This window comes from Channa argus, chromosome 4 (genome assembly GCF_033026475.1).
Source record: "Channa argus isolate prfri chromosome 4, Channa argus male v1.0, whole genome shotgun sequence".
Classification (NCBI taxonomy): Eukaryota; Metazoa; Chordata; class Actinopteri; order Anabantiformes; family Channidae; genus Channa; species Channa argus.
The window spans coordinates 5,455,998-5,580,512 of record NC_090200.1 but is presented as its reverse complement, the minus strand read 5'-3'; the positions used below and the strand labels follow the sequence as shown (position 1 = coordinate 5,580,512).

General features: G+C 43.1%; 4 protein-coding genes across 13 annotated transcripts; 1 reads left to right on the top strand and 3 right to left on the bottom strand.

The window, feature by feature from the left end:
- Nucleotides 1–3,091: 3,091 nt before the first annotated feature.
- Nucleotides 3,092–77,872, bottom strand: tns1a (tensin 1a). 8 transcript variants are annotated; one of them, XM_067503054.1, is made up of 34 exons: nt 77,795–77,872; nt 55,919–56,033; nt 52,564–52,601; nt 38,009–38,047; nt 36,179–36,220; nt 31,295–31,344; nt 30,291–30,462; nt 30,146–30,196; nt 29,882–30,004; nt 29,731–29,795; nt 29,399–29,482; nt 26,666–26,778; nt 26,521–26,581; nt 26,328–26,403; nt 25,964–26,093; nt 25,642–25,707; nt 25,389–25,508; nt 13,627–15,303; nt 12,819–12,899; nt 12,259–12,422; nt 11,933–12,083; nt 10,248–10,313; nt 9,653–9,731; nt 8,887–9,419; nt 8,703–8,789; nt 8,401–8,529; nt 8,227–8,322; nt 7,973–8,050; nt 7,602–7,673; nt 7,288–7,314; nt 6,809–6,977; nt 6,597–6,665; nt 6,471–6,500; nt 3,092–6,340 (listed from the first exon to the last, which is right to left on the bottom strand). In XM_067503054.1, exons 1-34 carry the CDS (start codon nt 77,855–77,857, stop codon nt 6,211–6,213), a joined length of 5,046 nt encoding a protein of 1,681 aa, XP_067359155.1. In that variant the 5' UTR covers nt 77,858–77,872; the 3' UTR covers nt 3,092–6,210. The 8 variants fall into 8 exon arrangements, with proteins under 8 accessions (XP_067359155.1, XP_067359152.1, XP_067359153.1 ...); XM_067503051.1 differs by lacking the exon at nt 77,795–77,872 and adding an exon at nt 73,446–73,601; XM_067503052.1 differs by lacking the exon at nt 77,795–77,872 and adding an exon at nt 67,875–68,182.
- Nucleotides 77,873–86,448: 8,576 nt separating this feature from the next.
- LOC137126361 (cyclin-Y-like protein 1) lies at nt 86,449–91,067 on the bottom strand. Its single transcript, XM_067503045.1, has 11 exons — nt 90,937–91,067; nt 89,782–90,826; nt 89,584–89,658; nt 89,440–89,474; nt 89,146–89,246; nt 88,763–88,798; nt 88,241–88,292; nt 88,031–88,150; nt 87,660–87,826; nt 87,408–87,570; nt 86,449–87,210 (listed from the first exon to the last, which is right to left on the bottom strand). Exons 2-11 carry the CDS (start codon nt 89,939–89,941, stop codon nt 87,094–87,096), a joined length of 1,026 nt encoding a protein of 341 aa, XP_067359146.1. The 5' UTR covers nt 89,942–90,826; nt 90,937–91,067; the 3' UTR covers nt 86,449–87,093.
- Nucleotides 91,068–91,383: 316 nt separating this feature from the next.
- Nucleotides 91,384–93,514, top strand: mettl21a (methyltransferase 21A, HSPA lysine). The gene is made up of 3 exons (XM_067503050.1): nt 91,384–91,901; nt 91,995–92,106; nt 92,257–93,514. Exons 1-3 carry the CDS (start codon nt 91,755–91,757, stop codon nt 92,652–92,654), a joined length of 657 nt encoding a protein of 218 aa, XP_067359151.1. The 5' UTR covers nt 91,384–91,754; the 3' UTR covers nt 92,655–93,514.
- LOC137126362 (cyclic AMP-responsive element-binding protein 1-like) lies at nt 92,702–98,927 on the bottom strand. Of its 3 annotated transcripts, none has more exons than XM_067503046.1 (8): nt 98,770–98,927; nt 97,745–97,847; nt 97,507–97,650; nt 97,038–97,138; nt 96,481–96,620; nt 95,427–95,606; nt 95,149–95,302; nt 92,702–94,890 (listed from the first exon to the last, which is right to left on the bottom strand). In XM_067503046.1, the coding sequence occupies exons 2-8, from the start codon at nt 97,838–97,840 to the stop codon at nt 94,746–94,748; spliced, it is 960 nt and encodes a 319-aa protein (XP_067359147.1). In that variant the 5' UTR covers nt 97,841–97,847; nt 98,770–98,927; the 3' UTR covers nt 92,702–94,745. The 3 variants fall into 3 exon arrangements, with proteins under 3 accessions (XP_067359147.1, XP_067359148.1, XP_067359149.1); XM_067503047.1 differs by having other exon boundaries at nt 97,754–97,847; XM_067503048.1 differs by lacking the exons at nt 97,507–97,650; nt 97,745–97,847 and having other exon boundaries at nt 98,770–98,920.
- Nucleotides 98,928–124,515: the final 25,588 nt, after the last annotated feature.

The following is a 124,515-nucleotide window of genomic DNA, read 5'->3' as shown; positions in this document are numbered from 1 at the left end:
AACCATCAAGAACTGTATGCCGGTCAGAGTGCGGATGTGACAGGAGGGTTTTCTGCAGCTCCGGGTTGTTGTCGATGAGCTTTTCGTTACTCGCATAAACATTTGTCTGATTACTGACAATATCCTCATGTCACGGACCTTTGACATGAGGCAAAAAGCCATTTCTGCGTTTAGTGTGATAAGCACCTGCTGCTCGGCTCTGTGAGCGGCTACAGAAGATTGAATTAAGTCTAATCGCTTTTCTATCTAAGAAAATAGTTCTCTGTGGGAAGTGAGAGGAACAGCAAGTAGAACGTGGAGGAGGCGGAGTGCAAACCAAAACAAGCAGGTTGATTTTTCCATTTGATAAGAGCAGAGTGGGAATTTTCCCCTTGTTTGACTATTTACAGTCCAGTGACATCTACATGTGCAAGGGGGTCAGATTTTTCCAAAACGACTGAGGCCCTGTGTGGGAAGGTCATACCTGGGTGAGATGCGTCTCCCGGACGTGTACAGTACACATTTCCACCTGGGTTAAATGCTGAGAGGGTCATGTTGGCCAGGTGATGCATGACAGAGATTACAAATGTGCAGTGTGGGTCGTTTTGAAACAGGAAACGCAAATCATTGCTGAGAATTATTTAGGTTGTTGTGTGTGTGTGTGTGTGTGTGTGTGTGTGTGTGTGTAGGGGGGGGGGGGGGGGGGGTTAATTAAATCTTTATTTCTTTCAAAAGTTTCTTTTTGCAAAGACACACGTTTTCTTTTCTTTTTTAAGGGCGACTTCATAGATTTCGAGAGTTCATCAATATAAATGGCCCCAAACGTTCATCTACCTTCCCTTAACCAAAAAACCCCCAAAAATAAATTTTTCAGTTCTGATACGATCATCCCATCGCTCCTACTACAGAGGAAGTTGTCTTGGTCAAAACCTGCTCCAGGACCCCTCCAGGCGACACCGTCTGAACACTTGATGATGAAAACTCCAAATGATGTCGTCTTAAATGATTTCCAAACAACTTGAATGTGAAACCAATCAATGGCTGTTGATCAACGCAGTAAACAAGTTACATTTTAGGGACACACACACACATACTAGAAGTTTTACACATGTTGTCCAGCTTATTCATATTGAGAAGAACTGCGCAGCCAGTCAAAACGTGCGTAATGTCGCCTGCGGCACTTGAGGGAGTTTTACAGACTGTCTGCTTGAAACCTCACATTTGTGACTCATGCAAGGGAGTAAAAGTCAGCATATTTGAATCACCAGTGCTGGAATGGACTGTATAGTAATGGACATTTAGGCCAATTGGACATATCCACCTTAAGAAAAAGAATAGTCTGTTTAATGTGTTTATCACTCAGATTCTTGGAAATGACGACAAGCAGGAAATAAACTTGTTTATGTTTTGACAAGGTATAAGGTGCTAAAAATGCTCTGTCAGGTGGATTTGAACCCAGGGTTGGACAAAGGTCACAAGCTGAACTCCTGGTTTTATTATTTTCTAGCCACTTTAGACACTAAACTCGTGTTTTAAAGTTTGCCTGTTCTCCCCGTTTCAAGTTATTGAATACTTTCTCCATGCACATGGCGTCTATTGGTCAACGGGAATCAGATCCCAGCCACTGCAGATAGAACCAAGAAGGCGCCACACCCGCACATTCGGAGGGGGGATGCATAGGAAGTGATGCGGCATGTGCCTCCCTAACATCTCCCAACGTGGGGAGCGACAGCATGGACACAATTTGTCACAGTGGAATTGTGTCATGCATATTTGTGAGTTTGAACACTGTCTGCAGCTGTGAGAACCTCACAGAATTTTCCTTATATTTCTTTATTGCCCGCCTCCACCTCTCATGGCTCCGAGTCTGACGAAAGTGTTGGAGGGGTGGGGTTGGGGGCCCAAACAGACAGGCTGGGCTACTACTTGGAGAGCTGCCTTGTTGACTCTGTAGCAAGTGGCCCAGTGGCTCTGCCACAAACACACACCTGCTATCAATTTGCTTTCAAAGTGTGTGTTATTTTCCGCTTGTGGTTGACTGGCTTTTGTTGCTCATTATAGGCCGTGGAAATTTAAACAGAGACCAATCAACCCCCACCACCAGCACAGGGCCAACGAAAAATACAACTGAATCACTAAACCGAATCAAAAAAAAAAAACAAAACAACAACAATAAATCACACAGCCAATGTTGCACCTGACTTCAATCATGAAAATAAGCAACAATAGCTGGATTTTTTTTTTTTGGTGTTTGTGTGTCTTTTTCTGATTATTTTGTGCCTGTTTTGGATCTTTTTTGCTTCTGTTTTTCATCGTTTTGTGACTGTTTCTGCTCATCTCCCGCCTGCTTTTGGCCATGTTGTGTTTGTTTGGGTTGCTCTATGTCTGGTTTTGAGAGTTTTGTCCGTGTTTTAGGTCATGTTCTGTCTATTTGAACAGTTTTGTGCGCATTTTTGGTCACTTTGTAACTTTTTCCGATCATTTTGCATCTTGTTTTGGTTGTTTTGGAACAAATCCATTTGTGTCTACTTCCATTATTCTTGTGACTGTTTATGGTTTTTGTCTAGTTATGGTAGTTTGCAGGCCCCGGGGACCTGTGTCCAATGGGACCATTCACTAGTCCACCCATGCTTGGACTTAAAGACAAAAGCTGAAATGACTGAAAAAAGTTGATATACTTCACACTTCTTTATCCCTACAGGTAAAAATTAGTGCAGAGATAAAATCATGAACTGCATCAAATGGCCACATTACCAAAGCGCGTCATTTCGTGGGCAGTAGTGAGTAAAGGTAAGAAGAGCAGAGGCTGAATCAACAGTCACATGTGCCTTCAACTCCCGTGCAAAGAGGTTTCATATGAGGAAACGGTTTTGATTTCCATATAAGGCTTTTCTTCTTTAACTGTGACCAAAACCTTGCTTTAATCCTTTGCCACATTTGATTTGGCTGGTTTTATGTGCACATAAAACCTAAACAGGTGAGCTGCGTGCCTGACCGAGAAGCTGCACGACGAAGGATTCGGTGAGTCGGGGAAATGATCAAACCTGCTAAAAATAATCATGCAATTCCTGATTATCTCACTACTGAGTCAGTAAATGAACACCCACATAGGTTTAATGTAACTGATTTGTATTGCTTTAATGTTTTTTTTTCTTCTTCTTAGGAACAGGTAAGCCATGACAATATAATGTAAATGATAAGCGCAAACAAAGTCTGAGACCCTATTGTAAATCGATAGTAGCACATTCATACATAGGGGTCACAGAGATCACTTCTTTTTCACGGAAACGACAGAGTAACTCTTGACTCAAAGCCAACAGGTACAATGCGATTTTAGCTTTGAACTTTTTTTTTTTTTGTCTTCCAAATTAAAACAAAACAAAAACTAAAAATAAAAACACTAATCCAAAAATTAAACTCAGCTCGTTAGTAGTCGGTTTTAGTGCACTGTACCTCTCTGCTTTCAATAAAGCGCCACCATACATTCCTCCAATCGTTAACACTGACCGTTAAGAACTGCTATCGTGGGATGATGCGACGATGAGACAAGAACGCTACAGACGTGTCCGGAGAAATCAGAGAATAAATAAGAATAAATAAAAAAATGGCTTTCAAAGGAGGCCGGAGAAGACAACCTTTGCAAGTCCGACAGAGCTGCAGCTGCAGAGCTTTAGCATCATGGTGAGACACGTCTAATTGCCTTTACCTCCATATGGACTTGAAGTCACTCCGCTTTCCGTATTGGGAAGTTTGCACACTTCCAAGTGGGGCACAGCAGGCCGATGGCGATGGAGGTCGACGCATTTTTGGAGCATTGAGACGCCAGTAAAAACAAAAGCCAAACGGCTTTCGTCATCGTTGCGAGGGCCCCTGGGTTCCACGTACGACCTACTGTATATAACAGCTTTCTTACATATGCTGTTAAAGCTGAGCAGGTGTGTGTGTGTGTGTGTGTGTGAACGCTATAAAAAAAGGGAAACCGAGTAGCAGCTGAACACAAAGAAAAAGCAACACGCAGCCAGTGAGAGCATAGATGTAAAGTGTTGGAATCTTTGGCAAAATGATAATTGTAATCGTCATGGGTGCATACACCTGTCTTCATATTGCATTTGAGTTTGGCTTCTTCACGCTTTCGTGCTTCCCTTTGCTAATATTGGCCTAAAAAAATAAAATTAAAAATCTACCAGCTCCAACGCATTTTGCTTCTATGAACATGTTCCTGTTTCTGTCCATGCAGTTCTCTTGGTTTCAATCTCACTCATGCGTCGCTCTGACACCAAAAAAAAAAAGGGAAAAAAAAAGAAAAAGGGAAAAAAAACATGAAGAGCTGAAAACAAACATGTACAAAGTAATGTACATCATATATTCAAACACATTTCAAAATCCTCAGACTTTGAAATCGTTAGCCAAAATAAGTATATCTTTTTCTCCCCCTCAACCTGTTAGGTAATCTTCTTTATCTAGACTGTACAATATATGTATATATGAGTAATCATGAGGGACTAAAGCAACAAAAATAAATACTTTTTCGCTATGTCACCTTTCAAAGTAGTATATCTATGTACATTTATATCAATATCAGTTTTCCTTAGCTTATTGTGAATGGTTAAGCAATGTGTTCAACAAGCAGGCTTTTTCGCACAGTGTGGAAACTTGTGTTTTGTTTTTTTTGTTTTCACCATTTGCCCTAAAATGTATCTTAAAGTTAGTTCTGACGACAATGTGAAGGAAAAAAAAAAACAAAAGAAAAAGACTAGACTGTTCTTGATACAGTGAAAGGTAACCCTGGTTCAAATGGACCAAAATTAGAGAAAAAAGTAAAAATATAGCATCTCACCATCATGTGACTACTTCAACAATGGGTTGTCTACTTCGTTATGGGAGAGGAGTACAAAAAAAGTGTCTATTTCATGCAGTCTTTGACAAGTCATACAACCTCAGTGTACTTGTCTAAAGGTTTTAAGTTGTTTTTAGCACACACCATAGAATGTATTCAATGATGTTGATTGTGGCTATGAGGGAAGGTGCATTTTGGGACAACAACATGCATAAAGAACAGTGCATAGGTCCAGGTCAGGGGGCCGGTCCCTGCTCATTTCCAGTGTGTTTCAGTGGCAGCGTCTATGAAACAGATTCACTACTGCAAGCAGTTGGTGATGGGCAAGTCTGTGTGACGCTGGGCTGGGGTGGGGGGGTGCAGGGTCCAAGCCTTAGTGAGTGGCGCCATCTTGTGGACAAACAGTCTTCCTCTCTGCGTCCGCCGTGCTGTCAGGAGCTCGCTGGCTTTTCAGGCAAGAGTGACCCCCAGTAAGCAGGTTCGGACACCGAGCGATCAGGCTTGGACCAAAAAAGGCCGAGGTGATGCGAGTGTGGCTGCACTGACACAAAGTGTGGTGACCTTAGCGTGGCAGTTTCTTCTTTTCTTTTTTTTTTTTTCTTTTTTCTTTTTAATTTCTGGTCTGATATGCGCAGTTTACATCAGTCGTTTCACTGCAGAGCCCTTTCCAACACGCAACAGACCCAGAAATGGCCACTCTAAGGATTTACAAGTATTTTTGTAGAAGGTAGAAGAACCAAGCTTAAAGATCAAGCTAACATGCATAAGGTCTTCAGACACTGTTTTGCTAAAAGCCATCAAGGCCAACATTTTTTCCTGAAGACGAGTTCAAGGAGAAACCGTGTTTCTTTTCCCTTTTTTTGTTTTTTTTTTTTTGTTTTGTTTTTTTGTTCAACGCTTCAACTTTTGAGAATAAGAAATAATAATGGCTTAATAGCTACATCGTTCTTGCACTTGCATTGCAACTACTGTACCTTTGGTAAATCAATCAACACAAACGACAACAAAAAACCCTGAAACATACGAACCCTTACATGTTCACCAACTAAACTTAACACTTCTCCTTTAGTCTTTAGCTTGCATTTCCTTTAGTACAAGTTACCCTGTGAAATTTCTCTCTTCCATGGCCTCCGTGTTTGTCACATTCACAGCTCCACACCACACATCCTCTAGCGCCACTTTGGATCCACATCAAGTCACTTCAAATAGACTCTTCCAGAAAGAAATACCAAGACAAACCAGCAAGGCAGAGAGAAGACAAAGACAGAAGGGAAACGGAAAGAAACTAACAGGAAATTGAAAAAAAAAAAAAAAAAAAAAGGACACCGTCAAATCCTGGTGGAAAATACACCGAGATTTCAAAATGGCCACCGCCATTTGGACATTCGGAGGTTTCACCGCTTCATCATTTTGGAGAGAAAACTGACGATGGAAGAGGCGGGCTGATCTGGGTCCAGCTCAGCAAACAGGTGGCTGACATTGTCTGTTGTGCTTCCTTGTTTCCTTGCGACAAATCCAAAAAGCCTGCAAATAAGAAAAAGAGAATAATATGTGAAAAACTACCAGCGTGTGGATTTAGAATCGGTTTGCTGAGTTGCATAAAGTCCTACATGTACAATTGCACAAACTAATGTCATTTACTTTATGAACTTACTTCACTAAGCCGCCGCCTTCTTTGCCCCATCTATGGAAGGAAAACGCCAGAAACATTTTACTAAATGAATCAAACAGTAGTTTGTTTGGATATTTGCATAGGAGGAAGATCCTTAAAAGTTCTCACTTTCTGTCCTGGGGATCAAGGTCACAGTATGTTACTGTGTTGATTGGATAATGTCGCCTGAAGAAAATTCTGCAGTGGAAAAAAAAAAAGAGGAAAACATGAGTTATCAATGTCTGCGTTTATTAGCCACATTATATTTTAGGTCTTATATTATTTTAATAGTTTCTACTGTGTCACTTATAAGGTACTAGCTCGTGCGTGTGTTCGCTCACTTCCGCTGACTGTCGGTGAGTGTGATGCCCTGCGCGGACACCTTGAAGTGGACGGTGGTCGCGGCCGGCAGGGGGTTGCTTGCCAGCGTCTGACTGATCGCCTTGGAAATGGCCTGAGGCCCCGTGAGAGACTCCATGTCCACAGAGTTGATGTAGAGAACATTGCACGCTAGAGGTGACACAGAGTAAGTCTTTGAAAAAAAAAAAAAAAAACGTGCATGCAGTTCAAAGCCAGACGACAGAAGTTGCAGGAGGGGGGGGGGTTGATGCACAAGCAACCACACAAGTGACGTGTAGTTATGCAAGTTTGTCATGCACTGCACTGTGTTGGCACAACGTTTCATAGTGACTGTCACTCTCACTTGACTCTGTGCATTTGAGGAGTTTCTTAAGGAGAACAAACCATTTGTAGTCATTTTTCCATTCATCCATTCATTTCATTCACACTCGGTTAAGGTGCAATGCAAACTAATATTTACCATGAGCCTCCTCAGGAGCCTTCTGGACTGTAAGGTAAGGGGGACAGTGTGTGAGCAGTCTTACAAGGTGGGCTTGTTCCTTTAGAGGTGCAGTTTTCTCTTAATATATTTGCACATTACAGAGATGCAGGAAAGTTACAAAAACGTAAATGTTTGCACATAAAATAAGTAAAAAAGTAAATATATTGCTTGTTGTATTGTGTGCTAGACTTAATATATGTATTGTATTCACTATGTAAAGTGTATTAAAAGGAAACTGAATTGGCCAAGTATTACTGTGGGATTCTCCAATGTGAATATTATCTGGTTCTCACCAGCCTCGTGCTTCAGAAGCTCCACAACTGGATCAGCGGGTGTTGCAAGTTCCAGTGCCTCTTCCTTCGGGTCTGTGAGCGTGAGCACCGACAGGCAGAAGACGTGTCAGAAACGCAACAACGCAGCTTGCAACTCTTCCCACAGAGGTTAACGTCATTATGAATCATTTCGAAAACATGCAATAGTTTTGTCTGTTGATGTAGTGGATCATTTTTAACATTGTATTACAAGTATATGCGATGATCTGTAAATATGTGGTAAAAAAAAACAATTAAATTACAGCACAAAATATGCGTTCAAGTCGAGCCCTCCCTTCTATTAATTATCAGAAAGAAACATGGTCTGTGGGTTGAGACTGAATGAAGCTAACCTTTAGTGGGGATCATCAGCTTACAGGGAAGAGCTAGAGGAGTCATCGAGTGTTGGTACACCAGAGCAGATAGACAACCTACACACACACACACACACAAAACAAACACACAACAACTGTTAAATTACATCACTCTGATACAAACCAACACAACCAAGTCGGTGAAGATTCTCGGTCATCGAGGTTTGGTTATCCGAAGACTGGATACGTAGCGAAACGTTTCTAACCCAGAAAAAAAAGTCCGGGTGACTCACCAAAGTAGGGCTCGTTGGGACATCCCTTCAGACGGACGCCTTTAGGACTCGTCTCAATGAGGAAGTGCCTCACCAGCTCATTGGTCATGTCGCCAACTAAGAAAAATACGTTTGATTTGTTTATTTGTAACATCGTGTCAATAGTGACAGTTAAACAAGTAGTGATTATTTTACCTTTCTTGTTCTGTTGGATGGTAGGTGGGGGGCAGGCGACCTTCATGGCCAGACCGTAGGCCCCGCGGAAAGAATGGCTGTCCCTTATGACGAAGGCCCCGGGCTCCCGGTCTTTCAACAGATTGATGGCTGAAAAGTAAGAGCAGGAGGACGATGTGAAGGTAGGACGAGAGTTGAAATGAGAGGACAAAGACGATAGTATAATAAACGGTGGAGCCTGGCTGTCACCGTTTTTTTACTCTCTTCTGATTTGAGATGAATGAATGAATGATGCGCTGTGTGGTTTCCTGTCCAACTCTCACCTTGCTCCCTGGTGATGTCCGGCTTGTACCAGAACTTGGAGGTGTCCTGGACGAACTTGACATTCATCTTAATGTCTGGATAACCATCTGTTTGGATGGACAGAAAGGGGGAAAGTGATCACTGGAGAGGACAGGAACCTTTTGTGAGCTTCAAAAATACTCACTGCACTTTTCAGCATCTCACCATATATGGACTTGGAGACGTCTGGGAGTGTGTGCGTGCCAGACAGGTTGGGCGTGCTCCCACCGCTGCCCGGGGTCGGTGTCACGTTCTTGTTGTCCACTCTCTCTGTGTCTCCGCTGGACATGTGCCTCTTTTCCGGCAGCTGTGGGGAGACGTGGAAGACGGGCGTGGAGAGCGGTTGGGCGCTACTCTGGCGCGATGCGGCCCCAAGCTCGTCGGGCGTGCTGTGGCCGCTCGCTGCTGTGCGGCGTCCCATCAGAGGGCTGGGAGGCACGCCGGCAGCTGACGTTTTAGGGTTTCGGCCAATCAGAGGACTGGAGGGGACGCCGGCTGGAGGTGTGTGTCGGATCAGAGAGGGGCTGGCCTGACCCATGCGTCTCTGAAGAGCAGGGCTTGGCGGCGTGTTGGTGGCTACTGTGCGGTGGAGGGTGTTGGGGCTCCCGGGGATGGTGTGGACGCCCATGATGTTGACTTGGGAGCCCTCAGGGGAGGCTGTTCTGTGTGAGGCACCATCTGAAGAACCAGTCCTCCTCCTACAGACATATTTTTAAAATTTTTTTATCCACATTCTGTATCTGCTATCGATCCTTTAAACATACAGAATATTAGAGGGTGTGTTCACATGTTTCAAGCATAATTAAAAATGCAAAATAAGCAGAATAGAAACAGTCTTGTGGTCCTTCTTTAAAAGACAATGGCACACTTTTACCCAGACTCACATGTCCCAACCACAACTATTCCACTGGTAAGTCCTACACCTACTCACCCGTCTCCGCTGTGAATCGGACTGCTCGAGGACAGAGGAGCGTTAAACGACGCCCTGGAGTCCCCGAAACTGCGGTTATCTGAGGATCAGGAAGCAGTGAAACACACAGAGTCAGTCTCAGCTAAGTGCGTCACACTAAGACAGTTTGTCCAGATTCAAATCATCAGGTCCCAAATAAATGTTGGAGTGACAGACGCAGAAACTGGAGGAATGAGTGTTAGCTGCAGTTACTAGAAGCATTTCCAAGAGTAAGTAGAGTTTTGAGCAGCAGAGGGCAGCAGACGCTAACAATTACTGTGGCAGAGCAAACGTCTGCTCACTCGGCTACAGAGCTTTGTTATGACATAATGCAGTGACACCGTCCTGACAGGATCCAAAAAACTACATGTTCTTTTCCTTTAATCTAATTCCACTGTGTCCTATATTCTGCATCAACTTGGATGAACGAACAATTTCACATCTTCACATCTGTATGTATATTTCTACAGTGCATATTTAAAATGCTGTGGATAACAACTACTTGGAGAGGAAATGATCTGGACTGTGTCACAATTTTGTACCAACACTCTTAACTGATGGATGTGCGCAAACTGACCTGATCCACCCTGTTGGTGTCCCAGCGTCGACAGAGGAGACTTGTTTAAACCTGGAGGAGAGCAAGCTACACACACACACACGCACACGCGCACACACACACACACACACACACACACACACACACACACAAAAAGGGGTGGGGGGATTAAAATATTGGCATTATAAATAAATGAGCAAAACATGTGATGGTGGTAAGATGAGAAGCCAGGCATGAACAGAAAACCATGAAGACACGAAGCGTCACTCAAGGATCAATATGATGCTACATGGAAATGTTGTAGATATTCGAATTAAATGTTTTGCACTTGGTCAGTGTCAACTGTACCTGCACAAAATAATAGCGATGAGGCTTTTAATCACTGTTTCAAATTAACAAGTGTTTTACAGGCAAGGTAATAGTGATAATGTTGATTCACTTATTAATCGCATATTTATATAAAAATATTATTGTTTTTATACACAGCTATATTTTTTCCAGACGGACACACACAATAAGCATTCTACGCTCTCATAATAATGTTAACGACTGTGTGTGTAAAACCTTCATACATCAGCATCACATGTTAGTTTAATACTATTTATTTCAAATTCCTTTTTTCGTATACATTTTCGTAGTGATTCAAATGGAATTTCAAAACAGATTATAAGGCTGCAGCTTCAAATGATGCAATGAGCGTCCACGACAACATAAAGAAGCACAACTGCGTTGTTTAGAAAGATGTAGTTATGACTGACTTATATCGGCTGCTACGGCAACGATGACTGAGTCCATGTTAGATTGCGGTTGGATGCATCAGCAACAGTGGATAAAGTTGGTCTGGTTTACAAAATAAATACATGAATAATATGAATCCTCAGATTTAATACAGTCTGTGTCACAAAGAGGGTGGTACGTGCCATCACTGAGTGGGTGGATTGAAATCCAAATGTAATTATCCATACTTCTCAAGGGATTCGGTTAAATTAGTATGAAATCTGATTAGTATGTAACACATCACATCAAAACATCTGCATCTTATTTTAAATACGACCAAAAATGAACAGTATGTTCGGTATTTCAGTCTGAAGCTTGACGCGTGCATGACACTATTTTACAATCCATATCCTGCATTTTTGTGTGTTTCATAAAGCGGATCGAACTTTAGCCTGCATCCCGTTTGCATGCACGTTTTGCTAGTATGCATACGACACTAAAAAGGCCGTGCGGGAGCCTCAGAAGTACTGTCAAGGGTTTAACAAAGACCTGGCTCCTTTCAAGAATGAACACAACATGGACCCACTCCAGCACTTTGCCAGCAACACCTATATGTCTGAGCAGCAATGGAAAGAAAAGTCCTTTCCTCTGCTACGTTCTGGTTGTGGAGGCTAGCGCTGGCCTGCGTATTTCTGAAGGATGCAGGTGTAACACAAAGTGTATAGGAGGCTCATGGCATTTGTTTGTTAACGAGATTTTATTTGAACTTGCATGTCTGCGAAATGAATGTCTGCCCTCACTAGTACTGGTCTTGAAATTTTTGGGTGTGAAACTGCATTTGCACAACACCTGTGACGTTATCTCATCTGTTCTACGTTTTTCTTCTTTCTCCTGTGTTCCAGCAATAAAGTAAAGTTGAATAATACATTTAAAAGTGAGGGTTTAGATACTTTGACAGCGCCCTCTGTCTGCAGGCAGTGTGAACCTACACATGTTGAAGTAAGGAGACTGTGGCGACACGGGAAAGCTGGGGGTCCGGGGAGAGTTCTCACCACCACCACTGCCTACGAAGCTGGGACTGTTGGCGAACCCGTCCATCTCGTCGTTATCAAACGCCTCCCGGTAGCTTTGCACGACACCCTGAAAGAGACGAGAGCGACATGGGAAGTGGCTACACCTTTTTTACTACGCGCAGTAAATCACAGAGGAGTGTTGTGAAGTGGCTGGTTCCAAACCTAATGTACCGAACAATGCGGCTTATTATTTTCGAAAGGGCAAAGACAAAGAATAAAAAGTTGACGACTGAATCCTTTACCTCTCTGGGTCTTCCTCCTGGGTTAAGGACCAGATTGTTGGCAAATTCCGGTGAATTCACCCTCGGTGTGTTGTCATGGCTGCTTTGGTACTGTCCTTCACTGGTGGTCCGACGCCGGCCCGTCTCCTGCGTCACTTCTGGGGTCATTCCTCTGGAGCGAACTCCTGAAACACCCCAAAATGTTGTCAGGTCCTTAAGTGCATTTAAAAATCTGCTTTCACAGAAATTTAATTTCTTAATAAACTTTACCATTTCAGTTACTTTTCCACCATTAGAAGGGGAAAAACAACCTATATTGTCTAAAATAGTAATTTGTTGTTGAGCTTTTTAACACCCTTTAATATGAAGATTAGCAGGTGTGTAGGTTGATTTTCACACTTTTGAAAGCAAAGTGTGAATATACTGTGGTGTAACCTCCCTGTCTTCAGTAGGCAAACCAGACACAGAGGAAGATGAAGAAGTGTAAAGAAGGAAATACAGGGAATAAATAAATTGATTGAGAAGCAGAAAATGCAGGCGATAAAATGTCAGAAATGAAAAGCGAGGGAATTTGAACAAACCGGAGAAGGAATAGGAGCGATGGCGGTCAGATTGTTGCGGTGTCATGCTTTCACTGATGCCCCGAATACGAGCGTTGTATTCTGTTCCCGGGGAGGGCGGTCAGGGTGGATGGGTGGGAGGCAGATGGGGGATGAAGGTGGAGGAGAAAGGTGAAAGAAGTGTGGAGGGAGAAGCAATGCGTGGAAGGGGTTGTCCATAAAGCAGAAAGTTGGATTGAACAGAAAAGAAGAACAATCAGAACAGAAATGAATCTAATGAGAGTGAAGAGAAAATGAAAAACAAAAAAAAGGTCAAATGAGGTGATATCTAATTTATAGTCTGATGAGAAGAAACAAGATGCATGCTTATAAAATGTTGAACAGATGTTTTAAAAAGTACACAGCAGAAACCTTTGAGGGATCAGGTCAATCTCTAACAACCTTAGAACAAGGACTTTGCAGCCTTCTTCCAGTGAGAGGCGCCTGGGAGCTTCCACATGAAGGTAAGTATGAATGCAGACAATGCATGGAAGCTGGGGCTTCTGAATGCTAGGCTATTCTTACTCTCCTCCCATCTCTACTCTCCCCAGCTCTGCTTTATTCAGCTGCACAGCTAATTTTACAGGCACGGCTCATCCTTCTGGTACGGCCCTCCCTGGTGAATCTGTAACAGAAATGCTGCTCACGTGCCGTTTGCTGCTTTAGGCATCACAGATGCTTTGAGCAAAAGGTGATTTTACGGAATAAAGCTCTAAATCCAACCGGAGTTCATGTAAGCATTTTGGACAAATACATTTACCTTTTAATAAAAACTTTGAAAAAGTCATACCGGCGATGCGATGAGCCACCAGGCCTTCCAAGTTTAGCGTCTCCTCCTCTGCATCTTGTTCTCTGACCAGAGAGGAAGAAGATGTATCCTTAGGCTGGGGAGTAAGAGCGGGCAGAGGAGAAGAAGATGCACTGTAGCCTGGGTAAGGAGACGAACCCTGCAAGTCTGGGGAGTGGGACAACGTGCTTCCTGGGTGGGAGTTCACAGGCTTCATTTGCACCTGCTGGTTGAAATTTGAAGAGAGATCAGTGGGGCAGTGGTGGATTGCTTGGCGCGTGTGAAGGTAGGGTTCAGGGGTGTGTGTTGGGGTGGTGTTTTGGTGTTGGTAGCTGGCATTGGATCTCTGGGGGGAATACACTGGAGACTCCATAACTGGGCTCTGGTTGGGCGATGTTGACACTCTTCCAGGTGATCGCAAAGATTGATGAAACGCCGGGTTAACTGACCCAGAGTTGTTGTAGCCACGGACGGCTGAGTCTGCTTGGTACGAGGGCCTGGCAAGGGTCTGGGAAAAGGGAACCTGTGATGAATTCAGACTGTTCTCCCCAGGAGGGGCACTGTGGGACTTGGACATGTGGGAGTTGATTGGGTCAAGGTCAAGCATGAGCATGTTGAGCGCCTCAATGGACTGCTCAATGTCTCGCTGTGAGGCTGAGGTGGGGAAGTGGGGCAAGCTATGGGTGGACTGAAGAGGCGGGCCAAATGGATCATCTGGAAGGCTATATTGGTGCCAGGTATTGAGACCTCTTTGAACAGCCTCTCGGCTACTGGTGCTCCTCTCGGGGGCCCTGGGCATCAGCTTAGGATTAGTTTCAGGGCCGCTCGCTTGTTGATTCCCAAAGGACTGTGAGTGGTATATCCCTCCTCCGTTCTGGTAGTTGTTGTATCCCCCCTGTGGCGATGCAGAGTCCACAGACCTCTCTTGCATCGCCGTGGGAGTTTGTACTCCATGGACAGGCATCTCACTCAATTCTCCAAGAACACCTCTTTCAAGGTATGGTCTTTCGTTCTGCCCACTGACTGGCGTCTGTGATTGGTAGTAAAGGTCTCCGGGTGTTGCCTGGCCTTCTAGCGAGGAAATTGTTCCCAAGCTGTCCACACTGTTGCCCTCTTGGCTATTGGGCAGTTCGTCGTCGAGTATATCTGTCTCACGCTCGTCTGTGGAAGGGGCACCGACTAGCCTTGTGTGGCCACCGTTGACATGCACCTGTGCTGGAACCAAGTGTCGGATTCCGCCTCCAGGACTGGTTGATGTAGACAGGTAGGCTTGGCGAGTTGGTGCCTCGAGGCCACTCAGAAGCTGATCAAGTTCTCTCTTCTCCTGCGGGCTGAGCAATGGGTGGGCTGCTGCTGTGTTGCTGTGGTTCACAGCACTCAGCACTGACTGACTTTGCTCGTCAGTACGGTCAGTCTTGATAGACGCGGTAGAGTTGCCTGAGTCACTGCTCACGGACAGGGTGTGGTCTACAGCAGGGAGGGACGTGTGGCCTGTCACAGGAAGGGTCTGGTCAGCGGTTTGGAGAGAATGGTTGGTGTGTTGCAATGAATTCTCTGCATTGGTCAAGGGGTTTTCGTGGACTGGGAGACCGTTGATGGTGACAACTCCCTCCAGGGAGTCTTTCTTTCGGACTCGGGCATATAGGCTTCCATCTAGGGGACCGTGGGTATGAACAAGATCTGAAAGAAACATAGAGAGATATACTACAATAAACAAATCCTCTCTATGTTTACATGCAGTTCCGAGCATACACAAAATCATAACAATGACCAAAATGAATCGCGTTTGTCTCTTACAATCAGTACCGTAGCTGCTGGAGACAATTTAAACCGTTTCCTCCTGCACATTCTGGTTTGATTGAGTTTCACTTGGTCCAGTCATTGAGTCAATTCATCCCAGTATCACTTGCACTAGAGGCACAGTGACCCCCCTCTGCACCCATCTTTGTTGACCCTGAGGCTCAGCATGTCTCCCACCCATTAGCAACACGGCCCTTCTAGCTCTATTAATAGCCAATTTGCTGAACTAAAGCTGCTGTCACGTTGCGTGAGTGCAGGCCCACATGGTCTGACATGAACCTGGGTGGGTCCTGTCCAACACACTAAAACAGCTGGTCTTGGTGAGCCAAAGGGAAGAGCAGCAGTGCCAGTTTGAAAGCCCAGAGCTGGACAGAGAGAGGATGAACTTCAAGCTGATTTCCGGCTGCTGAATCATGCTGGCAAAATCGGACACAGTGTCACCGTATTTACCATGTATATGTACTGTGTGTATATCCAATCCCCGTGGCATAACCATACAAGGGGTAAGGCAGAGTTTTTTCTGGACTGAACAATTACACCAAAGCCTTTGGTTAGGTTTCAAATGAAGGAATGAACTTTCAAAACAGTCTGTAGGCTTCCACAAAAACCCCAAACACCAAACACTTCTGTCTCTGAAATAGCCTCATTTCGAAATCAAGCGAACGTGCAAGTCGTTTGGACAGCTCGTGCTCTTTCCAGATGACATCATTTAAAAGCTCTAAGCGTGGGGAAAACCTGTTTGCAGTGTCGTAAGCGTGTGAAATGCATTCGACATGATCAAACCCCAGGTCGTGTCATCCCGTTTGATTTAGTGAAAACATTTTCCGTCTTTTCAAATCTCACATTGGTAGCTATTTTAGTGACATCATCAGCTGAGTCCTTGCTTTAATGACCCCTAATATTTGGCCATTTCCTTGGAGAATAAATATACCCCACGAACATTTTAGCCATTTAAATATAGTAGAAATACATAAATGATAATAGAAACGCCCAATCCATCTTATTTGTGGCACATGAACACATCACCACGGCTGTATTACTGTTTTTACACTGTAGACATATACACTTGTAGACATTTTGTCAATTGTAAAACACTACACTTGCTTCCATGAATCGCAACAATCACAGAAACCCAAGAAGAAACACTGGCTTTAAGTTTACAGCATGTGTTTGCAAAGTGATACAGGACATATACGTGACCAGGGCCGGCTCATGTGTTGGGGGTGTTCCAAATTGAGTGAACCCTGGGGACAGATGGTGGATCACTCGGACTGCAGCTATTTCCAAACTCATGTCAACAAGAAGCAGGCACGGTAACAACGAGAACAAGAGGACAGGTGAGGGAGCTGTAAACATAGATTTTCTTTTTCAAATGCACTAGAATTCACATTACATTACATGACCACCCAGTTTCCTGAATGAATGTGGGTTCTTACATTTGAACATTACATTTATTCCATTCTGAAAATGATTTAACTCTGAAGTATATTCCCACATTAAATCACCCTCCTTACCTGTAGGTCAGCCCGTGTTTTTCTCCCGAAAAAGTCCCGGAAATGATTGAAGGGCTCTGCTTCTTACCGAAATAAGATTGAGGTCAAGAAGCCACATTTCAGTCTATACATCAGTAGTCCTCTGTTTCGCCTGTGTGACTGAACTGTCTGCCTCTGGGCATATTCTCTCTCCCTCTCTCTCTCTCTCTTTCTCTCTGTCGTCTCTGATTCACGTCCACCCATCACCCAACATGTGCGTTACTGGAGTGAGGTGGGGCTGTACCACCGAAGCTGCTGAAAGGGGTGAGCTGGCACGCTGGGATAATCTCTGCCTGCTCCCGTCAGAGGGAGGAGCGACTCCACCACTGCTACCACCTTCACCTCCACCCCGCTGCCTGGGAAAGGATGTCGTTTCAAATAAACTACAACTTCCACACCATCTGTTGGCTCAGCACTGCTGCCCTCCTGCCAGGTCATTAGGGTTCCCCTCACTTAGCATCCAACTACCTGCAGGTCGTACAGCAAAATAATCTGCACTATTTTAAGCATTTTTAGACAACAGTGGGCTACATATTCCACCAGCTGCGCCACTCATCTCTGCTGTTATCCCTGACCTTTCACAGAACAGGTAATGGCCTTGTTCTAGTGCATAAAAGATGATCTTTAAGGGCTTCATTGCAAATACGACTCAAGTTTGCCAGGGTGACACTTTTTCCAGCTGCTGGTTAACCTCACCCTGAAGTGAAATTCTGGTGGTATCATAATTACGAATGTATTGCCAGGAAATATTTAAATTTTTGGTCCGTGCCTTTGGGAATGTTTCCACCGAATCACCAACCTAACAGATGCACAAGAACCAACTTTATCTGAGCTTCAAAGAAAACAAAAAAAAAAAAAGAGAGAGACTAGAAAATGTAATAAAATTCACAAAAACTCAAAGTTCAAACTGTTTAATCAACTAATTGCCAAAAAAAAAAAAAAAACCACCTCAAAATGCAGAATAATAATAAATTAGCTGTGTTAAAAATGTGCCAACAAGAAAAATTCACATTGAGTATAAATAATTCCAGAGTCAGCCTAAGTGTTGGGTGTAACCCTCTTGACTTAAAAAAAGAATGGAAGCGACAAACTCCGAGCATGACAAGAACTTGTGCTACTAAACAAGTGGCACGAGGTCACGAACTTTGCGTTTTCCACACGGCCAGCATGTGCACAAGCGGGAAGACTACAAGACCACAGATCAATGTCCTGTTCAACTCTGACATCTTTGCAAGGTGCCTTTGAGCAAGACCCTGAAATTCAGAACTTCAGAAGAACAGTACTGCTGTACAAGTAAAAGGGGATAACAAAACTTGAAATACAGTGGTTTAATATTCAAAACAAAACAGTTTTAAGCTTGTGGAATTTGGATTTTATAAGCTGCAACATGCAATGTCCAATTTGTTAAATTAATAATACAGTTCAATCGTTAATACCGTCCTTGCCATTGTTAAGTGATATATGTCCACCAATATGCAAACTGCAACCCATAGAGTTAGAGTTTTAATGTGTATTGCACCTAAACATCGTGATTAAGATGTCATGCAACTCTCTGGATGTCACCTATTGAATGTCAAAAGGATCTGAATAGCTGAATGTTACATCCAGTGACTCTGAACGGCACAAACAAGCAGCTCGCCCCCCTGCATAGAGCAAATGGCTTTCTTCTGGTCTCAATAAATAGCGGCAGCCGACCTGAAATTAGATCGGGCGAGTCGCTAAGACTCCGCTTACACACATACTGTAGCTAACAGCTCATTTCCTACTGTGGTAACCTAGTGTAACGTGTTGTCTTTGCATCAGAGGGCAAGGCCACATTTGCCACTATTCATTTACCTGGACATATTAGGGTCAGGGGTTCGAGCCCCGGTCCCAGCTACGTTTCACACACACCTGTCAATTCTCTATATTGTCTCACGTTACAGGCATTTTCCTCTGGTGTAAACGTTCCAGACGCATTGCTTATACATAGGCAAACACAGAGCTTCTCTCTCTTGGCCGCCTCCTCTTAATTGTTCGCTTGAGAGTCTCATTGCCACACTGCCATACTTGGAGGCCGTTAAAAAGCCATTTAAACACCGGTGGCCAGTGGTTTATTATATTACAATATTATATTAATAGACAATGTACTACAACCACTGTTATTGCTGTATCAAATGGAGCAGCTGGGGCGTGTATTAAATACACGCAGAAGTTAATACATCTGAGATTCGCAAAGTTGAAGCTGTAGAAATGGCTGATTAGTCCACAGAGTTCACTTTTCCTTCAGTTCTGTTTCAACAAATGACTTTTTTAGCGTTACAGAAAACCATTGTTGTAAATGGAACCGAATCCTCACATTGGTGTTGGAAAGCAGCTGAGATTTTTCATTGTTCAGCTTGTTAGAAATATACCAATTATTTGTCTCCCGCTGCACATGGTACAGGTAAAACTGCTGAATGACTGGAATGACTGAGCCAATCTCTCACTCTTAGTTCTTTATCCGAGACTCATCCGTAAAGTTTGCTACCTCAGCATACAGTAGTTATTCATATTTACCTGGGAAACTGGTGCGTGCGTGAGGTGCCAGTAGTTGAAAGCCATCGATTGCAACAAAATAATTTGCCAATAGTCTCAAATCCAACACTTAGAAATTTCCATGGGTGGTGGAAACTGGGTGGGTCTGGGTTTGGTACTCTTACAAAAGAGCCAACCCCAGTTTGACAAAGAGCAGACACGTGTAAAAACGAAGGAACACATCTAGCATTTGCGCAGGAAAAAGAGGTCTGCAATGGCCAAAGTGTTATTGGATATGGTGTATGATTTCATTTGTGTTTCTAAATACATATACAGTATGCGCTCACATGCGAACAGATGCACATCTGCAGTAAGTGCTATTAAAAGAAAAAAGCCAGGCGCTGTCCGCTAGAAAAGGCTCTTTGAAGGGTGTGAGAGCAGTAAAGGTAGGAGGTCAGGATGAGTAAAACACCCTGATAGTAAGAGGCCTAGGCTGAGAAAGATATAAAGAACCGTTTGTTCTCCAAAGTCCATTAACTCCAAACATTCCTAAACAGGGTGAAGCACAGGAATACGTCCTCATTTCTAGACAATGGTGCAGACTTGATCCAAATGTTGTATATTTGTGGACCACACTTGCTACTCTTATGTTCTTATCAGTGTCCGGGTTTAATATAAATATATATCAGTTAATAAAAACAAGGTAGAAGAAATATCAAATGCCCTAAAATTCATTTCTTGTCTTCCAAAGCAGCTTTACGTGCTCAAATTTACTACCAATAACCCAAACGCCTCACAAAAGCATAGAACTACGCTGATTACACAGACTGACATGCAGTGGCAGACACGCACATCCACAAACACCTATACACACACACACACGTGGGGATGTCAGTCAGCCATTGGGCATCTCACAGCAGGATGTGACATTCACCTTCACAGCTTTCATATGAGTGTGACGACAGCCAGTCTGCATGCCAGGAGAGGGTGACTGGGTTTGACGGACAACTGACTGACTTCCCCAAAAGACCTGTGTGTGTGTGTGTGTGTGTGTGTGTGTGTCTGACACAGGAGGACACTACAAAAATATCCTTGTTGAACCATTTTAATCCAGATTTCTGTCTACTTACGTTACTTGTCTGCCAGCTTAAGATTGTTCCAGCACATTTACTTGTAAGGATAAATCATAAAACGCATTAAGTTTGGGCTGCAAATGTGCCACGGAGTTTGGACACGTTCTGGCAGCGGGAAACACTTAGAGCCCCCATAAGAGGTGACGTGACAGTCAATCAGTGAAAAAGGTGTCATGGTTGCTATCACACTTCGGGGTAACTTTCAGAATGATGTCATCCATCCCCCTGTCTCTCATCTGAGTGACTCTCATAAATAGATGCCTTGATAACTGCCAGTACATCTGGCTGGCAAGCGCTTGCACACCACACCTGATTCTTTTCTTGCTGCAAAGGAGAAACTGTTAGCACAGGCTGCAGATATTGGGATATTGCAATATATATATATATATATATATATAACAATATTCCTTTCGGTATAAACCCCAAGCGCTCAAGACAGCATCACTGCATACGAACATCGCCCCAGGCATAAAAAGAGGACCAACAGGCTCACATCAGGGGAAATCTCTGGCCTGCATGTCTGGCCCCTGAACGTCTGCTAGTCTACTGACAGGTTGACGGGGGATGGTTTTCTGTGCATCTGTCTATCCATCTGTCTTTCACTCAGGAGGATCAGTAACTGTCATAAATGTGCATCTGCCTGCTGTTTACCTACATGTCAGCCTGCCATCTCCGGCTTATCGAGCGCTTCTGGGTGCCATGTTTCACTGAGGGACAGAAATCTATTTACTTTGCGGTAACTAAAGGGGCTTAGGAACAACCTAGGAATTTGGTTTTGTAATATTACTGTAGTGATGGACACATTGTTTATATTCTTAGATGATGGAAACTTGATTTTGGAACTTGATTTCGTAAAGCTGTCCAACTAGAAGCACTACAAGCTCACTTTAGCTTTTAAATTCCAGGGACGTTGCACTTTAATCAATATCGCTGTAAGGAGACCGTGTTAATCAGGGGCCAGAAAAAAAAGCCCGCAGAGACAGAAGATATGAAGTAGCTAATTTAGTCGTAAAGCCAGAAACAGCTAACACAAAACACCAATGTCTCCTCTTAATCACCATTAAGTTTTGTTTCTTTATATAAATGTGTTAAGTGGGGGATTTGACAAGCATTGTAAAAATTAATGAGACTTTCCCAGCTAAGAAAACCACGTTACAGTGATGATAGTTTTTAGCTTTATATCCGGAACCTCAAGAACTTGTTTACATGCTGATTGTACAGGCCTTGTTGACAAATTGGTGGTAATGAACCACGTGGTTACGCGTGACGGCTTTTTCTCGGTTGACATCCCAGGAAAGTGCAATGAAATATCAAAGAATAAACGCGACGTAAAGTCATAATTCTTCCCCGAGCGCTGGCCGGAGTATCTGAGACCTACACGCACTATATCCCAGCCCCATCGAGTTCACATGAAGTTACTGAGCAAAGTCCCTAATACTTTTGGTGTACCCAAATTGCAGAGTGCTCATAAAATGTTCCACACACAAATTGCTTTCTCCATGACTCATTTTATGCCATATAGGTGCCAAACACACAGGATGCAACGATGTTGACATAGAGACGCAATAAACAGACCGTGCATATTCTCATGTCTGCAGGCCGAATGGACAAGAAAAGTCATGTTCTTGTAATTTTGTCTGACCAAATGAACAAGGAGGTGAAATTGTAGAAGCCATAACCTGCCCAGATTAGCCATGAAACCGTTTAACAACAACAAAAATAAGGTTTTTGCACATTTTTGGCATATTTGGATGATATTTGAATGATAGGCAGCCATGCTTGACCATAGGAGCTCAGCAAAGCTTCTGTTTTATAAAGAAATATGCCAATAAAAATCCCAAGGCCTTTGAGCACTGCACTACTCACCAGTCTACCCTGCTCCTTGGTTTTACTTCATTCATTCATGTCTCCTTCTCTGTACTTCTGTCTTCATTCAAACCAAATCAAATATATGGAAAAAAAACCCAAACAAAAACACGTCAATGACTGTACATCTATTGCAAAAATGTGCCAAGTCTCCAGTGCGTCTGTGCCTGTCTCCCTTTCACTGTCTGTCTCTATGCAGCTATTCCAGACATGTTTCATGTCTCAGCCCCATCCAAATATGGCAGGAGGGCGGAGAACAAGGAAGACGGTCTATGCTGTCATTGGTCTCAATGCTCTACACAAAAGTCCACTCAGCAACTGTGCAACAGAGAAATAATGGAAACGGCCTTTCAATACAGGAGTTTAATTAGTCATTTACCAACATATTTTCACAACAACTTTGCTGTTTTCTGACATAGTGCAGTCTCAATTTGTGACAAGCATTATGCAAAACAATAGTCTGGGATCATATAATAATACATTGAATTTCACTTTCTGTAGCACTTTAAAGCTTGGAAACAACAGGTTTCACAGATGGGGCAATAGTTCATAAATTACAGGTTAATGTAGGTGTAATTTATAGATAATCTGAAGGTAATAGTTGTAATAGAGGTTCTGTGACGACAAATATTTAACAGGGTAAATATGTCGACAACAAGGAAACAATAAACTAATATCATAGTAAATACTAAAGCAATAACTATAATACTAATCACTGTAGCTCTTGGTGTTGGGTTTCCACATAACCATCCATGTTTTCTTACCTAGATATATTATATCAACTACTTACTGTGTACAAAAGTAATACCGGGTTTTTACTTTTGTAATTACCGTAATACTTAGTAACAGCTAAGTACCTCTTTGGCTACTAAGTGACCCACACTGTGGCCTTCTGACTGGCCTGACATCCAGGTCTCAGCTGCCGCCAGTCCACAGGGCCAATAGTAGAGCAAAAGCAACCGACAAAAACTAGGTGCACACACGTGCGCACATTCACACAGTCCACATTACTCAGGAAGAATTTACGGGCTTCACGCTAACCTATAAAGTGCTCAAATCCTGCATAACACCACCACAAACAGCTGGACATTGACCCTCACACACACACACACACACACGCGCCACACTGAACAACGGCTCCTTTTAAATACCTTTTGGTAGAGAACACTACGGACACCTCTCCTCACATTCCCTCTAAGCGTGTGCATCAGTACTAACACAGCAATCTAAGCTGCCTAATCCCACAGACCCTTTTAAGACACTCGTCTTTCACTGAGTACATTTCAGAGGTCGCTGGGAAAAATGGCGTCAGCTTGAATTAGTCGAGTGCCCCAGACCCATTCAGATATCAACGGCTGAAGATGAAACATGCGTTTAACGCGTGGACAAATAAACAAGTCTGGAAACTTTAAATGATGCCCAGGGAGCTGAGCTGTAGCATGTAAAAATAGTCCATTGTGTCCAGTGTGAGCAGTGTTATTTATGTGGCATCAATGTACACTATGCCATCACCTGGGTTTGCACCTGATTAACATTCTCTCAGTGCGTCGTATCTTTTACATCTGACGTAGTGGCAGTAACTATTTCTAAGAACAAAACATAAACGAGTGGGTTTTTTTGTCATATTTAATGTAACTGTCCAGTCCTTGTAAAAACAGACACTGTGTTCTTGCACCAGCTTCCTCTGAATGTCCAGAGCGTCCCATCCAAGCGCAAGAGCGAAGGCCGCAATTAGAGAAATGAATAAACCGAGCCGAGAGTTTTGTTTTTTGTTTTTTTTTCTGCTGAGTGAGCTGAGAACACTGCCGCCCATTCAATTAGGATCAAACTTGCAATCCTGGCGATTCCCACTGACCGTCTTGCAACACAGAAATTCTCTGGGGATGTTCATAAAAATGAAATGGGTCTTTGTGAAGCTGTTAAAAAGAGAGAAAAAAAAAAAACATCCCACATATAAAAGTGAATGCAGCATCACAGTCGCTGCCAAGTTTTGACTCAAGTGAAGGTGAGTGCATCCTTCTGTTTGTGCAAATTTCCCAGCGCTAATAATGAAACTCAAACCCAAAAGACTCTGCAAGTGACTAAAGCACCATACATGTGGATAATAAACTCTAAAACGTGTGTTACTGATTTTCTGGGAGAGAAGGGATGTCTGCGACGGGGTGGCAGCGGGTTTGTAGTTGGATCTACAGTATGTGAGACTATGGGGTTCAATTTCAGTTTTAGAACGGTTACACCTCTAATGCTGTATTCTGTATGTCATTACACAGGTTAATGAAAAGAAATGTTTTACTGAGTGATCGGGACATCGCTGTGGGCCTTTAATGCTTCCTGACTTGTTCTGTGGCACGGGGACATTCCCGAGGACATAACCAAATTTTAAATTCCTGCACTGCTGGCACAGAGCAAGAACAAGTTAGTGGATGCAGGTGGGTTGGGGTACTTGTGGGGGCTTAGGATCGGTGGTGTTTTAGATTACAAACCCCCCTGGGGAGTGAAAGGGGGTGTTGCAGGGCGACTGACGCCCCCTATTTCTGCAGCAGCTATTTAAAGGCCTAATTGACAGGGGGGGGGGGGGGGGGGGGGGGGGGAGAGAGTAAGGTGGGTGAGCGGGGGAGCAGAAACACACGAAAAGCTTTGATCAAGAGAAACACATGAGTTGTTTTTTAAATTTTAAACCATAGGTTTGAAAGTTATTAAATTATAAGCGAAAGCTAAATTCACTTTAAAAGGATGAGACGGACGTTCGGCGTTGACTGTGCAACACATACTGTACATACAGTACAGACTTTTTATTCCCATTGCAATTTGAAAAGGACACATACTGTAGTGCTAAGCTCCTAATAATCAAGCCCTCTTGAAGCAGCAGTACAAAATGAACAAGCATGTGAAGGTCCTGTGGGTAACTGTGAACTCGTGTGTACATGTGGGAACATACCGTTGTCCACAGTGTCCTCGCAGTGCACGTTGAAGCTCTCGTACGAGTCCCAGCGAATCAAAGGGTCTTGGGTGTTATAGTCCACAGAAACGCTTGGCCCGTTCTCCAAGTGGCTCAGGCCTGGGTAGCAAACGGATTAGTGGATACGAGGCGTCATAACAGAGAAGGAAACTGATCCATGATCTGACACAAATAAAAATCGTCATACATGTTTTGACGTGTGTTTCTGCTGTTTCTGTTGAAAATGCATTACCTTTGATTTTTTCTGGCCCATATGAGAAAACAAACTCCACCTTCCCATACTCTGGGAACCTCTCATCTGTTCAGAAACAACAACAAAAAAAAGTTTCCTAAGTCATTCAGTCAGTCTAAGTCAATTACTAAACTAACCTTTTTCACTTTACTGGTTGATCTTCAGTCATTATTTAGCAATAATTTCAAACAGTTTTTGTCCTTCCATTAATATTGCTGCAGGAGAATGCTGGGCTGCCTTCACCACCAGAGGACTCTGTTTGACATCAATCTGTCTACTGCAGTCTGTAACAAGTACAAAAAATGAGGGCTCTTAACGCTACCTTTAAAGGTCTCATCCAGCTCGTTTTTCCCAAAAACCACCCCGAGGTCATGGATGGCGCATGTGTGGAACTGCACCCTGAACACTACGTCTCTGGTCGGGTTTCTGAACCTCTTGTGGTAACACTTCAGCTACAGCAGATGAATGTGTCAGTCAGTCAATCAATCAATCAATCACTTTGCATTCCAGAAAACAGTTGTAGTTTAAGAAGAACACACAAAAACAACAACAAAAAAAAACAGAGGCACATTTTAAGAGAGGGTTTAAGAGATCTGGAATTTTCGTAGAAAAATGAAAGAGCAGAATAATACAGCTAAAAAAGGAAAGTAGAGAGGACAGTTCCATGTCCTTGAAAGACATTTTACCAAGATGTCTCCCTTCAGAAGCAGGCCTGGCTCGATAGTGATGCAAATACTGGTGTTGCTGTCTCCTTGCACGTTGCTGTGGTAGAAAAAAAGACTAGATTAGAGCGTGTTAATTCAGTCAGTGGTTGGCGTCATAGCATCAGCTATGTCCTGGAACAAAAACCACTCTGCACTGAAATAAAAATGGCCATACTATATTCCTGACGTATAGACTGGTTGCATTGCCTGGTAGATCTTCAGGAAAGGACGGCAGCCTGCGGAGCAAAAACAACGACAATCAAACACCGTCAAGGAAAAATACAGTTGCTTGGGTATATTTGGAAACGGCAGATAGTCACCTCCTTTGGACTCAAAGTTGGGGATGCCGTGCATGATGACATGATGCAGAAACAGCGGTTTGTTGTTGATTTTTATGTGTCCGGAGAGTAGGCCATTGAAGTATTGCACATACCTGCAGATAAAGCAGCGGCAGCACTGAGTACAAACGCATTCACTTACGGGAATACTGGTTCCAATCTGTCCCAAAATCCACACTGTGCACTATTGATTTTGGGGCTATTTTGTAGCTCTATTAAACCATGTTGCCAAGAAGCAAGAAAAAGGTAATTCATTAATTAAATAAAAAATAAATGAAAAAAAATAATTTTCCCTCCTGGAGGTATTAAAGGTTAAGCACATCATGGGGAATAAAACAGAAACTTTATCACGTGGGCGACTGTGGCTCGGGAGGTAGAGTAGTTTTCCACCAACCCCCAGGTTGTTGGTTCGATCCCCCGGCAGACCATTTGGCGTCATGCTCTGTGCTGCAAAGTTCAGCTCGCTTAAATAAACTATGAGATATGCTGGGTTTAGCATTGATTTCCTTGGCTTGGTGCACGGACACACAATGTACCCAGTGAATTTTATTGCGGCGTTACACTTCTTTAATAGTCTTTTACACACATGCATTTTTGTCAGTTGAAATCTCCTGGATCTTGTAAGTGAACAAATCATTAAATAAGAAGGAGATTTAGCTTGATGGTCGCACTAGAGGGAAGTTGATCTAAATGAAATGGCTGTGACGGAGGGTCTTTGCTATTTTACTTCTAAGCATGTCAGGGTCTGCATTACTTAAGCCCTCATCCTATGTGGTTTACCCTCGTCACCTTTACCACTTGTCAGCACTAATAACACAGCAAGAACTGAACTCCTGTCTGACGACAAAACATGCTCCGTCCAATGCGGGAAATGTCAGAGTGAATTGGTGTGTACAGAGGCCAGTCGGGGGGTGGGGGGGGGGTTGAGTTAGTGTGGTCTGGTTGTTAATGATGATGATAATGATGGTACCAAATGCGAACTTGACCATGGGGTGGCCGCATGCAGATGCCCCCCTTTGCTCTGCTGTCAGTGACCAGATGGTTTAGCTTCCCTGAAATTCAATTAGACTGAGGTTGGATGCCATGAAAGCAGCGCTGAGAGCAAAAAGGGGCTTGAAGCTACACTACAGCTGTGCGTGCGATACAGTATTGGATGTCTTCATGTTCTGTCTTTAATCAGGAAATATTCTGATAATCAGGGTTTTGGATGCTAATATCTTGGATGTCGTTCTGCTTCAGACCGTCACTGTGATTTTAGACCATCAACAGAAAAATTTGAACTCTACGCGAAACAAGAAAAAAAAAAAAGAACTGCATGAAACCATTAGGGATGCTGCAAAAGAACCACACATAACACCTTTCATCACAATTTCTACAAGGCAGCAAATTGAGCTCATATCATTTCCATGACTCCAGCGGATAATTATACCCACGGCAGGAAAATAGCAGCAGGGCAGAGCGTGAGCCTATAGACCTGTTAGAGAATGGCTGGTTGCCTGATACCATCGATGAAGTAAAGTAGTGTTTCCACATTTATTCCCTTTAACCTCACTTGCCGCTCATCCTTTCAGGGAGGCTCAGATCAACAATGCTCCCTCTGCTGGTGAAGAAGGGCAACAGCGAGGGGGGTCAAGCCTTTAAGAAGATGACTGTCTAATAATGCAGAGGGTGCTAATAATACTGTGGATTTCAGACTTTAAGGAGCACGCCTCAGATGACAGTCCCCCCCCTGAGTGAGCTGCATTCAAAATACGAAATTGTTTAAATACCTCTAAACCGCTCTTGATTGCTGTGGCCCACTCTGGTTTGGAATTTACTCTGCTGTTTTGCTCCCTGGTTATGGAAAGAACATTATCTCCAAACACTTTAGAATGCAAGTGGAGAGGAACTGGGGGAAAATATGCTTTGAGATGCTTTGAAAGACGGGAATGTGCTGCCACCAGGCCCCACAGCCTCCCCAGAGACACCATTAGGATCCCTCAGACAGACAAGAACGATCGTTTCTCTCTGTGCCATGACAATTACACGCAATTATCCTGATTAAAACTAAATTGGAGATAAACAGAAGAAAAAAGAAAGGAAGGAATTTCCGCCATAAAACGTTTCTAAAACAATAAGGGGAGAGTTAGGCCACAACACGAAGGAGTTTGGCACAATATTAAACATAACCTAAATGCCCAATCATAGCTTAGTTAGGGATTTTTGTACATTTTTGCAAAGATAAAAACGTAGTGTCTGCAGTTATATAAGCTGCAAATGTTATTTTATTAGGAGCATTATTACCAAGGCCTACAAGCACATACTACTGCTGTACCTTATTATGTGTGGATACAGGTTACGCTTAAAAATCGCAGAGGACGTCTCAGAGGACAGTCCTCCACGACCCGAAAAGAAGAGGAAAAGCCTGCGCTGTAGAAATGTCCCCGCAAATGTGTTTGGTGGTTTGCTTTGCTTTCTACATAAGATACGAACTGGTATTAATACCTATCCACTTGGAAAGGCCGTTTGCATTTGCCCCACTCTACACAGCAGCGAATATTCGTTTTTAATGCAAGCCTGCCATTTTATTTGTGATTAGCTGCATATCTGCAGTATGAGACAGGCGTCCCTACTACACTGGGACATTGTTTCTTCGTTAAGGAGTGAAATTGTGAAACTGCAGACTCACAAGCTTCAAGAAGACGTGAGTAAACAGGAAGTTAGGTTGTAACTGACCTTATTTGTGAAGGCTGACCCACAGGAAGGGCTTTGTCCTCATAGAAGCGCCTCATGGCAAACCTGTCCAACGCCTGGTCAGCACTGTGTAGCAACATTAGGCGGCATTATTACAAGCGATGCTCCCGGTTGCACTGAAACTTGCTGATTTTCCCCAAATATTTGCTTTACAAAACGATTCCCTGGATGTCATCATTTCCAAAGTAACAAAACATTTCCGCCTTTGCAACAGTGACAGCCACAAATCTTTTAGTTTAAATGTTGCTCAGTTAATACCAATGTGAGTGTAATGTTAGCAGCCCCCACAGCACTGATCATGCCATGCTTGATACCTTGCAGATATGTTGCTGTAGTGCATGTACGCAGCCACCACCACCCCTGTTCGACCTCTGTTCCCCTGGTGACACAGAAGTAGAGAAATTCCTTGATCGAAACGTTCAAATTGTGAACACTTGTGTACCTGTCAGTGCTGCTTCACTGTACCTTGTTGTGTAGTACAACCACGTTGCGCGGGTCTCCGTTGAGCCACGTGTCGATGGCCTTGCACATGCTGCAGATTTTGTCCAGCGCCGGCGCATGGTGGTCTGGCCAGCCAAACTCCAGAACCTGGAGAAAATTGTTCCAAACAAAATAAATCAGCCTTCACGTTTCATCTTTTTCATTTGTTGTGGTTTCATTCCCGGTTGAGCAATAGCGACGTTTGCTTTCAAAGCCATTAAAATGAGCAAATTTAATGAGTGTTTGCACCTTGTGGTTTAACTTTGACAAGTCACTCCGCTGTTCGCTCAGGTTGAGCATCTGGAATCAAAGTGGAAGCACATAACAGAAAATCAATTTCTCAAAACTTTTCCAAACCAAATTGAAGCACACAGAGTGAGATGGAGCATCTCACCAGATAGTGTTCACCATGCTTGGACCGCAGCATCGACGCCACCTCCTTGAGGTTGGTGGTGTAGATGCGCTCTTCGGCGGCAGCTGGGAAAGAGACAGAGATGATCCTCTCTGTGATGTAGACTAGGTCCACCTCATAGCTCTCCTCCATGGCCTGAACCACACTCTGACTCCTGCGAGGAGGCAAGAGGAGTTAACCGGTGCTTTTATATCGCAACAGGAGATGCTGCTTTCCATTTGGGAGGCTATATATAATATTACAAGACATCGTTTGATCTAAAAAAAAATGCAACACGGGTTCTGGATTCGACCATTTTCCCTGCTGAACACACAATAGTCACTGCACGTTAACTCAACACGAGAGACATGATTATTAGCCGTGTTCGTTCCAGACTGCATTCCTGTTTTCTGTGATTATCATCTTTACGAGGGCCGCTGAGAGTTTTTTTCTTTTCTTTACAGCTGTTGCGAGAACACTTCTAAAAGTATCCGATTTCTCTCAGGGACTAACAACGGGGTTCATGGCAAATTTCCACTCGAGCAAATGTAAACTCATGCAGCTCTCTTTTATATTCCTTGGAAGGGAAAAGATTTGCAGTCCTTCAGTGACATGTTGACACGACCTCTGCCGATATTACGCAATGTGTTTTACTGCCCAAACAGCAATTAGATTTGCTGGCCACCGAGTGTACAGTAAAGCTCTGCATGAGAAACAGCCACGCTTGACGAGTGACAGACAAAACAGTCCGGAATGAGGACTTACATTCCTAGAACAACAGCCAAATATTCAACACAGAATACTGTTTGATGTTAATCATAAAATACAGGCTAGTTGGGGGTTACAGTGTATTTAATGAACTTTTAGTAGAACGGATTTTATATTTCATGTGCCGTAGGTCTCGTTTAGAAGAAATACTTGTTCAACTTTTGTGCTCCCACGATGGTTATTATTCTAACAACAAGTGTGTACTTCATATGACATTAACTATCAATGCTACGTCTTACCGGGACTGCTTTGGTCTTATCTCCGCACTCTTGCAGGACCTTGTAGATCCCTGGAGACAGTCACACACACACACACACACACACACGGGTAAAAGAGGAAGAGAGAGGAAAATTGATTCATAAGCTGAGTCCATCTGGTAATGATGATGTTGGTATTGAATTGCAATGTGACATAACCTATTAGGAAAAATGTCAAATCACAGAAGCAAAACTGAAACCGCTTTGGAAGTAAGAGCAGAAGAAGAAGGAGTAGGCAGGTAGACACCAGCAGAAGAAAAGGTGCAAAGTAAAACAAAACACGGTGCAGCAGAACATTGAAATTAAGTAGGAAAAGTGTGTAAGTAAAAGATAAAGGAGAAAACGAGGAATGAATGAAGAAGAAGAACATTTCCAAAGCTGGAAAACAAGATGTAAGAAGGAGCTCGGGGGAAGAAGACAAAGCATATAAGAGAAGAAGCAATGAGATGAGATGGGAGAAGAATACAGGTGACGAGGAGAGAAGTAGATCACTATACATCAGTGTATTAGAGGAGAAAACCATCCGGGGCTTCAGCACAGACTTTAATTATCTCGTCTTGCAGCTAGTTATTTACTACAGAACGAGCAGAACGAGTCTGGCCGTTTCGCTGTGACGGGACTGCAGGGGGGAAAATGTTACTAACTGTGCCGTACTGTCGAGGAATCGCTGCATAATAGATACTAGTTGGTTCTTTCTCTTACTATTCAACAGCCCTGGGGGAGAACGTGGATATGTGTCAGCTGCCATCGAAAAGATGAAGTCAAAAAAACAAAACAAAACAAAAACCCAACAACAGCTGAATCTGTCTACACCAGCATGTTCTGTGATGTTCTTTACTTTTTCCCACAACGCCCTCTGCTCCGCCGTTCGAGTGGCAAAACAGAGAGGTCTGCAAGAAGGGGTCTCTAATCACGGCACAAGGTTAAACACACAGCCCGAAGCCCTCCATATTGCTACCGAGTGGCTTCTCACAGATGAAGCTAATCCCCCCCACCCCCTAAGAGCCAAAATGGGAGGCATAATTCTCCGTGATTTGACAGGAACCAGATGCTAGGCGGACCGCGGGTGCTGGTGTTTGCAAAATGAAACAGCCTGTTCGCACAGGGGCTTCGACGGGGAGCGGTAAGCCGGTGCGTTTCACATCGCAGGAACAATCTGTCGTGTTGTAGCAACACGGAGCGGACGAACGCCTCTGGAAAGTCAATGCAGCACGCGTCACCTTTTTGTGTTAGAAAACTGCCTTTCACGGTGAAAAGCGGGTTTGGATTGTTAGAAACCCCCATGAAAAGACCTTCTAGCACACTGTCCTTTCATCCAAAGCTCTGGGCCTTAGTGCTGTGTTGTTGCTTGGTTGCTTAGCACAACACAGCAAAGAGCCACACTGTCGCACTGGCCACTATGCTCCTTTATTGCCATGATCTAGTTAATAACAGTTGCATTCAGGTCAACATTGCTGCGGAAATCAGCCATCTTGTTTCATATAATGTAGGTAAATTCACAAATGTAACACAGGGTAATTGTCCCCGTCTCTAACACTTATCAAGTATGAGCATGGCCGAAGCAATGCATCAGTGCAAAATCTATCCTTTGAACCAAAGGGTTAAAATGCTAAAAAGAAATTTGAATTTGTTGCGAAGCTAAAACTAAAAACTTCCTGTGTGGGAGTGGCCTACCTTGCTGAACAGGTATCCAGTACTCCACCTCCAGGGTGGACGCAAGTTTGCAAGATGCCTTCGAATGGAACTGCCCAGAGGCATGTTTTAGCACTGTTTCTGTGTATTTTACTCTGTGCTATCTCACTATCTGTGCCAGTTTAGGACTAGAAACTCCAGGACTGTCACAAAGCATCGCGACCTTAATCAGCAAGTGCACCAACAAGCAGTTTCCACTGAACCCTCGCGACAGAAAAGAGGATCCAGTCCATGCTATGTGCCAAACTTCAGCTATTGTGTAACAAATCATGAAGCATCTTCCCTCAGCTTCCGTCTCAACCATCCTTTCCCTGTTTTCTCCTGTTTTCTGCCATCATCTCATTACTGGCCACATTGAGCTCTCTGGAGCTACTCCTCCCTCACTCTCATTATCTCTCATTATTCCTGACTCTCCCCTCCTGTTGCTCTTGTCTCGATTGCCCTTTTCCCCCCCAAGCCACGTGTTTGTGTATTATATGGTTCCTATATTAATTTGTTTTTAATTTTTTTGTCCTTTCGGTTTATTCCGTGAGTTCCGGGTCGCCACAGCGGATCATTGTTCGCATGTTGACAGTACATCATTCTTAGTCTGACTTTAACAGTTAACCATAGTAAATACATGCCCATAATAATATTTCCCTGTTGGTTTAAGCAGTAAAATGTAAAAGTTAAAACAGTAAAATCATTAAAACAGTTAAAATAGGATATAGTGGTGGCCCATAATTTTTTCATTTCTTTATCTAACAACATTATTTCTGAACTTACCAATAACACTTTTTCTCTATTTGACACTAATACAATTATAGTTCCTAAAACGTTTGGCTTCTAAAATCAATCCATTGCAGTTAAGCAAGTCCCCCAAAATTGGGAAACACGAGTATGGCTGTTAGTAACTAGATATTAAGATTTAAGCACAGCACAGTTTGCATTCAGCTTTACGTTTGTCATCATCTATAATGTTAAAACAGATCTAAACCACAGATATTTTTCCAGCTACCTGCTGAGGCTAACGCGGTATCAGGTGCAGTATTTAAGAAGTTTTATGAGTACGAGCACAGGTGCACAACGGCAGGATCAGACAGATGCCTGATACCGGTATCGGGACCATCCCTAATTGTATAATGGCTATGATGGGCTGTTTTAAAATCGCTATGCATTTAATATGTACTAATAAAATAAACATTCCTTTGGCCAGTCTCACCTATGTCAATACACCATGCATGCACATGCACATACAATAACTCAATATTACCATGAAACGTGCAACACTGCATGGCATGATGGGACTGATGAGATAAAACAGGGGGTGTGTTGATAAGAAGTAACAGAAAGAAAGAACAGTTGGAATCAGAGTCAGATTTTCTAAGTGAAATGTCTGCTTAAAGGGGCCACATTTTACATGTAGTATTTATTTCCAAACATCAATATGTCATTTCCAAAACAGTTTGTAATAGCTTTCCATAACTAACGGTAAAGAAAAAAGCCATCGCTAGTTACGTAACCTCTGTCTTGGCGTTTTTAGTGCTAGCATTTTTCTCAAATTAACGCCCACATTTCCCATAATCCCTTTTGCCTATTACATCAATCACCCCTTAATCAATAGTTTTGTTTAAAACGAAGATGCACACATGCACGAATGTATTAAAAGTTAAAAGTTGCAGAATTGATATTAAAGGATAACTACTCATACCACTGACTTCTGTAAGCTTGAAATTATTCTACAATATGTTTTAATCTTATGTTTCTTTATACATATGATAACAAATGCATCCTGGACAGGTGTAACATTTTAAGAAATGTTGAGTTTCTGGGTCTTTTTTGTCGCTTTAATGTCCTCCCCTCCCCTCTCCGTCTCCGTCTCATCCTGTACAGTCGACCTCTCTTAGGCCTTTCTCTGCGTGAATGCACAAAATGTACATTTATCTCCCTGCAAGACCAATCTGTGTTTATAATCTGACTCACCTCTGAGTTTCTGAATCTAAACATTTAGGCGACAACCGACGCAAACACCGACTCATACTTGTGACTCACAGAAGAGAAAAGAAAAACAGATGAAAGACATCAGTGCTGCTTTTATCTTTTGAATAAATGTTGCCTCTGGTTTCATGAAAGGGAAAAGAAAAGCATGGGATACACTTATCATCTAAAAACATTCTAAACAAGCGAACATTCTTTTGTCTTTGTGTCTGCTGGATGGAATAAACAGTTTGCTTTCTGCATCAGTAGTGACTCTCTGCACTCTATTTTTCTGGCATCCCTCCTTTTTGGAAGCCCACTGCCTGTGCCTACATCTTCCGTGGTTTAGCAATGTCAAGCTAAACCATGCATGCTCAGTCACGGGCCAGGCTTTGGCAGCAATATCTGGCACGGATTCATATTTGCAGCAAACTGGCGGCAACAGATGTTGTGGCAGCTTTTCGGATTTCATCAGGTATGTACCAAATATTCCTTCAGACTGGCACAGAACAGACAGAACAATATATCATTCAGCTCAGTCCACCTGGTTGTGCGGAGTGTGGAGTGGGTGCCACTGCAATAATCAGAGAGGGTGTATTCATATGATTATAATCAAATCATTAGTTAATGAATAAAATGAATAACTCATAAGAAAATACCATTTTAATTAATTTAAATGTCCTTATATGATGAGTCGAATGAAGTGACAGCTTTCAAAAATGGAAAAATGTATAAGCTGTAGAGATTTGAAGGATACATGAGATGTGTGCGACATGTAGATCGGCACCACAAGTGTATTGCTGCCACCTCCAGCAGCTTGCAGGAACCGGCTGGAGCTCAACAGCGTTTATTATTTGAAATTGAATATCTAATTACATATTGATTGATAGGAATCGAATACTGGACAAGTCTGTTCTTATACAGGTGGCACAATGCTAGTCGCAATAGATTGTACAAAAAGGACAAAACCGCAAGTTCATGTTAAAATTAACCTGAAAACCACTTTCATGGACATCAAGTTGTGCGTGGAGGCTTCTGATCTCTAAAATATGCCGTAGGACCTCGAGGTAAAACCTTGCACAACATCCCTGGAACAAAAGTCCAAAAATGCATCTGGAAAAAAGGTGTCCACATATATTTTCTGCCACATTTTATAAAGCCACAGCTTTTAAAGCATGTGTCTGTGGAATTAGTACTTAGAAAGGACGTGTTACTTACCGGCGTATCTACATGCTTTAATGGCAGCTGAGGAGTGGGAGGCTGGAGAGACAAGCAAGAGTCAGCAGGTTAGTCATTGTTTCTTTCACGCCGATGGAAGAAAACAACATTGTCAATGAATGGATGAGAAAGAGAAAGAGAGAGAAGAGAGCGTGAGACTCCGCTCCCTCTTCCTGTGTCTGGTTAACGGTGATACAGCAGACACTCACTCACATTATATTAACCTCGAGGGAAACACTTTGCCTTCTTCTCTCTCGGATCCATACACACTTCCTCCCTCTCTCTTGTGCGCACGCGCGCACACACAAACACACACACCAAGAAGACAATTATTTTCCTGAACTGTATCGAAGCATTTTCACACATTTATTGATTTCAACCCATTCAAACATGTAGGTGTGGACATGATATCAGCTTTGATACTATGCAATTGCTTAAAAAAAATAAAGGGGGGGGGGGGGAGCTGACAGAGAGGGATGACAGAGAGAGTGAGGGAGAGCTGACAACAGCAGATTTTGATGCTCATTTAGTTTTTGAATCGTGCATCTGGAACTTCATTAATACCGCAGGTTCATAAAGTGCTTCAAAAATCAAAACCTTGTCTCTTAAATTGTGCATCAATAGAGGACGTGAGCATGCGACAGAAAGTGTGCGACACACAACCACATACACACACACACACAACCTGACAGTGATATGTGTGGTTAAGGCAAATCTCTTCACGGAGTAAAGCACGGCGTCTTGTGCACTATAAACAAAAGCGGGGACTGTTTAACAAGCAGCAGCAGTCATTTAAAAAGGCAAACGTCCAAAGTAAATAAGTGAAAAGCAGCTAACTACAGCCTGGAATGTTCCTAATTTGGTCATATTATTGGTAGGTAATCATGGAAATATAAAACAGGACTGACTGCAGCACTTTTTATTTGGACTTTACAGAAGATTGAGTAGAAATCAGGACAATGATCAAATTGCTCTTCCTGCTGCTTTTCTAATCGCGACCTGCAATTCGCTGAGTGTGCGGCCTTTAGAGAAGTGGATGAAAATTCCCATTTCAGGCTCATTAAAGCGAAAATGACTCAAGCCTCCGTGTCGCAGTGCATAAATCACTCGTAGAGGAAAGGAAAATTATCACTTTGACTGCAGCGCAGTGTCTGCCCTTCTTTAAGTGTAGCTTTTAAATAGCAGCTTGGACGTGCCAGACCTAATCAGTCAGTTAGGGTTCAGTTTTCACGAAGTTCATTACTGTATGTACTAATTCATTTTTGTGAATTTCCCGTTAAAGACGGTATCTATCTATCTATCAATCCCAAACTAGAAAACAGAAGTGCATTTTAATTTTACAGCTAATTCGTATTACGACATCTAATGCAATCGACCCAGGTTTCCACCCTTGAGGTTTACACACAATAAGATTTCCCAGACGTCCCTGCATCTTTTTACGATATTATGTGCTGCTTCTGATGAAGGACCTAAATTCTTGGCAAATTTTTTAAACTTACCGACAATCCAAATACAGCTGGGACCATGCAATAAAAATATAAAAACTGTCCATAATGGTCATCAAACTACTACTCTACCATAATCTATCATCTCTTGTTTGTTTAAACAGGACATAGTGTGTGTTTGACATCTTCCTTTGAGGAAGCTCTTACAGTTATGGCCCCTGACCTTTGACCTTGCTGTGCTCCCTGTGTGTGTGTATGTGTAGTTTTGCCACAATTCCAGGAAGGCTCACAGCATTACGAAGCAGCTTCTTGAGGTCAACGAGATCTTTAAAAGCTTCCTTTATGTCACACGTTTGCAGCACACACATTCACACCTTACACTCACCAGTTCATAGTTGGTAGTTGTTTGACATGATGTGGTGACCTGTAAAAGAAGAAACACAGATTGCATGTGGGAAGAAAAATGCACTGCTATATCTGATCTGACCATTAAAACAAAGCAGAGGAGTGAAGTATTATCAAACAAAATAAGTGAGTAGCATTTTTTTTTTTTTTAACCTCTGAACTACATTAAGACAGTGGTTAAAGAAGCTACTGTGAGAATTGCACTTGTTTTTGAAGAAACGGGGAGGGAGAGAGACGTATCTGAATGTTTTCTTCCTGAATGCCTGAGTATTCCCCAAATCGCTCTCAACAGCACAGAAATAACCACAAGACCCTTATGACTGTTCCTTTGCGTGGGAAACACGACAGGGCCATTCCAGGCAAGGCACATTTGGTACCAGAGTCACATTGGGAGAGAACGCTTCCTGTGAAAACAACTCAACATTGAAGTACAGCAAGCATCTACATAATGCTTCACATAGTGCTTGTCCCCATCAGTAAATAAGAGCGTCCACGAAAAACCTTGTCGCAGTATGTGGCATTACGACCCTGGTGTCGTGACCTTCTCTGTGACTACAGCATCTCTTTTTGTCTCATATTGAAACTGTTAAACAAAGCTTCAGTTTTTGAGTGAGTGTGTGTGTGTGTGTGTGTGTGTGTGTGTGTGTGTGTGCACTGTACAACGTGTTTTTCTTTCCTCCCTGAAACAACAGTGGGTTTCCTAACAAATGCGGCTGGGGGGCACACCAGCACTACAAAATGCCAAGTCCAGGGCCAGTACCTGTTGCCAGACCTCTCAGCAACAGTATCACTTGTCCCCTAATAATACTGTCGCCTCAAAATTAGAGCGGTATGGATTTCGTGATGTCGCAATACTATATGTAGCATCTTTAAATAGCAATTTTGGCATCACAGGCCAAAAACAGTTCGCTCAAAACATCCATGACATGCAATGGTGGCTCCTAATAGTCTGCATTACTCACTGCACAACCAATCACTTGTTGTGAAGCATTGACAGCCCGTCTCTGGCAACTGATAGAACATAAACATGCATGTGGGAGTTCACGTATGCATCCATGTGCACGGCTACAACGCCGAGTGTCCCAGGGCGTTTTGAGCTGATGTGTGTTTACAAGCCGTTTGGGTGAGAGCGTTCGCTATCAGCACACAACAGACACAGTCAAGGAAGGAAGCTGGTCTAATTACTTTTGCTGTGGGAAAACAAAAGACTCATTGACTTTCTAATGCTATCATCAAGCGTATCGGAATACAGTGGTTGGATAAGATCGCACCACCCAGTGCACGTCGATATGCAGTGTGATGGCATCGGTCCACCAATCGGTGCTGATGTGGTTATGTTCTCCAATAAAAACATGAAGCTGACCCAAAGTCAGCGTGTCTCACACTGGTGCTTTGTTCTGTTCCTGTTACCGCAGGCACTTGCATCTAGCAATGTGATTTACGTCTTCCAATCAGCCATTTGTTAGTAGTAAATGCCATTTAATACAATAAAACTGACTTTATAAGCCATAGAGTTATAAGCAAATCAGTACAAAAATCCCCCTCGAGGTATTGTGTCATTTAAGATTTTATATACGAATGGCTCAAGCCATCAGTTGCCAAGATGATGGTTTACTACCTAGGATTCAATAAAAAGCCAATTCAACCTTACTGCTCATCATTTTGAATGTCCACTTCAAAGAATATCAGTTGTTGCTGCTGCAGCTTCGGTAAAAAGGAGAAAGACCTTATGCAACGTGGAATGAAAACGCTGCCAATGTGTAAACTCAGTTGTCAGTTTGTTAGGCAAACACAGCTAAAAGGTAATGCAGCCTCTGGTAGCAACGCTACCTGGAGGCCAACAGAAGACAAGGCTGCTAGAGCCAGGAGCAGGAGGCGAGTCAGCTCACGCTCGCTTTTTCACTGAGTCTACACAAACTGGGGCCATTGCTGACATCCATATATCAGTGTTGGCGGTCCCAGTGGCCCTAGGGCCCACAGGGCTCATAGCAAGAGCGTCTGCCTTTATTTACAGCTGACAGGAGGCTCTGGTGTGTTCGCTGTACTGTAGCAAATGCCCGCAAATGTCCTGATGATGACTCCCTCAAGTGTTGATCAAAAGGTCAGAAGGGTATAGCTGCAACTTTCAGTTTGAGTAGCAGTTGTACACTTGTCCCTTTGCCACATGTGGCTTGAGCATCACAACGTATTTCTTTGAGAGCACAGCATTTGTGAAGAGCACAAACCGTGAATATTACTGTCCTGTTGCAGATTTAGTGAGGCAGAGAATGTGAGAACAGCCAGAACAGCAGACAGAGGGAAAACACAGACACTGACTTCATAATCGCACAATCTTACATTCCTTTCAAACACCGTGTCTCAGTGTAACTCAAAAAAAAAAAAAAAGAAATCCTCACCACATCGCCGTGCAACAAGGCGAGAGAACAACAGCTACCCCGACCTCATCCATATATGGTGGGCGCAGCTGAAAGCCACTCTAATACGGGCCAAGTGTGGTTTTAAGCAGCTCAGACGGATAAGAGAGTAGAGATCTCCAACAGGTCCTGCCACAGGCTTCAGCAGCCCAACACCTGAATGTCATTCGACGGCAACGCTTTGTGCACCTCCACCTGTGGGCCTGCATCTTGAAATCGCTTGCAAGATCAAGTTCAGCTAATTTCGGAAGCTCAATAGTGAGAAAAGCTAGAACCTGGCCTGTCCTGTTCATCTTTTCATTAGCCTGTTCAACATAGGAATGGAATTTCTTGGTCCTGCCAATTAATGCCATATATCAAATCCACATTTCCTTTTGCCATTTCACCCAAACAAGTACTGGATGTTAGACTCGTTTTCAGCGAGTGATGTTTTACAATGTACTAAATCCGAGAGATATTGTTCTATAACTCATCATTCCTGATTCTACTTAAAGTGAATGATGACATGATTTGACCTTTTCACGAGTTTGACCCCGAGCACTCATTCTAACAAATGAACCAGAGGACCACAGTGGAAACCCTCCAACAGTAAGAAAACAGTCATAGTGGTTTCAGGCCTTAAAAGCAGGGAGCTTATAATCCCACTGAGTCACGAGGGGCGCCTGGGAAGCCACTGAACTAGAACCAGGAGTCAAGCGAGCCACCGAGGGGCCCCTCAGCAATCTTAAACCCAGCTGGGAGGCCTCATTAGGGGGCAAATGGAGGTGAGCTGAGGCGGGACATTGCTGAATTACCCCCACTTAAAGGTCAAGTGTCTCAGGTGAGTCTCGACAGCTCCACGGCGCTGTCCCCCACTTTGTTGAGCCCTCTTCCTCCTTTGCACAGCGAGCGTGGATCGGTGAGAGCTTATAACGGTTTAAGCAAAGGTTCTGTTCAAGTACTCGAGCGGGTTTATACGGAAAAGGAGAGCGCAGAATGTCAAAGCGTGACTTTTGAAGGTCGGTCCGCTGCATTAAATCACTGTGTAATAAGTTAATGCACCGCAGTTTAAGACGGACAGTGATCAACTATTTTCCCTTCACTTTGACTCACTTCAAACAGGCTGGAACAAGCATCCTTTCTCCCCCAAACAAGAATATAAGAACAGCTTGCTCAGCTTGCAATCTGTGTTTGCCCTTGTTTGTCAAACAATGAGGTCATTTTCTACGCATTTAATGTGTCTGCAGATTTGATCTTAGTAGTTGTTGAGTTCTTGACTTTGTTTTTCCTTGTCAGTTCTCTCAGCCTTTAGGCAAAGCTGCAGATTTTTGCCCTTTTTACCCCTTCACCTCAGCAATTATCAATGCGATCTGACTTCAGTAAGTGATGGGACAAAGCGTGCGTTTGCCACTGTGCATAAATCATCTCATTTGCGCCATTAAATAAGTCTGCCATTGGTCCAACCACACTCCAAATTCCTTAAGCACTCGTCCTGCCCACACAAGAGCCACTGCCGCGCTGATGGCAGTTTGCCTGAGAAAGTAAATTCTTCATCTCTAAATGGGATCCAAAGAAGGACTGAAGCTCAAACAGCCCCATTGGAGGGATTTATACACCGGCTAAGTTTCTGTTTTACTTGGAGACCAAATTAATCCACCGAGCACAGTGTTGGGGGAGAGCGTTTCTGCTTTAACATTTTGACATAATGTCAAGTGTGTAAAACGCAGGGTTTGATTGGGTGGCAGCTGGCAAGAGCATGCTGGCAGTGTCAAGGGAGGCTGTGGATGGATAAATAACATCTGAAGTAGGAATTCAAAGGCGTGGTAAACTAATGGCAAAATAAAAGACGCAGAATGATGCCAAAATAATGCTCCATGGGAAAGTAATCATCACCGATGAACTAGGAAAATCTATTGTTCAATACCCGCTGCAAACATATTGTTTTTCCTCCAAGTGTCTAAACCACTTGGTGGATACTTAACCAAACACTGAGAAACATGCTCTTCAGTTTCGGCATTTCAGAGGCAGTTGCACCCAAACAGGATGGAAAAGAGCTGTATAAACAATTTCTTAATAAGGGTTTTTGTGTACACTGCCTACTAACGGTTTCCGCTGACATCCTTCCACACCTGGTAGCACAACACAGACAGGGAAAACCCATCCTGTGATGGTTGAACAAATGGCAAGACCGGGGTGGGATGAAAAAAAAAAAAAATCCCCCACGTTTCTCGGTGCTGGGAAGTCCACCAAGCGACAACTTCCCGGTGATCTCATCCACCATCTAAATCTTCTTACTACATGGTTAACGCACCATAAGCAAGCAGAAAAATCGTCCCATTGTCAATTGACGAGCACAGGTGTCACTTTTTACCGTAAACGGTTCAGACAAAACGTACCGCAACCTACAGGGGGTTATTTACAATTAGATTTATCATAGTGGATCGGCTCCTTATTCCAACTAGTTTGATTGTCAGTGAGCAAAGGTCCGCATCCAACAAAGGCACCAACATTACTTCACCTCAAAACCGACATGCCAATGGTGGGTTGGAGGCCCCGAGAAACTTCATCAAGTGGAAGCACAAGAGGCCAATAAGTATGGATCATTGAGGAAGCAGCTATTTGATCATGGTGAGTGGGGAGCGGGCTTTGGCTTGGCTGGTTTCCCCTCTTGTACAGTTACAACCAAATAACTGTGAGCTATGGATGACAAAATAGCCCATTAAACAAGGATATGATGAATATCAGATGTGCAATTGTGGTTCACTTTGGACACAGGTTGAAAACCTCCAATTCTGAAAGCCCACTTGGTTTAATTCAAGAGGGGCATGATCGCATATCATAAATGTTAGGTCATTTAATCCAGCTTTCAATCATGGGAAATGCCTCTTTTTTTGGCAAAGATTTAACAACCAGGTCTTGCAAATCAGGTGAGCTTTGGTTTTTCCACTTTGGGGGGTTGGGGGGGGGGGGGGGGGGGGGGACAGTCTGCAATAAAAAAAGTTTTAGCAATTTCAAAACTCTTCAAAGAGTGGGCGGTGCCGTGGAAGTTGAAAACAAAGCCTGTTTTCATCATTAGTAGATGGATGGTGCTGACGGTCTTTCAGTTCCTGTTTAATTAATGGTGGCTACAGGATGCTTTCTCCCATTTCAGCCCTAAAGGCAGAGAGAAGTGAGAATGAAGAATCATCCCCAACGGTATAGACACTGATTCATTCATGCTTGTCTATGCACTTTTCCTGAAAATGCAAACCTGAAAACAGCTCGTTTTCAGTAACCATTTCTATCAATCTAACAATCCTCTTTTAATTTTTCTTCCGCCTGTCACACCAACAAGTTGGTGGGTAGGTTGAGTCTGTGCTGATTTGGCCTTGACCTCGTATGTGGCTGTATGCTAAATGCCATCCTTCCTTCCCGGTGACTACCGCTCCTTATATTTGTAGGACTTTCCGGCGCATACTTTGAAGCTGACGCAGCAGAAGGATCCTGTCGTTTGTCACACATTCTGTTTGTCTGCACATCTTGTGAAGCCTTTAGTAGGAAATCTCAAAATTTAGTCTAAAAGAAAGACGACCTCACATCTGCATGCAAACATGTGAACCATCAGAGCCCAAAGTTACATGACAACATGTTTTACTGTAATACATGGTATTTTTCTCCAATCATTTCTCTTCGGGTTGCCAAGGTTTTTTTCCTCTCTGATACCTCAAAAGACGAACTGCTCTGAGTGAGACTATATGTCAATAAAAAATGGGAGAGACAGATAGTGGTAGAGTGAAGGGTGATGGAGCCACGGGGAGAGGAGCCAATCCACTGCAGCATCTCACTATGTGAACACCTTTAGGTCACTGTAGGAGGGATGACATGAGGTAGGGCCTTTTTTTTTTTTTGGCAGTTTAGGAAGGTTTCTGGGCAAACTGGAGAAAGTGGTAAAGTGTTTCCCTCAACACAGGAGACGATTTTGAGAAGTGTGATGCTGAGGCTAAAGATAGCTTTAAACTTTGCTCAAAACATGTAAAAAAAAAAAAAAAAGAAGTCTTCACTATTAGTGCGCGGATAAAATCTGCATTCCTGACTGTTGTTTAAGAGCTTTAGTGGGAGACAGGACCTGTTGACTGATCATGTTTAACTGTCATCCTCGTGTTAGCTCGAGGTTAGAGGTGAATGATTGTCATCGTCAGTCTGCACCGCCTCTCGGAAGGTGTCACAAAGTGTGAGAAAAGTGAAAGCAAAGCAAATATCACTCAAAGGAAAATTTCGGCAAACATTTCACTCGACTGCTGCAGAAAACACGTGTGAGCCTGCTGTGTTGAAACAGTAGCTCCTGGCCTCTCTCTCTCTCTCTCTCTCTCTCTCTCTGGCTCTGCCGCTGCGAATCACTATTCGCCGGGTCATGAAAGGCTCCTGACCCTCAAACAGCAACTCAAATGAACTTTCGCGTTGGCAGCAGCGTTCTCATGGGCGTGTGGTCACATTAGCTTCTACCCAAAACATGCAAAGCAAAGAATTTCTGCTGAAATCACATCCACAAATCCAGCGGATCTCATGCTAAAACAATCAAAATTCAAAAAGCTCCTTATTCTGGAAAAGAGCAGATAAGTGCACTGCAAGAACCTCACTATGCATCAGGAAATCTACTCTTACCTGCACACCTCACACTTTCTCTTCTCTTCCCCTCAGCCTTGTCTCTACCTCTGCATTCGCCCAGCCTTCAGACCCCCCCCCCCCCCCCCCCCCCCCCCCTCTACTCCAGGAATGAAAAAGGGAGGACCAAATACATACACTTTCCTCCTCCTCCTCCTCCTCCGCTCTCAATCAAAACAGCAGTAATTCCAAACGCGTGCCAGAGAGCTACTGAACTTGATTCTGCGTGACTCATGTGCACGCGCATGTGGATGTCTGTGCAGCCTCTGGACTCGAGCAGGATGCAGCCTTTTATACTGCTGGCTGGGCCTCCTCCTGTCAACTGCCAAGAAATTTTGAAACACACTATATAAGGCCAAGAAAGTGGCTTGGGGCTCCTTACGATTCCAGTACCCAAAACGAGAGAGCAAAAGCTGTCCAGGGGCAGACAGTAACTGTATCCCTCCCTCTGCTAACCAGCTCTATTTTCTCCCCCCTCTCTCTCTCTCTCTATCTCCTCCCTCGTTTTATTCAGCCTTCTCTGTAGCTGTTGACACTGACGGAGAGCGTGAGAGGGAAACAGCAAGTTTCCTCTTGTTGTTTCTGCGCTGCAGAGGATCTTCTTCGATTCACATTTGTCAATAGTGAATTCTGGTGACTGTTTCATTGTTATTAAGGGGGGGGGGGGCACGTGCCATATTCTCATTCTATTCTCTCTCTTTTTTTTTTTAGCTATTTCAAGTTAAAACTTCCTCCGATTATTGTTCTTCTCCGTAGTGTAAATAAACAAATTAAATAAGATAAGTTAAATGAGACCATTCAAATGATAATTTTTAGGTTCAACACTGACTTGTTCAACGCCACAGCAAATTTAATTCAACCACACTTAGACGATAGATTACATGACATGTAATATTTAATCAAAGTTACATCTAGTTTTAATAGGAGAGAGAGTTTATATTACATGGTGTCAAATTTTAAGGCAACAAGCTGTGTTTTTTGGTTAATATGCCTAATTTTTCAAACATTTCAATATGCAAATATTTGTTTTCTTCTCTTATGACCTAATTATAACCCAACCTTGTAGCAAAGTATTGGAATGGTAATCATTTTAATTTTCAAAATTGGACAACTATGAGGAAAGAATAACCAAGTATTTCATGTTTCCTATGTTATATTACATTTTTTTCTATACATAGAAGTTTTTATTATTTATTTTGTTATTTTTCGCTGTTGCTGACAAGAGAGAAAATGTACAGCTCCTACACAGCAACATGTTTTATGTTTGGGGTCAGTTAAACCCCTGAGAGGGTTAAAACTCAGTCAAAACCGCTAAATGCCCATTAAAAGCTCTATGAAAATTAATACATACTATTAATACGTATTTATCTTGGTTTCAAAAGTGACATCTTTGAGTCCACAAACTAATGTAATGGATTGTTTTTATTGCACATTCCTGAAATGTGTTCAGCCAGTTCAACAATCATAGAGGGAAAAAAAAGCTAATAAACAGAACCAATAAATGACTCTCTTGTCTTTATTCCTTAATTTAAAACTACACTGAACTTATTATATATTGCTTATTATAGGATCGGCACATTTAGAAGAACAGTCTGTGATTCTGCATACAGTACTAGCAGCACAGGTCAACTTTTATGGGTGGAAAGAAAACAAACTTCCAAAGAAATTCATCTGAAAGTTGGAGCAAAGTTGCAAAGCTGTACTTTTTCCTTGTTGACAGCCACTATGTACAAGATATTTGCCCATTATTTTCAGAGCAAACCCTGGAGGTCAACAGATAATACCAGGCGATCCCTGTTTTCTTAAATACTCTGGAGAAAAATAATTGCCAGCCTCCCGTTTGATGTTGAGCACTTGGCATTAAATTAGCTCTTGACCTCCAGATGAGCGCTGCCGTAGGGGCCATCAGTCATCTGCTAGCACCCGGTTATTAGGCTGCCCGTACTGTTTGTCTGCCAGCGCAGTCTGCCGACTGCTGCGCTGCATCTATACTGATGAAGGGCGCCACTATGGAGACGTGGCGTGACGGCTCTTTGATGTGACGACACAGACTTACCTCTGAGGAGGGGGGGGGGGGGGGGGGGGGGAGGCTGAGGAATGAGGAGGCTTGGCTCTCGCAGACGTGTGTGTCTCATCGTATCCTCCCCCCCACTCCCTTCAGCCGCTACCTCGCTCTCTTGTTCTACCTTTTTCACTTTCATGCTTGGATGGTTCCTCCCTTTTCCATGCCAACATTCTTGAATGCTCCTCATCCCTGCTTCTATGCACGTCTTGCTGTGTTTTTGGTCTTGCTCCATGTATTTCCTCCATTTGGAAGATAAAGCAGATGCAAAGAGGAGAACCTTACAAGGCAAAAGGCCGCGGCACTCTTAAAGGGCGACTTCGCCAATTTCCAACGTGCGTCCTCTGGGTTTAGTTTAGGGCAGGGGTCCCCAATGCGTCGAGCATGGGTAGATCGCAAGGACTTAACAAAGTAGACGCCAGCCCATCGTCCGTCCTCACTATGAAATTTGTCACTTGATTGACGTACAGGGCAGCCAGTCTGACATTTGACCTTTTCGGACACATGGGTCGCCGCGCATGCGCATGCTTCCAACGGCGCCAGGTGCTGCAAACCTGTAGCAAGCTAGCGAGTTAGCCTCCAATTTGTTTCTTTTAAACTTAAGAAAGGGTATAAAAAATGAGTGGGGGAGCTGGACAAAGTAAGAAGTGAAAAACGCACCGTTTCCATACGGGGGGGCAGTCTGTAACTTTCGAAGTGCGTTCGCCTCATCTGCCAGTTTCTCATCGCTACACCGAAGAAGGGAAATGTGGAGCGGCACTTCGGACTGTTTAGAAAAACTGCGACACTGACTTCCCTCCGAAAAGCGAACTGAGAAGAAGAAGAAGGGTGAAGGAGCTAAAATGTCAGCTTGAGGCTGGTTACCAGCAGCTACTGTCCGGACTATGAATCCCTGGCTGATTCGATTCAGTGCAACTCATCAGAGTAAGGTAATCACGAATTATTGTATTGTGCAATATGGTGGGTTCATGTAGTTATGGAAGCTACACCAACATATATGGTGCATATAAATAATTCTCAATACATTCTTAAATAAATAGATGTTTTGTATTTTTATCATTTTGACTTGGTCATTTTATAAGTAGCTCACAAACCAAAAAAGTGTCGGCACCCCAGGTTTAGGATGTATTTGTACATTAATGCTTTTAAACTTCCCTATATTAAAATATTTCTCTGCTTCCAGCTGAAAAACTCCAGTTGACATCATGCGGAGGACTTTTTTTCATCATTAAGAGTTCAGATTATGTCATCTGGGGGGAGATCTGGAAAAAAAGGTTGCCCGTGATTACAAACTCCATAGTGGGAGCAACAACATGGCGCAATCTGAACTGAAGGTTCCTCCAAGGGACGTCATCTGGAGGCGTTTTTCAGATAGAAGAAGAGAGATATTCATATAGGGAAGTCAGAGGGAAATGCCATGTACTACCATAAGAAGCAAGTTCAAAATTATTGAAAATGTTTATACTGTAAATTTCTGTTACATATTAGAAGTGCTCCTTCAGACTGTCCTCCCGTAAAATAAAAGCCGTTTGTAATAGCGGGTGATGGGTACGGAAAAGTCTCATAATAACATTATCTAATGTTGCACTCAGATGAAGGTAGAGGTAGGATCTTCCTACATGAGACTTGAATTGGGGCCCTGTGTAAAACTTGTGTTATTGCTGTTATTGTAACCAGTCACATGACGCACGCCGCAAACACATATGGGTGTAAAGGCTGAAGGAAAGACGGGTTGAAGCTAATCTTGCAGGGGGACAATGCAACATCCCTTGCAATAACTAATCTCTCAGCACAGACGTGCAGCATATTACATGTCGGACTGTTTCAATAAATCATTTGAGTATATGCTAATAACTATATACAGTGAGAGTTTTTTGGTAGGTGGTAAAATGCGGTTCCACCCATGGCTCTTGTTATATTAAAGGGCTTTTTGTTTTTAGCATGTCATTTGGCAGAGAGCTAATTAAGGGCCCCCTCCGGTTTTCACACATCCACACATGTAGGGATGTGGATCACGATGCCAGGGTTAAAACCTAGACCACTTGACCACAAATTCCGCACTTGGGCGGAGGCGGAGCTTTTTTTCCAAGTTAGGCTTAGTTCAGAATGTGCAGGACTGGACTCAGAAATCAGCTTTAACATCAGCTTGTAAGAGCTACACACACACACACACACACACACACACACACACACACAATGTCAGTGTGACAAGACATTCTTCCTTTCTTAAAAATACTTGCACATCAGTGTCTGCGTTACGTAAGCAGCAAGTGAGCTCAGGTTGACAGATGGGGATTTTGGGGCCACTGGAGTTAAAACGGGACCATCTCAGTCTGCTCAAAGCATTTACATCCTGTGGATTCTCTTTTCTGTCACAAACAAACTGTTAGATCTTAAAAAAGGAATAGAAATCCAGCACGTGACGGAGTTGCCAAATGGGCTTCTAATCCTTTACAGCTTTTAGACGAGGGAACACTTGGATGAACAGGTAAACCAAGCATCAATCCTCATGCATGCTCCCACTGATTGACACGTGCGATTAGCATGCTTGCAGATGAGATTTCTCTCTACCTGACAGCCTGTGTCAACAGTAAAATGCTCAACTGGATTTGAATGCCGCTCACACCCTCTGTTATTTTATTCTTGGACTACATCCATGTCTCAATTCCTAGTCGTCCTGTTTCACCCCTGCTGCTGCTCCAAAATCAGTGAGCATCTACAAATACAGGAAGTGGACAAAGCCTGATTATGAGAGCACTTTGTTCAACGCCAGCTGACTGGAGCCATGAGTAAACAAAGCGTGAGAATCTTGAACATACTTTGCTGCACCAAAGTCTTGCCAGTGTTCAAGTAGACCAAGGCAACAGAATACTGACAGTTACTGCTTGTGTGCAGAGATGAACTGACCCTGCATAAAGGTGAACAAATACATGACCCACTGTCAATAGTCTTCCCAACAACAAGAAAGAAATGCCGTGATGGCACCGTGGAATTTTAACTTTCAGCTAGCTTGCATCACTACTCCAACATTTTCTAAACAAATGTGTCCTGTGGGAAAGGTAGAATTGCAGCAGCCACACATATTGCATGTCAGAGCTCACCGCAATGAATTTAGGAAACGCAAACATGTAAACAGCGTGTCGTAAAACGAAGCCAACGCGAGTCGAGAGCACTCTCCAAGCGTTGTTGTTTACACGAGGAGTATCCAGCCCCTTCCCATCATTCCTCTCCGGCCCTACCTTTGCCTGCCAAACCTCGCCTGTGTGTTCCAGCCCGAACAGCACGAACACCACTGCAGTAGCGTTCCAGGAGGCTCCTCCAAGACATGGTGGGGATACATCAGAAAAAGGGAATAATGAGGGCTTGTTTCCGCGGCGGGTGAGAGGGGGCCGAGAGCTTTTACAGTCTGCGCCATCCAGTCAACACAATAAAAACACACATAGTTGCACACGTGGATATTGATGGTGATGACAGAGCATTCTTTGGGGGCCAAGTTGAATCCTGAGCGTTCGGATTGAGCTGCTCTGTCACGGGGTGATAACATGTCGCACGTATTGTCGTTTATCCATCTTGGATTCTGTCTACCTTCTGAAATTCTAATACAATATGTGGTTCATATGATATATGACACCTTCGGATCTCTCTCTAGTCAAGCAGTCAGCCTTTGTACCAAACAGGTTTTAGGCAGTACCTCAACACTGACACCCATAATAAGCACAGTGACATCATCGCTTTGTATAAATGTCATAAATGTCAACATAAATCTGATAAATACCTGTATATATGACCTCGGTAGCCTTGACTCTACATAGCATTATTGTTATTTGTTTGATGGGTAAAATTAAATGTTAAAAACAATATGAGCCAATTTTTTACCTTGAATCGCAGTATGTGAAAAAAATCCACAGTAAATGAATTGAATTAACGAAAGTATGCAAATATCGTATGTTAAAAACATTTATCCTCATCAGACCCTCGTTAAAACCCAAATACGCTCTATTAAAATGCCATAAAACACTGAGACGCTGCATAAAGCATAATAAGGCTACCAACACTCAGACGACTGTCTTTTACGGTCAAGCATTAAAAAGAAACGTTGTGGCGGCTTGAAATAATAAAAGACATAAAACAAAATCAGCGCAGTGCTGCAGTTATCTTCACGTCTGCTGAACTGCAAACCGCTGGCAACAAGCTCATTGTGCCTCGTGACAAATTTACTGTTGAAGGTCACAGAGGAGCCAGCTGAAGAAGGCCTCGCTCCGACCAAAGTCCACACTCGCGTTTACACAAAGACTTTATTTTTTTCCACACTTTTTGCAGCCGGAGACGATGAGCGTGCCATTGGCACTATGTGTCCTGTAGATTTTGCGTCCTGCAAGGGTAGTTTTTGTACAATTACAGTTTAACACATTAGCAAACAAATTTGCAACCACATTTACGAGTTCCCTAGCAGCTTTGTTATCAACTATCAGGCCAGTCGCGGACGCACACACACACACACACACACACACACACACACCTCTTACTCTTCCTCCTGCAAAAACTTTTCCTGTCCAATGTCAGTCACCACCAGAATGAATGACGCATGACTCTGGCTATGCCTATTATTCCCCCAATTGCCACCACAAATGGCTTTGCCTGGTTTTAGAGGTATTTGGCAGATTCGGTTTCGGATGTTTTGGGAACACACAGCTTTTTTTCCTATAGTAATATTTGGGAAGAGGGATGGCTTTGAGGGTGTTTTGGGGGGAAAGGGGAGAGGAGGTAAGAATCAGGGCAAAGGGAGACGAGGAGAAATTAGATATTTGGACAACTCTCCCCGACCAGTCATAACTAAAACCACTAAGAATAGTCTTGTTACGCTCTTCCCCTCCGCCCTTTCCCTTCGTCATTCATTCCTCCCTTCCTTCCTTTTTAATTTCTCTCTCTCTCTGTCTCTCTCTCTGTGCATTCTTCCCTTTTCCACTGGAGATTGGGATCAAATGTGGTGAGTGTGACTGTGGAATATGTGATATGATGCGAGAAGCAGCTTTGGTTCCACTCATGAAGGCTTCACATCATTCTGCGGTTCTTCGTGAACAATGTTTTGGTGTTTGTTTGGTTTTTTTTTGCAAATAATTATCTTAAATTGTAATATGTGTTTAAAGAGTCTGCATTTGTGCGTTTGCCCCACATGCAGTTTGATTTGTAATAAAACAACTTATTGAACAAAAATCTAACAAAGATTCACATTTTCACTATTACACATGCTTGTGTGGGTGTGTATCCATCTGAATGTCTGCAATACATATTGCATGTGCGTGTGTGTGCTGCAGTGTTAGTGTGCAAACACACATATGGCATATGGTGCACAGGTAATGGTGACAGCTAATAATAACAATAGTTAATAGTTAGTAATAATAGTTAATGACAAGAAGGAAAATAGGTTTGTTGTCTTACCTTCACTTCACATTTTTTATGGCAGGACAACCGGCAAGCTGAAAGAAGAGAGGCAAGGTTAGTTTTTTGGGCGGGGGGTTTTTGCCACTGAACAGTAAAAATATACAATGCAATGTTCACAATTTCCATGTGAGATCAGCGCATTTGTAAAGAAGTAAGCAAGAGCCCAGAAAGGCGGTTGCTTGATGTACCTCTTCAAACGTATGTGAAGATAAAGCTAAAAGTAATGTTTACAGACATAAACTGCAGAATTAGAGATTGTAATTTGAAGTTGTAAAACCAAATGAGTTTAGCCCTTTAATCAGACACCAAGTGTGTTTGCTGGGAACTGCGGCAAGGTCGACTTTAATCCGGACTCACACATGCTGTGGTGCTGCCCCCAAGTGGCCGCATAAGGCAAACATCCACATATTCCTCCATGTGTTTGGTCACTTTTTTCATTCAGATGGACAGAGGTTAATCTAAACTATGAGAAGCAAGAAGAGTTAAAATAAAGCAATAAATACTATGACGGGATGCTTTCTAAAACAAAGTTCAAGTATAAATTTTAGGACGAAAGAATAACTTAGGAAATACACACATACACACACATACCTGCTGCCTCGCTGCCAACCTAGGTGGTCCTCCGGAGGTGTTTGTGTTTGTGTAAATGTGTGCATGATTTGTGAGCAGAACAAGTGAACTGGTGGTGTGGGTGCTGGGTAGACAGAGGGGCAGAGGTCTTACCTGGGTGGTCTTAAGAGAAGGAAACACTCTGGTGACTTAAGGTAAACACGTGTAACGGTGATAGATGGATTAGCTGGTAATTGTGTGTGTGTGTGTGTGTGTGTGTGTGTAATGCTGGGAATTAGTTGGTGATGGTAATTGAATGTCTGTCTAATCAGAGAGGCAGCTGTCTAAACCAGTGGACTCCAGATGCCCAAACTTTTATATTTGATTGTGATGTGACAAACGAGCGGTTTTTTTTTGTAATATTCAGTGGCTATAACAATAAATCGGTATGTCTTGCTAGAATAAATTAGAATGGATTTTATTAAAGATGTACTTTGTTTTGTCATCGTTTTGTTTTGTACCTGAAGCAAATTGGGTTTAAGATCCAAGTAAAAACAAACACACCCTCATATCCTCACTTTTATGCAAATAGTTTCAGTTGGCTTTTTAATATAATAAATGGTATCAATATTTTTATAAAAAGCATTGCTAATAAATGTAAACAGTATCACTATATCCTCAGATATGATTGCAATAACTGCTGCATATGCATTATTAAATGTTTCGATTTACGCAGGAGTAAAAGTCAGGTTTCCAGAATAAAAGTACACCAATAAATTCCTACCAAACACCAAGCGTAGGTGCAATCTTCGCCTCTTTTATTGCTCTGACTAATGCTTCATTATAAACTTCCTTTTACCACTGCAACATGTCTGGGCTCCAGATGGAACTGTTATCATTATGTGGAGTATATACACTGTTTTACACACAGGAGGCAAACGTCTATCCTCACACTGCTCCATCTCACAATAAATGAGACTGACACCAAGCACACATGCAAATGCAACAATATTGATTCCTCGCAGCAAACAAAGCCCCTTGACAGGACAGACTGTGGTAGTTAAAGCTAAAGTGAGACATTATTTTGGTTGCACATGTAACGCGTTAATACAATTTACCACGCGCTTCTACGGAGTTACATTACTATACCATAAATGCTCTTTGCTTCTGGAAATATCGTAGCAGTCTTTTGCATGATGGTTGCCTGGCAACTGGTTGTGCCCACCAAACAGTCGCAAACATAACCCCCATAAAATTCTACTAAAATTCTAAATTCTAAAATTCTACTCTAACCAGATGATTTCCCCAAATGCCAAAATATTCCTTTAGGACCCAAAAACAGTAAATCAGTAGAATGTGCAGTTTATTGTGCACACGTGGTCGTATTGTCACGTTATTCCTTGGCAACCAGCCCTCTAGCAACGCAGAGCAGCTGTGGCAACACTTTCTTATTAACAGTAAAAAAAAAAAAAAGGGAGGACGCACAGGTGAACATGTGACCAGATGTTTTGCTTGTGAACTTGCACCGTGGCAAAGGTGCCCGATTGGCAGCACAGACACACCACTGCTGCTGAAGGTTTTCACATATCGTTACTGTAGGAGGCAGTTTGATGCTTTTAGCCAGATGACTTTAAGATTTACCATTGAGCAGCTTACTGCACTCCTCTGTATTTTAACTGAGGATGCAGGAACAAAAGAGGGCTGAAAGGGAAAGCTATTCCCCTGTGCTACCCTTTGCACTCTCATCTATTTCTTTTTCACATCTACTCTCCAATCCCCCTATACCCCAGTTTCCCTCTCTTTATTCTGCCTCATTTCACCCCCTACCACTCACCCCTCTTTTCCTCCTTTCCCTCTTATCTAGGCTAATGCAGCAGCAGCAGCCCATACTAATTTTAACAGCAAATCCTCAGCCAAAGCCCCGTACAGGCCCGCTCTCCCACTGCCTGTGTGTTTGTCAACTCGGCTTCGGCTAAAGACGGCTGCAGTTCAAAAGACAAAAAATAAAAAAATAAAAAAGATCGAGTGACTAAGGGGGAAAAGGGCAGATCGAGGGGAAGTGTGAAAAGAGATGGAGGAAGAAAAGAGGAAATAAGGACAGATGAGAGCTGTCCAACGTTCATTTCCCCTGGACTTTACCTGGAGCGACAATAAAACTGTTAGTTCTTCTAAAATTAGAATCAAAAACATGTGATGGGATTGTGGTAGAAGAGGAGGAGGAGGAAGAGGAGGAGGCAGGGTGTTAGAGCTAGGCAGAAAGAGGGGAATAAAGCCTACATATATATATATATATATATACATGAGTAAGCAGAGCATATTAAAGGGAGATGGACGCAAAGCCTAAAAAATAATATCTGAGAAGTTTTTCATGAAAATAAAACTCTTTTCTGACACAATGTGACACTTCGATATGTTGCCACTGGCAAAAACAGCCATCAAAAACATTTTATGGCAGCATAAAGGGATAATCTTCAGATTTGGGGCCGTTGGCTGGACGAAGCAAGCTACTAGAAGACAACTCTCAGAGTGAGGTGGGACTACTGATGTCGGTTTCATTCTCTGCGAGGACGTGGTTCTCATAAATTTTCATCGCAAAATTGTTAGATATTGTTATGTTTTTCTTGCCTTTTTGACTGAATGCATGCTGGGATAGACCCCTGCCCTGCCAGCCAAGCTCACCAGAAAGCATTCATGAAAGAAGAAGTCCAGGAATTTACCCCGGCCACTGTCTGCTCACAAATCACTCAGTCTGGTCTCCCAGCTGCTCAGATTCCAAGCTCAGACCGACATCCCAGACACTCACCTTTGCAGATGAGGCCCTCCTTGGTGATGGCCTGCTTGCATATATCACAGCTCTTGGCCTTCTTGAATGGCTTCAGCTTGAAGGTGTGTGTGTGGACGCCCTCCAGCTCATCAGGCTATAGGAAGGGGAGGAAGGAAGAGAGAGGGATCAGGAGAGAGTCGATTGAGTCGTTGCCAGCAGGTCCACAGCCAGTGCAAACACACATTTTAGATTCAGCAATGATATATTTGTCTGAGGCTGCACATGGGGATTTGATCTCAGATTCTGATGGTCTTTGGTTTCTTTTGACTGGTTTATAGTGTCTTTGTTGTTTTAAATATTTTTCTTCAAACTTTTTTTTTTTTTTTTTTTTTTTTTTTTGCTGGGAGGATTTTGTAAAATGAGCAATTTGGGTTTTGGCAGCGAATTTGACTGTTATCACACCACTGAATGGCACATTGTAAAGTAGCTATCAGCCCGTATGTGTGGTTCAATAGGTGTAGCCTTGTACTTTCCAGGCATGTGATAGACAGGTCGTAGTAAGTATTACTGAAGCACGAGCGACTGTTGGTGACATATTTTAAAACCAGAGAAAACAGGAGGGAAACCAGAGGACTTTAAAGTAGGTGACAGCACTTTGTTCCGCACTTTGAACTCACAGCAGATGTCTGGACTAAACCTATGGCTGTTTGATTGCCTAAACCCGAGGAGATAGCAGCTTTGTGTGCAATGTGTAATCAGGACAGCAACAGCTGGATGCACAGCAGCGTATGATCACTGCCACCGCACAACCTAGGAGGTAGAAGGTCACCTGCTGAACCATAGTTATGTGCTGATAAGAGGTGGGATTCCATCCCAATTATTATTATTTTCTGACAATTCCATCTGATCATTTTACTGGTTAAAAAACAAATCTATGCAGTTTATACCAAAAGTAGGACGTGTGAGGTTAAATACTAAACGAAATGTTTACTGACCACACGGAACAGTTTTTGCATAAATTTAAGGCACTATTTTCTGTCATAACATTGCGTGTAAATACATGCATGCACGGAGACAGAGACACTGACAGAGTCCACCCACCAGCGGGGTGGATGTTCTCACTTTGAAGTTCTCTAATTAAATGACTAATTAATGATGAAGAGACGAGCAGAAGAAAATATCTTCACAGCAGCACTACCTTAAAAATACCTCTGGGAATGGTGTACTCCCTCGTTCATATACGCATGTGTGAGTTTAGGGTGCTGGAACATTTTATTAAAGCAGCCCGAGGACAGAGAAGTTCTAGAGACTGCTCCAAAACCTGAGGAGAGTGGCATGATAAGCGCGCATGACACTTGCTTCCCTACAAGCAAAGATATTAAAATACAAAAGACCTTAAGGAAATTAATACCATGACTTATCTAATTTATTCTTGACATGTAGACGCTTGTACTGTTGATGGTTCCAATGGTTTCAAAATGTGATTTTCCTTCCAACCAGCTGAACAACATCACTCAGTGTCGCTTTGATTACTTAAACCTGAAGGATTCAGAATCGTGTACAGCGCATCCACCAAGTACTCGCAGCACTGAACGTTTTCCACATCTTGTTATGCTACAGGCCTTATTCCAAAATGGATTCAATTCATTAGTGTCCTACAATTCTACAAACAACAACCCATAATGACAATGTGAAAGACGTTTGTTTGAAATCTTTTCTGCACATTTAAAAAAAATAAACAACATGTAGATAAGTATTCATGGCATTTGTCCTGACACCTGAATACTTTTTGGATGCACTGTAATTAGGTCTTTACTCTAAAACTGCCGAATGCTCCACACTGTCATAAATATGCATTTTGTCATCTTTAGAGTCGTGAGTTTGTGGGTTTTGTCATCACTTGTCCTATCTGAGGATCTTATTCATTCAAAGACTGTGGTGCAGGAGGTACAGCGGAATCGCACAGTTGCTGGTTCGATCCCCGTCTGCTCCGGTCACACGTGTCCTTGAGCATGACGCGGAACCCCAACTTAGTTGCTCCCGGGTACGGGTGTGAGATTGTGAGTGCGAATGGGTGAATGAGATGCAGTGCAGAACATATACCGTAAAGAAATTCCAGATCTGCTCCATTTCCATTTTTGTCTGACAGTTTCTTGTCAAACACTCACCTTGATCCGCCTACACTCCTCTGCCTCTCTGCCGAGCTCTATTTTCCCACCATCACTCTGTCTGAACACCCTCCTCAGTGAGTCGAATGATAACGTGGTTTCCTTTGTGTATTTGTACAGCGGGGTCGGCCTGGGTTGGGCCCTGCTGGACTGAGCTGTTCAGTTTAAACCGTACTTTACAGACACCTTGTTCCAGACACAGACACCATGAAATAAGCTTGAGCTCACACTATTAGCCGGTTATTACCAAGCTGTAAAGCGTGATCAACAAAACTAGTCCTCATTTATATGTATCTCACTGAAAGAACAATCCCGGCCTTGTCCAGATGCACTCAGACTTTAGATTCCAATGCTAATTCAGAAGAGCAGAAGGAAATTTCTTTTGGCTACACTAACCACACAACTTTCTATCTGGTGGTAAACCGACAGCATTTATGTAGCATGTTTATCCAAAGCATTTCACCGCCTGGTTGCAATTTCACCTAATTCACACACACGCAGATGGTGGTGGATCTACTAGGAACTAGGAATAACTAGGTTACACTACTTGCTTAAAGGGAGGAGAAAACTAAAAACACTGTGATCTAGTCTACTACAATTACTACCTTTACTTCCTCTGCTGCTACTAATTTAAATCACTTCTTCTGCAACCACCACTGCTCAAGTTACAAAGGATTCCATGTGTGCTGAGGCTCCCTGATGAAAGCAAGACCAAGTTGTGTAATCCTTTGCTTCATTGTCTTTAAGCTCATTTTCTGGTGCCTCTCTGAGGCTCCCCGGTGTTTTTTTTTTTTTTTTTTTCTTCCCCTCTCCATGTGCCGCAGTGGCTCAAAGCTTTCATAAAAGTGTCTTTCTCAGCGTTTTCACTCCCCTATCTCCCCAAATCTTAATGGCTTTTGTCACAGTGTGACACACTCGCTATAAGCTGCTGAGAGGAATCATGGCTGACCTTGGCTGCGCAGAGCCAGATACAGCAAATTACAACAGGTAGCATTAGACAAACAACATGCTACAGGCGTGCTGATGAGTGCTGTAAAAAACTTAATTAGCAGCCACTCTGCAATCCAGCTCATTACCGACCTGTTTGTTCACCGAGTTTGTTGATGCATTTTAAACACAGGCGGACTGCAAACATTTCTCCTTCAGTTCCATTTAGGGATGTAATGTGAGCTATCGGAGGATTGCCGCGATGGGCAAATTTAAAGGAGCAATGCAACACAGCGCAGAAAGAAAACAAAGAGGGAGGAAGTATGCAAGAAGATAGATTTTCATGTAATAATCTTCCATGCACACAGTTTAAACCAATCCGACACGGCCAACTGTGTCACAGGGAGGTGCCATGGTTACCTGGCTGCCAAGGCAACTGGGGTCAACATGTCCTGTCAAACAATGATGGATGAGGTAGGAGGTAAAAAGGAGACAAAACAAATCAAAACATACAACCACACACACATGAATGTGCATGTACTCGCTGGCACATGGGCCCACAGTGAGTATCGCCACAACAGGAGTGCAAATGGCTCTTGGATGGCTGCCATGTAGCATCTGGCATTTTTTTATTTTATTTTTTTTCCTCCAGCAAAATGGGGAAAAGGGCCTCAACAGCTTAAAAAGCAGGCAATCAACAGAGAGAAAATGTAAGCTCATACTTCTATAAGGGAAATGACCAGAGAGCAGAGCTGTTAGTAAAGCTCATAATTAGGCATGTAATCAAAAAGCCAGCTCGCTAACAATTGCTCAGCTTTGTAACCATCCATGACTGATTTTATCATTTGGTATGAAATGACTGGCTTCCTGATGTTCATGTCAAGCAAGAAAAAGACTTGCCAGGACATTACTTTCAGCATCAAGGAAACCATTTACTTTTACAACAAATACTCTGTATGCTTTGAAAATGGTATTTTTTTCCATTCTTTATCAGTGCAACCATGCTCTGATAAAGCCTATTAATCCCAAAGATCATTGCCACAATCAAGGAAACCGAGAGATTCCTAGGCGTTCACGAAAAAAAAAAAAAACGACCGGCTGAAATCTACAATGTGACAAATCTAAAATGGTTAATTCTACATGAAAGCTGGGTTTTCTGACTCCTAAAACTGCAAAAAAAAAAAAAAAAAGTCAACATATGTTGTGTGCATCTGATGGAAGCCAACCACAGCATAAGGTAATACTTTGTACACAGACGAAAAGTAATGAACTGTAGACGGGGCAAAACAAAAAAGAAGGGAAATGGATGTAGATGGAGAGGTAAAAAGGAGGGGGCTGTTAAGAGATGGAGTGTACTATCTAAGAGCCAAGGATGGTGGAAGAGGAGAGTGTGTGTTCTGTGTGTGTATGTCCATGCTTAAAGACAGCCGGCCCAGTAAATCAAGGCTCTGCACTCCTCTCCCCCAGTTGCACTTAGCTAATGAAATGCATCACTATGCTACCTCGACCGTGACCCAACTTAGAGCCAAGAAGGGAAGGAAGTGAAAGGAAACAGGGGAGGGAGGGGGGTTGTCAAAGTCACAACTCTGCCCTTCTGCTCAAGAAATAACACGGAAACACCAAAAAAAACTGCTTGCATAAAATACTGTAGAAGTCATTCAAAAAACTTATTGGAATAGATGGTAAATGTTCTGCACTTATATAGCGCTTTTCTACCGCTTTCACAGTGCTTCTCATTCCCCCATTCACACTCACAATCACACACACACACTCTTACACCGGTGGGGGAGCTGCTATGCAGCTGGCCAACACTCACCGGGAGCAACTAAGTTGGGGTTCAGTGTCTTGCTCAAGGACAGTTCGACATATGACCGGAGGAGCCGGGGATTGAACCAACAACCGCTGTACCTTCCTGCGCCACAGTCGCCCCACGCTGTCTGTAACAACTGTGCAAAATGACTGACTCAACTAAATGTCAGGGCTGAGATTTACATTTTACATTGTCAGAACATAGAAAACAATGTTAACTACCTCTTCGGCCAAAATTAACAATAATAATAATTAATAACAGTCAGAATAAGACGTGCATAGCTTTCGACTTCCACATCAGTCAAAAGCTTTGCACATATAAAGATTTTCACCATAGCCGCCCTGTCATGAGAGGAGAGACTCAATATAAGAGTAAACATCTGAACCTCCTGTTTATGCCAGGTGCATTTTGAGCTGCTCCATCTGGGACCGAGATCCGAGCCAATCAAAACCACACACTTAGACTCTCTGTCACACACAAACGTCAACACAAACCTGCACACGTCCAGCGTCACTCCCGTATGTATGACCAACATGTCTCCTCCAATGTAAAACTCCACATGAGGTTCCATTTATAGCTCAGTTAGAGGAAAAACTCTTTCTGCATGAATTGGCAGAATGGCTTAAAAACGCAGAGGGGCACGTTTGGAATAAGGGCGAACAGTATCATTTTGCAAAATGATGTAATTTGGCACAATCCCTGTAGTCCATTAATCGCTCACAGTGTCTCCTAATGTGAAATATGGGTCTCCAAGGAACAATAGTGAAATACATACAGCCCTCTGGAGATTGAAATTTGAAGATGATGTAGGAAGTTTATCAGCGTGAAGTGCTAGAATCTGGAATAAATATAAAGGCTTTCCACTGTTTAAATTAAAGTACACTAGGAGGCGAGTACTTGTCTACCTAGATGATGGACAGAACAGGGAGACAGGGGGGAGAGACAGAGTCACAACAAAGAGTGACGAAAACAGCCCTGACAAAACAGAAACAATCAAAGCCAAGCAAAAGGAGTAGGCCCCGCCAGAAACGAACATGCCGGGGGAAGAGAAAAGTCCTGCACCAATCCGAGATGAAAAAGCAGAGACGCACCTGCTTTCAATTTCCAGCAAATTAGAATTCTGTCAGGAACAATGGGAGCCTTTGTGACAAAGAGAGTGAGAAAAAAAAGAATGGAAACGAGAACCAGGATGATATTCGTAATATGCGTATCAGCGTTTCCATGTTTCATACGATCCCCTATTCTACAAAGCTTTTTTTTTAAAAAAAAGCAAAAAACACATTACAACTATGGCACTGTGATGGACTTCAACGTAGTCCAAAGATGAAGTAACGTTGTTGGAGGAAAATTTTTTTGGCTCACTTGTCAAATGCAACATTTCTGTATATGGTTTCTTGGTGAAAAGACGGCATTTCAAAATAAAAGACTGCTTGCTAAAGTGACATAAACACAGAAAAAGAATGAAGACCGAGGATTGTGTCCCTATTGATATGGTCAGAATAGACAGGTAGAAGCAATGTTCAGGTATAATTTCATTGGTTGTGTAATTTGTGTTATTTAAATAATTCCCAGGACACAAATTAAATAAATCCCTGCATTTAAAGGTGAAATACTGCAGCTGTTATCCCATAGTATGAGTCAAACTCAGTACACACCGGATACGGCCTACTTCAAGCACTCATGTCTTTCAAAGTTCACAGCGACTTTGTCAACCTGAGACTATCCCTTTATAGCAGTAGTACAGTTTATATTGCGCAAATTTGTTGCCTGTAATGACGTTCTTCCCATTAAAAACACTGTCACCTCGCTGTTAACCCTGCTCTCGTTGGCAGCCTCCAGTCCTGAACTCTCGGTGAATCTGTGAGCTCAGAACACAGATGGCATATCAAACGGCTGAAATTAGCTGCTTGGCCAAGATCCGTCTGCAAGACAGTTTTAGACGACACCGCGCTGCCAGGTCACGTTCGTTTCACCAGCGATTACTCAGCACAAAAATCAGGGATCCCTAAATATTTTCATATCAAGGACCCTTAAGTTAAAACCTTAAAAATCGTGAATCCCAGCCTGACTGAGGTACCGTCCTCTCCCTGCATTCTAAACATGACTTTACTGTAGATGGGAAAATAACAGAGGAGAGTGTGAGATCTCAGACTATCAGGATAGTCATTATTCTGGTTGTAAACCCCCCCAGGGGCCTTTTCACTGTGATTATAGCTACGTCAGTGATTGGCAGAACAGAATTACTCCTAATCATAGTAAAACATATCCAGCAAATTGCTATATAATCCATAGGTGCAGCTTGGAAAGCTTTCTTTAATTCTTAGCTCTTTCACTATTTAAAGAACGGTTCACTGATTTCCAAAGCAGCAACTTATGATACACCTGGAAATCCCCATAGGGTCAAAAAGGAGAGTAATTATTATTAAAGCAATGATAGACGTTGTTTATTGCTACCTTGAAACATTGGGGGCATGTGGATCTGTGCACCAGCACACAAATATGAGTTGTGGATGTTTTATTTACGGCACTGAATGCAGCCAGTCCCAGTAGACTGACACTGTGGGCCAGCTGCCAGACTGTAGTAGATCCCTCCTTGAAGCATTGTCGAGCCAAGAAACACAATCTGCATGTGTATCTTTACCTGCCTCACTTCTTATGTGCGCGTGATATTATAGAGGTTGCATTAAACTTACATCTAAACAACACACGTGTGTCTCTCCGTGGGTTTGCGTGGGCATGCGAAGTGATCAATACCAGGTGCACACAGAGAGACGCAAAGATCAATGAGCTGTGATCATGAAGTCTAGGCGGCTTGTGATCATTAGTCTTCGGCTAATGAACTTAGAATGGCGTGTTTGCTAATGAGGTCTCCCCTCTCTGAGTCTCTCTCGGTGAAAAACAAATTCAGGAGAAGAACAGTAAAGAAATTTGGCTTTAAAATGTCAATTGGACGTTTTTGTTTCTTCCCAGTGTTAAATCCACAGACTGAGAGAAGCTGGTTAATTAAATAAATAGAAAAATTATAAAATTCTTTTTATACTTGTAATGCTTTCACCTCTCCATTTTATATAATATTTTATACAAGCCAAATAGTCTTGGTTTTTAGGCTGGCGATCAGCATGGATGGGTTACTGAATGGTTCAGGGCACGGGCCAAGGCATCAGGTGAAAAATAATATTTATATGTCTTGTTTGAAAAAGCTCAGTTTCAGGACACAAAATGACCTCAACGGCTGAAAAATGACTTAGAAATATTCAAAACACATACAAAGTGGCCAGAACCAGACAATAAGCTAAACGCAGACACTACATAATACAAAATGACCTAAAATACCTTAATAGACAGTAAATGACCAAAATGTGACACTATATGACAACACAGAGTCAGTTGGTTGAGTGGCCGCCCACCAATCAACATGCAGACTAATGATTCGCTGTGGCGACCCTGAACTTGTGGGATAACCCGAAAGGACAGAAGAAGATACAACCTTAGGAAAGTTGCATTTTCACTGTTTCAATCCAAACATGAATTATATTGCAGCAGTAAATGTAAATGTGCCTTGCTGTAGCGTTAGTTGTGACATCATCAGGATTTAAAGGACGTCTACATCCTCTGGTGGTCATTCGGAAGGATCTACAGCATCAAGGCCAGCATCTACTAAACTTTGTGGGCAGAGATCCGGGCTCAGGCATCAGAAGAAGGGCCAAATTAGTGCACAGTGCCCAGGGGAAGTGTACTGAAGCTAGGTCACAGGCTGAGTGGTGATGGCCCGGAGGTCTGCAGGGAGGCATCCGGTCACATCGCATATAAATCACCTGGTCACAAATACACAAAGCTTTGTTTAGGCAGAGCGATGGCTATACTCTCTGAGGACAGTGTGACTCTCAGAGACCAAGCACACGTATCTCTTGCACACACACGCAAACATATATATGTATGGACAAATGCACTGGTTCAAAAAATGAGAGCATGGACAAAGCTCCAGTGAGAGCTGCAGGGATCTCTGGCTGTGTGGCAGCTGAACAGGACATGAGGTCCCTTTGGAGGCTGTCAAGTAAAACTAGGTCTGAGTGCAGTTTTAAGTCATTCGGGGGTGGACGTAATCATCAAAACCACAAATATTATCATCGTCTTAATCATATGTTAGATAAGGATGGAGTTTTCCAACCACAGCCAACCTGTGTTTACTGCATTACACATGTAATGGAGCAGCAAAGTTTGGACAGCGAAGATCACAACCTTAAAAATGACAGTGGCTCATGACCTTTGATATTAGCAAACACCTTTAAAAACTTGTCCTATTGAAGAACAGAAATAAAGCTATTTTGCCTCTTTTTAAGTAACTCCTCATAGTCTCAGTCTTTGCGGACAAAACAGCTCATTCGTAGAACAAATTCTCTAGAATCCAAAGATAAAACAAATATTTGGTTTGAAAACGTTATAATAAAACTCGTTAAATCAATGTGTTCCAATGAAATGTTATTTTGATCATCTAGCATTTGTCCTTTCAACTTAAACGTATCCATGGTAGTGAAGCTGTTGCCACTTCGCTGCAGTTGGAGATGCCAGGACAGATTTATAACTTAAGAATGTCCTCGCTCAACACAAGCTAATCACCAGTAGATACACTCGTACTAGCAGAGGGAAATGGATTCTTAATACAAGCCATGTCCCCCCCCCCCCCACACACACACACACAAACACACACACTTCACACAGAGGCGTGGTGGGCAGAAACAGTCCAATCAAAGCCTGATAGGTTTTCAGAGCTTTCACGGGGACGCTCTTTATTCAACAGGGGACTCTGTTAGACATGAAGACATGATGGATCTACCATAAGTCTCGGCTTGCACTGTTTCAGCTGCCGTGTACTAGACATGGAGTAAAAGCCAAGGCATTTTGAGTTGCCTCAAATTCTGGAAGTCTGCAATTTTTTTTTTCCCCCTGTGAGTTGCTGTAAGCCTGTAAAAATACTGGATGGAACAAAAATAATTTGGAAGGGTTAACAAGTGTGATCGAGAGAATCGGATTTCAGCGTGGCCTCTCATGGGCACCTCAAAGATCTACATCTATAACTTTCAGTATATACTCAAACACACAAATTAAAGTCCTAACATTTGTGTTTGTAGACAAAAAAAGGCTGAAGCCCTTTCAAAAAGTATAGAGCTGCAAAGACTCAAAGGCAAAAACAAATATATCCAAAATATTTGTCCAGGTCAAATTCCCCATAATGCAACTAGACAGTGTCTTTGCGTTGACCCTCCTTGTCTAGTAGAAGTCCACAGCTTCCAGACTACATGCCTTTAGTCCTCTTTCCATCCAAAGTTTGCTATGTCCCTAGTGATGTCATCAGGGCTGGCTGAGACCCTGATGACATCACTGAGGGAGTGTTTGTGCTAGTTGTGGCAACAAACAGTCGAGTGGACCGTTAAATAAAAGCTGTTTGGTGCATTTTAGTACAACGTCCTGTAACAACTAAACTTTATGAGCCAGCTCCTTCCATTATATAGTAAAAACTGACAATGGCAAAACAATACAACGATGAACGGTGTCACTGCGCATGCCTCATCATTTTATACCGTAGAAAGTGGTAAGCCCCCCGCCCCCCAATCCCCTCAGATAAACAGTGACTCAGTGAGGTAATTCAGTGAATATGTTAAGAATCAAATTGCTGATGCTGTGTCAAATAGCGGTTGTTTTTCGTAGCAGACCTGATTAGCATATTGTAGAGCAGTAATGGGCTCATAGAAGTATTTGGCCTACGCTTTAGGAACTAGCCTGCGTTTGTGGCTGTTCCTGTCAGCATGTCAAATCTAATATTCTCCCTCTGTGCGTGGGGCTGATAAATTATTAATAGCATGTATTTGAGGAGCTTTCTTAGAACCTGCTCCTTGCACGTCACTCAGCGTCCGCTGCTTACTCTTCTTCCTCCCTCTGCTGATGTCACACATCACAGCGCTCATCGGTCTTTCCCTCGTTTCCCCTCTTCAACATTCATCTTTTTCGGTTGCCGATCTGAAGCCTTGCATCTGGCCAGCCCAATATCTTACTTTGCATGGGAGCTGCCTGTTTTCCCCTTGCATCTAAATGGCTCACTTCTCCACTGCAAGCTAGAGAAAAGTAGGGCAGATGCCCCATTTAACACTTGGGTGCTATCATTACACACTGTATACATTATACAACCAAAAAAAAAGGAATAAAGGCAGCTTGTTCTTCAATAAAGATGGTGTTATTCTGCAGGTAGATGCATATAAAAAGCAAGCTAATGCATGATATGGCAATATGTTAACATCCAAAATGACTCTGCAGCTGAAACACGAAGCTAAAAAGCCCATTTTGCATTTCACTTGTATAGGAAGAGTTTGAGACACACAGGAGGCATTAAAACTTTCAGAGGTGTGTTGGCATGCTTCACTTTTTTGCTCTTCTTTTTAACCAAGATGCTGCATGGAAAGCCCCCGGTTCATGACACACTCAGTCAGTCCCAGATAGGAGGAGAAACGAGCAACAGCAGATTAAATTATACAGGAGAGACCAGAAATAGCTCTAGTGCCGAGGCCGCGTGGACACGATGCAAGAACACGGTGATGTGAGTTGCCACAGAGCAGTCAACAGGATTAGTCCTGTCCGGATCACAGAGCAGAGCAAACTACTGTAGATTTGTCCATCACACAGCTATGAATGCAGGGTGGAACAAATGAAAGCGGAGCTACACTCACTTGCACTTTAGTGGGCAAACAATGAAGTATGTAAGAGGGACGTAACGTGCATTTAACCCAGTCTTCCCCCTAGAAAACCTTCAAAGGTGAACTCATACAAGAGTGAGCGGCTGTGACGTGAACTCACCAGGAACATTTGACCGTAAACTGCTCTCGTCTTTGCACTTCACACATGAACACACCCACCCATCTGACAACATCTGACACAAACCCACGAGCCATCGGTTCCATACGTAAACGTTACGGACGCCGCTACCTAACTGATCAAATTGGAAAAATAATATAATCTCTTTTCATGGTGGACATGACCTTTTAGATATACCCCCCCGACCAACATTCAGACTTGCTCATCCCTGTCTGCAGTTTCTTACCCAAAACATGCAAGAGAGGCAAACCCAGTTCCTGGCCCTCCCTGCCAGAGCAGAGGGCAGAGACAGAGAAATGGAGGGCATCCTGAACAGCAGAACAAACCAGAAATGCCACTCTGGGCCTCTCCAGGCTCGGGACAGAATTCCACAGTATTCCCGGAAACTCCTGGTGGTTCCACGCGGGCTTTAGCGACACAGATCCATGCCAGACGTGTGAGGTGCACAGAGGGTGGGAAAGGGAACACTGCTCCCGTTTTCTCTCTCTCATGGCCTCAGTCAGTCTCCCTCATCTGAGCTCCCTCCCTCTCTCACTTGCTTGCTCTACCTCTTCCAGTCCTGCTCCTCCACTCTCGCTCGTATTCTCTCACTTACTTCTGCCTTCCTCTCTGTCCCCCCCTTGAAGTGTGGTAACTTTATTCCAATGGAGGAAGAGGTGTGGGGGGTGGGGGGACTCCTGGCCTTTATTTTTCTCCCTCCCATAACACCCCTGTCTTTAAATGATCTTTGTTAGCCCCTCCTTTCCCTTCTCTCTCTTTACACACACTCTATTCATTGACCACCCTCCACCCCTTTGGCTTCCATTGCATACCTCACATCGCTTTTGCCTCCACCTCTCTTCTGCAAGCATGCTCACTCATGTCTGCGCTAATGTCACTTTAGCTTTTCATTGGTAAGCACTTCCTGTTTCCAAATGGCATCTCCTTTATCCAGATATCTTCTAGACTCCCGAGCCACTGTGACGCAGCCAAGTGTCGGCACAGAGGCTGAAAAACTACCAGGTACTTGCTGCAAATGTTGATGAGATTTGGAAACACTGAGCTAATAACTGTGGTATACAGACGTTGCATGTACAGATGCACATTCAGCCTCTGAATAGCTCAAAGCTGCAATATATTTAACATTTTTACATTAAAATAAATGCTTCTAAATAATTTTGACCTGTTGTGAGAACCGCTCTGTGCTTTACAGCACCATAGTAAAAACCTTGGTGTGTGTTCTCGCAATACATCCACGAGTTTTCTAAGAATTGCTCAATGGTAGATGTTGCCGGAAAGAGAGGAGGCCAGAATGAAACACAAAAAGCTTTGACTTCTACCCGTGAACAAAGCTGTCTGACCATGTATATATACTTCATGACAAAATTTACATCATAGTGTCGCCGTCGCTCAGCTTTTAGTTTTCATCTTCGAAGTGACAACAAATAAAATTATGCAGACGTATTTATATAAAATCTTATAATAGTCGGTTTCTCCAGAAATGTGTGATATTGCAATAAAAAAAAATAAAAAATCCTAAAAGCATCTGAACAACCAGCACAGTTTTTATTTTTAGAAATTCTGTTGCAAAATCAGGCATTTTTGGTCAGAACAATCGAAAACATCTGCAAAGTTGTGCAGAAACTCAATACGCTGCTTTGTTAACAGCTTCAGCTTGAAAACAAATGTACCATATTCGTAAGAACAGATATTCGTCATCAAGCAAACCCTAAGTACTGAATCCTGTTTACCTTTTATTTGCAAAAGTGAAACACGCCACAAACTTGTGTCATGTGATTATCTCATGAAATATCTCACTCACGAGCTGAGTTTTTTCAGTTTGATTGGCAAACGAGCAGTTTTACCTGCTCTTAAAAAACTTCCTTACACTAAATATGGATGCATACATATACTCATTTCCAAGTGCATGTGTGAGGGTTTGCTTTAAACATGTGTACATCTATATAAAGTACAGCCCTGAATCAACATTACATCACTCCACAGTCAGATCCATAAAGGGCTAAGAGCCAATTCATTTTGAGAAAACACCCTATATTGATCCCTGCTGCACTCTATCACTTCCACTGTAACAGTTACCTCAATCCATATACCAACCTGACACATAATCTCCGTGTGTGTGCCTCTGCATTAGCATAATAAGAGCACAGTGTGGCCACATGGGAGCACATCGGAGAAACACTACTTGTTGTGCTGTAGCAGGAACATTGCCTCCAGAACTGGTTTTCAAATGGATTTGTGTTTGTCCATTCCAGCTACTATTTTCCCTGGTCTAAACTGGGTTGCTAGCAGCCTCTAGTGGCTTTTACCCAACACTCAGACACTCTCTGCAGATGGGTGACAACATCCAATGCTTATACTATATGCATGCACAGCCCATTTATGCGTTTTCTCTCTCGGCGCCGCCACAATAGAAACTGAGGTGATTTTCCACCTGCAAAAAGCATCGATTTCGGGGCTGCTATTGGGAGTGGTGAATTTTCTCAGTACAACATTTTTGCACAGTGAGGTCAGGTTCTTATTCCCCTAGTCCCAATGCAACATGCCGGAGCTGACTGAAAGCACACAGGCCGGCAAGCAGGCACAAGCAAACACACACGCACACAAACACACACACACTTAAACACACATTCGCTCTGTTTCCTGCAGAATTTTACTCATGGAAAAAGGAATTTAGACCATCGTATGACAGTAAAACCCTCCATTAAAGTCTTGGCTAATGATGTTAGCCGTCTGTTGAACCTATTTAAGGGTTGGGGAAACTCTCATATGCACGTCTCGTGCATTTACCGACAAAGAAACAGACAGGGATATTTGACCGCCAACACAAACACACTCCAGATAAGATGTTCAAATATTTTGCTTACACTAGATATACAACTTAAACAAAACTTCATTGTAGAATTGAGAAAATAAGAAAGTAAGGGGAAAAAAAGTGAAGCTGAAGATAAGTATTCTACATTCTGTAGTCTAACACTGGAGAATTCATCACATTAAAGCTTTAATGCTGGAATAACACAGCATCCATCATGCTGAAAGCTGGCCCAGAATACAGCGAGCCATTCAGGGCAGATGTCTGCAGTTCTCTAGCTGCGGTACCCGCACACCACTCGCCACCACCGGCCAAAATTTGTAAAAGGGAGCATGAGATAAATACATGAGCAATGAATGAGGTTTTCATGCGCAGATTGGAGAGGCAGGGAATAAGGAGTCATTCATTAGTGGACAGGCCTCCCATCACCCTCATCTGTTTTGGCTGTCTGCAGCATTCACCTGATGTGAATTTACTGCACAAGGGGCCATTAGTTAAATGAATAGGGAGACAAAAACAGAGGAGAGGAGACAGGACAAAAAAAACAAAACAAAACAAGAAAATTAGATGAAACAGAAGGTCACAAAGGGAACAGAATAAAAATAAATAAATAAGAGAAAAAAAAAAAGACAGGACAGGAGACACTGAATAAAAATGACAAGGGGGAAGGGAACGAAAGAAAAGAACAAACCCAGGAGAAAGAGGAAAAGAATTTGTAATGAAGAGATACGATGTATGGATGAGAGATGCGCCACAATAGTGTCACCATAGTAACACAGGGAGGAAACCTCTTCACCATCTCTCTGCCTCCCTTTTCTCTCCTCTTTCAAATCCACCACACATCCACAGTCAAACGCACAGCCTTACCAACAACATTCCCAGGCCATCTCCCGTAGTATGCCTGCCCTGTCATGTGAGTACTGTGTGAGCTGCGTTGCCATGGAAACTGAACACCTCACAGCAATCCTCGGAGGGAAGACACAGAGCCTACCTCTCCACTTTCACCTCCCAGTCGCTCACGTGACCTGCTCTAATGCTGCAGCTGGAGCAACAGAGCATCAACAGACTGAACGCTTGTCAAGTACATCTGCAAACGCTGGCCTAAAAACACAATTTAGAGGCACAATCCTCGCGTATTTGTTCGAGCAAACAAGATGGGGCCACTAAAAAGCTCGAACGAAGCTTATACATTTTAAAGGGCAGAGGAAAAATGTCCACTAAGTTACAGGGAAGTAACTTAGTGCAGTGACTTTACAGCACTAGTCTTGCATTTGAAGTTCACTGACTCGACTGAATTGACACTTATTCCAAGAAAGACGTGTACTAAGTGTTACCAGCGTACATTTGTGCATCTGTCAGCAGTCTGTGCATCTCTGGTGAGAGGCATTTGTCCCATTTTCTAGTGTAGGTTAGAGAATTGAAGATGTGGCTGAACTGTCTGGACCATAATGGCAGGGCCAATTCAATTCAGTGTTTATTTGATTAAAGAAAGAAATAATCTATCACAAGAAAACCCTCGTCCTTGATAAAAGAAAAGAGAAGAGGCGATTCGTTCTTTGGTATTGAGGAGATATATAATGAGTGTGTGTGCATAGGTTTTAACACAAATTTACACACACATAAAACTGAGTGCGACAGGGGGGAGTGTGGTGGAATTGAGCACGGGTGTAAGAGATAAGGAGCTGCGGCAATGGGGCGGGAGGGGTTGCTGCTGGTCTGGGTGCTGGTGGGAGGGTGTTGTGGCTTGAAGACATAGGCGGTTGCAGCACTGCACGCTATACGGCATCACCGCGAGCACAAATCCGTGCATAACCAGCCCAGATGGCTCTCAAATAAAACAACGGAGAGCTTACAGTCGAGGCACTGCAACACTCAAGTTTCAGACCCTGTGGGACTGATGCTTTTCCATCGTGTGAAAAGGATATTAGGGAATGTCAAGATGTTTGTACTTCATAACAGATACTCACTCGGGGACAGATTATTATTACAAACTGCTGAGGATGCAGTGCGTTATGCTGATTTGGTCAGTGCCTGTGCCGTTTACAAAATCCCCTTCCAAAAGTGATCCCAGCCATTACCATTCATCAGAGGATCAACTCAAGCGCTCGCGTCCTTACATGTGTGCATGTTGGAGTGTGTGAGAGGAACTAGTGCCATTTAGACATACCAGAGTCGTTACCCGTGATTGATTATACTAGAGAAAAGCAAAGATTGCGGTCCAGGTTAAGCTAATAACATGTGCTGAGGGGAAACAGACAAAGAGTGTGCATTCATCTGATACCATTCAGTGAACTTCAGTTGGCCTTTTTGCTCACACACATGTGCTATACGATCATCGGCACACGGCGCAGGGATGAAAGACCCACAGCCGCTCCGTCAAAAACAAGCAAATACAGCTAGACGTGCAATGGCAGGAGGCGACTGGAGAGAAAGAAGAGCCTTTCCTTGGAAATAGCCAAGCCCTCAATAATGGTGCATTACAACTCTGCAGCTGTGAAAAGCAAGGTGACCCTATTTATCAGGAGAAACTATCTTTTGATCCAGTTGGTGGCTGTAAGTGCCTCACTCCAGTGGCAAATCCAAAATCTAATTCCAATGGTTCCCCGTCATCTTTATCTGGAGCAACTGCCTGTAGAGCACTTGGAGATGTAACACTGACCTTGAATCAGCGCGTAGACAAATGCCAACCGGTCTTCCAAAGCCCATGGCCCATGACCAGCCACCAAGGTTTATTTTAGAGCTACGTCATTTGGTGGTTTAGGTAAGGGTGGCTGTATGCATGTGATGAGTGATGTGATAGGGAACAAGGCCCATCCCGATGTGAATTTCATGCAAGATGAGAATTCCAGATGCATTTTTGGGAATTTGCGGTGGAGGAAAGTCACATGGATGGGCTGAAGTGAGACGTGAAAGATGTTGTGTGCAGAAGTGGTCCTCTAAGTTCATTGAATTCCCCCCCCTCCTCCCTCCACCTCTGCAAAGTCTTACCTTGTTTCGTTTGGCCCCCCGCAGAGGAAAGAAGCAGGCGAAGAGGAACTTGCCCCAGCTAATGACGGCAGTCAGGCACCAGTTGAGGCGAGCCATGCCTGCGTCTGTCCTGTCTTGTCTGCCACTCTTTTATCTCCCCCCCCACCCCCCCTTTGCCTCAGGGATAGGATCCTGAAACCCCCCGAAAAAGAATGATTTGGGGCAAAAAATGACCCAGTGGAGACAGGAGACTCTTGTTTTAGCCCGTGGTGTAAAAATACATTAAAACCTTCCTTGAAGGTAGAGAACAACTAGGGATTTATTCTCCTTTCAGGGTGTTTCGGGCAATTCTGGCTCGGTCTGGCTGTGTATCTGCAATTCCAATTTATAGGGGAGCAAGGGGGGGCCAGTGTGAAGCTACTGGCATCCCACAAAGAGACTAGACCTTTGGATGGTCTAGAGGGACCCAGAGCATCAAGAGCCTAAAACGGTCTTCCTGTCTTTCCATCCGTCTTCCCCTGTCTCTTTCGCCCTCTTCTGTCTCCACAGTCCGGCGTAGGTGAGTCAGTCCTCAAAGTGTGATGAGCACCGTCGGCTGCATAATGCGAAGAGCCTGCTGCCGCTGATCGACGATACTGTTACACATACACACACTGGCATGCCCGCACTCACTGGCTCTCACACACGTTCATGCACAAGGACGCTCGCCTGCAAAAACAAAAAACTAAGCCCCCCAAAAAATATATATATATACAAAATAAAAAATAAAAACACAATGCTGTCCTGGCACAAACATCCACAGGCAGAAAAGCCCCCCTCTCGTCACACGGCTCCCCTACAGGATTAGGATCCCCGGTGCTTTACGTTCACACACTCCCATTACACACACTGCTCTCTCTCTCTCTCTCTCTCTCTCTCTCTCTCTCTCTGTCTGTGTGCTGCTCTCTCACACATACACTGATGCTGCAGCACTTACTCAGCCAGCGCGGGAGGAGGGGAGCAAAAAGAGTGAAAAGGGGGGAGAAAGGGAGAAACGACTGGGCACAGAGAGGTTGGGAGAGAAAGAAAAAAAAAGCTTGATTGTCTTCATTTTGTGTTTATATTTCAAGACTAAAGCCGGTGTCACTTGAGAGAAGACGGGGATGTGCGTATGAAGGAAAGTGCGCATCAAGTAGTGATCACCGGCAGAGAATGGAATAGAATGCACCGAAGTAGTGAATGGAGGATTCAAGATAGACAGATGAGAGAAATCAGGAGAGGCGCAATGACAAAAAGGAAGTCGGCGAGTCACAGAAGTACAAGACAGGAGGAGAGAATGTGCCTGAGAATACTGAGCGCGTGCACACACTAGCATGCGCAATACGCACACACAATTGGACACGCAGCAGTTGTCACGGTGCAAGGCTGATACAAGGCAGGCACCGAGTGAGATGGATGTAGTGCATGGAGAATTGGGTTGAAGGGGGAAAAAAAGGAGGGAGAAGAAAATGCGAGAATAGGGAAAGGCAGAAGAGGACAGGAGCATGGTGTTGAATCATTGTGTCTTGGGTGATTATTTCCCTCTCTCTCTCTCTCTTTCTCTCTCTCTCTCACACACACACACACACACACACACACACACATATACACAGGACTGCAGGTGGTGCACAGGCTCGTTCGCTGTGCTGCAGTCTCTCCACGCTTCAGTGGGAGCACATTTTCACTGCAGAACGCTTTTCTCTGCTACACCCCCACCCGGCACACCACCGCCACACCAACGCAATCACAACACATCAAGGCAATGAGCGAGGGAGATAAAGTGCAAAGAGGATGCTGCTCTGTCAACTAAAGCTACAGCTTAGCAAGAGGGAGGTGGGGGGTGCTTGGGGGACGCTGACACAAATTGTTTGGTCATATGAAAATGCACAGCCGATAAAAAAAAACAAAAAAAAAAACCACAAATCTTCCCACCGACTCAGATGCCAAGATGTTTTGTATGTTACTGTGTCTCTGTGTTAAATATTTCCTTTAAAGTAGGAAAACAGAGAATTGGGACGTCTTCAGGCATAATATTCATGGTGGCAGGAGGTTCAGCAAGATAGTCCAGTCCTAGTCCTTGGGAATGTCTTCCAGCTCTTTCAACAAGATGCTGAGGTATTCCCAGGCCAGAGGAGATGCATAATGTCTCCAGGGTGATCTGGGTCTACCCCGCCCTGCTACCCGTTGGACGTGCCGGGAAAACCTCCAACTGGAGGCTCCCTAAGAAGATGCCCAAGCCACCTCAGCTGGCTCCTCTGTCAAGCAAAGAAGCAATGACTGCGCTCCGAGCTCCCCTTCGGATGTCCCAACTCTGTTTTTCAAGGGCTAAGCCCATCCACCATGTAGAGGAAACCCATTTCAGCCTCCACCCAAAGCTTGTGACCATACGTTGACACGTTGAACGGTCTACAGCGTACAGATGGCTTGATTTGAGTCTATTAACCAACTTCTCCCATAAATACTAAGCTAATACACAAGCGTGGACTTATTCTCACCCACTGGGACAGTGTGGACACACACTGTATCTTTGCTAAATATGGTAAATATTCCGCTTACTAGTCCAGGAACTCTTGATCATATCCTATGACCTCTGTATGCAAATAGCAATTATAACGATGTTGATATGTGGCCAGAGTATCGAAGACAGACAGAGTTAACAGCTATCAAGACGCTAAGACCTCAACAGGATGCAATGAAAGGATCGCGTCAAACAAAAATCACTTGCGGCCGACGCATTACTTTTCATGGCTGCCCTGCATTTCGCAGAGGCTACAGTTGGAAAAACAATAATGACACCTTCCTTTGTTAGTATTGTTGATGCGTGTCGGGGCCATGTTGATGCCGAAAGGCAACTCGGTAGATAAACGCACTGAAGCTGGCGAGAGATGTGGCGGCTACGGCTGGAGAAAAAGTCTCTTTGCGACATCACACATCTCTGCTTGGCTACTGGTCTGCAGGAGGGAGAAAAATGGGCCACCATAAAGCAAATGGGCCCAAAAATGCAAAACAGACTATGTATTTTTCCCTAACGACAACATTATTGATGGCGTCCTGTGGAGCACGAAGCTCTGAGGCTATATACATATGAAAGAGGCAGCAGTGATAAAGCAGTAAAATGTATAGGCTTTAAAGGTGTTTTGTAGACAAAAGACATTTTACTTTCCGCAGCGCACACGAGGAACATGTTTTTGTAGAGCCCAGCATTCTACAGCAGTGTGTACTGTACATCTCAGTGTGAAACTGGGCATGTGTCCCACTCTCTTGGCAACGTGCTGACCTTTCTCATTAGGCATAAGCAACTTGCATAATCACTCCTGACTTCTATTGACTGGCCTGTCACACTGCTTATTCGTTTGACTGGAATCACCATGAAAAAGTGCATGCTGCCAAAAAAAGAATAAAATAAAAAATTCTTAATGACTTGCCCTTGTCATCTGCAGATCTGCAGCAGAAATCAGAATCTGTCATTTTCTAGTGAATCTCAATCTTAGCTCTGTCCCCCTTTTTAGCATGAAATAATTCATTTCACACCTATTCATTAAGTCCAAGCGTCACCTGAGACCCATCTGTTTTCATTTACCCAGAGCAAGGTTCACGAAACTTTTCATCAGATGCAAACAAAGCTTGTTAGGACAGTTTTATACTTATACTTTTCTACTAGACCCTTTGTTGATTCCAAGGTCTAATCATAGATCAATGAACTTTTACATGTTTGTTCGCAGTTTGATGAGATTATAGAGACGTGTTGAGGGTTTTATTTTTTTATTTTTTGTCTCATGCAATCCCCTGCTGGAGGTAGACATCTTTGTGTTTGTTTATGTTCTATATTTAATGTTTGTTTGCCTTTTTTGTGTCACTATGTAATGGGTTTTGTGAAGTAATTTCCATTCTGGGAGTGATAAACACCCGCTGCTGCTACTACAGTGCTTTACCACATAAGCATGGCTAAGTAGAAAATGGGTTAGATAATCTTCTCCCCGGTGTATTTAAAGGAGCAGTTTGGCATTTTGGGAATAGCACTTAATGGAATAGCACTTTTTTTTTTGCAAAGAGTTAGTATAGAAGAGCTATGCCACTCTCATTCGTCACACACACACAGCTGGCTAAACTGGCTTAGCATTAAGACTCTAAAACCTATTGATTAATGTGCAACAGACTTTTCACTATATCTCATTCGTGCATCTGATCGTTCTGGACGAACAGACAGAAAGCAGAAACAGAAAGCAGAACAAGAAGCTCCGCTCGAGGACAATTTCACAAGACAGTCTATAAGTGGCACTTTTCTTAACATTAAGAAAAGCTTTGTCGCATCCGAGCATGTAATCAAAACTAATTAGGAAAAAGCAGCTCACCGCCGGAGTTTGCAGGCTTTCAGCGATCTTAAAACGGGCGCATCTTGGAAACGCGAAGGCCATGTTGTTGACTGACAGCTGGACGACCTGGATTTCAGCACAACCTGCAAGAGAAACATGAGACAGTGTAAGAGTGCAGCCTTTAGCTTTTTGAACCAGCTTCCCGTTTACATTCAGTGCTCTATACTGAGCAGACAGCGGATTAGGTCTCATCCCAATCTTCATCATTCACTAACACACAGACTCCTTTAACCTCCATTTCTCCACCACTCACCCTTCTATTCCCTCCTTTTTTGGATCTCATGCATTTAAAATCATTTGTTCTTTTAGTCTCTTCTTCCTAGTCTGGATCAGAAAACATCCCATGTTTGTGTTACATTTAATTTTTTGCCCTTGCACTTGCACTGCAGGCATGTCAGCCCTAATGCGGTGGTCCAGGTCCAGTGTCATGCATAATACTAAAATACGTAACAATGATGGCACCTCGTTGTTTCATAAATGTTCATCTTCGTCGCGTCTAATCCAAGAGAAAGCACTGCAGCGACAGGGGTGACCTCTATGGCCTGTGATCAATGACTAAGTCTATTAAGTGAAGGTTCTTTGATCAGTAATTCTCAATGACACAGGGATCATCCTACTTCAGTGATCTCTGAATGATTCAGTGCTTAAGCAAACTGTCTGTGTGATCTTTATTTGAATAACTATTATTTCCTAAACTGCAGACAATTTAGCGAAAAGGTGACGACAGACACTCAGTCGTACTACATTCCCACAGAACACTGAATATGTGGAGTCAGTTGCTCCTTGGAAAAAACCTCCAGGTGACAGGTTCATCATTAACAGGGGCAAATTATGTGCGGGGACAGAGAAACGCTTAAAGCGGAGGTCTATGAGCGGTGACACTTCTGGGGCCTGCTGCCAAGGGAAACTCAGTTACCCAGCGACGTCCACTCCCCCCACCCCCAGTGCACAGAAAGCATTTCGCAACCTTTCTTCCAAACCCATGAGGAGCAAAGACACAGTGGAAGGGGTGATCATAATGCTATTGACAGATAAGGGGGATCTACACTCTGTTTGTGTTTTTTATTGATTATAATTTGGACATGATTTCAGTCGTTTTGACAGCAACTGTTAAGATCTTGGAACATGGCGGCTTTGCGGGAGAGAAGTCAGGCGAGCAAGAAACTAACCGAGTGTGCAAACTGCAGCCTGGACTTGGTTCAAGGTTTAAGATTTGTAGCTTTTTAGACCAGCTGTCAGTGTGAGTGGCTGCAGTCCTAGTTATACATCAAATAAAATATTGTAATCTTGGCAAAAACAGTATGAACACACACATACAGTTTGCAAGTTTACAATCATTCTGTTCAATTCTATAACTGACCTGTGGTTTCACTGACATTATCAAACACTCCACACGGCCCTGTCGATTTTACTGTCCTACAGTTTGGACAGCTGATGTTGCCTCACCAGCAGAAAGTAACCAGCAGTGTAAACGCCAGTGATAAGCTATAATCAGGTATCAGCTAGACGACAGCAGCACAACGCAACTCAACAGCACTGTTATCGTCGCAATCAGCTGCAGTCCAAGGCCAGATTAGAATCGACCCCTGACTCTCCACTTCATTCCTCCACATCATGCACGCTAGGCAGATTTCGCCTCCATGAGCTCTGAGCATGAGGCACAGGTTGACTCGGTTTGACTCGTGTTTTACATTTTTGTCTGGCAAAAACAAACACACAGAAGTAATCGCGACACGAATACAAAATCCCGCATGATGTTTATATAATCTAGTTCCTTCTGGTCATCACAGGATGTGTGCCTGGGACCCAGCAGCAGGACACTGTGCCGTAGCTATTTTCGTTTGGAACAAGCCCGGAAAAAGCCTGAGGGAAGCTTTCCCCCCTTTATGTCCGAACATCCTACTCGTAGCTCATGTCCCACTGCTGACTTGGCTGTTTTCCAGGAGGGTTTGTGGCGGGCTGTTTAGCCCCGCTAATGTAGCTACCTATGTAGGTTAAAGACCCCCTCGTGGTCCACAGACACGCCAGTGCCAGCGGAGACATCTCAAGGTTAACACGGTGTTCAGATCATACACTCCCCATTCAGATGTGGTAGCAACAATAAATAGGACAGAAACAACAATGTCAGAATAAATCAGTCATAGCTGAGATAGCTGTGTTCTTCTGAGTGGCACTAGACGTTTGGGTCCCTCGTCCTGTCTGCTGCACTTGGAAATTTGCAGACCGCTTAATACCCTAAATGAGCCAAGGAATCGATGGAAAGACTACAGGCCCTAGCTCAGTCTAATTACACACATTTATCACCAATCACAGCCTCGGATTTGAATATTTATGGGTGAGACTGTGTTGTACTGTAAGACAAAGTGACAGTCCAACATAAGCCAGTTTATCCACAAAGCAAGAATCAGCAATGCCATGTGAGGAAAGGGGTGATTTGCTTTATTTGCAGATCTCTAAGCAAAGTGATGTATTGAACGGTTGCGTCAGGAAGGGCTGTGCTTGCCTGACTTCTCTCCCGCAAAGCGGCCATGTTCCAACATGTTCCATGCTCCAAATTGTGCCAAATCTACAGGAGGACAATGATCCGCTGTGGCGACCCTGAACTCACGGGATAAGCCGAAAGGAGCTAAAATAAATTAATGAGTTAATTGGGGGACAAGAAAGGTTAGCAAGAAGGTACATTACACGTTAGATTTCAAAGAAAGATGCTGCTCCTTCATGTCGCAAACAGTGACTGTAGTGACAGGAAGCTTCTTTAGAAAATCAGCAGATCCGGGAAATGGATGAACGAAATGAGCGAAGGCAAAACACTTCCTTCCCCTCAGGCACTGGATGACTTCCACCTTCCTTCTCAATCTTCTTATCTCAGCTGAGCGGCGGAAAGCAAAAGGAAAAGGACAAATGGGAAAGGACGGAGCAACGGAGGAAGATGCGCATGGAAAGATGAGGGAGGTGGACGAATTGACAGCAGCGACTGGAAGTGAATAACTATTAGAGGAAAAATGAGTTGCACATATTTCATGACCATAAATTCCTTTTAAAAACGATTCATACAAACAATCTGAATACAGTTTTCTGTGTTGACGCTTGTTGCTAGTAGAAAGTCAATTTTTCCTTGACATTTAGCAAAGAGCTATGCAGGCCAGAATAGGACGAGAAAATGCCAAATTCTCCAGCATCCCCTTCAGGGGTCGGACAAACCTGACGTCTTCATGGACAGAAAATGTCGACCACACATTAACCGAGACATTTAACAAAAAATTGCGAGAGACATACAGTAGAGACTTCCGCTCTCCCTCAGAGCCCAAGAGGCGGTGAGCAATGTGTCTGTCCTAAGGGAATTATGGGAAACGAACCATTCTAAAGGCCTAGTATATCCAACGGGACATAATTTCAGGCATCACTGCCAGACTGTCACAACAGCGGCAGGCCACAAAACACTGACACACACACAAGCGCGGTGGCGCACAGACCGTACTGAACATACAAAGAGCATCTCAGCTGCGGTGTTTTATTTATTTATTTATTTTCCAAGACCTGACTACGGCATCGGCTGAGATAGAGACTTTAAGCCGGGACAGGAGCCACATGGCTGTAACACATGCATCGAAGGCAGCTGACACTCAGCTGACCGGAGCCATGATGATGTTTTCCGGTGACAGCTCCTCTCCCTGCTTCTGCCTAGCGCCTGTGCACTGTTGCCATGGGAAATGTTTATGTAAGCCATGGCTAATCCTGTTAACTGTTCCTGCGGCTGCCGAGCAGTGTAAGTGGCTGGCAATGCTGCACTGCAAAAAAAAAAAAATGGTCACCTAAAGTCTTTTCATCAAATGCTGCATGTTATAATTTACTGGAATAGAGTGATTGGGGGTCCGATTTAAACCCTAAACATATAATTATCAAGGCTAGAGGTAAATATCCAGCATGGCTTTAACCACATCCGTGCTGAGGTACAGCAAATTGAAACAAAGAGCAGAGTTTGTGACATTCCAAGCTGTTCCAACCGTTTGCAGACATGTTTGCAAAGAATATTTCTCAGAGGACAATGCTTTTAGAAAAAGCCTAAAGGCTGTAACATCACCAACTAACAACAGCTGAACCGGTGGACATTGCAAGAAATATATGGTCTCGGCCGTTGTTCCCCTCAGCTTTGCAGAAACAAGTAAGGGTGCACATTACGGTAACCAAGCGAGCTTGTGACACTGGTTATGCATTAGTACTAGTTTGTTGTGCATTTCATATTCCTCAATCTGAGCTCAGGAGAACAGAAAAAAGGGAAATTTGTCTTGAAATGACTGTAAATTTGATCAATTCCAATTCAATTTGGCTTCGGGACTGCTGAAAAGCTCATGGGTCTCAGGGGATCTTTGTGCATTTTCTTTTCACAGAGCGGTAGAACTGTGGAACACTGTGGCCCTTATGTGTCTGCCATCACGTTCTGGAGGGAAACACTGTGGAAAGCAGGAAGCGAGTAACATTAGGAATAAAAATCATTATCAATATGACCAGTTAGAAAGATCCCCAACTAAACATGGTGCCTAAACATTACAAGAAAGAAGTTAAAGAGTGCTGCACCGCTAAATGTGGATATTGTACTTTTAAAATGGATGTTTGGGGGGAAAAGAAATAAGTAGGTTGAGAACATTCAAGTATGAACAAGTCAGACATGAGGAAGAGAGACACTCGCTGTATGTCCCTCACAGAGGACACTGGACGGGTCACACTATGCTGTCCTGGGCAGCATAGTGAGAGTTTTCCTGTTCCAGTGTGCCCTGCTGTGGTTGGGCATTAGATACTAAAAGCATTTCACCCTCACTGTATATTATATTGATAATAACTGTGCCATGGGGTCGAACGCACAGCATGACTGCATTTTGTACACACTGCACACACTGTCTAAAAATCCGAATGTCTGCAGCTTGCAGGAAAATCGCCCTGACTCAGGAGAGACAGCACTTCTTTCGAATGCTGCGCAAATGAAAACATGTGTATGGATGTCTTTGAGATTTTAATTAGAGCCAATGTGAAAAAGACTGCGGACCCAGCACGGCACGGCACGGCACGGCACGGCACGGCACAGCAGTGAGGGATGTACTTTGCAATCACAGAGGCGCATGTAAGGTCACTCTCTTTTATCTACTATTTTAATGAGGAGGCCTGCAGTAAGCTTTGGGACGAGGAAGGGAGTTCTTTAAGCCCCTTCCCCTCCTCTCCCCTACTCATATTAAAGGGTCATTTAATGTGAGCAGGAGAGGAGGTGCGTTTGGCCCTGCTTTGAACCATGCTGGCTCCTAGAATCCGTCTAATGTCTGGATTAACGCTGACAAACTGGCTGCCCTGGTATTTTATTTCCTAATGCCAGGAGCCGGGGGCACAAAACACGATGCTTCAACGCTACACCCAAGCTCATTAGAGGAGAGACAAACCAGCGGTCTACCACTTCTTTTTGTGCCAGCTCAGTAGTAGAAACAGTGGGCTGACAAACCCGAGATAGAAGCTGTGCGCCATCGGAGTTCGGACTAGGCATTGATACACAAAGTAAAAGGTGAAAAAAATACAGGACCAAGCTTATTCATATTTCCCACATTAACATGCACGCTGTAGTACGTGTGACACCTTTAATCACCATCACGGTCCACGAGTGTTTGCTCGGACTCTTTATCGTACTCACTGTCTGCACTGCACCAACTTCAAATGTGCCAGGAGACTTAAAGGGCGACTTCACCAATTTTCCACTTGCTCTCTATGGCTTTAGTTAAGGTGTGAATGTACATTAATGCTTTTAAATTTCCCACTGACTTCCTTGTGTTAAAACATTTCTCTGCTTCTAACTGGAAAAACCCCTCCGGATGACATCACCTGGAGGAGTTTTTCATTGGGGATTGTAGGGAAATTGGAGGGGTTTCATGGTTTAATGGCATTCAGTTACATGTACCACCCAAACTAGAACCAAAAAAGCAAGTAGGCATCTTTTAACTAGCAGCATCGACGACATGCTTTGCAGTGTAATCAGTATTGTGTGACTTTCTATTCATCGCTGAGGTGAAATAATTATTTATGCACAGTTGAGAATTCCCACAACACATTCAGCAGGCTCTCACCGTCCCTTCTTCATGCATGTACAAACACAAATATGCAAACGCAAATCTGGACATTATGTGCGGTTCAGTGGCAGCAGTTGAGCTCTTTCAGGCCTATAATGGAGGCTTTGACATTGCACAGCTTAAGAGTGTGTGATATGAGGAGTGACCTGAGTGTGTGGAGGGTAAACGGAGTGTCTCCCTGGAGGGCGAGCATGTTCTCTATAGCCCTCTTTAGAGTTCAGACAAGTCCCATGATGCTGAGAGATTAATGAAGCTGCACTGGCACTGTGATCCCTACAGGACACACACACACACACACACACACACACACTATTCTTTTCAGATTATGACAGATTTCATGTACCTACACTGATAGGAGCTTAACAAAATGCAGGTACTAATTACACGGTGGGTGGTGCACATTTTGTCCAGAAGTTAAATGCTCTCAAACCTGCGCTCAAAAAGATTAACACACCACACTTACTACGCACTACATTTCCAAAGGGACCGTCTAATTTAAATGAACTCCCCCATCGTATGCTTTTCATCCTACCATCCAACGTGCCTTTTTCAGTGGGAAAAATGCCAACCGGTCAATATTGCCATTTCAGCATTACATCATCATCAGTAACACACAGTTAATTGCCATGTGTGATTCTTCGTCCTTCAGATAAAAGACGCCTGGATGTGTCTATCTGCATTCTCCAGTCTGACGATGATACTAGCCGGCTGTATGAGCTCAGGAGAGTTGGGGAGGATGTCGCATTAACACACGGGCTAATTTAACACCTGCAGCCAGGCAGGTTTGTCTTAAACGCTGCAACACTGCCTCTCTGTGGTTTTAAATGGGCACCACAATTGTGCGTCCAGCAACTCCTCCGATTCATTCAGCTATAGCAGAGAAATCCCACTTGAAACAGACACTCACTGACTCACCGGCCACTTTCTTAAGTACACCTGTATAATCTAATGGAATTCAGTGCAGCAGCTCTGCCATAAATTCTACTTTTTTACAAGCTTATCATGTCTGAATTGTAAAGTTTAAACTGTCAGAAAGGTGACATCACACAAGGTGATACGTGTTTACGATTATTAACACCAATAAGTATTATTAGTTTAAAGTGGGTAGTGGATGCCTTATTAGAAGAGGCGTCTCTAAACCTCATTCATTTTAAATAGGGTGGCCAAAACTTTAGAACTACCTTTTCTTATAATGCTCTCTAGTACATCTCCACTATCTACTTACTTATTTTTATGCAGTGAAAATCATTTTTACACTATAGAAGAAATGTGCAATGTATTTCAAGTCAAACAAGACATTCGTGGTCACATTTAGATTATTATTACCATCCATTGTCCATCTATTCATCTTGTTCCGGCAATTAAACAAGTGCCAACCTTTAGTCTATGCAAGATTTAAAATCGTAATGAAATAATTGTGTTTAAGATGAGATAAAGCTCTTTCAACAAGAAGTGCCAAAAGCGCAATAATTGAAATATAGCGGCTACTACCTGTATCTCACCTGCCACTCAGATGGAAGAACTTGTGGACCTGAGGGTTTTCAAACTATACAAAAGCCACATTAAAAGGTTTTTGAGTAAAACTGTAGCAATTAAACTGTAGAATAAACATATAAAATATCATTTATGATCAAAAATATTATCAAAACACTACTTACAGTAGTGTATAGATTTGTTTGCTAGATAGTGGGGTTTTCTGCTTTTCAACCTAAAGGGATGAACCTGAACTCAAGCCCTTATTGTGCAACATCTGTGGTCATAAACCTGTGGGTGGTGTGTGCACTGTAGAGCGTCTGCCTGGAAAAATCAAGCATCTAGTGCCTCCATGAGGCCAACAACCAAAATGCAATCAGCTTGTCAAAGTCTAACGCTACACCTGAAAAGGAAGACAAGGTGGAGAAAAGGCTGAATTATTTTGCATTGCACATCTTTTTACATAACATTTTAACTCTGAAATGGCACAGATTCACTCAGTTAATAAAGCGAAGGTGGATATTACTTTATAGCCGCCCTAAATTTTGGTTACACAACATTAATATGTACATTGCCGGGCAAAAACAAAACAAAAACGCACGTATTTAACTAAGCAAATAGCCATGAGCCATCCCTTTGATAATTATTGCAGTGACTAATGTGTCTCATCAAATAACAGGTTAGTCAGCCCTAATTTCAATGAGTAGCTGACTACCTGAATAAACCGGGTGACCAGGTTTTTCCATTAATTAATGCTTTCTTTACTGATGGCATGGCCATATTTCAGGATAGGGCTTAAATTGTGCAACTGCGAGTGGTTCAGAGAGAACGAGACATTAATTGGCCACCAGGACCCGACTTTTCACTGTTTCTATGATTTTGTACTGCAATGTGGCTCCAAATTAAAATACAAATCGCATTGTCAAAGTCCTTTAACTACAATGACACAGACCCATTTTTATGAAACAAGTGGTGCTGCTTGCTGATTTCTCCTCAGCGATCTTCATTACCTTAATAAACCAAAAAAATAAAAATAAAGTCACTATCAAAGCAGTATTTCCACTATCACTGAAATTTATTTGATTTAATTGAAGAGTTGTACATTTCACAGCTATAGGGGCCTACATAGTAAGCAAAACAGTCTACACGTTGTCCATGTGCTGAACTACACCACGGGGTAGCTCATGACAGGTTGTTATCATCTGAATAAAGGAGAGGGGACATGGATGGTTGAGAGAAAAGGACTAAAGCCAGAAAGAATTACTCCCCAAAAGACTGATCGATAAATAGACATATTTAAAAAAAAAAAAAAATAAGAATAATGAGGAAGGGCTCCTCAGTTTGTGTTGCTTTTGGAAGCATTTACATGCTAATGCCTTCCAAAGTTAGATATTCACCATTTGAAAAAGAAAATGTGACAGTCTGCACAATAGTTCACCAAATTACCATGCTGTAAAGGCAAATACACGAAGCTCTTTGTAATGAACACATACAGACTGGATTTGTGTTTTTCAAGATACTGTAAGGTACAGTGTTTTGTTTTGGGTCCCTCCCCAAAGTCAACATGTAACATTTTGTATTTTATATAAAAAAAAGTTACTGATATTAGTGTCATCTAATTTGGAAACTTCATTAATGTACTGAGCATGGCATCACATCCTGTAGCTTCCGTCTGAACCTTGTTTCCCGCCCTCTTGAATTTTACGACAGCACAGCCGGGGAGTTCTTGATGCCGACGAGGTTGTCTACACTGACAGACCTCCTCATTGCTGATTTACTCAGGTCCTTGTACTTGTCCTCGCACAGCCTGGAGATGGCCTAGAGACAAGTAAGTACACAACCGTTAGTGCCCAAACAGCAAAACCTGGAGAGACGCCAAAACTAAACCCAGATTTCCCAACAGATATTAACAGTACTTAAAGACAGAAAACCTCCGTTTAGTGAAAGCGAAAAACATTTTGAACGCATGTTAAATGCTTTGCCTGCAGTGTGACAACAGCCTTGGACAAACTCACCTCCAGTTTTTGCGCCCGCTTGTTGCTGAGCGGCTCCAAAGGGAAATTAAGATTATTGTCGTCAGCCAGTGAGCGGAGATCAAAGTAATACTTGGCATAGACACTCGCTGGAACATTGATGTTAAACTGGAGCAGCTCAAGAAAGTGGCGCTCCATCTCATTCCTGCAGAAAATGAACAAATCCGAGAGTTTGTCACAACAATGGTCAGCAACAGGTTGCCCTGTTGTTACAAATGATGAGTTACCACTCACATGTCCTCCACAGTGATATCTTTGAGGATCTGGCAGTAGTCAACGTTCCAGACAGCCTGGTCGTCCCAGACCTTGGAAGCCAGCAGGATGGCACCAAGGACAATGCGCTTCCAGTTGGAAGGACAGATATCCATCTCAGCATAGGTCAAGAGCCTTTCCAGGTACACCTGAAACAGAACCCAATTCCAGACACAACAGCGATGGGAATGAGATCTTGGGGCCAAACCAAGCCGACAGTAAGATTGTCAGAGTTTCCATCAGCCTAGTGCTGCTAAGCACTGTTAGTTTAGTCAAAGGTAGTTTTTCACGTCAACTCGGTGTGTGTCACGGCCCCAGACTCTGGTGATGTCATTATGGTGTTGTGAACTCACCAGAGTGACAATCGCACACTCGGCGGTGAGCTGTGCAGAGCTGAAGAGCGTTCTTATGAAGCGGTAGATGAGTTTGTGTTCTGGGTCGACCATGGAGTAGTCATCTGGCACCTTTTCTCTCTGTTGAGCACAAGGTGATAATAATTGGTTTATACTCACACAACAGATAGTAGAATGAACGCTTTCACGTAACCCAACACCTCCACTCACTGTTAGAGGATGCTTCTTCTCATCGAATATGTCCAGTGAGCGGTTTGAATCTCTGCAAGAAAATTAAACATTAGTAATCGGCTGGTAAATGTGCAAACCTGCTGTGCTGTTGCACAAAACCACTGTCGTGTGGGAGTTTAACAGCGTCAAAGATCAGTACAACAGATTTAACCTCTCTCTCTGTCTTTAGCCTACATGGAATTTCAACTCTATGATGAACACAGAAAATGATTCACCCCCTCGAGTTCCAACTGAATTTATGTTAGGATGATGAACTCTCCTATCTATCTACCCATCCATCCATGTAGCTACCTACCTCCACCTGTCTGTATATTAGTCTATAGCTAGACTATGGTTTTACTATTGTCTGCCAAATAAGGTTTAGTAAAATTGTTACTAAGCTGCAACTGACTTTACCAAGTACTTGCCATCACCAAAAAAAAGTGCTATTGATGATTAATAGATGATTAATGACAAAAAAAAGAGAGGTGAAAACTATGAACAAAATAAAACACTTCCTACCTGTTTTTTATATGATAGTATATTGCCAATGCGACGCTGGAACAGAAAGAAACCGAGAGAGACAAAGAGTGAACCACAGTATGAGATTTTATTTTTTCCGCACAAAGCCAGAGCCTCCTTCGTTGTCGTCTGAATATCTGTCTTCTTTCGCTCGTCTTTTGGAACCAAAGGGCGGTGCTAACCACATGTTAGCTTTCTAGCTCGCAGCAGATTAGATTGCATACAAATTTTGAGTGCAACATGGCATTTTTGAGGACGTAAAGGACGAATGCCTTGAATACTCCCACATCAAATGACCACTGGTGAGGTAAACGAAGGCCCTGAGAAGTTGGAATTTTAATCTTTCCTGTAAAAATGTTTGTAAGATAGATTAAGTCACTTACCATTTGATGGTGCTCTTGAGGTTGGGCTGGCTGACTGTGCTATCATCAATGAATATTGTTGAGCAGGAGCTGTACTTTTTGGTCAGGAGCCCTGGAGATGTCTGGTGTAGAACCAATTATAAAGTATAAAAAGCAAAATGTATTTAGAAACATACATATAAATGGAGAGATGTCAGACTCTGATGAGGTTGAAGTCAAGGAAAACATGTGTAACTATGCATTATTTAGAGATTTAATCCAAATTTTTTGCTTAAATACTGAAAAAAAAAAAAGATTAGTGATAAGATCACTTACATGATTTGTGTAGTTGCTTTTCCTTTTCTCACGCACTGAAATGCGAGTGAGACAAAAAGCTAAGAGATTATGGAATTCAGAGGTGGGTCAAAAAAAAAAAAAGAAAGATAAAATGATGGCGACATTTAAGTGAAAAATACTGACCATCTGTCTGTGACTTGTTGAGGAAGAGGGTGCTGGCTCTGGGGTGGTCTGATGGATTGGCTTCTTGGGCAAGTTCTGTAAAATGCAACCGTGGAAAGTGAGGTGGTGGTTTGTTCACAGAACAGCACCAAACTTGATCACACATATTTGTCCCAAGGGTTTCCATCTATGGTTTGGTTAATTTACTGGCAAACCCACCGTCTGGAAGCTCCCTGTCGCTGATGTGTTGCAGGTAGGTCCCAGTGTCTTCACTCACGTCCTCGGTGGTGGTGATGGGACACTCCTCCAGTTCCACCTCTTTCCTGTGGATCTTCGGACTCTCTCCAGGAGAGATGCAGCAAGACACAGAGCCTCCCATCGCTGACCTACAACAGTCCTGCTACAGGCAGCGCAGTTTCCCATACAACTGAGGAAGGATCAGCCACTAGTCTGCTGACAACACTGATGGTGTGTATCCAACTCAAGTTTTAGCCAAACGTTTAGGGGACAGCAAATAACTAAAACACCTGAGTAAATCTGAAACCCAATCCTGGGGGAATCAGTGCTAAGAGAAAAGCTAGATTTAAATCTTTAAACTTATCTTAAATATAGCTTAATATATAATGAACGTGCAAAGTGAAAAATCCCAGCTTCACAACAGAATGGGATCTAACTATGTGATGACAGCCAACCGGCTATCTGCGGTATGTGCATGACAGCTGACATTATCTGGGCGTTTGCGCAGCACGGCGCTGGCGCACTTTAATACAAACACTCTGCGTGGACTGAATAGTTATGGCACGTAGATTATTAACGTGAAGCCATCTCAGGGAGTAAAGGCTACCGATACAAAGTCACAGCCTCCTCTATCTCCCCCCATAGCTAGCCGGCTAACGCTAGCATCCGCACCTCAATCCATTCTTGGCTTCATCGGGAGCATGGATCAATCCATTCTCTCTGCGGCTAAAGTCTGTGTCACAATCAAACGCTCTTCTACCAAAGTAGCATGCGCGTCCACTAACTGGTTCACTATTACCGTGAACTACAATAACTGAAAGTTAGGGAGTACTGGAATTTTTAAAAGGTAGCCAACGTTAGCTTTCATCTCCTCGCAATTGCGGGACACGTCTCGGACGTCAAACGAAGAGAAGCGGTTACATCCAGAAGCTGCTTCCGCCCACTGCCTTCCAAACTAAAAGTCCACTACTTGAAATGTGGTCCTCTGTAAAATTGATCACCTGAAAACTTGTATCTACCATTTCTTCTGTGGGCAAGAAAAACAAGTTAATATTAGTATTAATAACAATATCATATATTGCATTATTAATAATATTATTATTAATCATTCTAACAATGATAATATACACTACTCACCAAAAGATATTTGACTTTCGGTTGAAATCTATGGAAAATGTAAAAAGTTTTTGCTACACTGATATTATCTCATGAAAGTAGGGCATTTATGTAGAAGCATGCGATGGTCTTTTCTTCATTTCATTCTTGGTCTCACGATGTCAAAACGTAAGCTGCCTTACGAGAGAGATCGCGTCTGGTCCATGAATAGGACAGCTCAGCTCGCGGGTTCGATTGCCAGTCAGGCTGCTAATAAGAGTTGTAAGCACTGGCTCGGACGTCTACCGGGTCAACGAGGTCCGTTTTTAGGGAGCCAGGGCAAGAAGACAGCACAAGCTTTTTGCTTTTACTTTACGAACGGGAACGCCAATTATTGCTGCGACTGTTGGGCTTCACCAACGGACTCCGCCTCCCCCATTATTGACAAAACACAGCCGTTGAGAAAAACCTTTTAGGACACGCCTTCCTCAAAAGCAGGCTTTCCCCATTGGTCACCTTGAGCTTGATTGACTGATATCCCTCTTTGAAGGGCACCGAGTGGGCGGGGAACGCTCCATAACGTAGACATGCCTAGGATCGCAGTATTATTAAGAATCAACGTACAAAGTAGTATTTGTTCTTAAATGCTGATACAAAACATCAGGCTGATATTTTGGACAATGGAGAGGTGCTGAAAGGATTATAATGATGAAATCTACTATCAACTATCATCAGAAGATGGCAGTGTCGAATCAGGAAATCAATTAGAGGTTGCTAAAAACTTCAACGAAGAAGAATCGGACTGCGCGTGCGCGCTGGCACGCACACGGTAATTTTAGTTTGTTGCTTGTTATAACAACATGGCTCTAGTCCCGTACGTAGAGAATTCGTTACCTGCACTTTCCAAGCTGCACAAGTCATCAGCGCATTTTCGCTTCGCTGACCACGACGTTCATCTAGCTCAGGACTGGAAAACACTCGGGGTAGCCGCAGTTGTCTGGGATGCGGTGAGCTAGTACATTAACGTTATTGCCTGCTCCATTACTGTCTCGCTGATTTCCATAAATTTCCATAACTGCATATTACATATCGTTTTCCAGGCAGTTGTCATGTGCATGTGCCTGGAAATGGGAAAGGTTGAGCTACAGGGCAAGGTGGCTATTGAACTGGGAGCTGGAACTGGACTGGTGGGGATTGTAGCAGCCCTGCTGGGTAAGTGAGCTCCAAGTGGGAAAAGAAGAGGAAAGATGTACTTGACAGGAGGGAAGGGACACGATTGAGTTGGCAACTGGCAGAATAATTAATAATTAAAAGGCGTTATAACTGTTTACATGTCAAATGGCATCATTTCCAACTTTCTAGGTGCCAGTGTGACCATCACTGACAGAGAGCCTGCTCTGGACTTTCTTTCCGCAAATGTGAAGGCCAACCTGCCCTCTGACTCCCAAGGATCGGCGGTTGTGTCCGAGTTGACCTGGGGCGAGAGCCTTGAACGTTACCCAGCGGGGGGCTTTGATCTGGTCCTGGGAGCAGACATTGTTTACCTAGAAGACACCTTTGTGCCATTGCTGCAGACTCTGGAACACCTGTGTTCAGACACCTCTGTGGTATTACTGGCCTGCAAGATCCGCTACGAGCGAGACACGAACTTTTTGAATATGCTTAAACAGCGGTTCAGAACCGAGGAGGTCTACTATGAAAAACAACGGGACATACACGTATATAAAGCTTGTAAACTGGCCCCCAGGCGGGATCTGTGATCAAAGTTTACTTACTGTTTTTGTTTTTTAATAAAACTCATCACAAATTACCAGAAACACATTTATTAACAGCTGCCAAAGTGTAATATTTGAATAGCTCTAACATAATGCACTGTTGTACAAGTTGGTGCTGACATTTAGAAATTGTGAATACAAAATTAACAAAAGCAACATAAAAAAAAAAAGCACACTGATGACTATACATAATACCTAAAAGAGAACAATATGGCATTGCATTATCATAAAGTATCCATTTTGTTCACTGTGAAGTCGCTGTCCTTTTGATTTGGTCGCACTTGACAGTCATTTTGAAGGGTGTTTATTAGGTGCAATTGGTGAAGCTAAACACAACATGTAGCGGCTGATTGTGATCAATGCACGATGAGGCCTTTGTAAATAATAAGCAACAAAATTATCGCGGACACCTTGTCATTACTTAACAGTGTTGCTTCTGAGTAAGTCGAAGGCCTTGCATCAGCAGGCTTTGGCTGTCAGTGCAGCAAGGCATTTCATCTGCTCAATCATGCGAAATGGGATAGATAGGATTGTATATGCAAGGAAAGTGCACAACGCCACTTTGTAATCCTGTAAACAGACCTTGGAGACAGTCGGCTGATGCTAGACAGCCATGGGTGCCACCACAGAGGGGTCCTGTTATCTAAGTCTTAGTAAGAAAACATTAAACGCCAACTACAGGTTTCCCCCCTACCCCCTTATTGGAATTCAAACTTTTCCAATAACAAAAGGAAATTGCATGTTCAAATACACAATCAGATTAGCCATAACTCCGGTGATGGGGCCATGTGTCTCCAAAATTTATGAATAGGCAAAGTATTTCTTTCATTGCATAAAAAAAATAAGGCTCAAACCCAGGATTTATCAAATTGATTCTAAAATCCAGAAAATCAAAACAAATGGTGTGAAAATATTTTTCAAATATACCAATTTAAGCACAGATACTATAGGTCTATTTTGTTTTGTTTTTTTTAAATATATACTCTGGCACATTTAGCGCCCCATTTTTTCCACATTACTCTAGACATATTTCAGTACAGGACCTTCACTATAGTTTACCTTAAACTATAGTGAGCAAAACCAGAAACAAATTCCTGGTAGAAATTTGTTTAAACTAGTCCCTTTTTATTCTTAAGGATAAAAATCTAATCAATGTGCCCCACAGACACTAATCATTTGATGGAATCAGTAACTAAAAGCAGTGCAGACAGATGCTTTTTCTATGTGTTTATCACTGGTTTGTTACGTAAAATAAAGCTAGAAAAACACGGCGACATAAGATTTTGACTTTGCCCATGTTTGTCTCTTCACTGGATGTTTTTATGAAGCTGCAATTTACATGAAAATCCTCACACAAATCAACTTCACGGTTACCTTTTTTGTTCGTGTCATAAAGGGAAAGTAAAGTTTAGAGAAAAAAAACAAACAAAAAAAAAAACAATGTCAATGACATTATGCAAGCAGATAATGTAATACATAATAAACCCAAACACAGCCCAAAGATAAAATGTCCATGACACAGACCCACCTTACAGTTCAAAGCATTAGTAGGTAACAGATGTTAATGCAGTTCAGTTCTGATTACAAACGACGCACACAAAGGGAACCTCTCCACGTAATCGAGTGTCTCCGGGAGGTTTCGCTGTAAAAAGGTCAGTCGTTTAGTGGTGATGTGATTACCCGGTTGCTGGTGATGTTGCCCAGTTCATCCAGGCACCAATGGCTGAAATGCTTTCCTTTGGTGGCACAATGTTCTGTCCTATCACACCACAAGGACCCTGTATAGTTTAGTTAGGTGTAGTTTCCTCCACGTTGGCTCAACTGTTCATGGGAAACTGATGTGGACATAAAAAAAAAAATTAAAATTAAAAATTCAAACTACTGAAGTGTGAGGGAGCATCTTACTTTTTTCTTTTCCTGGTGCGTCATTTTACAGATTTTTCAACAGTTTTTTGTTTTAAAAAGAAAGCAAAGTAGAAAAAAAGCGGCCTCCAGATGTATGCCTCTGTGCAGAGTCTCTGTACATAGGGACACACAGGCACCAGCTGAGCACCTGGCAGGCGCTTGGTGGCGTTTCTACTCGGATTTGTGGCAGTACAAGTCTTTGAGGGCTTTGAGTTCCTCGATGAGGGTTTTGTTCTGGTTTTCCAGCACAGCCACGCGGTTCTCCAGACACTTGACATACTCCTTCTTCTTCCTGCGACATTCCCGGGCTGCTTCTCTGTGTAACATGAAGAACACGTAAGTCAGGGTCTGTTGTTAAAGCTTCAATATGAAAGTTTTGAAATTGAAGCTATTGCCGTTCACCTTCTCCTCCCTCTTTTTGACAGGCCCTCTGCATATTGATGCGTTTTGAAGCACGTTTCAAATATACAGCAGTAGAAGAAAAGCTGCATATAGTGGCTTCAAGGTCTAAACAAATGCATACATGGCTACATTTAGCTTTATTTAAACTACTAAATTTAAACTACACACATACCTGTTTTTCATAAGTCGAACCTCCCTTTTACGTGTAACCTCTTCAGTGCCTCCTCCTGTGCCCAGTGCAGGTGAAGTGGCCATGACCACCCCAGAAGCGATGGTGCTGGTGGGTGCCGTGCGGATTTGATAGGCCTGGACATCACCAGAGGCAGCTAACACACAAAGATAATTGGTGTTGTTTTTTTCTTTTTTAGATACAAAATTTCAAAAAGAAAATTAAGACACACTTGCTACTGTCATTTTACATTTGTTAATAATAATAATAGCTTTTCCTACCTTGTACAACCACTTGGTTGCTGGGCACTAGGATCTGCTGCCCATCACTGGTCTGAGCATACTGCAGGATGGTGGTACCAGGCTGAGTTGCTGAGTTGGCCATGGTCAGTGTCTGAAGGCCCTGTACTCCATCTGTGCCGTTATTGGCCAACTGGATGGCTCCTCCCTGGGTAATGGCAACTGCAGAGGCACAGGATATAAGAACAGTGTTGCTGGATTACACTGATCAAGTTTATACTGCCTTACTGTACCCACTTCCACTTTGTGTGTGTGTGTGTATATATATATATATATATATATATATATATATATATATATATATATATATATATATATATATATATATATATATATATATATATATATATATATATATATATATATATATATATGTCTGTCTGATGCAGGCTTACTCGTGTCCTGCGGTCCAACAATTACCCACTCTAGAGGTCGTTGTAGTACAAACACTGGGCATTTATTAAATTCCACATTCCACAATTGAGCCGATAAAGTAATTCCACAGAAAACGTTTCTCTAAATAATCCCACAGAACACGGTAAGAAGCCATGTACTTCCACAGCTTTGAAATACACGTCCAGCCATTAGCTCCAACAGCTGTACTTCGTAGCTCCAACAGCTGTAAACAAAACATTGTTTCCCTGACAACTGACTAGGCAAACTTCAAAGTCAGTTATGTGACGTCGTTGATGACATCATCGGTACGCTTATACATACACTTATTAATTAACCCAACCATTCGAGACACAGCGACCACTACAAAAAAAATAAATAAATAAAAGAGCATCATGGCACAAAAAGGGCTCTCAGGATAATTGAAAGCCATAGTTGTCATTAAAACTAAAATTCAATTAAATGCACAGCCCTACTTAGTATTATACTGTATATGATTATCTATACATTTTTCAACTAATTTTAAGTAGCCTCAAGAACATTTTATTGTAAAAAGCCAACAGAGGCACAGAGTAAAACAGGAAATCCTACATGTTACTACAGAAACCACCAGTTTCCTGTATCTGACTTTGTAAGTACTTACTGTACTGGCCGCTGCTTGTCTGATAGATGGGAGTGGGCATGGTGACAGTGGTAATGGCAGGGGCTGAGTCGTCCTCTGATTTCTCTTCCTCAATTCGAGGCACTGCTGGCACGTCTGACGATAAGTCATTCAAAATCTTCCTATGAGGAGACGGGTTAAGAGAAATATGTCAGAAACTCCTCTTTAAATGATATTGAAATGACACAAAAAAAAAAAACGTTTAAATGTCCCAAGCGTAATATTAAAAGCATACTCAGCTAAAATAATCTATAATTTATCAAGGGGGATCCAAACCTTAACACCAAGTATATTAAAAAAAAGTTATAATAAAAACTACATTGATGTTAAGGATGCATCCCCCTTGATAAATTATAGATTAATACACGCCTTGATCATATTAGTTATTTCTGATGATGAAAGAGCATTTGTACTAGCTAACTGTGCAGCATTATTAAGGTTAGGTTTAAGTATGCATCCACTTACCCTGAAATGGTGTTGTAGGTGGAATGCTGATTTAACATAACATAATATTACCTTTAGCAACTTTAGACACATACCTGTAAGAAGGTCGCCTGGACAGGATCTCTCGCCTCTTCTGAGAATCCGTCACACTGTCGACGGACTCCTGAGAGTCCTCGCTTTCAGCAACAGTTGAAATCTGCAAGTTAATCATACGACTTTAATTTTGCCAGCCGACTCAAAGAGTTTGCACACTTTTACATTTCGGTTAAATTGTACTTATGGAAAATTAGGAGCAATTTCTAAGAATCTTTTATTGTCGTCATTGAGCACATATACACATTGCACGTACATGTTACAATGAAATTCTTTCTCTGCAATTAACCTGTCCACGTGGGGGGGGGGAGTAGCGGGCAGCCATGGTGGTGGGCCCGAGGAGCTAGCGCAGTGTGTCTCGCTCAGGGACACACCTGGTGGGAAGGCTGTGGATTTCTTTGGGTAGGCTGGGGTTTGATCCCGCAGACTACTGCTCTACCCATTGGACACATATATATCTGCTCCTCTTACCTGTACTGTCTGGACTTGTGGGGACTGGATCACAGAGGGCTGAGCAGCTTGGATCACTCCATGCACTTGGACTGTCTGACCATTGGGTAACTGCACAAGAGTGACTGTGGGACTACCGGATGATACCTGGCCTGCTATGGATGCCTGCAACCCATGACAACTCACATTATACAGTGTCTGCAAACTTACTCACAGCCTTTCAGAGAGTAATGTTGCAACTTGTAATGCGGATATTTACAAGGTTCACCTGGGCCAGGGTGATCTGCTGAGCCTCTGACTCCGAGACCGCTGTTTCACCACTTTGCTGTGTGTCTGCACCAGCTTCCATGATCATTTAAAATCTGTAAAAGGCAACAAGCTTTTTTTGCACATGCATCATCATGTTTAAAACTGAACTGTCCCGACAAAGTTGTAAATGGTGTACAAGAGACATTCTGGAAACTTTAGTGCTTGTTGATGTGATGATGGGAGGGTGTGGCTTAGCTAACATGCTAGTAAATAATTTGTTAATAAAACTTTGTAAACAATTCGCATTCAAGAGAGCAACCTAATGTTGACACAATCTTGATTTAAAACACGCTCCTACATGACAGGACTTCCCATAAATGCCACGGGCTAACGCTAACTCCTTTGCTAGCCGAGGAGTAACGTTTACCATCCTGCAGTTAGCATGTAGCCAGCTAGCTAGCTTGAGCGGTATGAGCTTCACGTCTTGTTAGCATGCTAACAAGCTTAGAGGAAAGCACTGGACGTTAGCATGGCTTGCAGACATTTATTTAACATCCATGAAAGACTCGAGTCTTAGTCTTTAACGGCTCATGTCGCGGTTTGGCGCTTTGTTGCAATATTACATTGCAACTTGAGCAAACGTTGCATTGGCTAGCATTAGGTTGCTAGCTGGGATGCTATGGAGGGAAATGCAGGCATGCATGGTAAGCCAGTTTTTTTCTTTGCAACTAGGGCCACTTTTACCAACAGTGAGTTGCGGGATTTTTACTTTAGCACAATGTTCACACATAGCAGCACATGGCTAATTGGCTCTGTAACTTACTTTGACATCATTTAAAAAATGCAAGCCCACTCCCATATTAATACATAAGTCTCATTTGTGCTCCAAGCCTTGCAGACACTGACTCATTTTGTGAGCCTCTGCAACACCGCCGCCATGATCTCTTTGTTGGCTTTGTGCGGATATTAGGCGCAAATAACTTCTTTGTGCAGCCATCTAACTGTTTAGCAAACATCGGATGCGTATCCCCTTACCAACACAAACTCGCTTCGTCACTCCCGGCTCTGCGGAGCTCCACTTTTATTCAGACCGACACGTAAGAGACCGCGTCAGGCTACACCTCCGTCGCGTCACCGAGAACAACAACACGGAGAGGAGGACGAGGGAGACGACGACAGCGAAAATCATCTCTATCGACAGGACTCGAGTGGTTACGGAGTCGCACGGAACGTCACGAAGGCTGCCGAGGAAAGGAGGGGAAACTACGGACCCAGCCGAGGTAAGCTCTTGGTGCGTTCGTGCGTCTCTGAGCATGCGCGGCTCTGTAACTTTGTAAGTATATATAAAAATTAAAAAAATATCTATCTATCCGATCATACACATAAACAACAGCGCAGTTGTCCATAATATTCATAAATTAAAAAGTAATTAATAAACAATATAAATACATAAATAGAGTGACTTAAGATGGGGAAGAAAGAAAAGTTACTTTTAAAACTGCTTTTTTTTAAATGAATGGGCTGCATTACTGATGTGATCCACATGGGGACAGCAAAGTCCTCCTTTTATCCTTCCCATCATCCACTGCCTCATTGCACTCTACTTTAGTCAGGCACATGTTTGTTTTATTCCAGCCTGACATGATCAGTTATGTATTACTTTAGCCTTAACTGTGGTGCTGGCTTTGTAGCACCAAACCACATTGTGATTTTATTGGGAAACCATTGGACTCCAGTTCTGTGTTGCTTATTATGTACTATTTACAGCCCCCGTGATTCACATTACATTTGCTTCTCCTTGGTTGCGGACTCGAGCCATAAAATGTGCTCATTAACTCTGTCACTCGGGCGTGCCAGGAAGACTGGTGCTGTAGGAGTAAAATGGGTTCTAAGCTGTGGCAGCTGGTCAAAATCCTGCAAGGGGAAAATGAGACTTCAGACCAATTTATGACCATCATCTCTATGTGCGAGGTCATTTCGGAGGCCTCTTAATACACACACACACACACACACAGATGTCAAGCATACCCATCTTCACCTGTCAAGTGATTGACTACACCAGTGGTGCAAACACATTTACTGCTGTCCCAGCCAATTTTATGCCTTTTACTATAAAACAAAAGTCTTAAATTTTGCACTTTTATATTCAAAGCTTATTTGTCTCCGAGCAGCCCTTTACATCTGCTGCCACGTGACTTGATTAGGCATTGATTTGCAGTGCAAGTTCACATTATTTGCAGCATATGTGGGGAAATGAGTTTACAATTTGAATGTGTTGTGTATTTTTCATTGCTTTAAATGTATAAAGAAGGTATAGAAGGAAAAAAAAGAAAAAATATTTAAGGTGAGCACATAATAATATCAGCAGTGCCAATATATTACATATACCATATATTTGTTAAAAGTTTGTTAGGGCAGGAACTTAATACCACATACTTTCAGTATTGATTCATCATACTGTTTATGTTCTCAATGAATTGCTTAAGCTATTAACATTTTAAAAACCAAGAAAGCGTCAACAAAAAAGCTCGTTTTTATCAAAACAGCCCAAAATGGAACAGCAGCACAAGAAGGTGAAGTTTGTGCATTTGATCAATTATTAAAATTGTTGCAGATTAATTTTCTCCGGCTTGACTAATCTTCTTAGCTCTACATTTTGTATAAATAATGTTAATTTAGTTTCTTTCTGTCACTCAAACCCAAAGCCTTTCAAATGTGCTGTTGAAAACACATGAACGCACAAACACAATCAGGCCGCATTATTCACTTCTTTATCACATCGACATCACGTTTCCTGGGCGCATATCAGCATTGGTTAGCGTGCCCGGTGATTAAAGTAGAATTTCTGATTCCGACTGCTAATGCTGATGATTTTTTTTTTTTTTTTTTTTCGCTCTCTGTTGCCGAATGTCTGATTGCAAGATTTAGCAGAGCAATCTGCAGCAACGACCCCGCTGCCTGCAAATCACTGCTGAAACACCCACAAAGAGCAGAGTAAAATGATGCCACGGACGTCCAAAATGGTGTAGGAGGAGGATAGGAGATTAATCTTCAGAATATGAAGTAGACTGACTCCAATTCACAGCCCTCTCCTCTCTGTTTAAACCCAGCTGTCAAAGCCCCTGGCTTAACACAAGTCTCCAAAACCCCGTTGACGGCAAGACCTATGACACTCTCTGTTTCGCCTGTTTTTCACGTCTGTTTTCATCTCTTCTTCTTTCCGTTTCATTTAGTTTGTCCCCTCTTTCCCTTTTTTTTCCCCATGTTTGTTCCTTTAAATGTACGCGGCGATATGAAAAAATCATGACCCTAACCAAATCATGGCCCGAGGTGGTGTATGTAGCGAGCACACCTCGGCATCGGGCGCGCTGTTCCCCGCACGTTGCTGCAATATTGAGTGCATTAATAACATGGCTGATATATTCTGTCAACGCTGCCGTCAAATTTTAAATGCAGTCCTCAATCAAACTGAGCGGAAATATCATACCTGCCACTCAAGCGAGGCATTGTGGGAGCTCGAAGGCAGGCAGGGGGCCATGTGGCAATGTCCAGAGACAAGTCTGGATATGAATATGAAAACATGCTGCGTATTTGAATACTACTGACCTCATGCGCATGCTTTTCATTGTAGGTCGAATTACCTGAATCGCATATGAACCAGAGGACCTAGCTGAGGTTGCCATGGATACTGGGCCCCCACGGTCTGTCTCTATCTTACACACACATAAGCGAGGTTCCCAAATCTGCGAGATATGAGTTCCAGAGATATCCACTATAATACTCAGCTGCTGAGGTGCACTATCAAGCTGCTAGGCAGGTGAGTTATCTAACAAGCAGAGATTGTGCTGACCCAGACCTCTTGCTAATCTAGGCTGTAGGCAACAGTGTGCGTTAGGCGTTCTCAATCAATCCGTCAAGGTGTCAGCTCCTCCTTTCCCTCTCTATCTTTTCGGCGTGCGAGACTTTTTTATTTATTTTTTTTTCCCTTCCTCCTACATCAAAAAAAATTCCCCGTAATTGTTCATCCTCCAAGAAAATTCTTTGTTCATTGTAAAGTTGAGCAAATGTAAGCGGCAAGAGTAGCAACACCAACACTTTTCTGTTATGTATTTCAACAGAAAGTGTGTCCTTACATAACATACACAACATAACTCTGAATGCACCCGTTGGGATTTTATTATAATAAAGATGCACAAAGGGGATCCAGCCATGCAGGCATGAAATTCTTTCAAAATAACATATGATTTAGCAAATTAAAGAGAAAAAATACCATATTAAAGTTGTTCTCAAGTGATATCAGAGGTATTTTTTTAAGACCATGACGGGCAGGACAAAAACACTAGTGTGTTAGTGTGTGTGTGTGTGTGTGTGTGTGAGAGTTGGACTTGCTGCAGCGCTCCTTCCTCAGCATAACATGTCATTCTAGACACTACTACTCCCAACAGAGGCAGACACTGCAGCTCGGTGACACAGAGCATGAGGTCATCTGTCAAACAGAGAATTGTGTGTGTGTTTGTCTCTATGCAGTATGAGAATGTGTGTGTGCAGCTGTGTATGCCCTTCATCCGGGTGTATGTGTATGTGTGTGTGTGTTAGGAGAGAGATGTATGTTGTCATTCACACAGGCGGAGCACTGTTACCGTGCAATCTGCTCTCATCCCTCACCTCCTTTTGCTGCGGAGTTCAAAGGTTGCCATGACGACCGGCGCCTCCACCGGGATCACAGTGCGCTTTAGCCCTAGAGCCATCAGGGCACGCATGCTTGGCAGGTGGGGAGGATATGGCGACCTTTGACCTATCAAGGTCTTACCAACGTGGAAGGGGAGTGAGGGGGTTAAAGGAACATGGCAGTGCTGGGTTGTAAATTTAGCTGATCCTTCTGAAAGCTTTAGGGTTGTGGGCGGTGTGGCCTTATTGCTTCTGAGCTTGGTGACTTGTGCCGGCTGCCTCCTGGATTTCAGAAGGCCCTGGGCAGGAGAGATAGCCGCCTTCTAATCCGCAGAGTCTCTCTCACCTTGCCTCCTCCGTGTTTCTCAGATAGTGCATCTTTTGTGTCAGATCTTTGCAGCTGTCACCGCTGTTGCTTGTAAGGATGATGCTGGCTTTGTGTGGGGCTGTGTATGCGTGTGTGTGTGTGTGTGTGTGTGTGTGTGTGTGTGTGTGTGTGTGAGACAGAGGCACAGACAAATACACAAAAAAACCAATCACAAAAATAAAGAGCAAGGCTTCCACGAGGTGCAACGAATGCGGCAGACTCTCAGGTTTATTCTACAAATGGCTTAATTTACAGAAACTATTCATTTAATTAACAGCATCCAGTAGATTTTTCCGGAGCTTTCAAATGCTTCAAATGCAGTTTTTAATGGAGGAATGAAATGACATGTTCCAAGGACAAAAACTAACCAACATAAATTATTTGGTTTAATATTGTTCCAATAACCTTTTCTTCCAAATTAGGCAAAAAATGGACAAGTCAGTTCACCTCATTCTAAAGCTGGACATACGGAAATATTTTAGAGCAGCAAAAATGTGTGTGTGTTTCCATGCCTGTGTATGCACAGGGGAATGGAAGGTGACAGTCAGGAGAAGGGTTATTTACTGTGTGGCCCAGGCGACCTGTCCGTCCTCACGTCCGGCCCCTGCAGATTAAGATGCAGCCGCCGCCGGCTGCCAGAGCAGGCTGAGATTGATGGGGAACACGGGGGCCACAGAGGCCCTGCAGAATTCTGAACAGAGCCTGTGGGTACCAGCCAGCCATGCTGCCAGCAGACAGCAGCTCCTCTCTCCTTCCCGCTCCCTCTCTCTTGTCACCCTTCGTTCAGAAAGCCTTCGTTTTTTTTTTTTCTTTCTGACTTTTCTTTATCGCTCTGTTGCTCTCTCTGGCATTTTTTCTTCTCTGTCACTCTCTGCCGCTTTCTGCATCCCTGTTTTTCTGTCTCTCTGTCATTTTATCACCCTCGCCTCTGCCCCCCAACCTTTCCGCTCCCCCCCCCTCGAAGACGCTGTCTCAGCAGCTTTAGCAGATTTGGATGTCATGAAACTGCAGGTGTGTCAGCAACGTGTGTGTGTGAGAGAGAGTGTGGAAGGGAGGGCAAAAGTGACTCAATAAATAATATTCTGGTTATGATGGGTAGCAGAAAAGTTAACTGTGAGATGGATGCTTGTGCAAGTGTGTGTGTGTGTGTGTAAATGAGTGCTAACAGCGATCAGTTGCAGCTCCAAAGCTGTCTGCGCATCTGAGGGATTTTTAGCTGAAGGAAAAAGAAGGCCCACGTGGGTTTGCTGATTTCTCTAAAATAATTCTGATGTTGCAGTGACAGAAGAGGGAGAAGATGAGAATGGAAGATGGATGCTTGGATATGTGTGTGTGTGTGTGTGTGTGTGTGCCGCCCCGAGTGTGTGCATGGTGAACAAACTGCTTTGGCAGGGTTTTTGTTGGAGTCCCCAGGGCAGGAGACGCATGAGTCAGCGGCCAGTAGGATTTATAGCCAATTGATTAAATTAGCATTTGTTCTGCTGCTGGGGAAGCAGCTTGTCAGTATAAGCATACAGTCAAACACACACACACATTCACATGCAAACATGCACCTGTACACCAAGTGCAGTTAAGCAACGCAGAGGAAGAGAAACAAGACAATGAAAAAAGGGGGGAGGGGGAATCCAGCGAGAAGCAGGAGACAATTAGCAATGATGTCAATAAGTCAACATCATTAACATCAGGATCACTGGGATGTAAATACTGGAAGAAACGCACATTGCGCTCCCACAAGCCTCCTTCCTGAGCGGCTCCTTCATGCGAGTGAGCAAGGGGGTCTCGCACACCAGGCTTGCTGACAAGCCTTTTTTTATGACATTCATCAAAGCCATCTGCCATTTTCCGCTCAATTAATTTGTTATGGGAAGTGGGATCAATTAAGTGCGCACCGTAATGGCTTTATATCCTTGTTTCCCTTTTATAGCCCAATATTTTCTGTGCTCCACTCTGGCATGAAAAGGCGAAATCGATATCCCCAGCTATTTTCCCCTCCCGTGGACTAATTTGATTTTGCCACTCTCTTCCTGGCATGATAAACTGGCTGTAATGAGGGGGTTAGGGTGAGGGGACAGACTAAAACATAAAACCCACATTCGAGCCAACACGCCAACCAGGCACGCTCTTTCCTGACGCGGCCGCCGAATCCGAAGAACGACCGCTTTAACCTCGCCGAGATCTCATTTGAATTTGAGGAGTAAAGTTGTTTCTCGCACTTGACTAAAGGCGCAGTGGTATCAAGTGGGATTGACCTCCGGCTTGTTATCATCCGGCACATGGAGATGAGATGGCGAGTAGCTTAGGCAAAGGGTTGACATGGCAACCATAAGGACAATGAGCGGCTCATTTGGGACAGTCGGTTTGACTGTGGTAGGTGGAGCGGCGGCGGCGGCCTTTTGGCACCATTAGTGCGCTCTCCTCGTTCACCTCGACCCCTGCGATGTATCGATCACTTCACCATTAAACCTGCTGATGGGCTTGATGATATGATGAAGAACAGCGAACCGGTGTGGGTGTGTTTAGACGTGCGCGTGACTTTACAGCAGGTTGATCGTTACTCAAGGAGCATGCCTGATGACATTGCCGTATTGATTTTGACATCATCTGCTTGGGATGTGCTTCGGAGGTCAGGTCCTAAACCAAGGTAACCAAAGTGTCACCTTGTTTGTGTCAGCAGGCGTTCAGGGCCACCGGGATCCCAACGAGCTGAACACAGCTTCCTTAAAGCTTTTTGTAATTCTAGACAGGGACAGCAAACAAATTAAACCCAACATGAAAAAGTTGAATTCATCACTGAAAAAGAATGTAGTTAACCATTGAGCTTCTAAGCTTATTCCTACCAAGACAGCAATAGGTGTGTTTCGCAAACTGCTCCTTTATGTATCCAGTTTGGTTTAGTGAATAATATTCTTTAAACTAGCATTTACAGGATTATAAGGGTATAATGTCATTTCTTTTACCGTAGCATTTTTAAATGAGTACTTAAAGGATTTATTAGTGCACTGCCACATTAGCAGTGGGAGTCCCATGAGAAAGACGACTTCATTTTGTTTCATAGGAAAGGTCAACGTGATGCAGAAAGTGCACGGAGAGCTTCGCCTCGCTACTTTGTGTTAAAGGACGCCTCCGCCGATTTTGAACTTGTTTCTTTTGGTGATGTCATCTGGAGGAGTGATGTCACCCGGACGAGAATTTCAGCTAGAGAAAGAGAAAATATTTTAAATCAGAGAAGCGAGAGGGACGTTTAAAAGCATTAATGTACATTTACACCCTAACCTAAAGAAAGGAAGGGTTAGTCAGAAAGTGGCTCTTTAATCTCCAAAAGCCCTGTGTCCTGCAACTGTCTAATAAGCCTCCAGATTGATCAAATCTTAAGCATTTATTGAAATAATATAATATTGAATATATATTAAAGCCTCTATAAAATGTGCTACTAACGTTTGCTCTGCCTTCCACCCCAGAGGTCACAGTCCCCCATAGTTTCCAAAAGTGCATTAAAGCCGTTGTTGCAGCACTGGCAAACATAATTCATCACTGGACGGATGATGACCCTTTTAATTTTAGCGAACATGGCTCTGCAGCTCCATAACGTCACAATCACTTCTATTTGTATTGAAAGCTGCTCCATTCTACTGTAACTGAAAGTGAAGAAATCAATGCACGCCTCCGCCCACATTTGCCTGCCTCTCTGCCTCAAATTCTTTTTTAGTTTTGACACTTCATTGCAGCCAGAAGACGTATGTAACAGTGCACCGTTAAGAGAGTAGCGGGGGGGGGAGAAAACGGTGGGTGGCTCTGAGATCTAGAAGATAAGACAAACCTGCAGGGGAACACACAGTAGCTCCAGTCAGGGAAAAACCATTGGTGTAGTGCAGGGAGGCAAAAAATAAATTACACTGGTATGATCTTTTAAATATCAATAAATCATTGCTGCATTGATTCATTGAGACATTAGTTAGATTCCTGTAAACAAATGAGACCCATTATCAGTCTCTACATTGCATTTGCAATGTGGACCACTGGGTCACAGTCTGCTGGCTAGTTTTACAGTACAAAACAAAATATAATAAGCACATTTATTCTGCACGCGGAGATTGACTGTCACGGTTTAAATGTAAAAAGAAGTACTTTTGGTTTAAAACACTGTGTGTAGACTGGTCCACAGCAGCAGCAATGCAGCGGCAATGCAAAGAACAGAACAGGGGTCACGTAAGTGTGGACATACTGATTGTTGTCCTCTGGACATGTTGCAGCTCTTCCGTATCCATCAGAAAGGACGTAATTTCACTCTGTATTTTTACATGTAATAATGTGTCCAAACTGCAACCAAAGCTACGAGCTGAAACAATCTGTTGAGCTCAGGTGAGTCGATTTGTTTCACATAGGACCTTTTATAAATGCTTACTGGAAACTGTTACCGTTTCCACGTCAAGCAATATTATGAAGTGAGTGAGGTCGTGCTGTGAAAGGCCGGGCACCATGAGATAGAGGGTCAACCTGCCGGACACACATTCGCCAGCGCTGGCTGCAAACAGTGGGCGGGAGGGGGGAGCGAGACTTGGCTGCCTGTCAAGACCAGCCGCAGATTAAAACTCCATCGATCCGACTGTAATTTATTTATCAATTCAACTAAAAATTAAACACTGACCTCCTCCTTTGAAAATCCAAACCCCCCCCGACCCCATCGCGTCGCCCCCTTTTTTAATCTTGTTCCACGTAGTGACTTGAATACCAAGCGAGCGGTCAAACGTGGGGCCTTTTTTTTATTGCGAAAAAAAGTTGAACAAGTCTCGGGGAAACAGCATCTCTCTCTGTCTTCCTCTCGCTTTAGAGTTCAAAAGCACGACTATTAAAAGCGCTATACTTCAGTTCCTGCTTTGCTGCATCTCCCAGACCCTAAGGACTTCTACTTCTGACAATAAACAACTCATGCATTTCTCACTGCTGCACCCAAAGCTCAGCTCCTCTCTCCACCATCTGCATTCTCGTCACTCCCCCTGCTCTTCTGATCTTCTCTTTCCTCCCTGGCTATCACTGGGTGCTGTCTTTCCCTCGCACTCTTATTTTACTCACAAATGTCAAAACATACCTACATACTGTAACTTTCGTATCATCACATCAAAGCCTTGTCTCTTTCCTACGCCAACCCTCCGTCTGTGCCCTTGTGTGCCCACATACCTCCCCAGTTACAGATTTTCTCAAAAAACCCAAATCCTGCTGACTGCAACAAAAAACAAACCAAAAAAAAAAAAAACCCAGCCCTCTTATAGTCTTCCAGCTTTCCAGCTTTCCCTTCCTGGTTTGCGCTCGGACCCAATAATAAGGGTACAATGCTCACATTCATGTCAGACGGCCTCTCCTTCCTCGTCTTTTCACCTTCCACCTCGCCTTCCTTCGTCCTCCTCACCCCTTCCTGAACCCTCCCCACGACCAGCCCTGTAATCCAATTAAAAGCACATTAGGACCAAATGAATTGCAGTAGATTTAATTAGCTGCTGACGAAGGTCGGCCGAATGGCTGGCCGGATGGCTGGCTGGCACTCGGGTGGGTGGATGGAGCGCAGAGGCTCTTGGGGGGAGGACATGAGCACTGTTCACCTTTAACCCCTAGATGTCACAGGGGTGAGGAGTGTTAGCTGTCAAGTTGGTGCAAATCTTGCACCGCTGCTGCATATGAAGCCATTTACAATTTCCCTGTTTTCTGCCATTGCAGCCTAATTAATCAAGAAAATAATTATAACATTCATTAAAAATAAAAATAATAGTTAGTTGCATACCTACAAACAACCAATATAACACAATCCATGCATATATCCTGTGTGTGCACAGTCTCCCTGTCTGACAGCTCAAAACCTTTTCTCTTCCTTTGTACAAGTGGAATCATACAGCGTCAGAACAAGCTCACATATTTTGCAAACACTTCAGCTCAACTCACTTTACAGTGTTTAGACTGGAAAATTGTCATTTGCATCCACTTCCATTTTCTGTTCTTGTTATATCAGATCTGTCTGCCTCCAAAATCTAAAATGTGCTTTGTGCACTGTTGTGGCTCTGCTGCAGCTTTTAAAAGGAGGATATTTAGTAATTGATTAATGAAGTGACAATTGTGTGGAACACACCGAGCATATGGAGCAACAGAGATGTGAATTTGAAAGATGCTTTATTGGTGAGTGTGGCTCACCAGTGGTAACAATTCAACTGCACTCACACCTGGAACAGCTTCTATCCCGTTTCCAGGAAGCAAGATGCAAACTTCTTTTTTTTTTTTGAGCCTAGTTTTAAAGATTATTTCAGCAATAGGCAAAAAGAGTCAAAATGTGGCTGCCGAGGCCTTAAAAGTGGCTCATGAGGTGTTGCAAAGTTTGAGGATGCTACAGCAGCACATCCCATTTCTACTTTTTTGCCCATCCTCCCCTCATTCTAGAAACTGGATGCAACCTTTCTTGATGCAGCCTCCCAATGTGCAAAGTCAGCAGAGTAGTCAGCGTAACCCACTGTGGCATTTGCATCATGCCCCTCTGTGTGTGTGTGTGTGTCTGTGTGTGTGTGTTCAGTTCCTAATTAAGAGATGCAGTCTCTGCTGGGGTCTGTTTTTTTAAAAAAAAAAAAAAAATTCCAAGCCACCAGGTGCATATCTTTTCACGTCATGCTGCTTGTGTAACAGTTTTTATGTTTGCATGCACAAAAGTCTGCTTTTGAGAATGTATGCGAGTGTGTGTGTGTGTGTGCATCGCTGTACATACGTGTCTGTATATGTGTGTGCATGAAATGAGATCTAGGTCTGGGCCTCTTCATTTCTTTCAGCAGGTAATAAAAATATAGAGTGCCCTCCAGATCCCTTTATAGAGAGAGAGAGAGAGAGAGAGAGAGAGAGAGTTGAGACTGCAGCGAAATCTAGGACAGGCTTCATTGATTTGGAGGCTAAAGTATTACTAGCCATCACAGCCAAGGCAATATGAGAGGCCTTTTTCTTTTTTTCTTTTTTTTAAATCACACAGCCACCCTGAACCCAGAGGGACAGAGAAAAGGCACACACACACACACAGATGAGAGAAAACGAGCAGGAGGGGAGGGATAATTGGGAAAACTGTTCTTATTTTGTTTCCTCTTCCTGCCATCCCTCCCATGTTGTGTGGGTTTGATCATAAACAGAAAACGAACTTGCTCACATTTTGCGACGCTGGCGATCGAGTCTTCGCATCTTGAAGAAGACGCTTGCTCCCTCAGTACTGTCATTATGTTTGTTTTTGTTTGTTTTGGGGTTTTTTTGTTGTTTTTTTTTTTTGTTAGTTGAAGAGAAATTTACATTTTTATTTAGTGAACTGAGTGAGCGCGCTGGGGTGTGTTATATGACACTCGGGTCCATTAAACCTGTTAAAAGCCTATTGTGTGATTTCCCAAATGTCAGTCAAAAGAAAGAAAGGCATCCTGCTCTCTATTTGGTTTTCATCCAATAGCAGTGATTGGTACTATTTCAAGACCAGGGGCTTTTTACACACCAAAGGTGTGGACAAATGGGGGACGAAATGTGTTCATGGTGTCTACTTCTCCAGGATCGAGTTCTTTCAGATCTCAGGAGAGCAGTGGAGTGTTCTGGGTCGGGCCAGGGACCGACCCCCTCTGTCTGGCTAAATAAGATAAGACCCTGTCATTGTATCCCTCCACTCCACAGCCCTGACCACATCAAATATTCATGGGCCACAGCAGACTCTTAAGTAAACTGGCCAATTTGTTGCGGAAGACGTGCATTAAGATTGGCTGGACCGATATGCAACTGGCCCCCGGGGATAGGCTAGACAGGGGCTGCCATTTTGGCCCTCCTGTCTCTATTGTTGCCACCCGTCACAGAGGCGAGGGACAGGGTGGGAAGCAGCCACGTGGCGGCCTGTCTGACGGTAATGGGCTGGGTGTGAATCCTGGGGAAAGAGAGGGCAGACAAGGGAAGCATTAACGGATGGATGGGTAGAGGAGGTCACAAGAAGCTGCCTTTCATCTGAATGAATGTTGGGAGAGAGTTAAGGAGGGGGTGGAGTCATTTTTGAATGACAAAAGACAGCAAAAGGACACAGTGATGGTGGTCATGTCATGTGACGGCCGCTGAAAGCATATGGATGGGTAGTTCGGAGTGAACGGGAACAACTTAATAGATCATATCACGGGGACAAACAAACAGGGTACAAACAGCATCTCCATACAATAGATTTCAATGATAGCCCATCTCCACGTTATGTGTCCCCGAGGACAGAAGTTGACAAATCACTAAAGCACATTTTTGTTTTGCTTTATGGGTGCAGGAGTTGAGCGGTGGCTAGGGACAGACACAACTTTACGCTTGGCGATTCCCTGTAGGGCATCCGATGGAAATGAGCTGAGAAAGCTGTGTGCAGAAACGTCTGTTAGACAAAAGAAGAGGAAGGAGAAAAGAAATAAAGAAAGAAGATAAAGCTCATAAAACCCCAACTCGTAAAACTGTTCAGCGCATCTGAGAAGTGAGGAAATAGGCTATAGAGGGAAGTGGGTAATGGTGGGTGGGGGGGCGCGGGGCTGTAATACTCATCTGCAGCGGAGGTGAGATCACGATCTGTGGGCACTCAGCACAGAGATGCCAGGGCGCAGCTAGGGCCTGGGACAGTTATTAGGTCACTTCCGCAGAGGACCGGCAGGTGTTTAGAGAGCGACCGGGTCGCCGGGTGACCCCTGACAGCCTGCTCGTCATCTGGCACCAGGGAACTCTGGGGGGATTGGCTTGAAGCTTGTTGTGAATACTAAATGTGACATTCTGCCATTTGCTTAAAGAGGGTGGCAGAAAAGAACTCGAAGGAATAATAATTTGAGGTGAACGTGGCTACAATTTATTTCCTGTGGAGATTATACCATTCTTTGTCAAATGTAATTTCTCCCCCTTGAGTTGTATTTGAAATGTGCACCACAAAAACAGCATTTAAATCATTTGAAACCTGCATTGGAGGCATGGAAGGAGCTTATTTCTTACGGCCTCTGAGAGGTTTGATTGTTGCCTCAATAAACTAAGTGCTGAATGAGGCCATTTACATGCTAATCGCCATACAGGCCAATTTTCTTATCATGGATGTAAATGAACATGTTTTCTGGATCCAAGCTGGCCATAAAACAAACAGTTAGCAATATGCTGACTTCATGTTAATGCTTCATTTTATTTATTCATACAGTAATTAAATATTGCCAACACACGATTCCTCGCTGATAGGCTCGTTAGCATTAATTAGCTTTAATTAGGAAAACGAACCACACTCCATAACACCTGTGGTTTGTTACGCGTCTTCAGGATTCGGTGGCTCCATCATCTGTGCCACCAAAACCACCTATATGAAATATTCCTTATTATATAGCAAAATGCGACAAGCATGCAGTGTAGATTCACACGTGTGGGAGTCCTAAGGCCTTTGTACAGGAGCAGTTATTAAAAGTAGGAGCAGAAAATGCCAGCGCGTGTGGGTGTGGATGAGGATTATTCTGAGCTCTGCCATCTGTAAACAGGCGGACAGGTTTCCAGAATGATGAGACTAAGTGCAACAGCACAAATAAACAGTTCAAGTCAGCAGCGGCAGGCTTACTTCAAGATGACGGCAGCGATTGCGTTTATGCATTTTTGCCTGTTTTTTTATTTCCCGTTGTGGGCTTGTATTTTAGGGTGGAATGAAAAAAAAAAAAATACAACCACAAATCTTTCCAAATTGTGCGTGAAGCAGAATGATAAAGCCTGCGTTCTGCGTGTCTCTGCTCTAGGAACGGCAGCATACATGCATACAATATCAGGCCCCCGTGTGAACTTTGCAAAGCAATTTCCCTAAAATGCCACCACCATGCTCGTTCAGGTTCAAGTTGCATAACGCTGGTGCACAGTGGGACATGGTGCTAAAATATTATAATAACAATATATTAAAAAAAAACGGATTTGCTCTTATAGTGCCGTTATGCATATCCAACACAACAGCACTATGGGCAGCACATATTCAGCTGATAGTTTCATGTCGATTATATACGCTCTTGTTCTAAAAGCTACAGTATGTGGTTTTTGCACTGAGTGGAAGATTCGTGTTTTTTAAGGCAGCGCCAGACCAGCAGTTGGCGGCCTACAGCGTTATATGCATCTACTATTTCACCGGCACATTGGCATATATTGGCCAAATTATTAAAGAGACTGGAATGTTATAACTAAAGCACATCACATGGAGTAAAGGTCATTGTAATTTATTGCTTTAGTCCTTTTTGGAAAATGTCAAATTCAGCCTTAACATAATTCCTAATGTTATCTTGGCAATAACTGGAATTATAAAGCTTGAAAAACAACGGTTATGATCTTTAACAATATGGTACATTTTAGGGATGTTCCCATACCACTTTTTCCCAGACTTAGTACAAGTACATATATTTAGGTACTCACTGATAACAAGTACTGTTACATGTACTGTTTGACCATCAACTGACATGTTTTTTGTATTATAGGCTGGTTATAGAATAAATATTTAATATTATGATTCGATCATGTGAGGTGGCTACATTAAAGTGCAATTATTCTCTACTAGTTACTACTTGTTGTTTCCCTTTTCTTCTCATTTATTACAGAATGACCTCAACCCAAGAAGCACATGCATGACATCAGGTCGGAATTATAATGAGGATTAGAATAATCAAATTGAAGTTTACAGGCTAGAAATTAACCTAGTAAAAAAATCTGTGTATGTGCCGGGAGCCTAGAAATAAAGGCTGCTACCGGGCTGCATCACACGCACACGTCAATGAGGACTTTTTAAATCGGGTTTTGGCCGTTTTTTGTGTGTGTGTTTTCAGGTGGATATTTTAAGATATTGCGTGTTTGTGTGGTGTGTGTGTGTGTGTGTGTGACTCAGAGGTCATTCCCATAAAAAGTAGAGGGCACAAGAGAGGAAATCCAATTAGGACCCTGGTACAGTGGTAGTGGCATTTAACAAATAACTCTCCTCTGTCTCTCTCAGCAGTGGCTGGGCGAGCGAGCCCCCAGCACACTAGTAATAACACACTCACTCTAAGTTATGGTCGTATACTGTATTATGTCTCCTATATGTCCGAGAAGAGCTACGTTTCCATTCGCAACCATGATGAAGACATTAGTCAACACCTTCCGCTAACACCAATCATCAGCGGTTTTATCCATCATGGGTTTATGCATGTGCACACGCAGGCGCGCAAACATGCCCATTCATTCCCAGAAATACGCGTATTATCTCACGGCGGATAAGAAAAAAATCAATGGAAAGCAATATTCCTATTGAATTTAGTTTATGCCTTCGACCTATTTCTGCAGGGTGGTGGGTAGATCATCAGTGCAGTTGTGAGTGGATGACCTGCTAACCTCCAGCCAGGGTCACAGCGTTGAGGCTTGCTGCTGCCCCCTGAGATAGCCCTGCATTATAGATTCTCCAGGGAAATTGATTGGAGTTTGAAGTGGTCGTCCACTCAAAGTGCCTCTTTTGGACGTGAGTGGTAAATTTCGGAAAACGAGGACCGGGTTCTCTTTCCGCCACATGCTGTGTTGCCATTAAGGGTTCCTGTGAGATTCTTCAGTAGTCTGAGTTTTGGTAATGAAGTACTGAACAACATCAGTAAATTGTTATTGTCAATGCGGTAAAACGGTTCCAATCGGATACAGGAAACGAAGGATTCTGGTCTGTTTTTTTGTGGCGCAAAAGATGAAAATAATATGTGCATGGTGTTTTCTGACTCCTCTTCTTCCCTTTGCTCAAACAAAGGGACCAGCACCATGAAGGAGCCTTGTTAAAAACAAATAATTAGAGTTTGGATCTGTTACTCTAGATCCATTACGTTACAAGTTCAGCTCCAGACAGTGATGTTGTTTTCCAACATTGGCATTTTAGAACTTGCTCAGCAGATGAGTCATCAAAAGCTCCACAGACGCACACTGCGATGGCCCAGAAGGCCCAAACCGTCCCCCTTGTGTCAACCGTTGCCTTGTCTTTCTGTCTCCTCGTGCCCAAGTGTCTCTACAATCTATATATTTAAATCTGACGTCACAAAGTGACACGGTGGCAGGAGACCGACCGGGCAACTTGTGGCACCGCTCGTCTGGGAAGATAATGAGTTCCCATAGGCCAGAGATAAGGCTCCCCGTGTGTGTGTTTTGACTGAAGGTGTGTGTCTTTTCCTTGTTATTAAAGTATAGAGCGATAGTGTTAGAAAGAGACAGGGAAATTCTTTCAACTTTACACTTCAAATCGCCCCAGTTTGGTCAACCCCCAGCAGGATTCGGCTGTAATGAGGCCTGGCTCTGCTCTTTCTGTCGGCTGCCTTCTGTCAGTTCGTCTCATTCGATCTTTCTCTCTCTGTCTCTGCTCTCCACAGTCGATGGTACAGACAACAGATCACTCCCAGGAGACCCAGGCCTAAAACATTATCCATCATTTTGACAGCCGGACAGCTCAAGAGTCTTAAAGTGAAGAAAATATCATGTACTACACATAGATAAACTCCTTCAAGTTTTTCTGTCCTGATGCGCCCCGTCCTTTTCACTTTTACTGGCAGAGCAGGTGCTGAAGTGGCTAAGTATGTCTTTTTACTGAAAGGTCCCAAGTTCAGTACCTGATAATATGGTGAAAAAAAAGCATAGTTTGTATGGTCAAATGGCTCCTTAAATCCATATTTATCTGACAGATATTTGAGCACCACCACTTTGGCCAACAAGAGCAGGAATACTGTGATGTAAGTCAACGGGCAAATTGCTGGTAGTACATCATCCTGGCCGTATATGTCCTTGTAAAAATAAAACTGTACACATACAAGTGTGGACAAGAGAGATGGGGTGAGATATATGATGAAGACGGGATGCAAGGAGGGAGAGAGAGGACAAAGGAAATAGCTCAGATAAAAATAGTGCTCCTAGAAGTCCAATTTGGTAGTTTTAAAAGAGCGATGGAGTGAAATCCGAGTCTTAAAGGTTTGTTACAGAAGGAGGAAAATCTCTCTTAACCTTCCATTTACGTTTTAAAAGAATGCAAATAATGATAAGTCCAACCCTATACCATAGGTTCTGATTAAAGAAGGTAAAGGTTCTGATTGGGAAGTAATCACACCGTTCAATAGGATGTTTTGAATCATTATCAGCACATAATTATGGTTCAGTAGGTGACTTTTTACCACAGAGTTGGTTCTGTAGGTCCTTTCATGAAATACAATAGTGTTATTAACTTTGATTAGGTAGGTTTAGTAGGTTCTTATCATGGGCTGTGGTGCGTTTGACCGCTGCTGTTGCGACTACGAAAAGAACCTCAAATATTTGTAGGTGTAGGCGCTGAATTGACGGGGTTCGGTTTAGATGGGAAAATATCTGGGAATCATGAAGCATCCACCATCCGTTCAAAGTGGGAAGCAAACTGCTTCGATGTCCAGCCATCCAGCTTCCTCGACACAGTTTCACCAAGAGTTACGCCTACGTCTGGCTAGTAGATTTCATCTTTTAATCACATGTCTGAGAGGCTCAAGTTTTGGGAATATGGGAACATTTTTCTGCTTCAGTGGCCCTTAACAAACAACATTTCCCATCAGCTCTCGAATCTGCGCAGGCTACATGTAATGGCTTGACAACACAGAGGAGTCTTGTTGAGACGTAACTGTAATTTTCTGCATTACCAATAGCCATTGCATTTGAATTACGAGGTGCGGGATTGTCCAATATGGACTTCATTTCTACTTATACTGGGGCTGCAGGAACTGCTTAGAATTTGTATACAGCATGAAATTGGCACATGGGCCTAGTTTTTAGTGTCTATGCTCCCCGGGTTGAAGAATTTGTGTGACCTCCAGGCTTATGGAGCACGTTCCTAACTCATGGTATAATTAAAATATACATGACATGGCACACACACAAATGTGGGCTGAACTATTTGAACAAGTTTGAGAAAGTGAACTCCGTTATCTCACGAGACACTCTGAAGCATGCAGGACAATGCATGAAAAGAAGATTTGAGAGCACTTTATGCTTTTTTTTTTTTTTTTTTTTTTCCCCCAGGTATTCTGACTGCATTCAATTATGACTTTTCCAAGGTCTGGGTGGGCTGAATGAAGCCGACCATAGGGAGTGGGCAAAGAGGGAGAGGGAGAGAGGATGGAGGACGAACGTGTTGAGGTGTGTGACGACTTTGTAAGGAATCCTATGGAGATGCGAAGAGAAACGGCTGGTTTTACTGCACCAAGGCCGACATGCTTGGATTTATGGACACGAGTAGGTGTGTGTGCAGTAAAGCATGTGTGTGTGAAAGCCTACAAGCGTCCTAATTCTAATACTGACCTTGTAAAACTCCTACAAACTGTGTTTTAATTCATTCAGTGCAACAACACTGCCCATTTCAAGTGGGTTTATCAAGTGAGGAGTAATACACAGACATTTCAAGAAACTCTCAAAAGCCCGATTTGCTCTCAGATGCTCTTGCACAGCAATAAATCACCAAGCCGTGATATTTAAGGCGTGCGAGTTATTTCTTGATTAAATGTCGCAGTCTCATTCTTTGATGTGTCCAATTTGTTTCTCGGCAGAACATTTCTTGCCGTCAAAGTGTTGAATATTGGTGTAAAATGAGTTTATATAAAAAAGCTCTTTGATTTAGACAATTGTGACATTTTGATCAATTTGATTGTTGAAAGTATGAAATACTCGTATGTGCAATTGATTAGACGAGAAAGGATGAATGCTGTGTACAAGATATAAAGGTAGGCAAGTAATAATAGACTGACAAATGCAAGTAATCACTTCAGAGCCTGATGCTTCCAGAACAGAAGCAGGGTTCTAATGTGGACTCAGGAGCAGTAGAACATAGTAGAGGTTGGTTCTGTCCATGCAAACTGAATTCAACGCTCCATTACTGAAGCCTGATCTTCTTTTATGATAAGCCTAAAGTGAAGTCGTTGACGAGGAGCTGAATACTCTATTCACAGCAGAGAAAAGAAAAAGGAGAGAGAGAAATTAATAGTCAGAATGTGACAGCAACCTTGAATCCTTAGGTGGGCGAGAGAGGAGCCTGAGGGGGCTTTATGTTAGCGAGCAGGAGAGCACGGGAGATCACAGGCCTGTTGCTGCACAATGACAAGAGCCTCCACGTGGGGACAAAGACACGTGACTTCACATCTCTCCTGCTTTTCTGTTAGTGAAGGGTGACACGGCCTTCGAGTCTTCGCCCCGATGGATTTGACATTTCTATCCATGTATGTTCACGTGCATAGTATATGTGAACACTCATATCCACATGGTGCCTTAAGTTTAATATCCTAAATAACCACAAATGTTTTTTTTTTTTTTGCTTTATTGTAATTCTGGTAATTGTAAGCAGTATTGTAAGAAGGACTTAAATCATAGTCGGCTTGAATTGTAAAGCACCGATGACAGCGACTGCTCTGCAAGATGCTCCCCTGTAAAAGCCACTGTGCATGTTACTTGGCTTAAAGTACAAAGTGTAAGCTCAAAAATACCTGAAGTTCCCAAAACTCTTAATTATGTATTTATCAAATAAATGTAGTGAAGTAAAACTACAGTTTTTTTTCCTTAGAAATTAAGTGAAGTCAAAGTGTGATGTAGCACAAAATTAAAGATGATTTTCTCCATATTTTGCTTGAAAACTAAGTAAAGCCTGGCTAACACACACCTACAGTACCTCTGCAGGGAATTTCTATCCAGGGAAACAAGAAATGAATTGCAATTTTTAAAGATGTCAACTTGATTTAGCTAACGACGAGTGAAACTTTTTTCACTGGCGAACATCATTGCTCTCATTTCGGTCACAAATCCGGGACTGAAACCCGTCTTCACAAAAATACGGGAACATGTTTTGAGCTGCCAGTTCAGGAAAGACGATTCACTTTAACGACTACAAAACAAATCGGAAGGATTGACCCTTAAAAACGAAATCGTTCTTAGCAGATGGGATGTTTTCATAAGTACCTCTCACAATTCTTTTGTAGTCAAGGAGTGTAAATGTGTGTATTCTTTAGCTGACATTGTCCTGCACAGACACAAACCCAAAAAATGCACATAGACTCTTTTACACACACACACACAGACATCCCTTCTTTCCCTTTAGGATAGCATCCGCTGGATGAAAGGTGCAGCCCCCCACCTCCCCTAACCCCTCTCCTCTCTCCTCGCTCTCAGTTGTCAAACATCAAAAAGAAGGGTGCTGTCTCCAAAAAGACTCACCCAGGGCTCAAAGGGGAGGGGTTGGCTTTCTCTGTGTGTGTGTGTGTGTTGGGGGGGTGATAGATAGAAAAAGAGAACATGGATGACGTTGTGGCTGTGAGCCTGGTGCCTTATTCATGCCCCACACACTCCCTTGTGTGCTCTGCGAGGACAGGGTTCCACTGATTAGTGCGAGAATGTTCTAAAGAAAGAGAGAAGGTGCCAAGCCACTGCCTCTAGCACAGTTACACAGAAGGAGAGAAGTGTGTGAATGTGTGTGTCAGTAAAAGGAAAGAGAGAGAGAGAGAGAGAGAGCGGGTGAGAGACGGAGAGATTGTGCGCTGGTGCAATGATTAAGTCATTTCTTATACTCGCCTTTGAGTGTCTTGTCTTTGATGCTGTTAAAAAAAAAAAAAAAAAAAGCCCGTCCCACACAGACATCATTAAGGAACAGAGGAATTGTCTCTCAACTTGAATGAGGAGGATGAGGAGGGGGTGGTGGTGGCAAGAGCGATAAAGAGAGAAAGGGAGGGGGTGTCAAACAATTCCTCCACAAAGACACAACACGACAGATTTGAATTGCAATCTTGGCATTTTGTTGTCTTTGTTCTGTTGCACTAACACGTCTGTATCATATTTGGTGAGTTCCCAGCACCTCTGAGGATAATTCACCGTCCTTGGAGTCATTTCTTATTGTGTAGCTTTGCATAACGTGTTACACTGTGCCTGGTTACAGCAATCGTTACCAGAGCTGTAAAGGTAGCCACAGCAGTGCTAGTGCCAGCTGGAGATGTACTGTACTGCAGTAGTATTACTCTAATGAAGCAGAACTAACTTCGACACAAAGTACAAATGACTCTATTTAATAATTATACTGAAGGTAAAACTTTTAAGTTAAAACAATTAAATATTAACTAAACTAAATGTACAAATTATAATGCTAAAGAATGAATCTTGATTTGTTTTTTAATTTAAGGTGTAGTTATGTTTTAAATGTTTTTCTACCTTATGTGCTTTTGTGGAATTACATTACAGTGTATTTTACAGTTATATGAAACAACGAAGTAAGTAAGTAACATTACTGTAAGAACTGGGTGAACTGTTAGGGAGCAGGTGTAGTTAAAGAAGCAGCAGTGTAATGGTCCAAGTAATAACAAAGGGAAAAACACTAGAAGCAGCAGAAACACCAATAAGTAGTATTACTAGTAGTACTTGCAGTACAAGTAACAGCAGCAGATAGAAGAAGCAAAGATATATTTATAACAGCAGTAGTCATAATACTAGTGGCAGTACTAGTAGCAATAGGATCGGGTGTAGCAATAGCAGTAGTAGTAGTAAAGTACTGAAGTAGTGGTAATATGTAACATGAAAAACAAAGTAAGAGGCTAGAAGACTAAAACTAACAGAATTAGAAGTAGTAGCAGTAGTAGTACAGTATGAATAGTAGTGCAGTTGTGGTAGTAGGTAGCAGGAGAACAGAAGAAGTATTAATACCATCTGGAAACAGCAGCAGTAGTATTACAGTATGAGTGGTAGTGGAGCAGTAGCAGGTCGAAGTAACAGCAGTAGTATTGGTAGACGCAGCAGCGATAATGGGAGGTTAGAAGTAGCAATACAGCAGCAGTATTTTCATAGTATTGGCAGTATTGGTCGTAGTGGTTGTAGCAGAGGCAGCAAAAGAAGATGTACTAGTAGTAGCAGAACATGTAGAAATAGGTGGAGCAGAAGTAGAAGTAGTCACAGTGCAGCCACAGTCAGTAGATACTGATACGATCAACGTGTGGTTTGCAGTCACTGTAACCGAGTTTGTGTTCTCTGGTCCCCGTCCTGAGAGCGAGCATTAAACTGTCAAATCTACATTAAGCGGCCGGGACGTTTGACACAAAGAGCAACAATCTTGATCGTGTGGGATAACGGCGGATTGCGCTTTTGATGAATGTGTCAGTCAGCGAGGCCGTGAATACCATTACTGTGGGCGTGTGCCGCAGGTAGCAAGTTGTCCTCGGTGGGCTGGAGCTGTGTGTGTACAACATGTATTTGGATACTTCGAAAGCTGACAAAGCCTAATCTTCCACTTCTGGTCTGGACCGTGCCAACGAAAAATGCAGCAACTCTGATTTGATATTAGATAATGTTGTGTAATGAGCACTCAGCGCCACTTGAAGACTGGATAATCCCTCTTGATCCAAATAGCAGGTATCTCCAGTCTATTACTGCACCCATGAAAAAACAGTGGACCGTGTGACGGAGAGAGACGGAGGAGAACATAACCGGTTTGTTTGTCTTCCTTTTTCTTCCCCAGCAAGATGAAAAGAACGCTGTTAAGTCTGATGTTGTGGGTTCTCTCTGCCATCAGAATGAAAGACTCCTCGACTGACAGACACAAAAGGGCTTTTTGAGATTTGTTGCAACTGCAGGAAGCTGCCTCTCCCTCCAAATTTGCCACTTGACAGTGATGGAGCTCCTGTCTAATACGAAGACGTGTTAGTCTGCACGTGTGCACGCGGAGGTGCACCGGCAAACACAACCGGGAGTGTGTTCAAAGACTTGGAAGGCTGTCTGACAACATCATTAGTGTGTCTGTGTCTGTGTGAGTTACGTCTATTTTCTTCCCTCCCTCACCTCCTTTACCCTCGTCCCCGGGCTTTCTGTCTGTCTGTCTCTCTTGACAGGGCTCATAGTGGAACAGGTGGAGGAGTATTCGCCGAGAACAGACGTCACACAAAGCCCGCGCTGTGTCTCAGAAGCAGATCAGTGCGCCGGGTGGAGATGTGCCTCTGGATGACAATGGGGAATGTGTAGATTGTTCCCTCTGCGGAGCTGAAGTCTGGGCTCAGGTTGTACAGTATTTCTTGCAGTAAAGTGTTCACCGTACTTCCTGCGGCGCTTACCGTTGCCCTCAGTCTGGCTCTTATTGCTCGTTTCACGTGTTGTGGCCAATTTGAGGCCCCAAATTACCGCGCGCACACCACAACAAAGCGCCCACTTCTAGCCTCTGCCATTTTCCCTTTTCAGACTTGTTTCCTTTGTTTGGGTGAAAGCAGGAGTCAATGTCCCATTTAAACGCAAACAAAACAGCAAATTATCAGTTGTGGCTTTTTAATTTCCCCTTTTTGATAAGCACTGCTGTTTTTTTTTGTGGACAAGCCGCCTTGGCTTCATGACGAATCGCATTAGGAAATGAGGCCGGTCAAAATCAGCTCAAGTGAATAAACTTCCCGCCAATGGGCGTGAATGTGCGCACCAGTCAAATGAGCCCCCTTTCTCCACCTCGGTAAACTGAAGTCAGACAAGTATTCAGAAAAGTAGAGTAACACAACAAAGGGCACAGGGAGGCAGAAAGGGGAACAAAGACAAGGAGGTAAAATTGGGCTCTTCACCGCTGGGCCTTGTGCCTCCTCCTCTCCACATGGGAAGGGGGACCTCTGATGAGGTGTTGATTGCCTGTGGGCACAAGTGGTTTCTCCAAACACTCTAAAAGTGGCCTATCCTCTGATTAGATTCAAGTGTTATAACGGCAAATAGGCCGATAGACACTCGACCATACATTAAAGCATTGAGATGGACCTTGAGGCGAGGGCTTTCATTTTAAATGGTGTGTTGTAAAAACCGGGATGGACTCGAAAGAAGTCGTTTTGGAAACTAATGTCAGCTATAGTGGGGGACGTCCGTATCCAAAGACACCGTCTGTGTTTGCGTAGCCTCTTTGAGTCGCAACACTGAACAGAGAGAGGTTACTGTGGACCACAACAACCAGTGTCTTCCTCCAGAGGGATCAACATTTGAATGAATATACTGTATGTGTGACGGCGCAGACTTCCTGACACAATTCATACACTACCCCTTAAGTGAGCAGTCAGGGAAACTCTAAGGACTGAAAAAGAAGATTTGTTCAGTTCAACGTGCAGCTTTAGGGTTTTTGCTTAGTTTGAATTTTATTTTATTTTTTTATGGCTTTTGTGTGTTTAAGCCTATGTGCCAGTGACAGCCATTGCTGGAGGCAATATATTTTCAGATCATCAGTCCCATTCTTTAATATATTGTAGTAAGGCCTTAGGGCTATTTCTTCAGATTTGGTACAAATGTCCTCTTGGATGAACTGATTAGTTTCTGGTAGTCAAGGGTAAAGCTGACTTTGACTTCATTTCTATCTCACGACAACCTTAGGGAGGTTGTTGTTTTTTTTTTTTTTTTAATATGGCACAAATGCCCACATGAATTCAGGGATGAAATTATTAGATTTTGGTGGTCAAGGTCCATTTTGACCATATATTAATCCAATTTTTAGGAATGTAATATCTCAGGAAATGCCCTTGAGGACATTCGGACTCGTGGATAAACTGATCAGAACATGAGTCTAAAGGTATACGACCACAAGGCTGTTTATAGAGTAGCACATTTGCTACTTGATAGTTGGTTAAATCGTGTGTTCCTAGTCGGGTGCTCACCACGGTTCTTCAGTGCACCTTTCACGTGATGTATGTTCAGTGAACAGTGACTGTGTGGGTTGCAAAATCCGGTTTTTCTACTGCTGAGGTAGCGTCTAGCATTGACTACACAGTGTTACACATCCTACGCAGTTGAAATACAGGACAGTAGATTTTTCTCAGCTGTGAAGTAGGTACACGATTTTGTACCAGTGCGCAGCCGGCGCGCGCACACCTACGAGTCTAGGCCGGCATCTGTCTGCAAGCGTGTGAATGAACACACGCGCGCGCACACACAAACAAGAACACGCTGCCTGTGATGTGCACGACGACGTACAGGCAGACAGACAAGACATGAATATTTAAGAGGCTTCAGTCTCCATGTGTTCCATATATGTCACCATCAGTGTCTCAAGAGCTGGTTGGAGGGCAGGGCGCTGATGAGCAGTGTGTGTGTGTGTGTGTGTGTGTGTGTGAGATGGCGAGCTTAAAGTGGCCATCTTCATATATCATGTAGCTACTTCTTGCCAAGAGCACTGCTTCTGTCAAGTGTGTGTGATGAGCACCCACAAGACCTCTCCACACTTCACCCCCTCATCTCTGCATGTATATATATATGTGTGTGTGTGTGTGTGTGTGTGTGTGTGTGTGTGCAGAAAAGAAGTGAAAGCTAAAGAAAGAGAGGAAAGGGAATATCATGTGCATCTGTGCATCTTCTGTGTTGTGAAAGCAGGTCAGTGGAGTAGGTTGGATTGTATATGTGTGTGTGTTTATGTAAATGTGGAGCTGATTGGAAGCAGAGGTGCTTCGTGCCACCAGGCAAGGTCTCGCAAATGCGTGGGACCCCAGACCAGTAGCTATTCCCAAATAGCATAAGCTAAATGCTGCTGCAATGTTAAAGGAAACAAACCAGGATGAAAATCATCAAACAAACACAAAATCTGTTTTTTTTTTAAACAACAAATCTTCATATTCTGATTGAATCACAATTGGGGTAATTGTTTATTGACTAATTTGCATCTAATAACAAAAAGCTGAAAATTAAAAAAGCAAATGATTCTAAAAGACTGTCAAACTGAACAACTACCGACATGGACCAGTAGCTGCACACTGGAAAACACACAG

What these genes read in the sequence shown, in the direction of transcription:
- tns1a (XM_067503051.1), bottom strand. Translation starts at nt 73,541, where the DNA reads ATGGCTCGCCTCAACTGGTGCCTGACTGCCGTCATTAGCTGGGGCAAG. An exon ending in TACAGCAACATATCTGCAAG is followed by an intron (nt 29,483 to 29,730) that starts GTATCAAGCATG and finishes GTTGCTACACAG; the next exon opens with TGCTGACCAGGCGTTGGACA. An exon ending in TCCCAACGAGCCCTACTTTG is followed by an intron (nt 8,051 to 8,226) that starts GTGAGTCACCCG and finishes GTGTGTGTGTAG; the next exon opens with GTTGTCTATCTGCTCTGGTG.
- LOC137126361 (XM_067503045.1), bottom strand. Translation starts at nt 89,941, where the DNA reads ATGGGAGGCTCTGTGTCTTGCTGCATCTCTCCTGGAGAGAGTCCGAAG. An exon ending in CAACAAGTCACAGACAGATG is followed by an intron (nt 89,475 to 89,583) that starts GTCAGTATTTTT and finishes CTCGCATTTCAG; the next exon opens with TGCGTGAGAAAAGGAAAAGC. An exon ending in CTCAAGAGCACCATCAAATG is followed by an intron (nt 88,799 to 89,145) that starts GTAAGTGACTTA and finishes TTTCTGTTCCAG; the next exon opens with CGTCGCATTGGCAATATACT.
- mettl21a (XM_067503050.1), top strand. Translation starts at nt 91,755, where the DNA reads ATGGCTCTAGTCCCGTACGTAGAGAATTCGTTACCTGCACTTTCCAAG. An exon ending in CCGCAGTTGTCTGGGATGCG is followed by an intron (nt 91,902 to 91,994) that starts GTGAGCTAGTAC and finishes ATCGTTTTCCAG; the next exon opens with GCAGTTGTCATGTGCATGTG. An exon ending in GATTGTAGCAGCCCTGCTGG is followed by an intron (nt 92,107 to 92,256) that starts GTAAGTGAGCTC and finishes CCAACTTTCTAG; the next exon opens with GTGCCAGTGTGACCATCACT.
- LOC137126362 (XM_067503046.1), bottom strand. Translation starts at nt 97,840, where the DNA reads ATGATCATGGAAGCTGGTGCAGACACACAGCAAAGTGGTGAAACAGCG. An exon ending in CACAAGTCCAGACAGTACAG is followed by an intron (nt 97,139 to 97,506) that starts GTAAGAGGAGCA and finishes ATTAACTTGCAG; the next exon opens with ATTTCAACTGTTGCTGAAAG. An exon ending in GTTCGACTTATGAAAAACAG is followed by an intron (nt 94,891 to 95,148) that starts GTATGTGTGTAG and finishes CATGTTACACAG; the next exon opens with AGAAGCAGCCCGGGAATGTC.